Genomic DNA, 135,358 nt, shown 5'->3' on the forward strand with positions numbered 1-135,358 from the left:
GACTCTATCAATAGACATCGCATCAACGAAAGTTAGTGTTCTGGTGACGTCTTAGTGCCTCAAAAACCACAATATATCAGCTACATGTAGAAAGATTTATAAAAAGTTGATATTCAAAAATATATACAATGTAAAAGTCAATGAACATGCATTCTAATGCAGTATTTTAGGATAAAACAGGCTTTACTTTAACTCTCATTTAGACTTTTATGAGTTGAAAATCTTTTAATTTTCTTTGTCTTGGATGTTCAATATTTTGGTTTTCATTTCCATCAATTAAATTTATTTTGCTCATATTATCACTATGAGTTGTATTAGTAATGGAATTAAATAATGACATCGAAAATTAAATCTAGAAATCTTTTTGAAAAATGAAAATTGTACAGTCCTATTACTGGCTACAGCTCCATTATTTGTTATTTATAGAAAACATCATATTTATGAATCAGCTGGAACATTACGGAACATTTTTTTTTCTTTTTACATAAAAGTGGATCCTATTAAAAACAGCAATACTTAGTATAGTTCAAGATAAAGAAATGATGGCTTTCTGTCCATTTGTGATAATTTAAAGTATTTCTCTAAAGCTGTTTGATTTAATTTGTAATTTATTCTTTTCTGTAAAAAAAAAAAAAACATTTGATGTTTTTAAGAAAGTGCAATTGATAACAGTAGAAAGTAGTTTTCTATTAGTGTACATAATATCTTGGAAAATTAGCGATTCCAAATGCATGAATTAGTCTAGCCTCAATGCCTGTTAACCTCCAGTTTAAATTACAACAAAGAACTGAAATAGTCACTAAGGAATAACAGATTTAAAAACAAAATAAACGTTACTCTGGTAACAATATACCACACAGCTATAGAGATCCTCTCTTGAGCATTATCGGTTGAGTACAAGAAAAGTGAGCCAGAGGTTCTGTGTTTGAATCCTGGTTGAAGGATAGATTTAAATATGTCCTCTATTTCATAATTAACAGGTAGACTTACCATAATGTGAACTCTTATTATCAATATGAGAGGTCATTTGGGTTTGATTAATTATTCATGTCTTAATTGAAGTCTTTCAAACTTTGTTTTATTTCTTCAAAATCTTTGTTGTGTGCGAGTGTGTTGAAGAATCAAGGAGAATTGTGGTGTAAATTGTACACTGATCATTAAAAGATGAAAATACTTGAGCTCTTTATCTTTGTTGTTTTTATACACTAGATAAACTAATAGAATACTCTGACTGGGGCTGTAGATTTTAACTTGGGCTCCAGATTTTGACAACCCTCTCTTTTGGATATTCTGTTCATTTCAGCAAAGGTTTTAGATTTTGGCTGAGGCTGTAGTATTTGCCTGAAGCTATAGATTTTAACTAAGGCTGTAGATTTTAACTAAGAAAATAAAAGGCTATAGATCTTGACTAAGAAAATAGAAGGCTGTAGATTTTAACTAAGAAAATAGAAGGCTGTAGATTTTAACATAGGAAATAGAAGGCTGTAGATTTTAACTAAGGAAATGTAGATTTTAACTTAGGAAATAGAAGGCTAAGAAAATAGAAGGCTGTAGATTTTAACTTAGGAAATAGAAGGCTGTAGATTTTAACTTAGGAAATAGAAGGCTGTAGATTTTAACTGAGGAAATAGAAGGCTGTAGATTTTAACTAAGGAAATAGAAGGCTGTAGATTTTAGCTGAGGAAATAGAAGGCTGTAGATTTTAACTTAGGAAATAGAAGGCTGTAGATTTTAACTTAGGAAATAGAAGGCTGTAGATTTTAACTTTGAAAATAGAAGGCTGTAGATTTTAACTTAGGAAATAGAAGGCTGTAGATTTTAACTTAGGAAATAGAAGGAAATAGAAGGCTGTAGATTTTAACTTAAGGAAATAGAAGGCTGTAGATTTTAACTTAGGAAATAGAAGGCTGTAGATTTTAACTTAAGGAAATAGAAGGCTGTAGATTTTAACTTAGGAAATAGAAGGCTGTAGATTTTAACTAAGGAAATAGAAGGCTGTAGATTTTAACTAAGAAAATAGAAGGCTGTAGATTTTAACTAAGAAAATAGAAGGCTGTAGATTTTAACTTAGGAAATAGAAGGCTGTAGAGACTGTAGATTTTAACTTTGGAAATAGAAGGCTGTAGATTTTAACTTAGGAAATAGGAGGCTGTAGATTTTAACTTAGGAAATAAAAGGCTGTAGATTTTAACTAAGGAAATAGAAGGCTGTAGATTTTAACTAAGAAAATAGGAGGCTGTAGATTTTCACTTAGGAAATAGGAGGCTGTAGATTTTAACTAAGAAAATAGAAGGCTGTAGATTTTAACTTAGGAAATAGAAGGCTGTAGATTTTAACTTAGGAAATAGAAGGCTGTAGATTTTAACTTAGGAAATAGAAGGCTGTAGATTTTAACTGTAGATTTTAAGGAAATAGAAGGCTGTAGATTTTAACTTAGGAAATAGGAGGCTGTAGATTTTAACTTAGGAAATAGAAGGCTGTAGATTTTAACTTAGGAAATAGAAGGCTGTAGATTTTAACTTAGGAAATAGAAGGCTGTAGATTTTAACTAAGGAAATAGAAGGCTGTAGATTTTAACTTAGGAAATAGAAGGCTGTAGATTTTAACTAAGAAAATAGAAGACTGTAGATTTTAACTTTGGAAATAGAAGGCTGTAGATTTTAACTTAGGAAATAGGAGGCTGTAGATTTTAACTTAGGAAATAAAAGATTTTAACTAGAAGGGTCAGATTTTAATAGAGGCTGTAGAAGGCTGTAGATTTTAACTTAGGAAATAGAAGGCTGTAGATTTTAACTTAGGAAATAGAAGGCTGTAGATTTTAACTTAGGAAATAGAAGGCTGTAGATTTTAACTAAGAAAATAGAAGGCTGTAGATTTTAACTTAGGAAATAGAAGGCTGTAGATTTATAATGAGGCTGTAGATTTTAACTTTGGAAATAGAAGGCTGTAGATTTTAGCTGAGGAAATAGAAGGCTGTAGATTTTAACTTAGGAAATAGAAGGCTGTAGATTTTAACTAAGAAAATAGAAGGCTGTAGATTTTAACTTAGGAAATAGAAGGCTGTAGATTTTAACTTAGGAAATAGAAGGCTGTAGATTTTAACTAAGAAAATAGAAGGCTGTAGATTTTAACTAAGGAAATAGAAGGCTGTAGATTTTAACTTTGGAAATAGAAGGCTGTAGATTTTAACTTAGGAAATAGAAGGCTGTAGAATAGAAAGGCTGTAGATTTTAACTTAGGAAATAGAAGGCTGAAATAGAAGGCTGTAGATTTTAACTTAGGAAATAGAAGGCTGTAGATTTTAACTTTGGAAATAGAAGGCTGTAGATTTTAACTTAGGAAATAGAAGGCTGTAGATTTTAACTTAGGAAATAGAAGGCTGTAGATTTTAACTTAGGAAATAGAAGGCTGTAGATTTTAACTTTGGAAATAGAAGGCTGTAGATTTTAACTTTGGAAATAGAAGGCTGTAGATTTTAACTAAGAAAATAGAAGGCTGTAGATTTTAACTTAGGAAATAGAAGGCTGTAGATTTTAACTTTGGAAATAGAAGGCTGTAGATTTTAACTTAGGAAATAGAAGGCTGTAGATTTTAACTTAGGAAATAGAAGGCTGTAGATTTTAACTAAGAAAATAGAAGGCTGTAGATTTTAACTTTGGAAATAGAAGGCTGTAGATTTTAACTAAGAAAATAGAAGGCTGTAGATTTTAACTTTGGAAATAGAAGGCTGTAGATTTTAACTTAGGAAATAGAAGGCTGTAGATTTTAACTTAGGAAATAGAAGGCTGTAGATTTATAATGAGGCTGTAGATTTTAACTTAGGAAATAGAAGGCTGTAGATTTTAACTTTGGAAATAGAAGGCTGTAGATTTTAACTAAGAAAATAGAAGGCTGTAGATTTTAACTTAGGAAATAGAAGGCTGTAGATTTTAACTTAGGAAATAGAAGGCTGTAGATTTTAACTTTGGAAATAGAAGGCTGTAGATTTTAACTTAGGAAATAGAAGGCTGTAGATTTTAACTGAGGAAATAGAAGGCTGTAGATTTGAACTAAGAAAATAGAAGGCTGTAGATTTTAACTAAGGAAATAGAAGGCTGTAGATTTTAACTAAGAAAATAGGAGGCTGTAGATTTTCACTTAGGAAATAGAAGGCTGTAGATTTTAACTTTGGAAACACTACACTTGTTCTGTTTTTCTGAAAGTGAAGGGTCATACAAAGTGCACAAATGTCATCTTCAAGCCTTGATTTATGTAAAGATGTTACATCTAGAAGAATGAATTTAATCACCAGAAGAAAGGAAATCCATACACTATTGAACACTGGATAAGCTAATCTCTCAATTTTCATCAGTTTATTTGTGATGAATCCACTCACAGACATCACCCTGACAATAAGCCAATCACAAACTCCTCTAACCATCAGCCAACCAGCAATCTTATCACAAACTCCTCTAACCATCAGCCAACCAGAAATCTTATCACAAACTCCTCTAACCATCAGCCAACCAGCAATCTTATCACAAATCCTCTAACCATCAGCCAACCAGCAATCTTATCACAAACTCCTCTAACCATCAGCCAACCAGAAATCTTATCACAAACTCCTCTAACCATCAGCCAACCAGCAATCTTATCACAAACTCCTCTAACCATCAGCCAACCAGAAATCTTATCACAAACTCCTCTAACCATCAGCCAACCAGCAATCTTATCACAAACTCCTCTAACCATCAGCCAACCAGCAATCTTATCACAAACTCCTCTAACCATCAGCCAACCAGAAATCTTATCACAAACTCCTCTAACCATCAGCCAACCAGAAATCTTATCACAAACTCCTCTAACCATCAGCCAACCAGCAATCTTATCACAAACTCCTCTAACCATCAGCCAACCAGAAATCTTATCACAAACTCCTCTAACCATCAGCCAACCAGTAATCTTATCACAAACTCCTCTAACCATCAGCCAACCAGAAATCTTATCACAAACTCCTCTAACCATCAGCCAACCAGCAATCTTATCACAAACTCCTCTAACCATCAGCCAACCAGAAATCTAATCACAAACTCATTAAACTATCAGCCAATCAGAAATTGAATCCGACTCAACTATTATCTGTCAACCAATCATATCACAGCGCTCAAAGACAATGAAGTAATTGAGAAACTTAAATGTTCATCTTTAAACTCTAAATTTATATTTAAAGCTGCTTTTCACCAGTGTGTCTATTGTAAAATCTTTAAGGCTTCTGATTGTAGACACTGCTTGTGGACTTGAAGGTTTGCTTAACATGCGTCCCATTTGAATAGTAACAGGGGCTAGGATATACATATGTTCTTGATTTTCAGAAAACATCATGCTACGAAAATTTCTCACTTTTGACTGACTTTTCTTTTGATCACTTTTGATTTTTCTCCGTTGCCTCCTATTTTGCTGAAAAAATTATGCCCTTAGCATCACTGACTATTCCTAGGACAAAACAACTGTATTATGTGGTTAAACTCATTGTTTGGTTCGACTGCATCAGACACTAAATTTGTATTAAATGGTGGTATCCTTCATATGTCTTTTGTACAATTTTCAGAAACAGTTGAGGTACACACATGTATAGAATCCTAGTAGCAATTGACAGACATACTGGGTCTGTCTTAAAACTAAATCGTCATTCACAGAGCTTGGACCTTTGGGTCTGTCTTAAAACTGAATCATCATTCACAGAACCTTTTCTGTTTTAGTCTGTCTGAATTCATTAGAGCTTGGACTTTGGGTCTGTCTTAAAACTGGGTCTGTCTTAAAACTGAGTCTTCATTCACAGAGCTTGGACCTTTGGGTCTGTCTTAAAATTGAATCATCATTCACAAAGCTTGGACTGTTGGGTCTGTCTTAAAACTGAGTATTCATTCACAGAGCTTGGACCTTTGGGTCTGTCTTAAAACTGAGTTGTCATTCACAGAGCTTCAACTTTTGAGTCTGTCTTAAAACTGAATTGTTATTTAACAGAGCTTGGACCTTTGGGTCTGTCTTAAAACTGAGTTGTCATTCACAGAGCTTGGACCTTTGGGTCTGTCTTTTTGAATCATCATTCACAGAGCTTGGACCTTTGGGTCTGTCTTAAAACTGAATCATCATTCACAGAGCTTGGACCTTTGGGTCTGTCTTTGGGTCTGTCTTAAAACTGAATATCATTCACAGAGCTTGGACCTTTGGGTTGTCTTAAAATTGAATCATCATTCACAGAGCTTGGACCTTTGGGTCTGGGTAAAAACTGAATCATCATTCACAGAGCTTGGACCTTTGGGTCTGTCTTAAAATTGAATCATCATTCACAGAGCTTGGACCTTTGGGTCTGTCTTAAAAAAGCTTGATCATCATTCACAAAGCTTGGACCTTTGGGTCTGTCTTAAAACTGAGTCATGTCATTCACAGAGCTTAAAACTGAATCATCATTCACAGAGCTTGGACCTTTGGGTCTGTCTTTGTCTGTCTTAAAACTGAGTCTGTCTTAAAATTGTCTCACAGAGTCTTCATTCACAGAGCTTGGACCTTTGGGAGCTTGGACCTTTCTTAAAACTGAATCATCATTCACAGAGCTTGGACCTTTGGGTCTGTCTTAAAATTGAATCATCATTCACAGAGCTTGGACTTTTGGGTCTGTCTTAAAACTGAGTTGTCATTCATAGAGCTTGGACCTTTGGGTCTGTCTTAAAATTGAATCATCATTCACAGAGCTTGGACCTTTGGGTCTGTCTTAAAATTGAATCATCATTCACAGAGCTTGGACTTTTGGGTCTGTCTTAAAACTGAGTATTCATTTACAGAGCTTGGACCTTTGGGTCTGTCTTCTGTCATTCACAAACTAAAATTGAATATTCATTCACAGAGCTTGGACCTTTGGGTCTGAGTCTTTGAATCATCATTCACAGAGCTTGGACCTTTGGGTCTGTCTTAAAATTGAATCATCATTTACAGAGCTTGGACCTTTGGGTCTGTCTTAAAATTGAATCATCATTCACAAAGCTTGGACCTTTGGGTCTGTCTTAAAACTGAGTCTTCATTCACAGAGCTTGGACCTTTGGGTCTGTCTTAAAACTGAATCGTCATTCACAGAGCTTGGACCTTTGGGTCTGTCTTAAAATTGAATCATCATTCACAGAGCTTGAACCTTTGGGTCTGTTTTACTTGGTCTGTCTTAAAACTGAATCGTCATTCACAGAGCTTGGACCTTTGGGTCTGTCTTAAAATTGAATCATCATTCACAGAGCTTCACAGGTGGACCTTTGGGTCTGTCTTAAAATTGAATCATCATTCACAAAGCTTGGACCTTTGGGTCTGTCTTAAAACTGAGTCTTCATTCACAGAGCTTGGACCTTTGGGTCTGTCTTAAAACTGAATCATCATTCACAGAGCTTGAACCTTTGGGTCTGTTTTACTTGGTCTGTCTTAAAACTGAATCGTCATTCACAGAGCTTGGACCTTTGGGTCTGTCTTAAAATTGAATCATCATTCACAGAGCTTGGACCTTTGGGTCTGTCTTACTTGGTCTGTCTTAAAATTGAATCATCATTCACAAAGCTTGGACCTTTGGGTCTGTCTTAAAACTGAATCATCATTCAAAGAGCTTGGACCTTTGGGTCTGTCTTAAAATTGAATCATCATTCACAGAGCTTGGACCTTTGGGTCTGTCTTACTTGGTCTGTCTTAAAACTGAGTCTTTATTCAGAGAGCTTGGACCTTTGGGTCTGTCTTAAAATTGAATCATCATTCACAAAGCTTGGACCTTTGGGTCTGTCTTAAAATTGAATCATCATTCACAGAGCTTGGACCTTTGGGTCTGTCTTAAAACTGAGTCTTCATTCACAGAGTTTGGACCTTTGGGTCTGTCATTCACAAACCTTTGGGTCTGTCTTGAAACTGAATCATCATTCACATAGCTTGGACCTTTTGGTCTGTCTTAAAATTGAATCATCATTCACAGAGCTTGGTCCTTTGGGTCTGTCTTAAAATTTTAATCATCATTCACAGAGCTTGGACTTTTGGGTCTGTCTTAAAACTGAATCATCATTCACAGAGCTTGGACTTTTGGGTCTGTCTTACTGGGTCTGTCTTAAAACTGAGTATTCATTTACAGAGCTTGGACCTTTGGGTCTGTCTTAAAATTGAATCATCATTCACAGAGCTTGGACCTTTGGGTCTGTCTTAAAATTGAATCATCATTCACAGAGCTTGGACCTTTGGGTCTGTCTTAAAATTGAATCATCATTCACAGAGCTTGGTCCTTTGGGTCTGTCTTAAAATTTTAATCATCATTCACAGAGCTTGGACCTTTGGGTCTGTCTTAAAATTGAATCATCATTCACAGAGCTTGGACTTTTGGGTCTGTCTTACTGGGTCTGTCTTAAAACTGAGTATTCATTTACAGAGCTTGGACCTTTGGGTCTGTCTTAAAATTGAATCATCATTCACAAAGCTTGGACCTTTGGGTCTGTCTTAAAACTGAATCATCATTCAAAGAGCTTGGACCTTTGGGTCTGTCTTAAAATTGAATCATCATTCACAGAGCTTGGACTTTTGGGTCTGTCTTAAAACTGAGTATTCATTTACAGAAACCTTTGGGTCTGTCTTAAAATTGAATCATCATTTAAAACTGAGTATTCATTCACAGAGCTTGGACCTTTGGGTCTGTCTTAAAATCATTGAGCTTGGACCTTTGGGTCTGTCTTCATTCACAGAGCTTGGACCTTTGGGTCTGTCTTAAAACTGAATCGTCATTCACAGAGCTTGGACCTTTGGGTCTGTCTTAAAATTGAATCATCATTCACAGAGCTTGGTCCTTTGGGTCTGTCTTAAAATTGAGTCTTCATTCACAGAGCTTGGACCTTTGGGTCTGTCTTAAAACTGAATCATCATTCACAGAGCTTGGACCTTTGGGTCTGTCTTAAAATTGAATCATCATTCACAGAGCTTGGACTTTTGGGTCTGTCTTAAAACTGAGTATTCATTTACAGAGCTTGGACCTTTGGGTCTGTCTTAAAATTGAATCATCATTCACAGAGCTTGGACCTTTGGGTCTGTCTTAAAATTGAATCATCATTCACAGAGCTTGGACCTTTGGGTCTGTCTTAAAACTGAGTATTCATTTACAGAGCTTGGACCTTTGGGTCTGTCTTAAAATTGAATCATCATTCACAGAGCTTGGACCTTTGGGTCTGTCTTACTGGGTCTGTCTTAAAACCGAGTCTTCATTCACAGTGCTTGAACCTTTGGGTCTGTCTTGAAACTGAATCATCATTCACATAGCTTGGACCTTTTGGTCTGTCTTAAAATTGAATCATCATTCACAGAGCTTGGTCCTTTGGGTCTGTCTTAAAACTGAATCGTCATTCACAGAGCTTGGACCTTTGGGTCTGTCTTAAAATTGAATCATCATTCACAGAGCTTGGACCTTTGGGTCTGTCTTAAAATTGAATCATCATTCACAGAGCTTGGACTTTTGGGTCTGTCTTACTGGGTCTGTCTTAAAACTGAGTATTCATTTACAGAGCTTGGACCTTTGGGTCTGTCTTAAAATTGAATCATCATTCACAGAGCTTGGACTTTTGGGTCTGTCTTAAAATTGAATCATCATTCACAGAGCTTGGACTTTTGGGTCTGTCTTAAAACTGAGTATTCATTTACAGAGCTTGGACCTTTGGGTCTGTCTTAAAATTGAATCATCATTCACAGAGCTTGGTCCTTTGGGTCTGTCTTAAAATTGAATCATCATTCACAGAGCTTGGACTTTTGGGTCTGTCTTAAAACTGAGTATTCATTTACAGAGCTTGGACTTTTGGGTCGGTCTTAAAACTGAGTATTCATTTACAGAGCTTGGACCTTTGGGTCTGTCTTAAAATTGAATCATCATTCACAGAGCTTGGACCTTTGGGTCTGTCTTAAAACCGAGTCTTCATTCACAGTGCTTGAACCTTTGGGTCTGTCTTGAAACTGAGTTGTCATTCATAGAGCTTGAACCTTTGGGTCTGTCTTAAAACTGAGTTGTCATTCACAGAGCTTGAACCTTTTGGTCGGTCTTACTGGGTCTGTCTTAAAACTGAGTTGTCATTCATAGAGCTTGAACCTTTTGGTCGGTCTTACTGGGTCTGTCTTAAAACTGAGTTATCATTCATAGACCTTGAACCTTTGGGTCTGTCTTAAAACTGAATCGCCATTCACAGAGCTTGGACCTTTGGGTCTGTCTTAAAACTGAGTCGTCATTCACAGAGCTTAACCCTTACACCAATAACATTTGTATGTCATCCACCTCATGGTTATTAACATGGAAAGACAGCAAATCAAAAACTTTGAAGAATTGTATATGATCTTATCAGCATGTTTTTTTTTTTTGAAGAAAAAGGCGAACAAGAAATATTGATATCTCAGTTTATTTCACAACACATTTGGTATATGTAATACTGTGATTATATATAAATGCTTCCCAAAAAGACAGCAGTCGCAAAATACATCTTAATGAAGGATCTAATACAAAAAGTACTCTTGTCCTCATGTGAAGAATCCTTTGTAATAATTTTTTCAAGTACTTGTACTGAAAAAAAAATATTTGTTCATTAAATGGGAATGATTCTTTGTGAAAAGTTTTAATGCCCACAACGGTGCTGACTGACTGATACAAAAACTTTATTCATGAAAAGATATTTATATAAAGGTTTTCATGCAATACCAGTGGAAGATATATTAAGCATAAATTACTGATGAAGTATCTAATTATTGGGTTTTAAAACTGAAAAATTTCTCATACCTCAGTATCCAGTTTCAGAAATGAAGTTTTCTGGAGACTGTCTTTTTTCCCAGTCCCTATCATTTTAACTGCTTCTATGTTGGATCATATCCTTAATCACAATAATACAAATTTTAGACTTCACTATCATTAATACTACTAACTTTGTTATACTGTATAAAAATATCTACAAACAATAGGACTAGTTTTCACACAAGAAATTAAAAAAAAAATTTATAAAATGATGTTAAGGCAGCACTTGTCTGGCAGTACCTGCTGTGATGACAGCATTTTGGCACAGTATAATAATTTCATAATTTAAATACATGTTGAAATGATGTTTCAACATAACTCGAAGTATAATTATACAATGGCAATTACATAAATAATGTGATTTTTTTTTTATCACCATCTGTAATTATCGCAAAAAAATTTGTAGAAATATTCATAATTGATTAAAAAAACAAGTTGTACACAAATATAAGATGATCCTGGTACTAGTCATGATACACTGTTACTGCTCGGCTAGAGAGAAATTCTCTTAAGCTCAATCAGTTGATTGTAAGACTAGTGAGCCAGAGGTCCCAGGTTCAAAGCCTAGCAGAGAAATAGATAATGACCTCTGTTACATACATTCCTAGGTCAAAGTTTCACCGATAAATATTTTATCCAGAGTTAATAAGAAATTAATTGTGTCAGATTTTTTAAATACAGTTTAGGTAACCTTATCAGGGTTAACTGTTTATGTTTTAAAGTGATCACCAGTGGTCTTCTCAGTGCAGATTCCGAACACATAAACAGAGGTAAAAAATAAGCTCAACAAAGGTACAGCAGAGAGTATATAAAGGGTTCACCAATATCCTAAAATCGTAACAAACAACTCTGATTAGTAACAAAAAAAAATATGAGAACATACACTGTTCACACACCTACTTTCTACAGATTTACAAACACACAAATGTTGGTTAAACATGACCCATTCCTAATACCTTAAATCATTTTTCATAATTATTGGAATGTACAGAGCATTGTATGTCACAATAGTGATACAGAAGGCAGGGGGAAAATTGTGGGCCAGTTGCCTCAGACCGTAAAACATGATGGCTGGAAAAAAAAAGTTGTAACATCCATGATTGAAATGCCATGTTGTCTAACACTAGGTAAAGTAACAGGAGTTGATATGATGTAAAAATCTGTTGTTCACAGAGATAGACAGGTAGATATTGACCAGCTAGAAAAATATGATTTCAGGTGATGGAAAATGCTACAATATACTAAAGTCTACAGGGATAGACATTGCAATGTGAGCAGGTAGACAGACCAGACCCGCTCATTCCAACCTCCACACAACCCTATAAACTTAAGACTTTTGGCTCTCCTTGAGAGGACTGTCGGGACTTTGTGGATCAACTACAGCCCTGAGTAGATTTCGGACACTGTGGCGTGCCCCCATTCTTCCTACAGCCCGGAGTAGGCCTGTGAATAAGATCATTTTAATATCCCCATCAAAGTTACATCTCAATCAGACTTTCTAATGAATTTAGTTTTAATATTTGGGAAGTTCAGTTAGGAAAAATATTTAGGAATGTTGTTAAATGAATCATTGAAAGCTGTGCTTTTATTTCTAAATAAGTTCTTTGGTATTTGGGAGACAAAATATGAACTGAAGTTCAAAATTCTACGGACATCTATGAGTAGGAATTTTTCTGACTTAAATGATTTTTCAGTTTAGACAATTATTCATCAGTTAATTAATAACACAGCATCATGATCATTTCCTGAGGTGTTCCAGCCCACTGTCGTCTGACAAAATCTGTCACATCTATTTGCCCACAGCCGTCTCCATGAAACTGGCCAGTTTGACGTCCCGTGTTGACAGACCTCCAACATCATGAGTGCTTAGGGTTACTTGGACCTGGAAGATAACAATCAACAAATACATTTGTTACTTGTGGATATAATCTTGGTGATTTTTTTTAGATGTACAATGTCATTTTATTGTAGGCCTGGTATATATTTAAAATGAAGGAGTAATGAGAAACACCCAGCCCCAATGCAGTTTAAAATAGTGACTTTTTGGTCTTTAGTAGGACACTGTACTGCTTGACTAGAGGGAATTTTCCACTAGCCTAGGCTAGTAACAACACCACTCAAGTTAAATGTCTCCAAATATTGCAGTAAGCATTTGTGTATTCTCCTGTAGTCTATACCCTTGGATTGGTCAACAGCATCAAATTTGAACTAAAAAGAACTAATGAAAAACACCTTGCTCCATCTAAGATATGAAATAGCGAACTTTCAGTCTCTAGTCAGACACTCTTCTGCTTGATTAAATGGAAATTCCCACTGGGTGAGGTTACTAACCAATTTTAGTAAACCAGAGATCACCCTGATGTAAGTAAATTGATGACAGCTATAAACAGTGTTTGTTTTTAAAGTGATGGTCCCTAATTGTAATCACAGAATAATGTTTGGTATGTATAGTGACTGCCTGAGGGTGCAGACAGACAACTACCTGAGCACCGCCATCTGCCCCACGGCCCCATTTATCTGTGACATGAGCCTCATGCCTGAGGTGATAGCAGGTATTGAGATAAATTCACCCCTTGCATACATAATGAATTCAGTGCAAAGGTGCCTGGCTGAGACAAACTTTTTATATACTGACATCTAGTTCCCACAGAAGACAAAATCTCTGATTTCTAGTTCAATCCACAGAAGAAACCTTGGAATAACAGAAGAAAACCACAGCTTTTGTAACTTTTAGCTCACCTTGTTATAAACATTGAACCACTCTGGATGATGGTCCATCTTGTCAGCTAGAAGTGCTACTCTTGTCATAAACCCAAATGCCTACAATGAGAGGACAACAAGTTTATACAAAGACAACAACAATTATCGCAACAAGACAAATTTTACAAACTGTGTTAACTGAAATTCTGCTGATCGATTCAAACTCATTAAGGATATGATTACCTCATTGAAGTCTTTAAATAAAAATTCCTTATAGATCGCATCTCGTCCTTCTACCTCGTTCCACCCAGCAGCCTTCAAGGGAGATAACAAATCTTGTCTCTCTGCATCAGACAACTTTGCTCTTTTAGCTTCGGAGGCCTGAAAACATAAAAAAATGATTAATGAAATTATAATCTACTATTGACTGTGACAGCAACATGTAAAACAAAACAGGTTTCTTTTGGCTCCTAAACCAGACATTTTTAGGAACAGATCCAAAGTAAAACAGTGAAATCCTACACTTGGCAAAGGTGACTTTTTTCTAACTTAACATGGTAAATTATTGGAGAATAAACAATTTTGTAAAATACAGATGCTTACTTTCAGAAAAAAAACATGAATTTGTTTTTTTAAGACCGCTACTTGGGTTGTTATTTTTAGCATTTTAGAAAATATGCATCTGTCATAAAAATTGTTATTGGCAGGATCCTTACGATTTTAAGCTACATAGAGAAATGTCATGCTAAAATGAAACAGTGTTGATTACGAAGTGGTCGTAATACTGGTTTTAAGTGAGATTTTGCAGTCTGCTTGTGACAAAATACATATGTAGACAACAAAGATTTGCATATAGATAGCACTGGTAATTAGAATGTGTCAATGATCGTGGTGTTTTATCGTACAGAAGTCAGAAATGTACCTGACATAACTTAATTAACAAAGCAATCAATTATGTGAACACGTGTGTTTTGGACGGTAGGTTAACATCCTAACTACATGGATAACTGCAAGCATTTCGGCGCATATTTCGCTGTTATGCAGATTTAACATTCTTTAAACGCAGAGTGTTACCATTTTAGCAAAATATCTTGATGTAAGTGCAGTGCTGCGATACAATATCTGCCGTCCAAAAACTGTACTAATACCAATCATTTATGTGAAAACAATCGATTTTCAGCTCAAGCACCTTGCCGGTTGGTACAGACTAAATCGCAAACTAAATATGGAGTTTGGACATATCCGGATATTTAAAATATTTGGTTACACAAAGATGCAAATATCTAAAGTAACTATGTAATTGTAATATTTCCTTAACACATGTATATGCTCAGAAAGAAAATAAAAGTAATGTATGTTAAAGCTTTCTTATGAAAATAGGTTATGTTGATACAAGTATCCGGAAATTCCTCAACGCTCATTTTTAAAATTACAATCTAATACTTACTTCCGCTATGGAAAGTTTATTTTTCTTCACTGAAGAGTTCTTGCAAAGAACTGAACCGATTGAACAGTCGTGAAAGAAAATTTAATGTCGATATTTTTCCTCGGTATTAGATCCTAGCTTTAATATGGCAGCTGTATGTCAGAAACTTTCTGACGAAGACTGGCTCGTTTCCCGTGCACGATCATGCATGAAAACAGACCCATTCGCAGCTAAAGCATGGATGATTACAGCAAGAACGTTGTTCCCGCAAAACTTTTCAATTCAGGTAAAAACGAATTAATCAGTGTTAACATGTTGTCTTCCATCAATCGTGACTGTAAAACAACTCGACACAGTACATATTTATTGTGTGTGATAGTTGTCGAAGTTTTCCAAGGACCTATGACATCAATATCTGACGTTGACTTTTTAAAAAAGTTATACATTAGTAGTTACTGAACGCAGGCCTTATGCCTCTATTTCAGGTCCGAAACCTTGTCACAATTCATTAGTTTAATGTTGTCACTTCTGGTTTAAATAAAGATGTTATATGTTCTATCCACACTTTTCTAATATTTATCAAGCATGTTTTCAAATGAGTTTAAAGTTGGCGCCTGTACTATATAATCTGGTAGAGAGTTCCAATCATTTACCACCCTTTGAGAGAAAGAAAACTTCCTGAGATCCAGACGTGATCCAAATTTTTCCAGGCTGTAAGAATTGCCTCTTGTTATTTTGTTCTGAACTCTGCTGATTAAATTTGCAGATCCTTCGTTGTAATACAATCCTCATAAGATCTTGAAAACCTCAATCATGTCCCCACGGTCCGTCTGTACTTTAATGATGGTAATTTTAGTCTTATCATTCTCTCAACATATGTTAATTCTTTCATTCCTGATAAAAGTTTCATTGCTCTTCTTTGTACATTCTCTAATAAGTTAATATCCTGTGTATGATGCGGGTGCCAAATACTAGCTCCATACTCCAAGTGCAGTCTTACTAACGCTTTATATAGTAAACAGAATGATCGTTCATCCAGGTATGTATAAGTTGTGTCTGTGGATATTTTCAAGAAAATCCTGCGCCAGTGATGGCCCTGTGACATTTCTTCCGGATCCCGCTACCCGGTATCCGTGCCATGCTATTAGTCGTTGCTTCTCTGTTTCCTGTCTCAATAAAGGTTACTATGTCCCTACTTACTGGTGCAGTTGCGAAATATGTATCATTGTATTTTAATACTGGAGCTGATGTTTTACTGGTCAGTTTAATTTGCCAGGTTTATTTGTACATGATCATTACTGAGTTGATATGTTCTGTTTTGTCGATGGCTATATATACAACATGCCACAGATCTCGGGAACATCTTGATCAGACATGCCATCTGAATTTGTACGATATTATTATAGTATTAGGTTTTAGTGCTGTGTTTTTTAATTTCAGTTTGAGGCATATAATCTGGAAAAGGTCGGTAAAAATATCAAAGAAGCTGCCAAGTTATTGGAAGAAATGTAAGTTAATTTATTACCTTTAAAATAATGTAAAAGTTGTATTAAGATTATTTTGCACTTTTACCATACATACCAGTGGTCAGAAGCATCCTTGGGAGAAAGGGACTCAATTTTGTATAACTGGGGTGTCTCTCCTGTGATGGTTGGGTGGTGCAGTGATAACACACTCACCTTTTACCTAACTGTTTGGGGTTCAATTCCCAGAACGGACGTGAAAAGCTAAGTGTTCACATGTCCAAACATGTGGGTTTTCCCTGGGTACTCCAGTTTCCTCCTGCAATAAGACCCTTTGTGCACTTACATCCAGGCCAACAAGTCTGATTAATATGAATTGAAATAACTTGTTTGACAAATGTTGTAAAATTGATCAAGTTTATATTTATTGTTAATTCACCTCCTCAATCTGACGAATCTAGCTTATGGTCGATAGTAAGCCTGCCAATTACTGTTGTTATTATTTAATTTCACAGGACAAGTATTTCGCAGTTGTCTTGGGTTGGGCAAGTTCACAGGGAACAAATTTCAGCCATGTTTATAAATTGGTATCCAATACGGAGATGATAACGTAATTTTTGTATTTTTTTTTTCAAAAAAAATTTGATTTCCTTTGGGAAGGTTTTCTAAGTATTTAAGTTTGCATTATCATAAATGGCTGTAAATATTGATTGTTGTTCATTAATTCCATCAATGGTTCTGTCTTTTTTTCTTAATATTATGAATATGAAGTAAAACATGATAACAAGTTTCACTGACAAGAGGAACTTTTAAACATCTGTAATTAAATAGTCCATGTTAATCTTATGTAACTGTGACACTGATGTAAAGATTTGAGGTTTTGTTTTGTCCTCAGGTTTGTGGCATTTCCTGGAGAAAGTCGTCTGTGGGCAGAAGTTCAAGCCATTCTGGGCGTGCTTCAGTCAGAAACTTCAGATAACCGCAACAGTTTTCTGACAGGTATAAGATAACGTACTGTTGCCTTTTGAATGATATAGATGTGTTTGTTGATTTTGAGCAAAACAGGAGTAAGATGTCAAACGTTCACATTCTTGTTCTTGAAAGTAGGTCAAAATGAATTAGGAAGCAAATATAACATAGACCATATTTTAAATGATATTTTATATTTAATAATAGAAAACAAATATCTAATATGGGTATGTTGGAATATTTGTATGGCATTTCGTTTCTATGAATCTAGCAGACAAAAGTGAAATTTGTTGGTCAGAATAGATATCTTAACCTGGTATATACAGTAATATGACAACTGTGACATGGAGTTTTAACCATTAGAATGACCATAGTATGTACAGTAGTAAGAATGGCTGGACCATCTTTTATTTATGCTTTTGGTAAAGACATCCTCTTTCAGAATAAATTACCTCCAAAAATCTAAGATGACGGACACACATACTTCTCGTGAACAGGGGGATTGCCCGCAAATAAGCCCCCTCCCCTCTTTTGACAAGTCTTTTTGAACTGGGTGGGGGGCTTATTTGCGGTAAAATACGGTACATAAAAAAACAGAAACAGGTATGTCAAAAATGTTTTATAAGTTTATAGACATCCAAAGGATAATTTGTTTTGTGTTTTGTTGCCTATTTACAGAAATCTTTGCAGCCATTTCCACACATTCTCAGTGTGAGATGTTATTACACGTGGCAGACAAGATGAGTGACACCCTGGAGCAGTGTCGCCTATTACTTCTGGCTATGAGGAAGTTTGCTAGTCTAGTGGATGAACATGGGGTACGCTCTTACCTTAATGTATTAGTATATTTAGTTCTCATAGGCAAGCTTATAAACAGGCATGGGAATATCAAAATATTAGTATGAACAAAACTCAAAGGGAGCTAGGGCTCTTAAAGCTTGGGGAAATGTGCAAGGGGCCAACATACTAGTTATGAGAGTCAGGAGAAGGGTCATAAGACAATGAAATAACATTTTGTTTTGTCATTCTATTCAATAACTAAAAAAAAAAAAATACTTTTTTTGTTGTTTTCTTTTTGTAGATGGATGTAGATCAATAAATGAATTTTAAAAGTTTATTGACTTAAGAATTCATGTATGAAAAGTTCCCACAAAAAATCAACAAAAATAAACTGGCCATGAAAAATGTTGTTTTTACAGTAATTGTCATTATATCAGAAATACAATATGATATAGATGTAGAGATGATAAGGCTGTTTATATTAAAAATTTGTATCTGTTGTACAGTTAACACTGATTGAGAAGTTACAGCGAGCGGAGAAGAAGGCTGGGTATGCAACTGCTGTGAACTGTTATAGAAAGCTTTTCAGTGAGTAATTATTTTCACAGATTTATTGCATTACAACATAATGCTAAGTAGAGTGGATGGTTTTTAAGCTGCTAAGCCGAGTGGAGGGTTGTTAAACTGCTAATTAGAGTGGAGGGTTGTTAAACTGCTAGTTAGAGTGGAGGGCTGTTAAGCTGCTGAGCAGAGGGGACGGTTGTTAAGCTGGTGAATGGAGTGGAGGGTTTTTAAGCTGCTAAGCAGAGTGGAGGGTTGTTCAGCTGCCAAGCTGAGTGGATGGTTGTTAATTGGCTATGTAGAATGGAGTGTTGTCACTTCTATTCTCAAGCTTGAAACAGAAATGATATGAACAGGTAGAGGGACTGATCTTTCTTAGGGCTGGAGTCAGTGCAAATAGGTGTAATTAGGTAATGTTGGTTTAAACAACTTCTTTTGTTGAACTAAACAATTAATCTTTTAGTAGATGAAGTTTTATCTTAATTTAGAAATACTTGATAATTTTTTGGTATACTGTGTTGCATTCAAGTACAATGTTTGGTGTTTTGTTATATCTCACAATCTGTTCGGGATTTCAGTATGTGATGTGCTACCATTGGTCCTGCAGAAGGTCAAAAAGATGGACGTCCCTCAGAGACAGCTGTATAAATGGCTACAGCAGGCTATTGAGTTCTATGTGATGTTTATAACACAGGCTCCATGTCTACCTTCTAGCCAGCCTCCATCACCAGGTGATAAAATTATATATTCTCAAATGCATCTGATCTGTTACCCCAATATCAACCCAACAGCTGTCTCCACATTTGCTTTTCACCTATTACAACACTACTAGACAACCAGTGTTGTGATGAGACTGTAATAATAATTTTTGTGTTGTGATGTCATGATGCTCTCATCAGTCCTTGCTGTTAAAACTAATGGTAATGAAGGTTGTACTCAATACTGTATGATTTTCATTCATTAATGCTTCTCTGGGAGATCTTCTGGCACTTGAGACTATGTCGATAACAATAACACAGTCAGAAAATACTTTTATATTTATATCAAGCAAACCTCCCCTGCCAAGCTAAATCACAGTTAATTTTTTGTCTGTTTAGATCAGGTTTCCCCCACAAAGAAAGGCAAGCGATTTGTGTTGATTCCTGGACTCTACGACCGTGAGAGTCAAGTCATTGATCCCTGGGGAAGTCTACTGAAACTTCTAGTCCTGATTGGTCAACATCTAGACTGGGAGATAGACTCGGACCTTTTCACACAGACTAGGTAAGTTTAGTCAAAATCTAGACTGGGAGATAGACTTCAAACCTTTTCACACAGACTAGGTAAGTTTAGTCAAAATCTAGACTGGGAGATAGACTCGGACCTTTTCACACAGACTAGGTACGTTTAGTCAAAATCTGGACTGGGAGTTAGACTCGCACCTTTTCACACAGACTAGGTAAGTTTAGTCAAAATCTAGACTACATAACTTCAGGTAAAGATGTGATGACTTACATAACTTCAGGTAAAGATCTGATGACCTACATAACCTCCGGTAAAGATCTGATGACCTACATAACCTCAGGTAAATATCTGATGACCTACATAACTTCAGGTAAAGATCTGATGACCTACATAACCTCTGGTAAAGATCTGATGACCTACATAACCTCAGGTAAATATCTGATGACCTACATAACCTCCGGTAAAGATTGTGGTTTAATTCTCCCTACCAAAAGCAATTTGTGTTTCCCAGGAAGTTGAGAAATAGATTTCTGACTCTCTGCCGATGTAGTTGTCTCCTGAGGCAGTAAATTTACCTGTGGCCTTGGAGGTCAAGGGGTTAAGGCACCTGACTGTCTTTATCACTAGCCTTCTACATCTGGGTGACTGATTTTAGGCCTGTGTGGGGCAGCCACCAAGTACTAGTTGCAGGTTGGTGGTTTTCCTCAGAGAACTCTGTCTTTCCTCCACCACCCAATCATGGTACATCCTGAAATAACCCTGGTTGTTAATAGGACTTCAGCAACAACAAACCAAATCAATATAATTTTACCCACATTGTCCTGGATATCATTCAGCCAGCATCCTATATGTTGTTCTTTGAGGTAGCCTCTGCAAGGAGACTCCTCCTCATAATGACTCTGACTTTTCACAGTATGATAAACCAACCAAACAGTTCTCCAGAAATCACTGTAGGCCTGATATTTGTTACAGGGATCAACAGTGGCAGTATGTGTTTAATGTCTACAACAGAGCTAAACAGATCCAGGGCAGTCCCTACACCAAACAGATTGTGTATGTCACCACTGTGCTCTTCCTCGAGTGTTTATACACCTACGTCAGCAGTGTCGATCCCGACGCTTTTGTAGGTATGTTGGACAAGCTTGATTTTGGAGTACAAGCTGTTATTTCAAAGTGCTTTTTGTGCTCTTTGCTCAAATAAAGTGACAATGCCATCTACTGTAAGCTGTTCCAGTAAAACATTTATCCCTCCCCAGGACTCTAGGGTTTGTTCATGAATTATCTTAAACCTTTCAGGTAAGTCACATTGATCAAATGTTCCTGTAAACTGCATGTGTTTTACTGTTTAGTCATGATTCTTATATAAAGATTTATTACAGGTGGAGCCACTGTTCATGGACCTCTGGTCCTTATAGAAGGATTCAGCAATGACTTATTAGACAACCCTTCTCCGTAAGTAAACATAATTTGTAAGTAAACATAATCCATACATAAACATGATCTGTAAGTAAACATGATCTGTAAGTAAACATTATCTGTAAGTAAACGTGATCTGTAAGTAAACATGATCTGTATGTAAACATGATCTATAAGTAAACATGATCTGTAAGTAAACATGATCTGTAAGTAAACATGATCTGTAAGTAAACATGATCTGTAAGTAAACATGATCTGTAAGTAAACAGGATCTGTAAGTAAACATGATCTGTAAGTAAACATGATCTGTAAGTAAACATTATCTGTAAGTAAACATGATCTGTAAGTAAACATGATCTGTAAGTAAACATGATCTGTAAGTAAACATGATCTGTAAGTAAACATGATCTGTAAGTAAACATAATACATAAGTAAACATGATCTGTAAGTAAACATGATCTGTAAGTAAACATGATCTGTAAGTAAACATGATCTGTAAGTAAACATGATCTGTAAGTAAACATGATCTGTAAGTAAACAGGATCTGTAAGTAAACATGATCTGTATGTAAACATGATCTGTAAGTAAACATAATACATAAGTAAACATGATCTGTAAGTAAACATAATACATAAGTAAACATGATCTGTAAGTAAACAGGATCTGTAAGTAAACATGATCTGTAAGTAAACATGATCTGTAAGTAAACAGGATCTATAAGTAAACATGATCTGTAAGTAAACATGATCTGTAAGTAAACATAATACATAAGTTAACATGATCTGTAAGTAAACATGATCTGTAAGTTAACATGATCTGTAAGTAAACATGATCTGTAAGTAAACAGGATCTGTAAGTAAACATGATCTATAAGTAAACATAATACATAAGTAAACATGATCTGTAAGTAAACAGGATCTGTAAGTAAACATGATCTGTAAGTAAACATAATCTGTAAGTAAACAGGATCTATAAGTAAACATAAGTAAACATGATCTGTAAGTAAACATGATACTGTAAGTAAACATGATCTGTAAGTAAACATGATCTGTAAGTAAACATGATCTGTAAGTAAACATAATACAGAAGTAAACATGATCTGTAAGTAAACATAATACAGAAGTAAACATTATCTGTAAGTAAACATGATCTGTAAGTAAACGTGATCTGTAAGTAAACATGATCTGTAAGTAAACATGATCTGTAAGTTAACATGATCTGTAAGTAAACATAATACAGAAGTAAACATGATCTGTAAGTTAACATGATCTGTAAGTAAACATGATCTGTATGTAAACATGATACGTAAGTAAACATGATCTGTAAGTAAACATGATACGTAAGTAAACATGATCTGTATGTAAACATGATCTGTAAGTAAACATGATCTGTAAGTAAACATGATACGTAAGTAAACATGATCTGTAAGTAAACATGATACGTAAGTTAACATGATCTGTAAGTAAACATGATCTGTATGTAAACATGATCTATAAGTAAACATGATCTGTAAGTAAACATGATACATAAGTAAACAGGATCTGTATGTAAACATGATCTGTAAGTAAACATGATACGTAAGTAAACATGATACATAAGTAAACATGATCTGCAAGTAAACATTTTTGTATAGAAAAACAGTAAAGGTGTGGCAGATACAAAACCTCTCTTGTGGCATTTACATCGAGGCTGATGTATAACTAAGATTACTTGAAATTTCTTTTTATTGTGCAGTCAAATCATAGTGCCATTTATCATGCTTTGTCAAATTGGAGAACTGATGAATTTGTTCTTTCTAACCATTGCTACGTAAACAACATTCAGAATTGTAGTAAGTGGAGTCATATTTTGGAGCATTGACCTGACCTGCATGAAAAATGCTAAAATAATATTTTCACTAAAATAATGTATGTTTCATACTGTAGATACCATGGCAACCAAACCTGGTTTGTTATTAGATCCTAGAACACAATTTGCTCTCCCTTTAATGTGTATTTATAATCTAGTAAAGTAAAGCTTGCTATTATAATTTCTCAGCAAATCCTGTAGATCTGTGACTTATCTGTCTATGACACAAGGTGTGTCAAACATACAGAACAGTGTTACTCTTTTACCATTGTAATGCCACTTTAAACAGAGACTCTGTAACACATCAGAAATCCTTTAACTGATTTCATCGATCTTGTATGGAAAAAAAATCCTCACAAAAATAGGGGGCTATTCCAGTAAAATATCTATCCCTCCCCAAGGCTTCAGGTTTTGTTTAGAGCTATTACAGTAAAACATCTATTCCACCCCAGGACTCTAGGGTTTGTTTATAGCTGTTACAGTAAAACATCTATTCCACCCCAGGACTCTAGGGTTTGTTTATAGCTGTTACAGTAAAACATCTATTCCACCCCAGGACTCTAGGGTTTGTTTATAGCTGTTACAGTAAAACATCTATTCCACCACAGGACTCTAGGGTTTGTTTATAGCTGTTACAGTAAAACATCTATTCCACCACAGGACTCTAGGGTTTGTTTATAGCTGTTACAGTAAAACATCTATCCGTCCCGAAGACTCCAGGTTATGTTTAGGACTATTCCAGTAAAACATCTATCCTACCCCAGGACACCAGGTTATGTTTAGGACTATTCCAGTAAAACATCTATCCTACCCCAGGACTCCAGGTTATGTTTAGGACTATTCCAGTAAAACATTTATCCCTCCCCAGGACTCTAGGGTTTGTTTATAGCTGTTCCAGTAAATCATCTACTTAATCAAGGACTCCAGGTTTTGTTTTGGGCTATTCCAGTAAAACTTTTATCCTGCCCAAGGAGTCCAGGATTTATTAAGGGATATTCCAATGAAACATTAAGATTTCTCGCACCCCAGGTTTTGTTTAGGGTTACCATCCATTCAAATTAATTGAAAACTTAAGAAAAGTAATACTTAGTAGTCAGAAAACGGAAACATGTACAGACCTGAGTTATTTTTTAAATCCTTTGCGTACTGTTTTACCTAGAATGTCATCATTATGTTTTGTCACAGCTCCAAAGCGAAGAAGTCCAAAACAAGTGGATCAGCAACACATATAGTTGCAACATCTGGAGTACCAGACTCACAGAAAATTATCGAAAGCTTTCTGACAGCATTTAAATGTTATGAACTGCTGCACTCCAAACAGGAACTTCAAAGAGGTAATGTTCACTTGGCCTGGTCCTGAATATCTCTAAATATTCAAATCAATACTTTAATAAGAAGTGCAAGTGTTGGACAATACCTGTCTAATCACATGGTTTACTCCATATAAGGATTAATCACATTTATCAATATAAAAAGTGTCCCCCATTTTTGATGTATTTGCATTGTAAATCTCACCTTATACTGGTATGATTATAGAAGAAAAAATAGTAGAACTGAAAATTGTCTGTAATTCATGAATGTTCCTGCTTCCATACATAAATCTATAATGTAATTGGGTGAATTTGATTATTTTGTCAAATGTGAACTTTTACCCTTGTTACCCTTAGCAAAGACCATGTTAATATGATTAGGTGATTAAGAGGTACATGGTGATATGATACTTTGAGGTGAAGATGAACCAAAACCCATGAGAGGTTCTCAAGTTATGATATTTCAGATGGACAACACTGTAATTATGTCCCCCTCCTCCACACACCCTTAAAAAATTGCATTAGCATAAAAATATCAAGGTCGAAGATGAACTGTTTGTTACAGAGTTTGTTGGGCTGTGTGAAGTATGGAGGATGGAGACTTGGACATGGATGGCCCATTTCCAGACAGATATGTTGATGTACCAGGTATGGGTTGTACTTCAGTATAATATGTTTCTTCAGTTGAAGTATTAAAGTAAACCATTTTCAATGTTTTACTGTAAGCTGGCAATGTAAAACTTTGGTCATGTAACAGTTGAATAAACCACCCCTGTTGGAATGTTATAGACATCTGTTAAGCTTATATCATGTGATGTGTGTGAACTTGTACTGAACCTCTGTTCACCTGTTAAACTTTGGTCACGTGATGGATGAATGATCAACTCCTGTTGACTATTAACAGTTAACAAGCACCTGTTAATCTTGAGTCATGTGACAGATGCATGAACCATCTCTGTCAGCTTGTAACGCACCTGTTAAATTAGGGTCATGTGATGGATGTATGAACCAACCATCAGCTTGTAATGCACCTGTTAAATTAAGGTTGTTCGATGGATGTGTGAACCACCCATCAGCTTGTAACACACCTGTTAAATAAAGGTCATGTGATGGATGTGTGAACCGACCCTGTTGGCTTTTAGGAGATCTGTATAACTCATGTAATTCAAGTTTGAACCGCCCTGGTCACTTTTTATTTTTAAAGCAGATGATAATGACATGTTGGATACAGTTATATACTTTCCCAGGCCTTACGTATTGAGATTTTCCCCCCTTGTTTTAGAACCATGAGATATTTTATTGTTTCTGTTTTGATGTTATAGAATATTTGGTTTTAACACCATGTTATATCATTTGTTATCTGACATCGATAACAAAACTGGTGCCTCGGCAGTATATTACGGTGTGATAGCACTATAAAGTTGCCTTTAGTTCTGCACTATCATAATGAAGCTAATACCAATGTATCCCAGCATCCCTAAAACACATGCTCGCACCATCAGGAAGCTGTCCTTAAATGACCCTAGCTGTTGATAGAAACTTAAATCATAGAAACCAAACCAGGGTACTTTCCATTGTATCCAGGTTGTATATTAAAATCATGTTATTTTTAGGGAGCTTTCCAGGATGCCTTGGCCCACCTACAGTCCTGTACGCCATTGGTTAAGGACAGCATGAAGGTTAGTTGAACCATTGCCACTAACTGTACTGTAACATTAATAACATTTTCTATAGGGTGTAAGTGTCATTAATAGTAACATGTCAGCCAGTGCTGCCTTTTTTTCAATGCTGTCTGTGAATATTTATTACATAATTCATATATTTGTATTTGTTTATAAGGTAATTCAGTGTATAAGGTTATTCAGTAATTGGCATGTGTCTATTAGATAATTCAGTAATTGGCATGTGTCTATTAGATAATTCAGTAATTGGCATGTGTCTTTTGGATAATTTAATTATTAGTATTTGTGTATGAGATAATTCAGTAATTGGTATTTCTCTGTTTGATGATTCTGTAATTGGTATGTGTCTATTTGATAATTCAGTAATTGGTATGTGTCTGTTTAATGATTCAGTAATTGGTATGTGTCTGTTTGATAATTCAGTAATTGGTAGGTGTCTATTTGATAATTCAGTAATTGGTATGTGTCTATTAGATAATTTAGCAATTGTTATGTGTCTGTTTGATAATTCAGTAATTGGTATGTGTCTATTTGATAATTCAGTAATTGGTATGTGTCTATTAGATAATTCAGTAATTGGTATGTGTCTATTAGATAATTCAGTAATTGGTATGTGTCTATTTGATAATGTGTCTGTTTGATAATTCAGTAATTGGTATGTGTCTATTAGATAATTCAGTAATTGGTATGTGTCTGTTTAATGCTTCAGTAATTGGTATGTGTCTATTAGATAATTCAGTAATTGGTATGTGTCTGTTTAATGATTCAGTAATTGGTATGTGTCTATTTGATAATTCAGTAATTGTTATTTGTATTTTATATAATTCAGTAATTGGTATGTGTCTATTAGATAATTCAGTAATTGGTATGTGTCTGTTTAATGATTCAGTAATTGGTATGTGTCTGTTTAATGATTCAGTAATTGGTTTGTATCTATTTGATAATTCAGTAATTGGTATTTATGTTTTAGATAATTCAATAATTGCTAATTGTGTTTTAGATAATTCAGTAATTGGTATGTGTCTGTTTAATGATTCAGTAATTGGTATGTGTCTATTAGATAATTCAGTAATTGGTATGTGTCTTTTTGATAATTCAGTAATTGGTATGTGTCTATTAGATAATTCAGTAATTGGTATGTGTCTGTTTAATGATTCAGTAATTGGTATGTGTCTATTAGATAATTCAGTAATTGGTATGTGTCTATTAGATAATTCAGTAATTTGTATGTGCTGTTTGATAATTCAGTAATTGGTATGTGTCTATTAGATAATTAAGTAATTGGTATGTGTCTGTTTGATAATTCAGTAATTGGTATGTGTCTATTAGATAATTCAGTAATTGGTATGTGTCTATTAGATAATTCAGTAATTGGTATGTGTCTGTTTAATGATTCAGTAATTGGTATGTGTCTGTTTAATGATTCAGTAATTGGTATGTGTCTATTAGATAATTCAGTAATTGGTATGTGTCTGTTTGATGATTCTGTAATTGGTATGTGTCTATTAGATAATTCAGTAATTGGTATGTGTCTGTTTGATGATTCTGTAATTGGTATGTGTCTGTTTAATGATTCAGTAATTGGTATGTGTCTGTTTAATGATTCAGTAATTGGTATGTGTCTATTTGATAATTCAGTAATTGGTATGTGTCTGTTTAATGATTCAGTAATTGGTATGTGTCTGTTTGATAATTCAGTAATTGGTATGTGTCTGTTTAATGATTCAGTAATTGGTATGTGTCTGTTTAATGATTCAGTAATTGGTATGTGTCTGTTTAATGATTCAGTAATTGGTATGTGTCTGTTTAATGATTCAGTAATTAGTGTTTATGATTTAGGTAATTCAGTAATTGGTATGTGTCTGTTTAATGATTCAGTAATTGGTATGTGTCTGTTTAATGATTCAGTAATTGGTATGTGTCTGTTTAATGATTCAGTAATTGGTATGTGTCTGTTTAATGATTCAGTAATTGGTATGTGTCTGTTTGATGATTCAGTAATTGGTATGTGTCTGTTTAATGATTCAGTAATTGGTATGTGTCTATTTGATAATTCAGTAATTGGCATGTGTCTATTTGATAATTCAGTAATTAGTATTTGTGTTTTAGATAATTCAGTAATTGGTATGTGTCTATTAGATAATTCAGTAATTGGTATGTGTCTATTTGATAATTCAGTAATTGGTATGTGTCTATTTGATAATTCAGTAATTGGTATGTGTCTATTTGATAATTCAGCAATTGGTTTGTATCTATTTGATAATTCAGTAATTGGTATGTGTCTATTTAGATAATTCAGTATTTGGTATGTGTCTATTTGATAATTCAGTATGTATGTGTCTATTTGATAATTCAGTAATTGGTATGTTTCTATTTGATAATTCAGTAATTGGTATGTGTCTATTAGATAATTCAGTAATTGGTATTTGTGTATTTCAGTAATTGGTATTTGTGTATTAGATAATTCAGTACTTGGTATGTGTCTATTAGATAATTCAGTAATTGGTATTTGTGTATTAGATAATTAAGTAATTGGTATGCGTCTACTAGATAATTCAGTAATTGGTATGCGTCTACTAGATAATTCAGTAATTGGTATGTGTCTATTTGATAATTCAGTAATTGGTATGTGTCTATTAGATAATTCAGTAATTGGTATGTGTCTATTAGATAATTCAGTAATTGGTATGTGTCTATTTGATAATGTGTCTGTTTGATAATTCAGTAATTGGTATGTGTCTATTAGATAATTCAGTAATTGGTATGTGTCTGTTTAATGCTTCAGTAATTGGTATGTGTCTATTAGATAATTCAGTAATTGGTATGTGTCTGTTTAATGCTTCAGTAATTGGTATGTGTCTATTTGATAATTTAGTAATTGTTATTTGTATTTTATATAATTCAGTAATTGGTATGTGTCTATTAGATAATTCAGTAATTGGTATGTGTCTGTTTAATGATTCAGTAATTGGTATGTGTCTGTTTGATAATTCAGTAATTGGTATGTGTCTATTTGATAATTCAGTAATTGGTATTTATGTTTTAGATAATTCAATAATTGCTAATTGTGTTTTAGATAATTCAGTAATTGGTATGTGTCTGTTTAATGATTCAGTAATTGGTATGTGTCTATTAGATAATTCAGTAATTGGTATGTGTCTATTAGATAATTCAGTAATTGGTATGTGTCTACTAGATAATTCAGTAATTGGTATGTGTCTGTTTAATGATTCAGTAATTGGTATGTGTCTATTAGATAATTCAGTAATTGGTATGTGTCTACTAGATAATTCAGTAATTTGTATGTGTCTGTTTGATAATTCAGTAATTGGTATGTGTCTATTAGATAATTTAGTAATTGGTATGTGTCTGTTTGATAATTCAGTAATTGGTATGTGTCTACTAGATAATTCAGTAATTGGTATGTGTCTATTAGATAATTTAGTAATTGGTATGTGTCTGTTTGATAATTCAGTAATTGGTATGTGTCTATTAGATAATTCAGTAATTGGTATGTGTCTATTAGATAATTTAGTAATTGGTATGTGTCATTTTGATAATTCTCTAATTGGTATGTGTCTATTTGATAATTCAGTAATTGTTTGATATTTGTGTCTATTAGATAATTCAGTAATTGGTATGTGTCTATTAGATAATTCAGTAATTGGTATGTGTCTGTTTAATGATTCAGTAATTGGTATGTGTCTATTAGATAATTCAGTAATTGGTATGTGTCTATTAGATAATTCAGTAATTTGTATGTGTCTGTTTGATAATTCAGTAATTGATTCAGTAATTGGTATGTGTCTGTTTGATAATTCAGTAATTGTTATGTGTCTATTAGATAATTCAGTAATTGGTATGTGTCTACTAGATAATTCAGTAATTGGTATGTGTCTATTAGATAATTTAGTAATTGGTATGTGTCTGTTTGATAATTCAGTAATTGGTATGTGTCTATTAGATAATTCAGTAATTGGTATGTGTCTATTAGATAATTTAGTAATTGGTATGTGTCATTTTGATAATTCAGTAATTGGTATGTGTCTATTTGATAATTCAGTAATTGGTATGTGTCTATTAGATAATTCAGTAATTGGTATGTGTCTGTTTGATAATTCAGTAATTGGTATGTGTCTATTTGATAATTCAGTAATTGGTATGTGTCTATTAGATAATTCAGTAATTGGTATGTGTCTGTTTGATAATTCAGTAATTGGTATGTGTCTATTTGATAATTCAGTAATTGGTATGTGTCTATTTGATAATTCAGTAATTGGTATGTGTCTATTTGATAATTTAGTAATTGGTATGTGTCTTTCTGATAACTTATTTTATATGATTTACATGGTGTTTTTTTCCAGATTCGTAGTTCCCTCCAGATGGCATGTTGTTTCATGGCATTAGGGAAATACAGTGTAAGTAAAATCCAGTCCAGAGGTCAGAACACGGAGATCAGTTACATATCGACCAGAAATCATAAATACTGATAGCATGAGTACTGTTAGCCCTTAATTACTGTTAGTTCTAAAAACTGTTAGCCCTATGTGAAAGTCAATATGTAACTTAAGATGCAAATGTTTAAGTAGAATTTTGCACAGCATATCATTATTGAAAATAATTCTCGGGTAAATTTGTTAAACTTTTCTGTCAATATTCATTATTTTAAATATTGCAGTTTTATCCTACACTTTTTTTGTATTAATTTGTCAATATTTCCAACCATACTTATTGCTCTTCAGTAGAATTACAAACAATTGCTATTTCATTGTCCTGTAGTATGTCCACCCCTCTTTTCGAGCTAGAATTTGTATTCTGGCCATTGCAGGATGACAATGAAATAATTTGACTTATCATTATCAATGGTGTGTTACAGAAAGCCTGTGAGATCTTACTGGAGGTTATATCATATCTACCTGGAGGTCAAAGGTCAGATAAAAATGCTTTACCCAATGATCCTCTCTCGGGGCGCCACCTACTGTTAACTTTATGTACAGAAGAGGAGATAATTCCTTATTGTGTACAGCTTCTCTTGTCTTGTTTAAAGGTAAGGTCCCAGACAGAAAGGAAGTTTATCTGATATCATGGATCAGCTTTTATTATTTTTTTGTCTCTTCTATATGTAATGGACCATAGCTTATAAGTCCTTAGATCAATTTAATGAAACTTTGTCAAACGATGTAACATATCAAAGCCTATAATTTGACAAATCAGATATCTATGGCTGCCTTTCAGCTGCCATTGAGTCATTCAAGGGTAGTTCATGTAATGTAAGCTGCTATGTGGGATAAAACTTTTTATTGTTTCATGATATTAAACAAACAAATTGTTTAATTTTTTTTTATTAACTTCTGTACATATTATAACATAATAATATCAATTGACTTTCTTATCAAATTCATTTCTTTCCTGTTCGGGTCATCTTTGTGTTTACTGATTAGGAGTTAAAGTCCATGGAGCTTTTTTTATCTCTGATGTTAGAGAATAACAGATATTAAATGTGTCTTGTAATGAATTGACTCTTAAATATATGTTAGGGAGATGAGGCATGACAAAAGAACGGTACTTGTCTAGGAATACTCAAGGTCTAGCTAGACAGGACCAATTCTTGTATCTAAAAAAGAAGAAATGAAAACAGGAAATGGAACTCTTTTATGCCTGTATCTGTTCATTCAGTTATCTAATCTTATATTTTTATTTTGGATTTGTTTTTTTTTTTTCAGGAAAAAGCATTATCTCCCAACAAAACAGATGATACAGCCCTTGGTCACATGGTTGTTTTACTACAATATGATTGGCCTCGACAGGAGCCGTTATTTCAACAAGTCGCAAAGAAAATCAGAAGTCAAGGGTCATTTACTTACAACCTCTTCTTCAACTTTATCATCAGTATCCTTTGAGTATTTGTCGGATTATAAAACATTTTGTGTACTCGCCATTTCACTATTTTATCATAATTTTTGTTTCTACTCTTATTTGCATATTGACCCCAGATTTGATGTGTAATTGTGTTATAGGAAGGTGAAGGTGTAGTGATGTTTCATTTCCTTCTCATTAACCTTTTTTGTCAGAATTACAGCACTTGAACTTGCACGAAATTATCAACCATCACAATGTTTTAATTAAGTTCTTGGAAAGTTAATAAGTATCTTGTTTTTCTTTAATTGATTAATATCACAAATGAAGTGAAGACATGATCATCAATGAAAATTCTGTTATTTTGGTTGGACAAATTATTGAAAAGATTATTTTAAGGTAAATTGAATTTTATTGGAAACGGTTGATGTGCGTGTCATCATTATTAACTGAAATATTTTGATAGAATATTTTTTGGTATACATCCTTAACCATGTAGACATTGATATTTTGGAGGAGTTCGCATTTCTGAAAACACAAGAAGGTGGCAAAGTGTCACTGGACATACTTCCCATCAGTACAAAATCTATAGCTCAGTAAGTATATTGATGAAGGAATAGCATAGTCTACTGTACAGTAACCAGTCTGCTGTACAGTTACCAGACTACTGTACAGTTACCAGACTACTGTACAGTTACCTGTCTACTGTACAGTTACCAGTCTACTGTACAGTTACCAGACTACTGTACAGTTACCAGTCTACTGTACAGTAACCAGTCTACTATACAGTTACCAGTCTGCTATACAGTTACCAGACTACTGTACAGATACCAGTCTACTGTACAGTTACCAGACTACTGTACAGATACCAGTCTACTGTACAGTTACCAGTCTGCTATACAGTTACCAGACTACTGTACAGATACCAGTCTACTGTACAGTTACCAGTCTGCTATACAGTTACCAGACTACTGTACAGTTACCAGTCTGCTGTCTACTGTACAGTTACCAGTCTACTGTACAGTTACCAGTCTACTGTACAGTTACCAGACTACTGTACAGTTACCTGTCTACTGTACATCTACCAGACTACTGTACAGTTACCAGTGTTACCAGACTACTGTACAGTAACCAGTCTGCTATACAGTTACCAGACTGCTGTACAGTTACCAGTCTGCTGTACAGTTACTAGTGTACTGTACAGTTACCAATCTACTGTACAGTTACCAGACTACTGTACAGTTACCAGTCTGATGTACAGTTACCAGTCTGGTGTACAGTTACCAGTCTGCTGTACAGTTACCAGACTACTGTACAGTTACCAGTCTGATGTACAGTTACCAGTCTACTGTACAGTTACCAGTCTGCTGTGCAGTTACCAGTCTACTGTGCAGTTACCAGTCTAATGTACAGTTACCAGTCTACTGTACAGTTACCAGACTACTGTACAGTTACCAGACTACTGTACAGTTACCAGTCTGCTGTACAGTTACCAGACTACTGTACAGTTACCAGTCTACTGTACAGTTACCAGTCTAATGTACAGTTACCAGACCACTGTACAGTTACCAGTCTACTGTACAGTTACCAGACTACTGTACAGTTACCAGACTACTGTACAGTTACCGGTCTGCTGTACAGTTACCAGACTACTGTACAGTTACCTGTCTACTGTACATTTACCAGACTACTGTACAGTTACCAGTCTACTGTACAGTTACCTGACTACTGTACAGTTACCAGTCTACTGTACAGTTACCTGACTACTGTACAGTTACCAGTCTAATGTACAGTTACAACTCTACTGTACAGTTACCAGTCTACTGTACAGTTACCAGTCTACTGTACAGTTACCAGTCTACTGTACAGTTACCAGACTACTGTACAGTTACCTGTCTGCTGTACAGTTACCAGTCTACTGTACAGTTACCAGTACATTTACCAGTCTACTGTACAGTTACCAGTCTACTGTACAGTTACCAGTCTACTGTACAGTTACCAGACTACTGTACAGTTACCAGTCTACTGTACAGTTACCAGTCTAATGTACAGTTACCAGTCTGGTGTACAGTTACCAGTCTACTGTACAGTTACCAGTCTACTGTACAGTTACCAGTCTAATGTACAGTTACCAGTCTGGTGTACAGTTACCACTCTACTGTACAGTTACCAGTCTGGTGTACAGTTACTAGTCTACTGTACAAGTCACAGTCTATAGCTCTAAATATTAGGCGGTGGTCAGACTGAGTAGATAAACAAGTATATATGAAATGCTGTATGCATGTATGGTGAAAATATCTTTTCAATTTTCCTCATGATATTCAGTATGCATATATGCTGTATTTCGAAAATTTGTTCAAAGTCAGTTTTTTCTGATAATTTTTACTGTACAACTTGTTTGTAGTTTGTGTACTGTTTTTGTTTATATAAATTTTCTTTTTAGCTGCGGTAGAGATATATGTTTTACAAATCTCTTAGTGAGGTTGTTACACCTGACATTGAAATATTTCTTTTTATTCATTAGCAGGTTTTTTAAAACAAAAATTTGTTTTTTTCGTTTTTTGTTGAACTTGAAAACTTTATTTTGCATCCGTCAAAGATGAGGAATTTGTGTTTCAGACAGAGAACAGTGACTCGAGGTGTAAACAAAAATGTTAAAGAAGACTTTAAACATACAATGGAAAAGCAAGTGGCTCGATCGGAGGAAAATATTGATGCTCTCATCCGGAACTTTTTGTTAGAGGAAAGACAGCAGATCATCAAGAGTGTGTGACCATGTAATGATACAGAGTGATACTTCATAGTGCTGGGGTAATCATACTTCATGACAACGTCCCAAAGTGCTGGATTAACATATGTGGTGCTGCAACAATCTGGCATGAGGATGACTTCCACAATGCTGCCGGGTAATCAAGCTTATTGATTACTTTAAGAAATGGTGGTGAAGTTTGATATCACGATGAATTTCAAAAGTGCCTGGGTTTAATGTTTTACCTGTAAAGCAACTTTCAAAATCAATTGTACTTCAATGTGACAATCACAGGTTATCTCCCAATGTATCATGGTCACCCGATGATGCATAATACAATAGGATGATTGGAAGTAACCATTAAATTTCCAAAATCCAAACTTTTTTTTATGTTTTTTTGTCAATTTAAAAAAAAAAAAAATATCCTACCTGATATGCTTTCAGATTGAAGAACCTGATATACCTCTAGATTGAATCAAATGTTTAGAATTTATCAAGTTATGATGTACATTATTCTCTCCATGTGGCCACTTTGATGACACCAAAGCTACCTGTTCCTGTCTGATTTCACATAATAACGCCCAGGAAAACATCTGTTCCTCAAAGCTAACAAAAACCTATTTCCTGTATGACATCATGTATCCTTGTTCTAATGAGACATTAGGTCTCTCTGCTACTGTGTCACAGCAGATCACTCTGTTATTGTGTGATATCATTTAACCCAGTTACTGTGTGACACCAAGTCATTCTGTTACTTTCTGGCACCAGGTCTCCCAGTTACTGTGAGATCATTTTACCTGGTTACTTTGTGACACCAAGTCACCCTGTTACTGTGTGACACTGTCACCCTGTTACTGTGTGACACCAAGTCACCCTGTTACTGTGTAACACCAAGTCACCCTGTTACTGTGGGACACCAGGTCACCCTGTTACTGTGTGACACCAAGTCACCCTGTTACTGTGGGACACCAAGTCACCCTGTTACTGTGAAATAATTTAACCTGGTTACTGTGTGACACCAAGTCTCCCTGTTACTGTGTGACACTGTCACCCTGTTACTGTGTGACACCAAGTCACCCTGTTACTGTGTAACACCAAGTCACCCTGTTACTGTGGGACACCAGGTCACCCTGTTACTGTGTGACACCAAGTCACCCTGTTACTGTGGGACACCAAGTCACCCTGTTACTGTGTGGTTACTGTGTGACACCAAGTCTCCCTGTTACTGTGTGACACCAAGTCACCCTGTTACTGTGGGACACCAAGTCACCCTGTTACATTGGATAATTTAACCTGGTTACTGTGTGACACCAGGTCACCCTGTTACTGTGTGACACCAGGTCACCCTGTTACTGTGTGACTTCAGGTTGATATTGCAGAAGAGAGTGTCTCCTTCGACATCTATCTCTGTAAGATGTTGAGTGTTAAAAGTCTTAATATCCTGAGGAAACAGTGTGTGTAAAACCTTTCAAGTGCTTACCATACCTACAAATGTCCTCTTCTTTGGCCTCCTTGAACGAGAAGTTCACAAGACAAAATAGATTTTTATCAGATAATCCCACCATAGCACTGCCAGTACCTAGGCATGTAGGGTCAATATTGTACTGTGTTATAACATAAATCAGGGAGGGTCAAAATTCTACTCCATTATAATGTAAATTAGGTAGGGTCAAAATTGTACGCTGTTATAATGTAAATTAGGTAGGGTCAAAATTGTACTGTTATAATGTAAATTAGGTAGGGTCAAAATTGTACGCTGTTATAATGTAAATTAGGTAGGGTCAAAATTGTACTGTTATAATATAAATCAGGTAGGGTCAAAATTGTACTGTTATAATATAAATCAGGTAGGGTCAAAATTGTACTCTGTTATAATATAAATTAGGTAGGGTCAAAATTGTACTCTGTTATAATATAAATTAGGTAGGGTCAAAATTGTACTCTGTTATAATATAAATTAGGTAGGGTCAAAATTGTACTCTGTTATAATATAAATTAGGTAGGGTCAAAATTGTACTCTGTTATAATATAAATCAGGTAGGGTCAAAATTGTACTCTGTTATAATATAAATTAGGTAGGGATAATATTGTACTCTGTTATAATATAAATTAGGTAGGGATAATATTGTACTCTGTTATAATATAAATAAGGTAGGGTCAAAATTGTACGCTGTTATAATATAAATCAGGTAGGGTCAAAATTGTACTCTGTTATAATATAAATTAGGTAGGGTCAAAATTGTACTCTGTTATAATATAAATTAGGTAGGGATAATATTGTACTCTGTTATAATGTAAATCAGGTAGGGTCAAAATTGTACTCTGTTATAATATAAATCAGGTAGGGTCAAAATTGTACTCTGTTATAATATAAATCAGGGATAGGAATTGAAGAATATATCACAAAAAATATACAAAAAGAGGGAAACAAAACACAACAATAAAAATAAAAACAAGAAACTTCAGAAATGTCAAGTCCCATAGGAAGCGTATATATTTCATTCTGAATATTTGTGCTGAACAGTAAAGTGATGTACAGTGATTGTTTACTGTTATTCAGGATCCAAGATGTCTGTTGTTTATGCTGTGATTGTCTTCCTGTAAATAAAACAACACTGTTATTAGCCCTGTCATTCAGCAATGCAAGTAAAGATATGCAATACAAAATGGTGTTAGGTCAAGTATATGTAGAATTTCGGGATAGATAATGACATCAGGGACAAGTCTCTCTCAGAGCACATTGCGGTACCCCAATATTATGTATGGTGACTGTAAAGGGATGTCAAGTCTGGTATAGGTTGACGAGGAATTACATGTACACAGACGTCATAATCACGGAGGGTGGTTTGAAGACCTACAAACTGTTATATGGTCATGGATGTAGTTCTATATGATTCTAACATAAATACACATCTTTTATGTGAATATTAGAAAAATTAAGGGTTATGAACTTTACAAAGATAACATTTCTTGTGCAAATATTAGAAGAAGTTTGAAAAACTTAAAAGAAACTTTTTATGTAAAGAGTAAACAAACAAAACAAAAGATCTTTTATGTGAATATTAGAATTAAAAGAAATTATGAACGTTTTTTTTTATAATAAAGCAAATAGGAAACTCAACGCTACAAGGACATTTGGTGGAATTTGACCACAAAACAATTTGTAGTGTTGAGTTTCCGTTTTGCTTTATGTTTTCTTGTTAAGGAACTCTATTTAATCCTATACAGATCCACACGAGGACACTACTCTATTTAATCCTATACAGATCCACCCGAGGACACTACTCTATTTAATCCTATACAGATCCACCTGAGGACACTACTCTATTTAATCCTATACAGATCCACAAAAGGACACTACCCTATTTAATCCTACACAGATCCACCCGAGGACACTACTCTTTTTAATCCTATATAGACACACCTGAGGACACTACTCTATTTAATCCTATACAGATCCACACAAGGACACTACTCTATTTAATCCTAAACAGATCCACCCAAGGACACTACTCTATTTAATCCTATACAGATCTACCTGAGGACACTACTCTTTTTAATCCTATATAGACACACCTGAGGACACTACTCTATTTAATCCTATACAGATCCACCTGAGGACACTACTCTATTTAATCCTATACAGATCTACCCGAGGACACTACTCTATTTAATCCTATACAGATCCACCCGAGGACACTACTCTATTTAATCCTATACAGATCCACACGAGGACACTACTCTATTTAATCCTATACAGATCCACCCAAGGACACTACTCTATTTAATCCTATACAGATCTACACCAGGACACTACTCTTTTTAATCCCATATAGACACACCTGAGGACACTACTCTATTTAATCCTATACAGATCCACACAAGGACACTACTCTATTTAATCCTAAACAGATCCACCCAAGGACACTACTCTATTTAATCCTATACAGATCTACCTGAGGACACTACTCTTTTTAATCCTATATAGATCTAACCAAGGACACTACTCTATTTAATCCTATACAGATCCACACGAGGACACTACACTATTTAATCCTATACAGATCCACCCGAGGACACTGCTCTATTTAATCCTATACAGATCTACCCGAGGACACTACTCTATTTAATCCTATACAGATCCACCCGAGGACACTACTCTATTTAATCCTATACAGATCTAACCAAGGACACTACTCTATTTAATCCTATACAGATCCACCTGAGGACACTACTCTATTTAATCCTATACAGATCCACCCGAGGACACTACTCTATTTAATCCTATACAGATCCACCCGAGGACACTACTCTATTTAATCCTATACAGATCCACACGAGGACACTACTCTATTTAATCCTATACAGATCTACCTGAGGACACTACTCTATTTAATCCTATACAGATCTAACCAAGGACACTACTCTATTTAATCCTATACAGATCCACCTGAGGACACTACTCTATTTAATCCTATACAGATCCACCCGAGGACACTACTCTATTTAATCCTATACAGATCCACCTGAGGACACTACTCTATTTAATCCTATACAGATCCACCTGAGGACACTACTCTATTTAATCCTATACAGATCCACCCGAGGACACTACTCTATTTAATCCTACACAGATCCACACGAGGACACTACTCTATTTAATCCTATACAGATCCACCTGAGGACACTACTCTATTTAATCCTATACAGATCCACCCGAGGACACTACTCTATTTAATCCTATACAGATCCACCCGAGGACACTACTCTATTTAATCCTATACAGATCCACACGAGGACACTACTCTATTTAATCCTATACAGATCCACCCGAGGACACTACTCTATTTAATCCTATACAGATCCACCCGAGGACACAGATCCACACGAGGACACTACTCTATTTAATCCTATACAGATCCACCTGAGGACACTACTCTTTTTAATCCTACACAGATCCACCCGAGGACACTACTCTATTTAACCCTATATGGATCCAGCCGAGGACACTGGTCTATTTAATCCTATACAGATCCACCCGAGGACACTACTCTATTTAATCCTACACAGATCCACACGAGGACACTACTCTATTTAATCCTATACAGATCCACCTGAGGACACTACTCTATTTAATCCTATACAGATCTACCTGAGGACACTACACTATTTAATCCTATACAGATCTACCCGAGGACACTACTCTATTTAACCCTATACAGATCTACACCAGGACACTACTCTATTTAACCCTATATGGATCAAGCCGAGGACACTGGTCTATTTAATCCTATACAGATCCACCCGAGGACACTACTCTATTTAATCCTACACAGATCCACACGAGGACACTACTCTATTTAATCCTATACAGATCCACCTGAGGACACTACTCTATTTAACCCTATATGGATCCAGCCGAGGACACTGGTCTATTTAATCCTATACAGATCTACATGAGGACACTACTCTATTTAATCCTATACAGATCCACCCGAGGACACTACTCTATTTAATCCTATACAGATCCACACGAGGACGCTACTCTATTTAATCCTATACAGGTCTAACCAAGAACACTACCCTATTTAATCCTATACAGATCCACACGAGGACACTACTCTATTTAATCCTATACAGATCCACCCGAGGACACTACTCTATTTAATCCTATACAGATCCACCCGAGGACACTACTCTATTTAATCCTATACAGGTCTAACCAAGAACACTACCCTATTTAATCCTATACAGATCCACACGAGGACACTACTCTATTTAATCCTATACAGATCCACACGAGGACACTACTCTATTGAATCCTATACAGATCCACCCGAGGGCACTACTCTATTTTATTTATTTAACTTTTTTTTTTTAATATTATATGTATTATATATCATATATATCATATTTTATTGAATATTTAGAACTGGAAGGTTTATAAACCTAAAGAGACATCTTTTTTGTGAATATTAGAAGAGGTAATATTTCCTGATCATAGGAACATACTCAAATTCACAGATGGACTGGTAGCTCCTGTCACAAGGAATGTCATTCCATTGATAGTTATAGGAACGTCCATACTCCACACAGTGTTCATGGCCGCCCTGGTTGTTTGGTTCTCCAGCTTTCCAGTTAGTATAGGTAAGGCGTTGGTATAGATAATCCCACACAAACTCGCCTTGTACCTCCACATCGGTTCCATCTGTCCACAGTTCCCCAGCATATTCAGCTGCAATAAGTTGATACATACGTTTAGTACAAAAGATGCCAGTAATTTTGAAGGATTTTTTTCTGGTAATTCCAGAATATCATTTTTTAAAAATCTCCCATCACTAAGACCTAAAGTGAGTCCAGGACTTTAATTTCATATTCTCTTCAATGATTTGTTTGTTTGTCATGTTCATTACCCCATGAACAGCCAGGGTTATTTTAAGGCAGAGTCTCCTCTAAGTAACATGTGACTACAGCATTGAACAACATACTGGAGGCCCATTGCCCAGTGGATATTGGATAATCTTAAAACTGGAAAACATTTGGTCTCAGCCCCCTTTGGCCAGAGGGATGTGGCCTAGTTGGAAAAAATGGATCAAATCCTTTTAAATCCTTCTTTTGTAGGAAGGTGAGGATTTTGTACCAAGTCGGTCCAAAATGTCCTTTATTTAAAGAGACTTAATTTTGTATAAACAATTGACCTGACCTTCCGAGAGGCCAGAGGGGCATGACCAAATATGGGAAATATTCAACCACTTTTGTAGGAATTATTGGATTTTGTCCCAATTTGGTCTGAAGCATCCTAGGGTGAAGAGGAATCAATAATGCATAAACAAAGGGTCTCTGCTCCCTTGTGCTAGAGGGGCAGAGCCAAATAGGAGCAGAACAGCAAATTCATTCAATGCCGTTTTCTTCTGTAGAAATGTCAGCATTTTGTCTGAAGCATCCTAGGGTGAAGAAAATCAATTTTGTAAAGAAAAAACTGTGGGTCTCGGAGGCTCCCTTGGTTGGGAGAGGCAAATATAGTGGGGGAAATACAATAGATTTGTTTCATTTAGTTTAGGTGAAGCAAATTTCAGGAAGTCAACCAGGTGAGCGATACTGACCCTATTGGCCTCTTGTTTCTTCTGATCAGTTCCAATATCAAATCCATCCAGTAATTCCTAAGAGAAAATGATAATAAACTTGCATGGCCAAAGTCCAAGATTGCCACTCCTTAAACATTTTCTTTTTTCTGACCAGTCCCGAAATCTAAACGGCACAACTAAGGGCCTTCATATGAAATATTAGAAAGATCCGTCCAGTATTTTTTTTAGAAAAAGTGTTAAAAAAGTTTCATGAGCAAAATCAAAGATGGCCGTCTGTATGATAAATTGCTCTTCTGATCTGTTATAGAGTATATAACTAGGGCCAAAGAAATCCCGACATTTGAAATTTTCGAAAGATCCGTCCCGTACTCCTCAAAGAAGAGTAATAACATGCTTTCATAGTCCTGTGGCCACCTGTCAGCCATTTTGTTTTTCTCGTCAGTCCTAAAATCAAACAGACACAACTACTGATCAAGCGGAACCTACATATGAACTTTGAGAAAGTTCCGTTCAGTACTTCTCAGAACTAGAATAGCGGTAACAAGATCTGTTCACGGGTGGACCACAGACGAACTACAAGCGGACCACAAATGTAAGGCGAGTAGAATGGTCCACAACATGGTGATAGTGGGCAAAATAGCCGAGATAAAAATATGGCGACCATTTCTGTCCACTGCATTGATAAATATATCATTACATATCGCAAAAATAATGAATGAAAAAGTACTGACAAAATAGCATGTTTTGAACTCAAAAATGGATTACGCAAAGGCAAAATTATGAACAAATGAAATATTTAAATTTGACAATAATAGTGCCCAAAGAGAATAAGAACAGGTGTTCCAGTAGGGTAACCGTTTTCTGATGCCTGCCATGGACGTTGTAACCAATTGAAATAAGTAGTGCCACATTATCTTTATTGAGAATAACATCCGGCAAACAAGATGATCATCTGGTTTATCAACAAATATAGAGAACACCATTCCATATCGCTTAAGGAATGGTTTCCCAGTGACGTCACCATGGCAACCACGAAACTTTTCCATATTCTGTGGAACAAGTCCCTTAGAATACAGCTTACATACAAGTGTAACGAGAGATCAAATTTAATCTTGCCCTCGTGCCATCTCTGGCTTGCTCCTTCGTGTTTAAGTAGAAGAAGCAAGAACTTGGTGACCTTTGCACCCTCTTTCCTTCGTTGTGAGGTCAATGGCAGGTACACGATACACATAATGCTTTCATTCTATTGCTTAATAAGTGTCGTGTTTAGGTCGACGAAGACAGAACATGATAACACTTCGTCGACCATTCGCGTTCTTGAGGGAGAGTCAGCGAAAGAGCTGTTATTGAAAGAAAGAAATCTACATTATATTTGATGTACAAAGGCCTACTATATTACATTGAATAAACACTAATTGTACTGAACAGTAATTAGAAGTCGGTAATCCGTGGGTAATTACCTTGGTGGGACCTGATGTGGTTTGTGAGAAATTCCTGCTCCTGAGCTGATTCTATCTTAACGAGGTGACCATTACTGTGGTGAAGCCCGCAGTTACGCTGAAAATTAAAGCGCAAAAGAGGAACTTAAAAATGATGACAAATCAATATTCCTCACTTGTTTTCCTGTCATGGTTTATAAATAGAACGACTTTTATGTATAAATTTTACTTTTTAAAGGCTCGAGGCTGTTAACAAATTGTGCAGTTTGTGTAGGGAGTGAAACAGTGAATTAAAAATGCTAGTAAATATGCTTTATTTGTTTCATTGGCATTGTTCATGAATATTCACAAGTTACTTACGGATATCCACAATAATTTTTTTCAATTTGGTTCGACATATTGAAGGCGAAAAACAAGATCATAGGATATTTTATCGTTAGCTCTATTTATTCTTACGTTTTTGGGTTATAACTCAAACTACAGACATTTTAAAATATTATACCAAAGCATAGGACAATGAAATGTGATGTTTCAAAATGGCGTCCATTTTTATTATGTTCTGGGGTGAAATTATTTACCAATGAAAATGCTTGTTTCATTGAGGATTTAATAACATATTGGTATCAAGAATTTTGTATTAAAATCATTTTAATATGTATATATTTACGTCAGCTTCAGCCCACGGTTTCTTCTCTTTAACGATCATGTAACAGGAATCCTGAAATTCTAGATTCCATGGTGATGGACATTGACCGCACACCACTGTAAATAAACCAGCGATATACCCACAGTTAACATTTTACCAAGAAGTACTGACGGAAAATTTAAATCAACAGTGTGCAAAAAATATATGCAAGACAGTTAAGTAATTTCAAAATGTAACAAATTGTTTCATAATTGCGGCAAAACTACAAACAATTACAACATGTCTTCAGATCCAACTATCAGGGTCCGCTGCTGGGTTGCTGTCGTTAGTTCGAAGAGTTTTGACTTAAACTGCCCGCGGTCTAGATGTATTTGTCAGTGTCGTGGTCGTGGTCGGTTACATCTGAGTAATTCCGTGTATTAAAACCAAGCCTTGTAGATAAATGTTTAATGGTTGCGAAAAGACGTTTCTGACTGACGTATGCGTGTGAAAGATGTGTCAACATCATTGTACGCCATCCCGTTCTTTTGTCGTGTTGACTGGACCTATGTCAAGCAAAGCTGTCATTTATCCATGGAGCAATGATCCAGTACTCGATAACGTTTATTAAGATAATTTAATAAATAAAATCTAATTTAGTGAATTATATATCTTACTTACTACATTCGATATATTCTTTCATAAATAAGATATCTTATGAAATTTGCTCCGTGAACACATTAATAATAAGCTGTCTTATGAACCACTGGTTGTACCCGATGTGGCAGATTTCCTTATGTGCCAGAAACAGAGAAAAAAACCAACATGTCAACATAATCTATCTCCTTTATCAAATATTATCGTCCTTAGTTTCATCGAATTTGCGTTTGCATTATGATTCCGTTAATATGTCGGTATTTTCGGTTTCTTTGTCTTGGAATTTAGATTCGTCTGAGAATACTATTTTCCAAGTCGAATCTCTACTCGTCCGAGAACAACCATTACAACTTTCGACACGGGACCTAGATTCGTCTGAAAACGATCATAACTACACTTGACGCGTTCAAAGACGGTTTCTTCATTCCAGAATATCACTAACATTCGTTGGTAAGACAACGCCTAGTGATAAGATGAATCACGCAGAAGGAAAACCTGTAAACAACCAACCAACCGACCAATCAACCAATCAACCAGCCCAACCAATCGACCAGTCAACCAATCAATCAACCAGCCCAACCAACCGACCAGTCAACCAATCAATCAACCAGCCCAACCAACCGACCAGTCAACCAATCAATCAACCAGCCCAACAAACCGACCAATCAACCAATCAATCAACCAGCCCAACCAACCGACCAGTCAACCAATCAATCAACCAGCCCAACAAACCGACCAGTCAATCCACCAACCAACCAGCCCAACAAACCGACCAATCAACCAACCAGTCAACTAGCCCAACAAACCGACCAGTCAACCCACCAACCAACCAGCCCAACCAACCGACCAATCAACCAACCAGTCAACTAGCCCAACAAACCGACCAGTCAACCCACCAATCAACCAGCCCAACCAACCGACCAATCAACCAGCCCAACCAACCGACCAGTCAACCAATCAATCAACCAGCCCAACCAACCGACCAATCAACCAATCAATCAACCAGCCCAACCAACCGACCAGTCAACCAATCAATCAACCAGCCCAACAAACCGACCAATCAACCAATTAATCAACCAACCCAACCAACCGACCAGTCAACCAATTAATCAACCAACCCAACAAACCGACCAGTCAACCAATCAACCAACCAGCCCAACAAACCGACCAGCCAACCAACCATTGGATTGACTGACTATGGAGTCATGAAAGATCGTGCAGTTGTATTAACCATTTGCCAATATAGTGGTTTATTTTATTCTAGATTTATATTTAGAGGTCTAGCTATTTATATGTGTACCTTGTCACAAACTTTTAAGCTTTTCTGCAATGTACAACTTGGGTGTAGTGGGCCAGATATATTATTAGGACATGTATTGTGTTCCTATGCAAATAATTAAAAATTGTTTCATCGATGTTAGATACAAAGACTAGATACAAATATTTTGAGAAATTACTATAAAATCGTCATAATGAAGCAGGCACTGTACACCATCAGACAGGGTTTTCTCTTGTCTAATGGCCGACAAGAGTGATGTTTTTAGAGTAGAGATGTCATATTTGAGTGCGCGTTAGTGGTGAATTTATATAGTAGAGATGGGATCTTAGGGTGCATGGACTAGATGGGAACAATAGAAAGACGTTCTCTGAGGTAAGAAGATGGAGCCATGCCAAATTGCATTGATGGGGATTGGCAGAAAAACCCAACTGCCCATTATGTGACCAACCGGGCAACCTGACCCGTGTTCTATCGTCGTACAACACCCTGTGACTCGGGGGAAAGAGCGATGCCAAGAGGCGTCTGAGGGAAAGTATGCCAGTCTTGTTGATGGCGTGAGGGCAAAGGTATGGAGTGTGTGGGTCTTCCCGGTGGAAATGAGGTACTGGGGATTCCCTGCACAGTCCATGCAGGCCACGTGCAAAACGCTAATTTTTTTAGTTGGACTACTTTTTCGTTGGTGCGTCATAAAACAACTCATATTTAAACATATGTACATGATGTAAACATAATATTACTGATAAGGACACGTGTTCAAACGCTGCCATGTTGATCCGCCATTGCTGTAGTAGTATTTGAAAGTCTGATAAGGAGCATTGTCTTCCAAGTTTCAGAAGACGCTCTTCAATTTACCAAAATCATGAGATATTTTGACAATATACGGAAAGGCAAGTTTCTTTATAAAAAGGAAGACATTTTACATTTACCTGGTAGTAGGAAGAGCAGGATCCTGACGTCCATGTTCAATGTGTCTGGTGAACCAGTATAGCTAAATTCCTGGGTCAAGCTTTCAACTCCGATTCATTCTACTGATTAAGCACGTAGACAACATCCACGTAATACCACAATTCTACTTTTAACGTTTCCCACACTCTATTTTAGATCACCTTCTCCATGCTAGGACAATGTACGATAAAGCATTGAACCGTCTTGTTTGGTCAGTTGTCAGTTTTCGTCCGTGGTCATTTATATTGGCAATATATGCCACAAGAAAAGTCCAATGTTTATAGACACATTCACTATGTATATGCTGTAGTCTTATGAATACTAGAACTTTATCTAAACTAATTGATCATTGTCGAAAGTTTAAACCGTCATGATGTAGTCAAACTAGCGTAAAAGTGTCAAAACAGGACAAAATTGTAACAGATCATTTATATGGGCATTTCCGTATACTATATTTATTCAAGTGTGACGGCTTTTTTGGCTGTGTATCATGATCGTCGATTCTGATACACGATCCGTGTTTAAGATCGATGAAGTGCATTTTTTCCCAGCCACTTACACATAAGAACGTTAAGAATTAAAGAAAACGATGGTTTTGGTATGCTTTTTGATTAAATAATTATTTGTTGCAGAAAGTTCGTACAATAGGATTGGACACAAGTTTTACCAACTTATTAAGCCCTCTCCATTACATAGTTTATACACCAATACTTAAACAACAAACAATATAACAATATATGTAATAATAACTAGACCAATGTCGAGGAAGGGCCCCGCATAATACCTACCCCTTATGATTGAGTTTCTTAATATTAAGAAATATATGGACAGGTGTCAAGTATTGAAAGCAACTTTCATCAAAATCCAATGAAAATGGACAGATGGACAGATATATGGATCGACGGACAGGGAAACGGACGGACAGACAGACGGACAGGGTGAACATTGAACTCGAATGAGGGGCTTATGTACCAAGTATCACGAAGCAAGTTTTAAAGAAATCCCAAATCATTCCTTCAGAAGATATTCTCTGTAAAACATTCAGCCAATCAGATTGCAGCAGCCTCATTAAATATGCGCGGAATTCGGCAAACATCGAACTTGAGCGAGGGACTTATGTACCAAGTATCATAAGCAAGTTTCATCGAAATCCCATCATTCCTTCTCAAGATATCGCGTGGAAAGCGAAACCGACAGACATGTAAAACATTCAGCCAATCAGATTGCAGCAGCCTCATTAAATATGCGCGGAATTTGGCGAACATCGAACTTGAGCAAGGGACTTATGTACCAAGTATCATAAGCATGTTTCATCGAAATCCCATCATTCCTTCTCAAGATATCGCGCGGAAAGCGAAACCGACAGACATGTAAAACATTCAGCCAATCAGATTGCAGCAGCCTCATTAAATATGCGCGGAATTTGGCGAACATCGAACTTGAGCGAGGGACTTATGTACCAGGTATCATAAGCAAGTTTCATCGAAATCTCATCATTCCTTCTCAAGATATCGTGCGGAAAGCGAAACGGACAGACAGACGGACAGACGGACAAGGTGATTACTATAGGGCACCCGCATCGCGATGCGGGGCCCTAATAATAATTTTAAATCAACGGTGGATTTTTTTTAACCGTCCAGAAGGTCTTTTTTATCGGCAACTTACAGTTCACCCCCTTATTATTTGCAATCGGCCAGCAGATGTCGCCTCCATTACATGTCAGTTGAATGTTTGTATTCTATGCATCGAAGCCTTAGCGAAACCTCGTCCTGCTTAATGGTAAACACACGTGTGTATTTGCTGTCTGAAGTTTTATAACGACAACAAAACATTTCATCATGTCCTTCTGCCAGGAAGACGGTAAGTTATCCGAAAGTACATGCAGATAAAATGTCGAAATATTTTGGTGAAGGTTTTGTTTTCTTCAGAATTGTTGCAATATCATTGCAAAATGTGACCGGCTTCGGAAGGTCACGGGACCAGTAATGATCTGAATGATCCTTTTCATAGACCCGGAGATTTCTGTATCTAAAATGATAATATGATGACAGTATTCACATAATTCTGCTGTTATTAACATTTACATTTACTTATTATTCTAAAGGGTTCACAGTCAAAATATATTGATATTGACATTAAAATATCATTCAGACAGGTGCTTGTGGACAAGTGGTTATTTTATTAAATAACCCAGATGCCCATATATTAACCTTAAAATCTGGGCTACCGAAGATGGTTCATTTTCCATTAAGTCACCATTACCATATTTATGAAATAAAAATCACATTCGTGTCAGCAAAGACCTGTAATTTTAAGAGAGAAATTTACGATCGGAAAAAAAATATTAGAATAAGTATGGTAGTTGCCCCTCCACCATCCCCCAAGTAAAGGGCTTTGACTTCTCTGATTAAATATCAAGAATAGTATTGGTGTTCGCTATGTGTGTGGTTCACAACGTATGGTTGTATCGCTAATCTAGATTTTGTATCGGTTAATGTAACAAGGGGTGGTCAACCAAAAATAGTAATTTTAGGAGAATGAAAATATTAATGAAACCATTTATATGGAATAAGACTAAATGACATGAAGTTTTGAAGTTAGACTCAATATCAAAATAAGTAATTTAGGCATATCATTCCAGGTATGCAATTTTGATATTTTATGTCAATTAACCCTTAATTTTGAAACAAATTCAGATTTGTCTGCGAACAAATAAAATTCTATGTACCAGTAATGAACTACATAAAAAACCACTAACATGAAAGTTGAAAAATAACAGAAACAAATACTCTAATGTTTACGTGTGTTACTTTCTGCCAGTTTTTGATGACAGTGATATATATTACAGTCACTGGCCTATGTACAGTGACTTCTGGTGTGATATTCATAAATCGCTAACAGCCTACAGCTCTGTACCTTCAATTTACAAGTTTTACAGTCACATCTAGGACATTACATCCTTCTGTTGTCATTGATAATTTTTTGTCAGACCAATATGCATATTTTTTTTTTTCAGGTAAAGACAAATATGTATTTATGACTGTAGAAGATGCCAACAAGCCAAGTGAATTACCTATACCAAAAGAAATTGATAGACCAGAGAATTTTATGAAAGGTATGTTGGATGTTGATAGTTATATACATGTATGACTGGATCAAATTACAGTGTGTACATATATTTTATTAGATAAGAATGTTTACCATTATGTGCAGTTGGAGTCACTATTAATGTTGAAGATGGCCCCTAGATATCGGTCAGTCACAGGTTTTTGGGGCAGTCTGGACATCATATTTTTTGTTTACACACAAAATTTATGAATGGGGTCTTTTTTTCCCCTGTTTAAGTTCCAGAAAATACCTGCACAAATTACATAGGTGCTTAAAAATTTTGATACAAAGGTTTTTACAGTATATTGCATTTTTAAGCCACCATCTCATCTGTTCAAATAATAATCATTCATCCAGAGTCTGTTGGTGGCCCATCTCTCCTTACAATGTTTAAAATAGAATACTGAGACTTGTGAAACTTTATGTGTAGCACACTGATCATACTGAAAGAATGTGCAGTGTACCAAATTCAGGGCCTGCAACCATTTAATTACAGAGTTGTTGCCCTTTGTTAAAATTCTGTCTGAAGCATTACTTTGAATTGCTTACTTATAAACTAGGATATTGATTTTTATTGGAGTATAAGTTGGTCTTATTATATGACAATGTGCAATAGCTAGACATTACAGCTTGTTACAAAAAATGTACATATTTCATTTCTGATAAGCCAAACATTCACAGCTTACAGTTCAAATTTTATCAAAACTGCCAGACGGCCTTTTTCGTGATGGTGGAGAAAGGCCTTTAAATGACTCTTGTTGGATATGTGGTTTGTAAGTTTTCTTTTAAATTTGTTCCTTCCAAAAGTACATTTATGAATAGTATTGTTATTTTTTTTATTCTATTTTAACAAGTAATTCAATGACCATGTAATTTTAAATACAGTGTTAAATGCCATTAATATAGGTAAATAATGTGACTATTGTAATAAGAAGTACACTGAGTACTTTTCCTGATCAGATTAACAAATTCACATTTCCACAACTTAGTGATGGAAAAAAAATCTCAGACATTTCCGTGTTATTTTTCAGGTTTTGTTGACAAAGATGGTAATCTAAACTGGGAATGTACCTGTCGAGGGAATATGGTAGCCAGCAAGTGTGGTGTTGAGTCACGAACATTTTTTGAATGTATTCATGAACATAGGAACAAAAGTGACAAGTTTGATGTTTGTATAGACTCTTTAGTGGAAATGCAGAAATGTATGAATAAGTACCCGAAACAGTATCCTAAATATGAAGATCAAGAAGATTTAGGAGATGGCTCATGATCAAACCTCAACATAACGAAAATATTAAACATTTTTTCAGGTATTTTAGCAGTGATAAACATTAAATTTAATATTGCATATTTTAGTTGGGCTAAAAATTTCCTGATTTTGCCAAAATGTGCATTATCGTTGGCACATGATTTTTAGCATAAATCTTGCTCAATTCATAGTAATTGAACCTCTGTATAAAAGACACCAGTGCATAAAGGTCACTATTTTGGTTCTCTTCATAATGCAATTCATAGTAATTGAACTTCTACATAAAGGTCACTTGTGTATAAAGGTCATCTTATTTCAGTTCTTATGTATTGCAATTCATAGCAATTAAACCTCTGTATAAAGGTCATTTGTGTATAAAGGTCACTTTTCTCATTTATTCATTGAATGGCATATGTAGACAGATTTGACTGTATTTAATTTGTCTGTAATTGTAATTACTATTTAGTTTCTATACTCAATGTGAAGCACCCTGCTGATCAACCACAAACTGATGTTGGCTCCATTGTCTTTAATGTGATAGATGTGGATGGGCACAATGCTAAAGAGGGGCTAATTACCGAATAAATATGGTTAAAATCACAATAGTTAAAAAAAGTTCCCATCAAGATCTTATATACAGTGAGATGTCATTTTCTCACCATCAACTTGCAATTGATGTTCAGTTAGTATTTTATGGCATGAGTATGAAATAGAACAATGCACTAATTTGATAAGTATAGTTTCACTAATAAATTCTCATTTTTAATCAATAAATAGTATTTATATGAAAATGTCTGGTGTTATTTGTTCTCATTGTCATTTGTAGGTAAATTAAATTGTTAGAATTATGAATGATGCATTTTAAGATTACAGAAAAAACTCCCAGAAGTAATGAAACCTGTGATTATATTGGTTGTAGTTTTTCCAGTTTTCAGGATCATTTCTTGTCATTACAGAAAGCATCGTTAATTAAATGAATGAAACAATAACAGAATAGAAGCAACTCCCTAAGTTACTAATAAAGGTACTTAGCAGGATAAAATTTAAGCACATTCTCTTTCTTTGGCAAATTAGCCCAATGATGAAATTATGCATACACAACAATTTCCATTTAAACAACTTCCATAAACTGCTACCTAGCATAATCATATTTTAGCACCCTACTATCATTACAGATAGCGCTGAAATAAGAATACTGCTAAATTATGAATGTTTGTCGTCAAATACACAGCATTTATCTGACAGTTGTGTAGCTTATCCATTTCTATTGTCGATTGATAAAGCGACTACCGATACTGTTGACTTGTAATAAACAATTTTCAAGTTGGAGTTAATTTCTTCTGGCCCCCTAAAGATTTATTTTAGTGTAACCACCATCATGTCATCTATTATCTGTTCATATCCCTTCAAAATCTAGGGTGACAGGGTATTTTAAAGAGCCATAAAGAAAAAGAACCCATACTCAATTCTATTACATAACTATCACATTCGTATTTATTTATATAATGTTCTATGTTATGTTTGTATTGTATAGTTATCACATTTGTATATATTTATATAATAATCTATGTTATGTTTGTATTGTATAGTTATCACATTCGTATTTATTTATATAATAATCTATGTTATGTTTGTATTGTATAGTTATCACATTTGTATATATTTATATGTTCCATGTTATGTGTCAAATTAGACCTGAAAATTGATTTTGAATTTTTTTAAATTCTGCAAAATCAAAAAAAAAATTGGGTGATACTAACATTTTCCACAATTTGACAAGGACAGGTTGACATGATTATATCAGATAAATTTGGTGATACTGGATATATGCAACTGAACATTTCCAGAAATGAAATTGGAATGCAACTAGTGAGTGAAAATCAAACGGATGTAGATATATTTTTTCTTGTATGGGATGCAGGAATCTTTAGCAAAGGTTGCAGGGATTTGATTTAAATATTGGAATAAATTTGTAAAATCTACTTTTCCAGACATGTTGACCAAATTTAGACTTAACTGAAATTTGTTTTCTTGTTTGTTTTCAGGCTTTCGTAATGATGATGGAAGTTTGAATTGGGAATGTGCCTGTCGGGGAAGTATGGTGGCTAGCCGATGTGGTGTAGAGATGCGGAACTTCTTTCAGTGTATCCATGACAACATGGACAACGAAGAAAAAGTTGATGCTTGTAATGACACTTTTATCAAAGTGAAGGAATGTATGGATAGAAATCCTAGTCATTACATAACAGAAGAAAGCAATACTCCTAATGAAGCTTCAGAGAAAAATTCAGCATCGGACAAAACTTCAAAATAATTTTACCCTCAAACATTATGATACTGCAAAGTCCAGTGAGAGACTATCAGATTGGGTTTTGTAAGGAGTGTCTTTTTTCTAGAATTATAATTTTCAGAGTAGATTTCACTGATACAGAATGAAAATAATCATGTGTTTGTTGATAAATGTTATATGCTTGTTAATCGGAATTGTTCTGACATTCTTTCATCTTTTTTCACTGATTCCAGACCTACATGGAAAAGTCAAGTAAGGTAGAGGGTTTCTGTTTACCTCTATTTTGTTAATTTACACCTCAAATGACAGTCAAATTTTCATCTGTCAATATTGCTGATTTTCTGTCGGATAAATTACCAGCTGATTCCAGCTTTATTTTTTGATGTATGAGTCATATATTAACTGTATGAACAGTTTTAATTTTTTTTATATCTTCTGTGAGTTAAATTTCAGATGAGGTCAATTTAGCAAAATTCACTCGATAAACCTTTTAAAAGAAAATTCATATCTTGCAAAATGTTGCGGTCAAAACAACGAAAAAGAAACCATGATAATGAATAGACTGGTAGGATTTTATAACTTTGTTTTAAATTCTGTAGTATTGTGTTAAACAGCATGTTTCTTCAGTATATGTAATATATGATATAAAGCACTTCATTATGTGAATTGTAGGCATGCTTGTGTTTTCTACACTATAAACATTGATTTCTGATTAATTACTACACTGCTTAATACAGTTGTCATGGTAACATATATTAAGCTGTAAATACAGATATTGGAATCACTTAATCCTGGTATTTAAGAATTATTCTACAGGGACATAGCTGGTATTTCAGCGTGACTTGGCTTTGAATGTATTCATTCAATGATTACAACATATGCTTGATTACAGGCAGCACAAAAAACAGACTTTTTGTATCTTTTTTTTAGCAAACACATAAACAGCTGTTGTGTAACACATTAGATACAGATGTAGTGCAGCAGTGTATATTTGTTTCAGTTTCGATCTAATTTTCACATATTTCATGATATCATCATTCTATGAGTTGTTTAGTTTAACTATTTAGATATTTATATATGTAAATTCACCTTTGAAATAAGTGCTGAATCTTGAGTCTACTGAGTACATTATATTGTTGAGCTATACCTGTGTATGAAAATTTGTAAGGGTGTAACAAGTAATGTGATTAATATTGACTGAAGGAGCAATAAAGGAAACAAAACTGATATATATTCTTTTGTTGGTTTTAATTGGCAGAAATTTTCTTGTTTACTGTACAGACATATCAAGGCTGTTCAAATCAACCGATGAAAGTCACAGCTACAGTCAAGTAATTGAAAAAAATATTTAAAATGACATGCCCTTCATACAAGCATGCTACTGGCTTTATACCATTACATAGGGCATCTTAGTCATGAGAAGACATTAAGGTTACAACACATTTGACCTTTATGACCTTGGAAGTGGGTCAAGGTCATTCATTTGATCAAACTTTTTCCAAGTAAGCTGCTGGGCAAATGTTGATATTCTAGTCATTTTTGTTATTTTACAGAAGTCCAGTAATGATTTTACGACATTTGACCCCAGTGACATTGAAAGTAAGCCAAACTCATTTATTTGAATGGAGTTTGTAGGCCTTCATCCTGGCACACTAATAACCAAATGTTAGCATCATAGGCCTCCTTTTTTGCAATTGAGAAGAAGTTAAAAATGTTCAACGCATTGATAAATGTGGGTTAAGGTCATCCATTTGAACAAACGTTTTTTTGTAACTTTTTATTTTTTTCTTCAAACAGGATACATTGCAAGACAATAAACATACCACACTTTCTCATTTATATTTTATATCCCATTCAGCTTTTCTTCTTTCAGTCACTCATCATACACCTACATTCATACATCACCTTCACTTCATCTATACAACACTCCCAACTGGTATATTAATTATATAGGATATATTCATTCATCCTTCACCTATACTACATTCACTCATATTTCACCTGCACCTCATTTATATAACAAAAACACTCATAAAAGATTGATTCACTTATATTTCATACACTACATTTTCACTAATTCTTCATATATATAACATACACCTGTACAAACTCCCCTGAAGGATGTGTTCACTCATTTTTCCACTATGTATACATATTCACCCATTCTTTACCTATACTACACCTATACAAACATTCTTACATGTTATTATCCCTCATACTTCACCCACTCAAAAAACACAGAACAAATACACATAACTACATAAAAGGAATACATCTCAGAAGGAGAAAGAGAGGGAGAGAGAGAGAGAAAGAGAGAGACAGAGAAATTAAGAGGGAGCTGCCTGGGAATGTAGAACCACATACTAGAAACACAAATTTATGATGCTAAGTTATCTCAATTAACTTTTCCCATTTCCTTCATACTTTTTTAAACTCATCCAGTACCAGATTCCCTTTTCCAGTAGCTATGAATTTCTGGACACAATATGTTTCCTTAATTTGATTCTTGAGACCATGAATAGATAATTCCGTTTTTAAACATCTAGAGCTATAGATGTACTGTTTCATTATCAATATTATTGTGTTGTCCACTACAAAATTGATATTGTTCCTATTCAATATTCCAAATAAAAAGGATTCTTTATTATATGCAAAAGGTATTGAAAGACTGTCCACAAGATATTCAAAATTCTGTAAAAATCTTTGTACTTTTTCACACTCCCATAGGGCATGAATAATTGTTTCTTGTCATTTGAACAAACTTTGTAGCCCTTCATCCCACATGCTCCATGCCCAATCATGACCCATACCTTGTGGTTATCACATGTAGGTAGAAGTTGTGAATGGAAGAAGTTGACACTGCTTGAATGGACAGACCTAGTGGATCATTGGCACAAGCCTACCTGCCCTCTCTTCAGACAAGTGAGGAAAGAATTACACAGTTGAAAGTCTACATTATTATCAAAACACAATGATACTAGTATAATTATGCACTAAAACAACAAAGGAAGTTCTAAAATGCGAAATAATCATGCAAACCCAAGTTCAGTAAAACTGGAGCAAAACATGAACAAAACAAACAAAAAATCACATGGAGACATATGAAGTATAAAGAACAAGGAGAATAAGACCAGGTGTTCCACAAAAGTAGGCATCTTCTGCCTCATTGAGGAAAGCTGCCATGTAAATCATGCCATTCAATTAAATTAAGTAAGAGGAAAAAGTTTTTAAAGCAAACTCATGAGTTTGTTATGATATTGTGTGTTAAGAGTTGGAATCCGTGGATGAATTTGAAACCTCTAATGATATTATTGGTGTTGACAAGATTTCTATTTACTTTGTAATTAATAGTAATTTATCTTATATCAGTTTCATTTAGGCAATGTCTATTGCATATTAGCAATAAGTGAAAAGGATAGGTAGTGTGTACACGGAGTTATTACATTTAAGAAATGTTAAAAAAAATATGTGTTCCTGATGAGCGTCGATCCTGTGCTGTTAGCCGGAAATTTAGTGTAGCTCGTGTCGTTTGTTATTGACATAATCTAAATCTTCAAAATGCTTCACAGAGATCCGACTGACACCAAGCGTGTAAGTGAGAGAACTAAACGGAAAATATGGTGGACGAAGCCACGAAACGTACTCTAGCAAAGATTCCTTTGCTTAAAACGAAGGCAGGACCTCGGGATGGCGAACAATGGGTCGTGCGACTGAAAGAGGAATACATGTCATTGATTAAGGTAATTTTGAATGAATCGGACTTTAATATATATGGCAAAATCTTAGTTCTATCTACCAATATGGCATTCAGCTGACAGTCATTTGACATTACACATTGAAAGTTAGACAGTATTAGCCATATGGACGCTTTATGGAGACTACATCAGGACATATGTTAGATTATATCGCCTTTCAGCTTGTGCTTGTGGTAAGTGTATATACATTTGTGTTATATTACAAAGAATAGTTTTTTTTAAAGAAGAAACACTATAGACCGAAAATTTCTGTGAGCATAGCCAACAAAAATTAGACCGAAAATTTCTGTATCTTAAGTGGGCATAAGTATTTGTTTTAGTATTATTTTTAATAATAGTAGTCAGGCTATTTTGATAGCAAATAATGTATATTCTTATGGACAGAATCAGAAAGTCGGACGCCTGTTTAACATTTCATGTCACAAAATCTAAAAAAGGGGTAAATCCTGAATTTTATAATGCCATGAGTGGCTGTTAACAGTGACAGGTGTATTTGGACATCATATGAAAGAAGACAATTAATCATGAAATTTTCCTACTGATTGTATTATACAATTTTCAGAAAATGTACATGTGTTTTCTTATCAAATGTACTTAAAGAACTCCAGAGAGTTTCGGCAATATTTGTTGCTAGCCCTTCTGATAAAATTATTTCTAAACTGACAGCAGTGGACATTAATAGGCTGCAGGTATGGGACATACAGAACCATTTCAATTGTCATATGAAGAAACTGGATGAAGAAGTGTGTCAACATACCATATGTTTCCCCAATGTGATGTGTATTGTTGGGACAATGATGAGATATAATAGATAATCTAACTGTAAACGGATGCGACAATTTATTATTATTTTTCATAACCAGTCATCAGTACCTTAATAATTTCTTGCATTTTACCAAAAAATTAAATTCATATTATGTTAAAAAATGCTTATTGCCAATAATATTCCATTTAAGATTACCTTGTAAAGTTACAAAAAGGAAGAATATTACGGCAGCAGACAAAGTATTCACTTTCTATGGATATGGAACATGAAGTCAATTGATTATGTAAACATTTACATTGAAAAGCCGATTTTGACTGATCAATTAAGATCTAGAAAATATTTTCGGTTTATGATTTCAGTATGTTCAGAACAACAAGGAGTCTGACAACGACTGGTTTCGTCTAGAATCCAACAAAGAGGGCACTCGGTGGTTTGGGCGCTGCTGGTACATCCATGAACTTCTCAAATATGAATTTGATGTTGAATTTGATGTAAGTTCGTAGTCCTAAAGATATCCAAGGTTTTGATTGAAAGTAAAGTGTTATGTGTTTTGACAAACAAGGGCGTCCTCGATACTCAAGGGGTTACACTCATTATTGCTCTTTGCATCCCAGGAACATTTCATGGCAAAATTGAAGGTTCCTTTAGACTTTGGGGCTAAGACAAGAAGACTAGTTTGATCCTTTGATGTACATTAAATGAATCTGGAAGTTACATAATGGTTTGGTGTACTGCCTTTGAAGTTGGGCGTTGCTCCTTTGTATACTAATTTTAAAAGAAATGATCAGTTTGTGTGATTGGTAATTTTTTTCTCCTGAAACTTGCTTTAGATCTATTAAATTATTACACATTTGCTTGGAAATGTTCAAAGGGTGTGTAACCCCTGGAGTATATATAGAAGATGGTTTAAGGGGTGCATAGAGCACTGGTGAGCGTAACCCTTGCAAAATCACAGTCAAGTGGAGTAAGAGGTTTAATTCCGACTGTCTTTTCCTTACTATTCATCATGTCTCTGGTAAAGAAATAAGCATTACAAATGACAAATGTATCTGCAATATATTGCTTCAATTGCTAGAAAGAACCTCCCTTCATCCTTCAGCCTAGTTGTTGACTAGTTAACTAGAGGTACAGCTCCTTGATTAGATCCCCAACGGAGACATTGAAAAGACCTTGAGGTCTCTAACAAAAAAACATTGGTGAAATACTAGCTTTATATGTCAGATATTACATGTGTTGTACAATATATATCTTCATTTAATTTAGATACCTGTGACTTACCCAACAACAGCCCCAGAAATAGCATTACCTGAACTGGACGGTAAAACTGCCAAGATGTACAGGTAAAGTATGGTACACATACATCTCATAATATAAACTTTTAGTTTGATTTCACTATGGAACCAAAATAACCTGATTTTACATGAAAATTGGACATAAGGTTGCCTGAGCAATGAGGCAATTTTTCTCTAGATATTGCAGCGTAAGATCCCATTGGCAATTTAAAGAATACCAACATGAAAATAATAAATACCTATACATTTGGAGATGAATCGCCAAAACAAATTGAACACACAACATCAGTATAAGTTCAGGTTTTTGCTAATTAATCAAGAATCTGAAGTTATTGAGATTTAGTCTACCTGATTGTGACAAGAATTATTCTTCTTGTAAATAAATAGAATTCCAAGTAAAATTATAACCGATCCTTTTGTTTTAGTTATTATTTTTGGTAAAGTTTTATAAAGGGTTCTGACTTGGTCACAACTAAGACAAAAATAAATTTCATCTCACTAGAATGTAACATAAACCACTCAAGTGATTTTTAGATTATACATCTAGAATAAACAGGATTTTAAAAAAAATTGCCATTAAACTACAGGTACTTCATTTTTTTCAGAGGAGGAAAAATTTGCCTGACTGATCACTTCAAACCTCTGTGGGCCAGAAATGTATCGAGATTTGGAATTGCCCATGCTATGGCTTTAGGGGTAAGTGTTTCTGTTACTCACCTGTTCATTACATGTTTCTCCAACAAATGACTGAAACAAACAGGAATACATTTGATTAAGTAAAGCAATGTAAGTAGATGGTTTGTATTACAAGGTGAAAGAAAAATAATTGTTGAGAAAAGTAAAGTAAAAATTTGGTTCTGCTGTCAAAAAATAAGTAATAATGATGAAATACAAGCATAACATTAATTATTGAATTGTATTTAGTTACTGAAATTTTAAATTTGCAGCTTGGACCGTGGTTAGCAGTAGAAATCCCAGATCTTATCAGTAAAGGTGTTGTAACCCATAAAGAAAAACAAGGGGAAGGAGCTGAGAACTGACCCTGACTTCTCTAGGATTAGAAATTACACTGATGAAGGAGCTGAGAACAGACCCTGATTTCACTAAGATTATAAATTATTCTGGTGAAGGAGTTGAGAACATACCCTAATTTCACTAGGATTATAAATTACACCATCGTTGGGATCAGACTGAAAGGTTCTAGGGCATCATCTATCTAAATGCTTGGAAGTTAAAGTTACTCGCTGCTCCAAACCAATCATTTCTCTACCAGGTAGAGGATGTTTTGTAAAATGCCATTGAAATTTTTTGCAATCTGTGATTGCAATTTTAAACTATTGATTTTTTAATTTTTAATTTTTTTTCTGAATATCAAAGAATTTTCCAATAAGTGAACTTTGGGTTGTATGTAAGTTACTGATAATGTTAAATTATAAAACATGTCTACTTTTTCTCGTACACAAGGTAACCTCAGCCACAACCCAGTCCTTGATTATTCTGTCATGGCCGATCTGTCTGTACCTTTATGCAATATTTAGCACCAACAATTGTCATAACAAAAATAATGTTTGGTTCAAATTCTGACAAAATAATGATTGTTTGAGAAATAGAATATATGTTCTGTATATGCTCAGGAATTTTCCTCAGCCTGAGACTAACTTTCTATAACATCTCAGTCTTGGCTTTGATCTCAAACTCGTACATGTAACAGATTCTATCATTCACCGATATTAGTAACAGCGATTTTTTACAAACTCCACAAGAGGTACAGCATTTATTAGGGGTCAACAAAGGCATTTTACTTAACAACTATTTAGGGTTTGGCTGATAACCTCTTATTGACCTTTAAAGGAATAGATACAATGTCTATTTTCTATCAATTGAAATGTCAAAAGTCCAGTAGTGGGGCCAGAGGAAACTCAGACTAGGTTCTAGGTACCCTGTTTAAAACATCACATGTCAGATATTTTGGTTGATACATGGTTGATACATTTATTATGGTTACATTGACTGATCTAGAGCAGGGTGGGTTATGGTGCATGGGAGGGGTTTGTGTGTTAAAGTGAATTGGAGATATGTTAGAGTGAATGGGAGGAGTTTGTATGAGTGCTTTGGTAGTGAGAGAGGTTTTTTCTCATTGATTGCTTCAAAGTAGAGACAGATGACTGGGGCAAAATCTTTATGGCAGATAAGGGATAAAGCTTAATTAACTCTAAGTGGCTAGAGGAAATTTTTTCTTTGTATTTATTACATGGCTGTGAACAGATGCACATTTTCCAATTAAAACTGGCGGCAATATTTTTCCTGTGTACAGCTATGTCACAATTTCCCTACCATTAATCCTTGTAAGGTATCAGGAAATTTAAATGATAACGGTAATCAATTAGGGAAATTATCTGAAAAAAATGTGCAGTTACTGATCTTTTGTACATTTCAGTAAAGATATTGTGTACAAATAATCAAGAGTTTTGTTGTTATTGAATTATACTGAGTAGTGTGCAGAACCATTCGTTGAACAAAAACGAAAAAAGAACAAAGAATAAAAAAGTACAGGCCATGACGGTCACCAGCCATAAAAATTATTGATTATAAAGGTTAAAGGATAAGTAGCCATAAAACAGAAAATGTGATGTTGATGATAGTAAGCCTGTGTCAATACCTGCATACCATCAAATCTGTCATCCAAAACTAATGATATCGACAAGTTTATTTCAAGTGGGAAATAACATTTGGCACAAAAATGTATTTTTTCTATAAAAATACAGTGAAGTTAACCTCCTACAGGAGAAAATGTGAGACCCATTTAGGTAATTAAAACACCTTAAGACGCTTCTCTCCATGAATTTGATGCTACCATACTTGGGCATTGAGAAGAAGATTTTTAAAATTTAAGTCAATTTGACCTCTTTTGGCTCCACCCATCATTCCTGGGGGTCAGTCAGGATCAATATAGGCATACCATCAAGCTGTCATCCTTCACTCATAATGCTAAGCAAGTTTGAATGTTATCAATGGAAATTAAACAAATTATGCTCAAAACATCTAGTTTCCCTATATAAATTATAATAAACTTTACCTCCTTCCCACGGGGGAATGTGAGACCCGGGGCCATGCAATTCACAATTTTGGCAAAATGCCTCGAGATGCTTCCATCTATGACATACAAGATTACGTAGTACACATACAAGACTATCATGCGTAGTACACGTACAAGACTATCATGCGTAGTACACGTACAAGACTATCATGCCTAGTACACGTACAAGACTATCATGCGTAGTACACATATAAGAAATAAAGAAATAAATTTCCTACTGATACCTTGTAATATCCACGTTTGTTTATTCTATTAATAGAACTGGTATGTATGATGAAGCTACTTGTATATGAGTCTGACCATCTAAATTCATTAGTCTTTTCTTTGAACTTTTCCGATAGAACAAGATCCATGTCCTGTATAGAGTATTTGGCTTTGATGAATTGTACAGGACTAGATCGCCCGAGACAAAGTCCCAAGTAACCTATTCTAATCACATTTGTCCATGTCATGTACCGTTTGTTGTTTGCCCGTCAAAAATTCATGTTTTCGAATTATCATGAAAAACGACCGAACCTATTTTAATGGAATTTCACAGGATCTTTTATTGGTCAAAAATGTACCACAATTGTTGATTAAATAATCTTCGCTGCAAGGGACTCTGAGGAAGAGAACAAAAGAGGTCAATCGCTATGAGAAGCGAGACAAATGGGGTAAAATGGTTTGATTTTTAATCATCTTCTTCTCAAGACCCAGATAGGCTGGAAACCAATACTTTAAATTAGGCGAAAGGATGTAAAAGGATAGAATTCAGATGATGTGCATACATTGGCCCTGGTTGATCCCAGGGACCTGACGAGTGTTGCCAAACTACATCAACTTGACTGAATATAAGAGAATCAAATAGTTGATGATAGGTGTTTTACCAAAGTGTGTGATGGAAGGTGATATACCGAAGTGTGTGATGGAAGGTGATTTACCAAAGTGTGTGATAGAAAGTGTTTTACCAAAGAGTGCATTGTTTCTCCCAGGGTGGGGGATGGAAAGTTTGTTAAAATATTGTTGTTTTTGAGTTTAATTTTTAATTTCTGTAGATAAATAATTCAAACTCAAAGTTTGAATCTTTAACATTTCTGTTACACGTACTATGAACCTTTTAGTAGTAAAGTTCCTACGTAGTTTCACGTATAGATCTCTGGTAATCATTAAGACCCTGTTTGCCTCTTTGTTCTAAGTACCATTTCACGCTTGGATATTTTCCTTCTAAATCAATCGATTGAATAAATTTGCTTGGTTAAAAGCAAAGACTTCGGAGCTTCCTGTCGGCACCTGAACATATTTGTGAACAACATATATTTTATTGATAGGCAGTAAAATACACACACTTCTTAATTAGAAACGTGCGACTAACGCTTAACACATTTACAGAATCTATGTATTTAAATTTCGCTAAAATACACCAGAGTATAAATTTGAATCCATACCACTAATTGTTCCGAACATTTAGGCTTTTGCCACATAATCCTTTTATATATTCAGTCAATTCGCCCATCAAATAAGTTTTGTATACGATGGTGTAATATATCAATGGACGTTTTTCATTGGCTGTGCCAGTCAGTAATTGATTCTGACGTAATACATTAAGAACAGACAACGACTTAACGTCATGAATTGAAGTTGCAAAAATTACTGCCTCGTTTGATTTTTTCCTCGACGTTTTGACTTTAAACCTGCCAAAATGTTACTTATCTGAGTCACGTGACAAGAAGCATCTTATCTCTCTTTTATCAAACTTGTCTACAAGTTTTATTTTTCGTTCTCCAAGGCTCACAAAAATAAAAAAAATCTAAGATTCGTTTTATAAAATCTCACATCAAAAGGAAAAAAAAACTTTTAAGATTCTATTTAATATAATTGCACCCGTTTAGACGTGGGTATTAGATGTTTGATCCTAAATACTACCATGGGTTACAAAAAAGTTAAACAAAAACTATTACATATAGGAAAAAGACACAAAGTTTAAAAATGTGATACATTGTATACGGAAAAAACTAAATCACAACATTTCAAATTCAATTCAAAAAGTCGTGTTCTTCATGTGTAAAGTCTGAAGGTCCAAGTTAGCTATGTGTTGTGACTTCTGTCGTCAGTACTGCTTAATTTTCACATATTCAAGGTCACACGGGGTCAAATTTGTGATTACAGTTAAAATAACTTTAACCAAACAAAAGACTTGCACGATTTGTACTAAAAAATGGTATTGGTGGTTTTGTATAACTATATATTATGTGGATTGATGTCCAGTAGTTTCCGAATGACATTTAATCTGGATTTTATCGAGTAAAACATTCAATATCATGTGAGCGATACATGCCTATTGGGCCTCTTCATTTTGCACATATGGTAATTATTCTGTTTTCAATGTTCAGTGTAATTATAAACCATGGAATCAATCAGATATATTCTGACACTGTCTTACCACAAAAAGCGTTAGGTCTCCTAGGGTTTTAAACAATTCGAGTTAGGGGTCTCTACTCTCCAATCTGGTTAGTCCGCTGTTAGCAATGCTTACGTCAAACGGTATGAATTATTAGTGAAGACTGAAATAAAGCATTTCAACATCGATTCCTAAGTGCAGTTCAGTCACCTCGTTAATTAGAAATAGTTATCGAGGGTATAACACACCTGTATTTTAGTAAGCAGAGGTCTCGCGAGAAATACGCAGCTAATCTACAAAGAACCACGTTATGATGACGAGGAAGTAGTCGACTTTTGTGTTCGTGTTTGAAACGTTCACCGAGGATGAATTCAGGATTGTCAATCAGCCATTTCCTGTCGTTTCTATTGCTTCCATGTAAGTACCAGTTGTAGTGCTATTATAGTATTCCTTAGCATCACTGATTTGTCTTAGGAGGACGAAACAGCTGTATGATGTGGCATCACTGACGAGTCCTATAAAGACGAAACAGCTGTATGATATATCAACACTGACGAGTCTTACGAGGACGAAACAGCTGTATGATATATCATCACTGACGAGTCTTACGAGGACGAAACAGCTGTGTGATATAGCATCACTTACAAGTCTTACGAGGACGAAACTTCTCTGATATGTAGTATCACTTACAAGTCTTAGAATGACGAAACAGCTGTATGATGTTGCATCACTGACGCGTCCTATAGGACGAAACAGCTGTATGATGTAGCATCACTGACGAGTCTTAAGAGGACGAAACAGCTGTATGATGTAGCATCACAGACGAGTCCTAGCCGAACGAAACAGCTGTATGATGTAGCATCACTGACGAGTCCTAGAAGGACGAAACAGCTGTTTGATGTAGCATCATTGACGAGTCCTATAAAGACGAAACAGCTGTATGATATAGCATCAATGACGAGTCATAGAAGGACGAAATAGCTGTATGTTGTAGCATCACTGACGAGTCTTATAAGGACGAAACAGCTGTATGATGTAGCATCACTGCCGAGTCCTAGAAGGACGAAACAGTTGTATGATATAGCATCACTGACGAGTCTCAGAATGACGAGGCAGCTGTATGATATAGCATCACTGACGAGTCCTAGAAGGACGAAACAGCTGTATGATGTAGCATCACTGACGAGTCCAAGAGGGACGAAACAGCTGTATGATATAGCATCACTGACGAGTCCTAGAAGGACGAAACAGCTGTATGATGCAGCATCACTGACGAGTCCTAGCCGAACGAAACAGCTGTATGATGTAGCATCACAGACGAGTCCTAGCCGAACGAAGCAGCTGTATGATGTAGCATCACTGACGAGTCCTAAAAGGACGACGAGTCCTAGAAGTTAGTTAAGTTCTCGACATTCGAACGTCCCTGCGTCAATGAAAGTTTGTCAGTGCTCTAGTCGCCTCATTCCTTGAGAGATTCTCATCAAACTTCACTCATTTATAAAATATCAAACTATCTTGGACAAGTTCGAGTTTCAGGATTGTAGGGTCAAGGTCAGGGTCAGCATTACTATTTTCAGAATATTGTTAACATCAGCTTCATTCAAGACAGGATTCCCATTGCACCTCACAAATAAACGATTATAAAACAGTATTATCGGCGAAACTGTATTGTCAAATTATCATGCTTACTTTCTGCATTGTGGCTGTATGGTGTTATTCTATTCGTTTGTTTATCTCCCCTTTCTAATTTTAGACATGCATGTGAATAGCACCTTACAATACAAAATTTGTACAAAATAGATACAAGCGAATGGCATTTCCAATACAAAGATTGTACAAAAGACACACAGGTGAATGGTGCCTTTCAATACAAAGATTGTACAAAAGACACACAGGTGAATGGTGCCTTTCAATACAAAGATTGTACAAAAGACACACAGGTGAATGGTGCCCTCCAATACAAAGATTGTACAAAATATACTCCCATGAATAGGTATTACTTTCTGAAGCGGCTGTACAAAATGTTTCATCAGCATGAGCCATTGGTTTTTACTTCGTTGTATTTTTACGCTTGCTAATCCCCTGACTTTTAAATAAATTGATTTATTCTTCTATCATTCATCAATAAATATAACGGATTGCTGATAAAGTTGTCGAAACTGAAGGAAACATCCTATTCATGTACGCAAATTATGGACTAAGCAAATTTCAGTTTAAACTTTTAGTTTATTGCTATTTGTTGGCTTTATGGTCCCGTGAACACACCGGGCTATCTTGAGATGGGATCTTTTTGTAGTAGCCAATGACTACTTCACTGAACAACATAAGGGAGGGCATAGACATGCCACCCAGAGCAATAAGGTTAACGTGTCTTCAAGGACACGACTGCATAACTGACCTGTTTATCTGCCCGCTGAGAAAAAAAACAACCGCCGCGGGTACGTGGTTTGTTGAGTGCTGGGTTTATCGGCCCCTGAATAGCGATGTTGAGGCGGGTTCTCCTTGAAGTAAGTGGTTATTTTGTCACTGAACAACATACGGGAGGCCTGCCGCGTGTCTTCCGGATCAACCAGAAAAACGTATGAAATACGAACCTCGAGGTAGGGAGCGTCGAACCACAAACCTATCTTCAAAACCTGTGGTTACGTAGTAAGCACATAAAAGGTCATTAGGACCATTAGCCGGTGAAACACACAGCGATCCAAAAAGGAAATTGCATCAAACAAACTAAAAGGTAAAAGACAAATTCTAAAAATGTTATATTATCCCAAAAGATTAAAATGGTAAGTCATATTCTGTAATATAGACCAACATCTGTCAGATTACCTAGAATTTTATAAATCTCATTAGTTTTAACTTTAGACTTGTAACGTTACGATAAAAAAATTCTCGAGTAGAGAGAAGGTCAATGCAGTCCAATGAGAACTGAGGTTATATAGACCACCATCCTAACCAACTGAACTGTTTCAACTGCCGTGTACGTAGTCATGGTTACATGATACAGGTAACGGTAACATGGTGCAATTGTAGACCTATTGTTATTCTTTTAAAGAAATAAATTGTAATTTTAGCAAGTATTTTTCATGGAATGGTGTTTTTCGAAATGTAATTTTAGGAAGTCTCTAACATCACAAGTCGGTGTTTTCTCTTGCGATGGTAATAGAAGAGACAAAAGAGTGGTAATACTTTCCAGTATGAATTACATAGACACTTTATATGTAAAATAACAGCATCCTATGAATAGTTTGTGGTTCTAGGATTCGTCAGTGTGATATTCAAAAAATACGTCTGTGAAACAAATTCTGAACCGGAGACACGGTTCATTAAGTTAATAATAGATTTGTCTTACATCTGTAATCTAATTTACCAAAAATATCTGTGACGCCAATTCAGAAAATTGTTCTTAAATGTAATCATCTTTATTGGAGAAAACATACAAAGGCGTTGAATATTTAAGTATTGAATCATTAGCACCCGAAATATCTACTATATCACGTGGACAACTTAAGGCACCATTGAAAAGATTACGATAACCAATGTTTAGAATACAACATATTATAATTATTTGGCATCAATGTTGCAACGCCCCCTTTTGTTATTTGAAGATGATAAAAAGCCAAGTCTTTCGAACCTCCGTCGTAAAACTAGTTTATTCTGGTGCCACAGTTAATTACTTTGATAATTAAGAGCCAGCTAAAGGTCACGTGACTGCTCGTCAGGTTGTCTGATACAGTCCCTATACTGTAAAAGCATTTACTTTTCGCGAGGATAAATTTTAGTATTTTTTTATCTCGGGCACTTGATTTCGTGAATAGATGGAGCTCTACAGAATTATTCATACTAATTTTAGCTGTTTTCGGATTCGTAGATTAAGAGCATTCACGAAAAATCGGAAATGGAGATCTCAAGAAATTTGAAAATTTTACAGAAACCAACAAACAAGAATATGAAAGCCGTTCTTCTAAATCCACATCGACTGATACCTCTGGTTAATATCAAATAAACTCATACGGTGATCCAATTATATATATGATCTTGATCTGAACGTAGGCGTTAATCGAATTCTCCGTCAGGAGTCTTTATTAAGTAAACAGGTACTTGTGAACTCGATTGCAATAGCCTCCAAAAACAACGAACAATACACTAGCCTTATAAATAATAAAGCTAGTATGCTTTTTGTAATCTTTCATTGCTATTGAAGTTGAGTCCCCATGTACCTTTGATGAAGTGGGATCGCTATATTCGCGGATAAATAGTTGAATGATTAAATACCCGACGAACATTTTTACTTAAAATGAAACGATAACTTATGCTTGTATACACTGATACCAGATTAAAGTCATGCACGAAAAATTCTTGGATCTACAGGGAATACCACAAAACTTAAGCATCGTGATCTAACAATGCCGTTTGTCCCTAATGAAGAAAGTTGTGTCGTTTATTTTACATAATACTGAATACATATCTTTGCATGGAGCGTAACAGCTCAAAATAAGACAAGTTTAAATGGAACAAATGAAAGTGTTAATATTTTCGATGTAGTAATACATCCAGTAAGAATACATTCTGTTCTGCTGCACTTTATAACACACGTATAATCAATATTATGGCTTCACGGGTATCACTCCCAATATGTAAATTAGGTGTAACTTTGTAATCAAACCTGATGGCGTTAATGAGTGCAATAATACACACCAGACATAGTACTTAAAATTTTGAAAATAAGTAACGCTCTGAAAATCGATGTTAAAACTTCATTTAATGCAGCAAAGCAAGACGACCGAAACCAACCTCCGAGTAGACCCGATAAAGCTTACGTTAGAGCCACAATATACCTAAATGAAACAAATAAAAGAAGCGTGTTACGTGACCGGAAATGACGTCACACTCCTGGTATTTATTTCATGAATTCATCTCATCATTCATATTCTAATTCTTTTTTTTTTTTTAGAATTCCATATCTTTGTGTTCTTATAATATAATTATTGTTAATGAATAGTGAACGAAAAAAACCTCCTGTATGATATAAATTTAGTATGTACCATAGTGTATACTCTGTCCAAATTCCAAACAGAATGAATTGTTTGTATTGAAGTGACAAGTGGTTTTGTTGTTATTAAACTTACTTGGATAGACTAATGGCGGATATACAACAGTGCAGCTAAATATCTCCACTTTTCCCTGTAGAACATATCCTTGAGTTTTATCAGTGTCATTATGTTATGCCCCTTCTACCGCAATATGTTAACAACGTTGGATTTGGTTACAATTAAATGTAATTGATGACTTATTTTTATATTCTCCACGTGGTTTTCCAATACTCTCTCTCTCTCTCTCTCTATATATATATATATAGTGAAAATGTGATGAATTCTCCGTGCCAAGCAAAAAATATTAAAAAATTAGAAGACTGGAAATCACGATGAACTGTTAAACATAAGCGCTTTCATTTCTTCTTCAGATGTTTTACATAATGTAAATAGATACAATTGTGACATCATTAATAATGCAGTTCAATAGTGACGTCATATTTATATGGGAAATAATAGAATTACAATTGATAATTCTAGGTTAAACTATTTAGTTTGGGATTGAATGTTTTTTATGAAATACTTTTCCTTCTCTTTTCTAACAATATGACTGTCTGAAAAAACTTTATAAAATGGAAATATATTGTGATAACATCATTTTTTATAAGATATGTGTTTGTTTACATATACCCTATTGTCTGTATATAGCACTGGGGGTTACCTGTGATTATGTGCTCAGGTGTAGGACACCTGGCTGTCTTAGGCCATGCATGGGCACACATGACCTATAACCCCAGTGAGGGTATACATTGACCGTTGGTATCTCCTTCTGGAGAGCTGAAGAAGGAGAGGAGAGAAGCACATCTTGCTATGACACAAGCTTAAATCATGGTACGTTTATTGGTACAGATCCTCATTATTCTGTGACTTGGTAGTAACCAAGTAGCCACCACCAGGTACCCTTACATAAGGGAGTGGTGACTAGAGGTTCACCAATCACATCTGGTGGGGTACCTGGTTTTGGTAGCTACCAAATACCAAGTACCTACCAAGTCCCCTGTATGGTAACTTGTTGGTGTCACAGAACCAAGATGTCTGGTTGGTGTGACATTATTTTATCACCTGTCACGTTGTAATCTAAACTACAGCAATAAATGTAAATGTAATGAATTGTTTTCTTGTACTTTCGCAGACCATCACGGGCCCTTAAAAATATTTGTAACAAGGGAAAACGTTACAATATGAAATTTCTTCTTTCCACATATATCTAAGTGTTCACTTAATTTGATCTGGCGATACTGTGGTACATTTATATGTTGTTTATGTACGCGAACTCGAGCTTGGAAGGTATTACTAGTTTCTCCAATGTTAAATTACTTGCAGCCCGGGCATGTTTTCACGTATATAACATTTTTTGAATAACGTGACATATTACAAGTACACTGAACTCCTTCGTTCCAAAATAATATGATTTTCCTTCCATCATTTAGTCACATGTCACTTTGTATTCCTGTTGTTCTTCATACTTTCATTTGCACAAGATCCACTTTAAACTTTTTGGTTGTCTCTTGCTGTTAATAAATTTTGCATCGGCAAATATATATATTTTTTGTTCATCCTGTTTTAGTATTTCATTTAAATTAATTATTGTTCGACCTAAGTTTCTGTTCCTTGGATTATGTGTTGATACAAACGGAATTATTAGTGAATCATCATTTTCTTTTTCTCTTAGTTGTAACAATTCTGTTCTGTTTAGTTCCTTGGCTTTTTAAATTCCGTTTTCTATTATACCATGGTGGTAATGTTGTAATTTTAAAAATGTTTTGAGTTCATCGAGGCGTTCCTCTCTGATCTGTTATTCGCTGACGATGGTAACGATCCTTCGTGCTAAGTTATACGGGATTGCACGTTTTGTGTGTCCCGGATGGCAATATCCAAAATGTAAATATTGATGAGTATCCGTTGGCTTGTGGTAGATATCCGTAGTAATTTTGTTGTTTTGCTTCTTCACTAGTATGTCCAAAAATGGGATTTGGTTATCGTTGACTTCCTTCGCAAATTTTATATCTGGATCCAGGCCCCACTTGTATAAAACATCTCAACTTGAGATTTCCTCAAGTCGAGATTTTCCTCAGCTGATATCCCCTCAAAAACGGCTTGTATAAAATGTTCTCAAGGAACAGGAGGAATTCATCGGCTAGGATGTCCTGAAATTCATTGAGGAAATTTCATACAAGATATTTTCAAGGAGATATCAGCTGTGGAAAATCTCGACTTGAGGAAATCTCAAGTTGAGATGTTTTATACAAGTGGGGCCAGGGTGCTTATAAGTTCATCAAATTGTAGTAAACATTCACTTGTGTTTTTCCAAATGATAAAACAATCATCTAGAAATCGTTTCCAGTTTTCTGCTATATATGTTGCAAAAGCTTCGCCCCAACGCTCTTTAGTTATATCATAAAGGATCATTTCCAAGTAGCCAAGTGTAAGTTTAGCATACGAAGGGGCTACTTTAGTTCCCATCGCTGTTCCTTTGATTTGAATATAATGTTTGTTATTGAATGTAAAAGTACTATTCCTCAAAATTAAAGACATTGCTTCCAATATGAATTTTATATATACTCCCAGTTTCAAAAGCACAAAGGCGATGGGGCACGGATCCTCTGTATTTTCGGTGATGTGTTATTTGTAAATATTGTTTAATACCAAATTTCCAATTTCCCCAGTGTTTGATAAATATCTAATTATTTTTCCATGAATTTATGACAGCTACAGAAGTATGATAAAAATACTTTTTGGTAAATTACCGAACAGGTTATCTTTTTTTTCAGTTGTTCCAGTATTTGGAATCCTCCGAGAACGAAAATGGCTTGAGAATGCTGATAGAAAAGATCTTACCTTTCCGAATCCATTGTTCATCCAGAGTGATTCGTCATGTCTCCGTTGTGTAGCAAGCTGTGCTAAAGAAGATGACTGTGATGGCATCACGTTTTCAAAGTCGACCATGATTTGTAGAGGACACGCAATTAATGACGTCATGGATATCGACAATGGTGTGGCGTCACCAGACACAAAAATCTGGATCAATGGTAAGTTTGTTTACCTGATCTGAAATGCAGACGTAATTCCTTTACCCTGACATAAATAGAATCATCAACTCGTTTATTTCTTTTGATATTTTACAGTGTAATTATACCTGTTACGTTGTTTTGTTATAACCGCGCGTGTAATGAAACCTAGAGGAGCTGTGACCGGCTGATGGGTCCCGTTGTATGTTTCCCTTGTTCTCCTTTGGGAACGTTGCATTAGTTATTTGTTGTGACAAAAATTTAAATGGCGCCATATTGACGGTCGTCGTCAGTATAGCAGAAGACGCTCTTAATCAGTAATGAAAAAGTAGAGCACTTTCATATTTCCCCCTTGTTTCAACCTCTGTTGCAGCTGATTGTCGGCGTATCGGTTTTATATATATTGATTCACTGGATTGGTGTGTCAAAATTACGCCCATGGTAATTCCTACGACTAGAGGTGCCGCCAATAAATCATGTGAAGTTGAGCAGGCTAGGCTTGTCAACATTGACAGCAAAGAAAAACACAACGAACTCGGCAGCAGACTTCGTGAGTTTCATATTGCCAATTTTTTTCAGTAGTTGTTTTTTTTGTTGCCCTGTAAGAGGTGTAACTGTTATTCATGTCCTACATCCAGGACATTAGAATTTTAATTGCTGTCCCTGTCCTACGAAAAAGACTTCAGAATTATGACCGTTATCACTATCATACAGGTTGGAGACCGGACCTATCCCTATACTGCTGATACAGTAGGACGTCACACTTGTAAATACTCTTCATATCCCACATGAAGGACGTCGGAATTATCATTGTTATCCATGTCCTACTATTAGGACGCCAGAATTATGAATAATGTCCATGCTATCAGTAGGTCGCCAAAATTCAACTTGTCACACAAGATTGCATAGAAGACATATGAATAGCACAATTTCATACAAATCTAGATAAGAGTACAATTAATTAAAATGCATCAGACAGCTGCTCCGTCCTTCGACTTGGCACTGATCCTACCAGCCTAAATGTTAAACCTAGGAGGCGACTTTCGAGAATCCAAATTGACCGAAAGAAAATGTCAAAAGTCAGATTGGGAGGCGCACATAATTCACTTATTTTAGGTTTCATGTGTCTGATAATTTCAAAGATTGTCATGTACATATACTCATCTTGTCAGAAGACGTGCCGATGTTTTGACAAAATCAATTTCGAGACAACGAATGATTTTCCCATGCTTTACAATTGAAGGGACTGAAAAGCGCTTCGATTCAACCAAAATTTCGACTCAATGAAATTCGAGTCATCCGAACTAAAATACATAGAAGGAAAAATATTTGGACTTAAAAATTATTTTGACACAAACGGTATTCGACTCAAGCGATTTCGAACCAACGAGTTTCAGCTGTATTCGTAAGATATCACACGCACGCCAGTAAATTCAACCGACCAGATTTCAACGATCCATATATTTCTTCTGAGGAAGAATAATTGTCTTACATAATATGAAACATGAATTTTCTTTTAAGGGACCCGACTCTGCTGAAAAAAACAAGAACATATCAACATAATCATAATCCAAACTCAAATTCAATTAAACTATAACGGCTGCAAAACTTCCCCATAATTGTCCTGCTTTTTATGCATAATTGCAGACATTTGGTTTTCCTTGCCCACGATTCCGTGACTTGTCTCACATTAAACGTAATATGACCTTTCAGGGCCACGCTATTGTTCCTGACGTCATTTCCTGATGTATTGGGGTCAATCAGGGTCACATACAGCGGAAATGCGCAATTTGCCGACGGTATGACGTAGTTTTACCGCCCCAAATTAATTTCCATAACTGATCATATATAAATAATTTTAGTGATTAATATATGTTCATGTTCACAGTTTCCCTGCTTCCGTGGTGGATAAGTGGAAGGGTTGATGGAAATGGGTGGAAGTGGGATGATGGAACACCAATAAGTACGGACCCCGAACTTTGGAGCGCTCTCCCGGTTATTCCTTTTGTCAGTACTTGTTTGTGCTATACGAACAATCAGTTCTGGCCGTGTACATGCTTAGGTATCAATGGCGTTATCTGCGAAGAAGTCTAAAATGTGTAATAATATACATAAATCTGTAGAAGTTGAAGGTACAGGCCACCTCACTAACTTCAGTTAGAAGGAATTTTCCTTCAATCGAGCGGAAGAGTGTCGGCTAGAGATCGATGGGTTACTAGTATTTAATATATTGACGTATTAAACACTATTGTGACACTAAAACTTTTGCCTCTCATTCAAAATGTGTGGTCCGTGACAGATGTTGTGGTTGGTGTTTACATGGGTTACATACTATCCAGTGAGGACAAAATAATACTTAAGTTTCCAGAGACACCGATGCTATGCTGGCGTTTTGGTTGCTTGAGCACAAAAAAAAAGAGACGTTCTTCCACGCAGTTCCTTTTATTTTTTCTTATCAACTTGCTCTAATCACAAAACCGACTTCCGGTACAATATCCGGATTTGAGTAATAGCTATATAATCAATAAAGAAACTAATTCCGGAATGAAGTTATCTCCCCTTAAATCAAACTAGATATCTTACAGACCAGTACATACACTGTACTATATATATAACAGCTATATTTTACGAAACACAACAATGAGAGCAAATGTTACAGAGGTCTTATTTAATATCTATGCCTACGTTCGGGATCAAACGTCAGGCTCACTAGACTAATTTAAGAAATATATCTAAATATAGAATTAATTATAGTTGATCAATATCTAAGTGATTGCTATATGTCTCGGTTGATACTTATTCTGTTTTCTGTCAGGTAGTTCCTATTGTTCATGACGCCAACGGTAGACCAGTAGCTTCTTCATGAGAGTTCTGATGTGATTTTGTACGGTATAATACTTAAAACTGTATTATGATTTATAATGTCGTTTTTGCACTGACAATGGAGACTAACCAAGAGAACCACGGGCATTTAAAATTGTCATTTGGAATTCAAAGGAATTAAGAAAACACTAAGGCCAATTTGTGGAATGATCTATCAATGTTTAACTCATATATTTTTTGGGCGCGATGCTCTCTTTTTGTTAGCGTTTTAAATCAACATAAATGCCTATAACGACAGTTCGCGGACGTAGAAATTAATGGATAAAAAGCAATAAACCAAAAATTAATCTCCCTATATTACCCCTGAAGTAAACTTTCAGGAACATCTTGGTGTTATTTCCAAAAATGCTATTTGGAAACAGCACGAAGAGAATATTATTTATAAATCTGCATATCGCATAAACATTCATAGAAAACTGAAATGCAATGTAGCGGAATTCTCCAACAGGTGAATTTGTCATTTGTGCATCCCTTGTCGGAGTACGCAGATGTCACAATTAATATTATAGACGGTAGCCAACTTGAGACAATACGAATAATATGTCGTTCCACTAATTTCATTGGCCATGATTTTCTATACCAGGATTAGGGTCATCATTAAATAGACGACGTATACATGAAATTATCTAGCTTTACCAAATCTTTCATGAATTGACACCTGGCTATTGAACAGATATACTACTTAATGGAGTAAATGAGAGACACAATATACGTTAGTCCTCCAAAGCTTAGGTAACATTTGTAAGCAGTTCCGAACTAAACTTCTTTCATTATAGAGCGCAACGTACCTTGTACCCAATGTCAAGTGTACACGTTCACTGTGATGTAGACACAGCAAAACACTGAGAGATGAGACAAGCTCTATGTTTACCGATAAATGTCAGTAATGTATTGCAGCATATTGTGATTACAATCTTATTGCTCTGTGCATGTCAAACAGATATATAAATAACACTATTTAAACATCATCAGTTAGGACAAATATTTCTTTCTTTAAAACACGTAGATTCATCTTTAAGTGGATTTATTTGTTACCTGTTCGACGGAACAAGTAAAAGAAAAAGGGCAATGTTACCCCCTGCTCAAACCCCCTTTCTTCCACACCCATCACCAGCCTATAATTGATAATATTCATTTCAGTCTCATTGCTTTTGTAATAAATATACATTAATGGAGTCATGTTGCCTACAGACAACATGCTGTGGTATAGTAGTTATAGTGTAATAGAAAAGACATTAATATAAGTATGCAAATATTTTTTTAAATTATATCTAATTAGTTGACTTTCATGTATATGCTTAATTGATTAAATTTAATTAATTTATATATATTGTTAAAAACAAATAATTATTTAACAGTAATAGATACACGGAGACCTTTGAAAGAGTGGAAAGACGTTTTGCTCAAGAAGGAAAATAATTCTGAACATATTCGATGCCTCTCAACACTTAAAACTTGGTAAATCCAAATAAGTAATGCCACGTGCTGATTGTGTCCTTAGGTATCTTAGGGTGTACGAATGAACACCCATCCCATCTAGAATGTCATGCCGCACAAAGAAATGTAACATCATTGTTGGGATTATCGCACTTATGTAACCTCCAAAGGCTGTCGACAAATCAAATCTCGAACACGATCTACATCTTTGTTTTGTTTTTAAGATTATTATTATTATCATTATGGCATACTTAACAGACCGTCAACACATAAAAGGTCATTATGGCCATCAACCGATAAAACATACAGTGATCCAAAAGGAAATAGCATTAAACAAACCAAAACGTAAAAGACAAATGTTAAAAATCTTTAATGGGTATGTTAACACAAAATATTAAAATGGTACGTCATAGTGTATTATATAGACCACCATCTTTCAGGTAATGTAGTATTTTACAAATCTCAACAGTTTCAAAACGAGGTTTTATACATGTAATGTTACGATAAAACCTTCTCGAGTAGACAAGGTCGAAGCAGTCCAATAAAAAATGTATAACGGTGAATGGCTCATCACATCCTATGCACCTTGGATTATCTACGCCTTTCAGTATATATGAATGTATAAGGTATGTATGACCCGTCCGAAGACAGGCAATGACAACTTCATCTCAGTGGTAATCTCAAAAGCCTGGAGACCATTCACCGATAACAGGTTTAACGGAGTGCAATTTGTTATTGGTTTATGTATTCCATTCCTCCTGCCACTGAACTTTTAAAGTTTGTTTAATAAGTGTTTTATAATAGGTAAAAGGAAGTTTAAAAACAACAGGTGGTAGCGATAAAGCTTCCTATACGCACAGGAACCCAGCAAAAACAATACGAAAGTTAACGGCAAGTTTATGATATAGTACCATTGTATCACGAATGAAAATATTTTCGATATTTCTATTGCTAAGACTTTGTAGAATAGAAAGAGAGTCTGAATGGATAACAGCTCTAATTACTTTGTTTCTTTGAAAATAGTCAAGGGCGAGGCGCACGTCCGCAGAGAATATTGAGGCGTTGTTCGGTAGCTTGCATCCATAGGTTTCATCTGGTGTAACCATGGCTGCAGCAACCTTATCTTTATCTTTTGAAACATCAGTATATCAAAGTTTTATATTCTAACTGCAATTTCGAGAAGGATGAACGAAAGGTGTAACTGTCTGTGTCTGATTTAACCATTTCATCAAGTGAATAGTGAACTTCGGGTGAATTCATGAGCCAGAGTGGAATTTCTATCTTATCTATTTTTATTTCGACCTGATCCACAGTCTGCCAGTGAATCCCTTGTATCTAACGGCATGTATGACAATAGTGGGATGCTGTTGTAACTATAGAAGTATTTACATGAAGGCTACTTCCTCCTCTGCTTCGGAACATGGTATGTCCAGAGTAACTACATACCATACGGTTATACATATATCTATATAGGTATACATAGCATGTTAAAGCCTGAGCTCAAACCTCAAGTATATCGCAGGTGGCAGAAACAATCATTCTAATTCCTTCGATAACAATCGGCTATCTAAAAAAAAAAAAAAACCAAATTAACCAGCTCGGTCGGTAGGGTCTAGTAAGTGTAGTTTAGCACAGATAACACAATCGAAAAAAAAAATATTAAAATTTCTGGTTGACGATATATCAGTTCGGCGGCAAGATCTTCCAAATCACTAGTCACATATGCTGATAATGACGATGAAGGAGACTACATTACTTTCTACATCAACCACTTATCTCGATCAACGAGCAACCAAGAACAGCTTTCCACGGAGCTGTATGATAAGCGTGATTATTGCAATTCACCTACAGCAAATTGTTGATTTCTGAATAGCAAAATACCTGCTTTACCAAATTATGTTCTTTACATGTTTATGTTGATTTGGTATTCGAAGGCTTTTTTCTGATGTCAAAGTTTTCGTGTACGATATCGACAAAATATGGGATTTCGAGACATGTGGGTAGATGAAGATTCTGACAATTTTGACTATTTCTTTAAGTAATATGACGTCAGACGTGTTTGATGCTAGTAGTATATTGAGTGGTTCCGTTATTTGTTATCCTGTTTTCAATGAGGGATATAACGGTACTTACTTCAACTGACCAAAGCTTACATGGCTGGTGTCGTTGATGCAGCAGATGACGCTTACTCCTCCGGAACAACTGTTTTTTCCTTTGAACAATAGATGTCGATAATTTCTTTGTTGGTTTTGTATCTTTTTAAAAATTATTTTGTATGCTATCATATACTTTTGGCAATGTCATACTTTGGATCACCATTTATCTCTAGATGAAACGCCCAGTCCATCATGGAACCCAACCGACGAATTCATCATTCATTCACTCTTTGGCTGTCACCTCGTCCTCAGGCAGATCATCATAATCGTCCTTTATCCGGCTGTGTACTTTAATTACAGCCAAGATGAGTCAGCTTTGGATTTAAAATTATCACGACCAAAAGAAGATTCAAATATCTAAGTCATTTTGCATGAACAAATTTGCAAATAAAAATTCAAATCGTTGTGCAGCTTCTTCTTAATTCACATCTTATTACACCAAAAACGAAAGATACCTGTAATGTCATGGGCTCATAAAGAGGAACGAGATTCTGACTATGAAACAATAAGAAATATGAAATATAAAAAAACCCATCAAAAACCTTTCAATAGCTGTAGACAGGTTTTTGCAGAATTCGCCATGGAATATGCCCCATTAATTCATGACGTAATCTACCAAGCTGCATGATAAACTGTTTCGTCCTTCTAGGGCACTTCAGTTGGTGCTAGTATTTACAATTCTTTTATTAAGGAGGAGTTAGGAAAAGGCTTCAGTAGACATGTGTAGGTGCAATTACCTCATAATTCGATACACACATGGTAACGTATCAGGTTTCACTGTCACGTGTACAAGAATAGAAATTTAGCTTCCATAGTCAAATATTATGGAAAAGACTACTAACTATATGCATTTCATATAACACCAAACTAAATCTACACGCTAATATCTTGCACGACTTTTAAACAACATTTTTCAAGAGAAATATTAACACGGCCAGGTATATTCATATTCTAAGCGGTACTTTGTAAATAATAGAAAATCGTCACGCATCAGAGTCCCTTTCGTCGTTAAATTAAGCCTATTGTATCGCCACACAGTTACGGAGATATCCTTAATTAGCGAATACTCCATTTATGTCAGACACATTTGAATTATGCATTTACTACGATGATTATCTGCAGGTTATATTTAATGTTTGTTTTCCTGGGGAATACATGTAAACAGGATGTACTGAAGCGAAAAACTCGCCGGAGATCTAGCACAGGTGTTAGAACAACGCGGCAGGTCATCGATTTATAGTCCTATTCTAATTTGTGTTTTGAAATTTTATTACAAACTGTTACTTTTTGATAACACTTCGAGGTCAGCGTCTACATACTTCATATCTATGTATTATACAATGACAAGAGTGCGCAGCATGTTTTCAATTCAATAGAAGTAGAGTATCTCCAAATTACTAATCACACTGCACCATACAATTGTTTCGCCCTTCCACAAATCGTCAATGACTCTAAAAGCTTAAATTGTTGCAATTTAGGAATTAGATGAGGTAATTCAACCTGGTCGAAATGGATGTCAAAATCCGAATGAGGTAAATTTCATCATATTGAGCATAAAAGGAACAATTTTCATTTTCCAGTCTTCATCATTCGGTGAACTACTCGATACACTGTTATTAGACAACAAATTACATCAATCAATAAAAAAAGAGTCTAAAATTTATATTCTTGCGGGGAAAATTGTGGCGAAAACAACATATTTGATGACGCGTTTACCATTTTAGTCAGTACATATATCCATGTAATATTTCTGCGAATACATCAATAATATATGCTATTGTAACGTCAACAGTAATAAATGAAAATATGATTACTTGGGGTCATCATAGATAATTCCTTGACATGGTCAGATCACATTTCGTCAATATTGGGCAAAATAAGGCAAAATAAGGCTTGTTGCGTCGTATTAGTCCATATTTACCCATGGAAGGAAAACTGATTTTTTCAGGCATGTATTTTCCCACATTTTGTGTATTGTAGCAGTGTGTGGTCAGGTTGTTCAGGAAATTTAATAGGCAAGTTTTTGAAAACTCAGAAACTAGCTGCCAGAATGATTCTCGATGTACCATTTCATACCCCTTCCCAAGACATGTTTTAAGTTTTACGGTGGATGCCTATTGTTAGATACTTTAAGTTCATGATTTTTAAATGTTTACATGAAGATGTCCCAGACTACTTATCTAGCAATGTCTCATTAGTTAGAAATAGTCACAATAGAACTAAAAGATATATGCCCGTGATAACTTTTTAGTTCCAAAACACAGAACTGTTTTTCACTCAAACCATTTTTTAATATCGAGTATCAAAGATTGGAATCTTTTACCTCACGAACTTTAGGGGATCAATTGTTTTACTACTTTTGAAAGACTACTAGCCAAACTTTCACTTGTTTTTTAGACAATTTTGCAAGATACTGCTGCCTTTTACTTTTTAGAGCAAGCAATTCTTTTATTTGTACACTGTATACTTTTCAATAATGTATGTAACCATGTAATTTTTATCAGGTATCCAACAGATGAAGTTTATTGTTTACTCATACATGTTGTTTTTACTAACCCAATGATACGTACTTTTACTAACAAGAGGACCATGTGTTAGATAAGCCTTTGGCTTAACATGTATTTATCCTCTGAAAATAAAGATTATTATTATTAAAATGAAGTCATACACTGGTATATTACATAATGGCGTCGCATGTAGATAAGGAGCCAATTCAGCTCCCCAGATATACACTAAATCGGTAAATGTATTACTGTGATTCCATGCAGATGTATTTTGGAGCGCAAATGCACAGAACTACATAGGGAATCTGGGAAAGGTCCATCCAGTACTTCACATCTATCTGTTATACAAATGCCAAAAAGGTATCAGTATTACCAACGACTACAGAGTGTTTCTTTTAAGACTTGTTTAAGTAATCCAAATGAAGTAACCGGTGTACCCCAAGGTTCAATAATTGGACCATTGATGTTTTTATTGTACGTAAATGATATGCCTCTTTACTCAAATCAGTGTGAAATTTTCATGTATGCAGATGACACATCAATGCAAAAAGCAGACAAAAATATTGATGTTATTGAGTCTTGTCTCCAATCTGATTTTTCTAATGTAAAAAGTTGGTGTGAATCAAACAAAATGGTTATTAATACAGAAAAAACAAAAGTAATGTTGATAGGTAGCAAACAGAGAAAACAGAGAGTGTCAAATGGACTGTATATATTATGTGACGAGTCTGGTGATTCAAATTTAACAAATGTGAAAAACGAAAAATTACTAGGCGTGTGCATAGATGATACACTTACTTGGGATAAACACGCCCAAGAAGTAATCAAAAAAGTAAATTTCAAAATATTCCAACTGTATAAAATTAAACAATTTTTTACCAAGAATACGTTTTTTAACTGTTTCATTTTACCATACTTTGATAATTGTTCTAATGTTTGGGGGCATTGTTCTCAAACATACCTGAAAAAACTTGAAGAATGCAAAAACGAATACTCCGCATAATTTTAGATGCTGACTACATTGTCTCTGGAGATGAACTATTTTTAAAACTTAAATGGTTACCTTTCAGCAACAGGGTGAAGTATAATGAGTGTATACTGATGTATAAAGTTATCAACAAACTATGTCCAAACTATCTAAATTGTAATACCCTGGTCTCCAATGTCCATAACAAGAAAACTAGGTCAGCAACTTCAGGTAAATATATATTACCTCAACAAAAAACTGAAAAAATTAAAAGTTCATTTATATACAATGGTCCTTTACTCTGGAACAGTTTACCAGTTACTGTGACTGGAAGTGGGACATTAAAAACTTTCAAGGTGGAATGCAAAAAACACTTTTTAAATCTATCTTAGTTATGATTCTAACTACATTCCAGTGGCCTTGTAAGGTTTTAGTAATATGACTGTCCAGTAACTTTTAGTTTAGAATTAAATGTCCATCTTTTTAGCTACAACCAATCAATTTTAATATATGCTATATTAGCGTATAGTCGGTTAAATTTTATTATTTGTCACATTGACATATATGTATATTGGACACTTGAATATGTGTTTTAATTCCAATATATATGCATCATGAGTTTTATGTAGTGCACTACTTTCAATTAATGATCCAAATTAAAACTATCATTATGTTCACTGTGATACATTTACTCTATATGTGATGTTATAACCTTTTAATAATACAATGTAATTTAATGTTGTAAATACTGTACATTTTACTGTCGACCGCTTGTAAGAAGAGACTTTGACTCAAAGTGTTATCGACCTGAAATAAAGTCTATTATTATTATTATTTCATTGTCAAAAATTAAAGATGGCCACCTGTCATCCATTTCAAAATTAAAAAAGGCTCAACTAGGGACAAAAAGAAACAAACATTATATATGAGAACAGACTTCTCAAGAAATAACGATTAAAATAAGAGTTCAATGGTACAAAAGTTAAATTATCATAGTTTATCACTTAACCTCAAACACCAGCAGGGAATGGTTTCACCAACTGTATATATCTCTCCTTATATTTAAACAGGAAATCATGCAAAGTTTATTTTGATGTTTGTACAAACCTAAGTCACATGAAGATTCAAATGCCAAAGTAACAGATCACTAAGAGAAGTTGATTTTTTTGTATTTGTCCTATTTATTACCAAAGAAATATTTCATATCAAATAAACATACTTTTGCTTCTCACAGTTACATTGGCTGCATACATCAACATATTAATTTTTTGTGTTTTAATTGTATGCTGTTGTGTATCGAAAAATGGTGATGCTAGCTTAGTGTATAGGTCTTAATGTAGCTTCGGTATACAACGTTTCAAGATGTTATTACATCTTCATTAAATTTATCATTCTTTTCAGGTACAAGCAGACTGCACAAGTCTCTGTTTCCCTGTTATTTGAAAGGACACACTACAATTGTAGCAATGTTATGTTTAACATAAATGAATTACATATTTAGACTTTGAAAATAAGCTAAAATTTACAACCCGACCTGTAATGATTCATTTCAGTGTCATTTATCATCAAAATAAATGTGATACAAAGTATGATCGGAGTCAAAATATTCATTATTCTGTGACAAATGTACAAATTAATGGGAGATTGGCTTGTTACCTATTGCCAGTTACATTACCTTTATGATTGTAATATAAAATCACCGCCCTTGTGATCTAATAAATAAGATTCGATGACATGTTGAATACCGAAGTGTTTAAAAAAAAACATTCATTACGATTCCTGGACGTAATATTTAACCTCAACATCAAATCAAATATCAGAACCTTAATACTTACAAAGATATTACTATTGTTTGTCAACTCTGGATACGACATTATGTTTTATTTTAAAAAAAAATTATAAAGTTTCCCGGAATTCAGTAATTACACCCATAGAACCCTCAAACTAAATACCACTACCCTAGCATACTTGAAAAGGAGTCTACTGTTGCCAATCAACACATGCACCAAAAACTTAATATCTAGAAATTAACACTGACGCCTATGCCTACGCTACAGTGACAACAAAAGTCCCCCTCTCTTTGAGATAATATCTGAAGGACTGACGGACCGCGGTCGTACAGCAATTTAAACAGCCCATCATCCGGTATTAACGGTTTCAAAATGCCACATAAGTCGTGCATGAATTCTTCTGACAAAGGTATTACTGATATCTTATATGGTTGTATGCATATATAACAACCCTATTTGACTAATTAGTATCACATTGACATGTTTTATACGTAAACTAAACTTTAATAAATTATATTTTAAAGATTAAAATAGTAATGTCTCTAATTAGGACTGGGAAAAAACTTGTTAGAGACCTTGAACAGAAAATCATCCTAAGTCCTAAAATGCTGCATTCCTACCCTACATCTTCATCCTCCTCAGACGTTAAACCTTTTCGTTTTGTCTTGACAAATATTTTCCGTTTCGGGATTTAACGTTGGTTTTCCTTTTCTTTTGCATCTAATTTCTCTGACAAGTGAAAAGCCATTAATCTTATCCGATACCAGATCGTATAAAAAAAGTTCAATGTTCTATAAATGTTAACAATGGCGCAAAAATGATTATGATGAGTCAATAATTATAATCAATATGTTGATCGATTAAATTTAATGCATACATACTAAGCGTAATGTAGGACAAAGTTTGCTTAAGCTAAATATTAATTAATGCATAAAATTTTTATGGGCCAAAATCTATTTCAATGTTTCTCTATAAGTACATGTATTTTGTAACTTTTCCTTTTTATTATAAAATAACTAACTTTATTATGTAAAGAGTAATCTGACATCTGTCACAGCTATATATTTACGTAAGAGTTCAAATTAATGTAATGCCCAAATTAAGTATCACATATACCAAGCCACATTATTTGAAGGCTAAAAAGGTCTTGCAAACAAGATTTACTTTCTTACAGTCCAGTCACTTGTTCACTGCGGCCAGTCTTTGTGATCTTGTTAATCCCAGCTGTCATACCAATTAAGAACTCAGGTATAGGCTTTATTCAATCGTTCGTCCTTTGTTAAAGAATTATCGGCCGTGTCACAGTCAATTAGGACTCAGGTAGGCTGATGTAACAAACCTGCTAGAAAGATGTTTTTCATCGAACCCACGCTATGTCTTGACCAATCAATTTGAAAGGTTCCAAGATCTGATCAATCAAATTCATGGAGACTCCTGAGTAAGTTTGGTAGTATCGCGTCACACTGGTCACTTGAAGCCGTGATGCCAATAAAGAATAACGAACTTAAAAGGCTGTCTCCATAATCTTTTCAGATTCCAACAAAAACAAAAATAACCTTTCAACACACAAAAACAACGTTAAACATTTGCCAATAGATGCTCAAAAATTAAAAAAAAACCGCAATTACATCATCTATGCAGTTTTCCTGGTATTTTCGGTGATTTTCACGTATAATGGTCTGAAACATTTACTCGTTTATGTGTAAAATTGCAAAGAATCAGAAATTTGATATTTTTTGCAATTTTTCTGCCTTTTTCGGTGTTTTTCGTGTATTATGGTGTTGTCCAAAGAGTTAGAAGCATTTTCCCATTAATTAGAAGTATTTGAAGCATTTGACCATAGATGCGCAAAAATTCCAAAAATCCTAATTTAGATTATCTATGCAGTTTTTCTGCTATTTTCGGTATTTTACATGCATTTTCATGTTTTTAAAACGTTGGAATAATTTTACATTAATTTGAAGCATTTCAAACATTTACTCATGAATGTGCTAAAATTGATAACAAAAAGAAATTTGATGGTTCTTACAGTTTTTGTTTGACTATTTTCGGTATTTTACATGCATTTTCATGTTTGTAAAGCGTTGGACTCATTTTCCATGAATTGAAAGCATTTCAAACATTTACTCATAAATGTGCTAAAAAGCAAAAATCACTTATTTGATTCTTAATTCTAGCAGTTTTTCTGCTATGTTCCGTGTTTTTCGTGTATAATGGTGTTGTCCGAAGCGTTGGAAGCATTTTCTAATTAATTTGAAGTATTTGATGCATTTGCCCATAGATGCGCAAAAATTCAAAAAAATCCTTAGTTAGATGATCTATGCAGTTTTTCTGCTATTTTCGGTATTTTACATGTATTTTCATGTTTTTAAAACGTTGGAATCATTTTTCATTAATTTGAAGCATTGCAAATATTTACTCATGAAGGTGCTAAATTGAAAACAAAAAGAAATTTGATAATTTTTACAGTTTTTTGCTATTTTCGGTATTTTGCATGTATTATCGTGTTTGTAAAGCGTTGGACTCATTTTCCATTAATTGAAAGCATTTAAAACATTAACTCATAAATGTGCTAAATAGCAAAAATCACAAATTTGATATTTCATGCAGTTTTTCTGCTATTTTCGATATTTTTCATGTATTATGGTGCTTTTTAAAGCGTTGGAATAATTTTCCATTAATTTGAAGCATTTAAAACATTTACTCATGAATGTGCTACATTGAAAAAAATCAGAAATTTGATAATTCTTACAGTTCTGTTTTGTTATTAACGGTATTTTTCATGTATTATCGTGTTTTAAAGCGTTGGAAGCATTTTCAATTAATTGCAAGCATTTAAAACATTTACTCATAAATGTGCTTAAAAGCAAAAATCACTTATTTGATAATTTATGCAGTTCATCTGCTATTTTGGATGTTTTCATGTAATATGATGTTCTCTAAAGCGTTGGAAGGATTTTCCATTAATTTGAAGCAATTAAAACATTTACTCATGAATATGCTAAGGTGAAAAAATGAAAAATTTGATTATTCTTACACTTTATTTTATTTATATTTTTTTTTTTTTTTTTTTTTGCTATTTTCGGCATTTTTCATGTATTTTAAAGTTTTTAAAGCTTTGGAATCATTTTCCATTAATTTGAAGAATTTAAAACATTTACTCATCAATCTGCTAAATAGCAAAAATCACAAATTTGATAATTCTTGCAGCTATTTTCTGATATTTTCCGTGTGTTTTTATGTATTAAAGTGTTCTCTTCAGCGTTTAAAGCATTTCCCATTAATTTGAAGCATTTGAAGCATTTACTAATAAATATGCTCAATAGAAAAAATCACCAGTTTGATAATTTATGCATTTTTTCTGCTACTTTCGGTGTTTTTCATGTATTTTCGTGTTTTCTAAAGCGTTGGAAGCATTTTCCCATTAATTTAAAGTATTTGAAGCATTTATCATACTGATATTTTTTTATATTTTTCTATCTCGCCTAAAAATCAAATAAAACCTTTTTATTTTAAATCTATTTCAATGTTTCTCTATAAGTACATGTATTTTGTAACTTTTCCTTTTTCCTATAAAATAACTAACTTTATTATTGTAAAGAGTTCTGACATCTGTCACTTAGCTATATATTTACGTAAGAGTTCAAATTAATGTAATGCCCAAATTAAGTATCACATATACCAAGCCACATTATTTGAAGGCTAAAAAGGTCTTGCAAACAAGATTTACTTTCTTACAGTCCAGTCAATTGTTCACTGCGGCCAGTCTTTGTGATCTTGTTAATCCCAGCTGTCATACCAATTAAGAACTCAGGTATAGGCTTTATTCAATCGTTCGTCCTTTGTTAAAGAATTATCGGCCGTGTCACAGTCAATTAGGACTCAGGTAGGCTGATGTAACAAACCTGCTAGAAAGATGTTTTTCATTTTTTTCTTTATCCGAACCCACGCTATGTCTTGACCAATCAATTTGAAAGGTTCCAAGATCTGATCAATCTAATTGATGGAGACTCCTGAGTAAGTTTGGTAGTATCGCGTCACACTGGTCACTTGAAGCCGTGATGCCAATAAAGAATAACGAACCAGGCTGTCTCCATAATCTTTTCAGATTCCAACAAAAACAAAAATAACCTTTCAACACACAAAAACAACGTTAAACATTTGCCAATAGATGCACAAAAATTAAAAAAAAACCGCAATTACATCATCTATGCAGTTTTCCTTGTATTTTCGGTGATTTTCACGTATAATGGTCTGAAACATTTACTCGTTTATGTGTAAAATTGCAAAGAATCAGAAATTTGATATTTTTTGCAATTTTTCTGCCTGAACCCCATCCTGAACCACAACCTGAACCCCAACCTGTACCCCAACCTGAACAGCAAATTGTGGACCACATGGAACACCACCATTTTCAGGTGTTTTTCGTGTATTATGGTGTTGTCCAAAGAGTTAGAAGCATTTTCCCATTAATTTGAAGTATTTGAAGCATTTGACCATAGATGCGCAAAAATTCCAAAAATCCTAATTTAGATTATCTATGCAGTTTTTCTGCTATGACAAGACAGACTTCACCAAGTTTAAAGAACTATTCGTCACCAGATTTGGACAGAGAGCTTCCGATAACCAGTTTTTTGGCACCAAACAGCAACCAGATGAGAACGTTGATCTATATCTAGAGAGAATAGAGAATGGCCCTTGGGCACAACTTGCCAGAGTGCTCTAAAGTGCAGGTCGCAATGAATGGCCTGCACAGTAAGATAAAAAGCAGAGTACTTGGAAAAGAACCCACCACCTTTATGGATTCGAGACATTATGTGGATTAAGCAAAAGAGGAGCTGGCGTGCTGCTCTGATTTGGACAACATCAACATGGTGTCAGTGTCTAAACTGTGTGATGAAATCGTCACTAAACTCCAGACTGACTTCAAAGAGAAGTTAGGTGTTCAGCAGGAGGTGTCAGCTATTGCTGCAAATTACCTAGGAAAGAGTCAGCATCAGTTTAAAACCATTCAAAAGCAACAGCAGTCACAACCTTTACAACCACAGCAGCAGCAACAATTCCACCACTAGCAGCCATTCCACCTCCAACAGCCATACCAGCGTCAGCAGCAACAATTCCACCTCCAGCAACCATTCGAGCCACAACTACAACAATTCCACCTCCAGCAGCAATACCAGCCACAACAGTTCCAAGCCCAGTCTTTCCAACCACAGCAGCAGTTCCAAAACCAGCCTTTCCAGGCACAGTAGCAGCCAAGATTCACAAACAGAGGGCCATGCCAATGATGTTGTAAGTCATGCCAAAGGCGTTTTTCATGTCCGGTTTACAATACACAGTGTTCCTACTGTAAAATTTGGCATCGTTTTGTAGATGTTTGTAAGCGTAGGAAATTTAACCAACCACCCACCTTTGTTAACACTCCTGCACAAAATACAAATAACCATTAGGAATACGTGCCTTTCCCTGGCAAAAAGGATAGGCAAAACCAGACTAACCATGACCTTTCCATCACAGGTGTCCAGATTAACAAGTCTTCTTTAGAACTAACCGATCCGGAGGATATATCATACTGATATTTTGTTTATTTTTCTATCTCGCCTAAAAGTCAAATAAAACTTTTTTTATTTGAAATCAATTTAAATTTATTTCTACAAGTACATGTATTTTGTAAGTTTTCCTTTTTCCTATAAAATAATTAACTTTATTATTGTAAAGAGTTCTGACATCTGTCACTCAGCTTTATATTTACGTAAGAGTTCAAATTACCCTAATGCTCAAATTAAGTATCATCTATACCAAGCCACATTATTTGAAGGCTAAAAAGGTCTTGCAAACAAGATTTACTTTCTTACAGTCCAGTCACTTGTTCACTGCGGCCAGTCTATGTGATCTTGTTAATCCCAGCTGTCATATCAATTAAGAACTCAGGTATAGGCTTTATTCAATCGTTCGTCCTTTGTTAAAGAATTATCGGCCGTGTCACAATCGATTAGGACTCAGGTAGGCTTAAGTAACAAACCTGCTAGAAAGATGTTTTCACTTTTTTCTTTGTCAGAACTAAAGCTATGTTTTGACCAATCAACGTGAAAGGTCCCAAGATCTGACCAATCAAATTTATGGAGACTCCTGAGTAAGTTTGGTAGTATCGCGTCACATTGGTCACTGGGAGCTGTGACGCCAATAAAGAATAACGAACTTAACAGGCTGTCTCCATGATCTTTTCAGATTCCAACAAAAACAAAAATAACCTTCCAACAACACACAAAACGACGTTAAATATGTACAAACCTATTGTTCGTTTTGTTCTTAGTCAGCTGTTAAGAATGTTGACCGTATGCTTTTAAAATAACAAAATAAAAGTATGAAATACTGGAAGCAATTTGAACATTGTATGTAACATTGGTGATAGATGATGTCGTGAAATCTTAAATAAATTTGAGGTATGAAAATGTGTTGTTATTGTTATGATTTAAGCAATTCAGCGATTCTGGGAAGTGTTAAAAGTATAAATCTAATGCATGCATTTTGCAGAGAAAGAACTGCATTTTCTGGCTGACGCAGTTTATTTATTGATATTTTCTCTTTCAAATTGGTCATCATATACTTTCCCGTTATTATGACCGAGAACATTGTTGTAAACTGGAAAATCAGAAGACGCATAATCTACACCTAACCACAATCTTCATGTTCAGTTTACCCCTTACGCGCCAGCTTATATCCCGTTGATGTCATATCTCGACACAAAAAATAATAAAGGTGTATATTGGCCTCACGCCGTGACACAAGTGCGTTATTTACTGGTTCACGTTTCACACGTTAGAAGACAAAGGGAGTGGATCAAGATGATTTAATAAAGAAAGCATTGTAATGTTTATAAATGCTTTTGAAAGCAATACATGTATACAAACATTCTTATTTCTGTACAAAGCCACGATATAATAACATATAACTCCATAGTATGACACAAAAAATATCATAACCGTATACAAGATGGTCAGAACGGAAACATAATCTAAACCGTCATATATATAATGTGTGTGTGTGTGTAATCCAGGTGAAATTACATCCTGTCTATAAGCGAGTACGTAAAAGTGGCGTATAATATTGTCATGCTTTGTGGTGCCTTTATTATAGAGCTATATAGCATTAGTACTAACCTGTTGTTGAATTATATTCTTTCCCCGTAGTAATTACATGAGGGCGAAACTAGATACACACATAAAATCCAACTTACAGAATGCAATTGAGTTGTAGTTGACAACTCTCCATGGTTTTCAAGTAAACCAGATTTATTATTATTATTATGACATTCTTAACGGTCCGTCAACACATAAAAGGTCATAAGGGCCATCAAACGGTAAACACAGCGATCCAAAAAAGAAAAAACATCAAACAAACTAAAAGGTAAAAGACAAATGCTAAAAAAGGTCATATTATCACAAAAGCATTAAAATTGTAAGCCATAGTCAATAGTACACACCAACATCTTTCAGGTAACCTAGAATTCTATAAATCTCAGTTTCAAAAAGGGTCTTTACACTTGTAATGTTACGATAAATTATTTTTCGAGTAGACAGAAGGTCAAAGCAGTCCAATAACAATATATAACGGAGAATGGCTCATACATCCTGTGCTCCAAGGGTTATCTTCGCCTTTCAACATGTACGAATGCGTAAGGTATGAATGGCCCATCCGAAGAAGGGCAAGGGCAACTTCGTCTCGGTGGTTGTCTCTATAGCCTGGAGACAATTCACCGATAATAGGTTTTATGGGGTACAATTAATTCGTATGATGAAAATGAATGGATATTGCATCGACGCATATAATGCATTTTGATTATTTTTCTATAAAGTCCTAGTCATGGAAATCTTGACAATATATTATTCTCCAATACATTAATTCCACAACAGTCTTACCTAAACCATCATATTGAACTTTGCTTGGTTCCTAGGCGCATTGGAATACCAGATTATGAAATTCCATAAAAAGGCGGATTTTTTCACTATCACTCATCGATTTTATGCTTCATTTCATTGAATTAAACACAATAGCAAAATAATCTAATCAATACAATCATATTACATTAAGAGATGAGGTTGTCCTTGTCATTTCAACAGACGTGAATGACCTGTAACCTACAGGAATTTTGTAAGGTTACAAGTCTAGTTCTTTTTGAAATGATAATTTTACACATAGTATACCAAGATATCACATACCGTGTCCATTTCGTTGTTTAAACGTTATACGATTTTTTTTGTCTGCCTTTCAGAATGTTTGTTGTTTGAGTTTGTGGACTTTTTTAATCTTTGACGTCCATCATTTGTTGCTTCTATTAACATTTTCCGTGTTGATGGCTCTTTAAAAAAAAAAGTAACGAGAATAATAACCGACAACCGATTCATTTGCAGCATTTACACATATTTTGAACAATTGTCTTATACTTCTGGCTGCGCATCACATAAATTACAGAATTTATGATTGAATTCATCAGTTCTAGGTATTTTCCAATCCCCATGTGAAAGTCGAAATTATGAAAAACTCCTGTAGTTTTCGAATGATTACTTCGTATGTAAATTGGACTAAAGATTTTCCCGGGAAGATTCAGAATGACAAAAACTGTCGCTATGGATGCCAGAGTTACAGTTATCTTTTTCTGTGCAATTGACATACCAGTTGAACGCTGAATGTGATCTTTTCTGTTTTGTGTTTTCGTTTGACTGATCTTTGGTGCAGAAATTGCGTTGCTTTCGTCACTGTTTTCTGGAGATACTGTGGTTGGGATGGTAGTCTTTCTATTGCCGTCTTCACGTACAGAAAGTGGTGCTGCTGGTACAATACAGATTTCAGTTGTTGTATGTCCTGGCACCGACGGTTTTTGGTTTTTAATTTTTTGGCAGTCCGTCGTGCTGCAAGCTTGATTTGAGTTAGTAAGTGGTTTTCTTTGCTGCGATTTCCCAGACTGTGTTGAAGCGTTTGCTTTATTAGAAGAACTGTCAGTTTGCATTTCATTGCCTTCACAAATACATTCAGGAGCAATCTGCTTGTTATGTCTTCGGAGACCAGCTATTGTTACTAAATTCAGAACAAATACAATGACTATTGGCGCAGTACCAAATATGTTTTGACATGCGATGTTGTACGAAAAGAGACTGTAGCGATTGTCTGAAGCTTGCTCTGTAAGTGTTACGATGAACGCCGACAAGGTAGTATCATTAGTATGAACAGTCCCTCTTAATTGAAACAACCTTGGGGTACTTAATGTTATTATCAAAATCACTAAACAACACACCATGATATTCACTCGACGTTTTGACCAGATAGTTTTAAACTTCGTAGGATTATAAACAGCAATCGTTCTTTCCAGGGAAAGCATTGCTGTCAGTGTTTTTGAATACAGTGGTGGTAGGCTGAATAGAAAGTAATAAAACGTTGACATCATAAATGGAAACAGAACTTCGCCTGTTGCACGGTCAAAGAATATCAGAATTCGTGTAAAAGCTCCAACAAGGGAAAACAGCCCATGAAGACAATCAGAAATGGTCAGTGCATAGAAAATAGTATCTGTTGTGTCCCATTTACTGCGAGTTTTGAGTGCTGTAATCAAGATGGCATTAGCCACTATGCATACAACAGCAGTGATAGGTACCATTATCACAGACAGAATCATCCATTCCAGCACATCATCGTTTGGTGTTGACATTATGGTGCCTGATGTAAATCTAAAAAAGACTACCGTTATTCTGTTTTATATTGTCGAATGGAGAAGGCATTCCCCTCCTACGGTATAAATTATTTTGATTAAAAATATCTTTATTAAATGTTACGGACTACTAACAAAATGATCAAAAGCGTTTGATGTACAATGTCATCCTGTATCCGGGTAATCCTATCAGAAGGTTTTGTAACAAAGAACAACGGATGTATGAAGCCTTCGACTTGAACTTTTATATATAGACAGTTTGACGGATATTTGGGGACAGATCGGAGTAGTCTTCTATATCAGGGACAGTACTTTTAGGTCGTTTGTCTACAACGTTGTAGTTTGTTTGATGTTATTTCCTTTCTGGATCGCTGTGTGGTTTACCGGTTGATGGCCCTAATGACCTTTGATGTGTTGAAGGGACGTTAAGAATGTCATAATAATAATAATAATAAAAGCAATTTGATCTCTTTATTCAATCTTAGTGTCGAGGACACTCACTCATCGGAGATGTGTATTTGTATTGAAATAAAGGAATAAAGAAGCATCAATATGTAATGGCATATATAATCATATGATATTCATGAGATCATTATGTTGGATGGGTGTGGAAAGGTAATTACTGATTATGTCCAGTCAGGTGTGACTCTAAAATCTGCAGTTTTTACAATGTAGTTCACAGTTACAGACCACTGAAGGTTGGAATATTTTCCCGTGTGTTCACGGAGCTGGATTGAGATTTCAACATTGGTGGTTATTATTACTGACTAGTAACCGATCTATTACTTTACGCAATTTACTGTTTTTTGTGGGTTATTTTTATTCTTTAAAATGATCTTACACAATAGTGATAACATTTTATCAGTTCATAGATTGTTTTGAGTATTAGGTCTCAAATATAAAGTAAGTGTATACTTTAAACTGATGTGTCCAACTGATACTTTAAGTTGTAGAAGTGAAGGACTGACATGGTCACCTTTCTAGCCTTAGCTAGTGGGAAGTTCTCTTAAATCTAATGGTAGTGTCTGGCTAGAGACCAGAGCGTCACTATAGCATCACCAAAACCGTAAGTATTGGTGGAGATAAAAAACCAGAGAGAACACAAGCTAAAGGCCCAATTTAAATCTAAACAGGTAGGTGCTGTGTTTTTCACGAATATATCAAATTACATATGTATGTTTTAATTATTGTATCATAATGCAACAAAATCTAGAGCTATGTTCATTTCCCAGTTACAATATAAACCAGTCACGCCTTCTTGTTCCAGATACAATAAAAAAGATTGCACAATAGGTTTCATTTCAACGGACAAAACTTCGAAAATATGGACGAAGGGCGATAAATGGAACATCGAAGAGGATATAAAATAGTAGTAGGAACGTAGATATTACTATATGAAATTGTTCCATGTTGTCTTTTAAAACACGACATGTTATAACATTTTTTGTGCTTTATTTGTTGCCTATTAACCTTATATCCATGAATCCATACATTAACAGCATCAACTATATCATGAACTAATTGCAAAACACATTTTACATTCAGTTTAAGTGGAGGTTTATGTGCGTTGTGGGGTCTTTCTGTGGTGTAAGATGCGATCTTATTAGGCAAACAGCTGATCTGGGTGATTACTATAAGACACAGCGTTTTAAAATGGAAAATTTGTGTAAATATTATGTCGCCTTGGATAATTTGACGAAACTAATTGCTCACGAAGAATTTAAAAGTAATTAAAATACATTAAAGATGTCGCCTGTACTTCATACCACTATGTCTAAATATTGCAATATTGGACCCTACCGTCGATATTACTAGGTTCTTTCTACATATTGCAATAGATATATACTATCTCAAATAACCAGCGGACAACTTCATCGCAACAATGTCAAATTGAAGTAGACAGATATTTAAATATGATCTTGATTTATCCTGTACATAATTCGCCACAGGTCATCAGACTGTCAGTAAGTGTAAGTATTGTAACTGCTGTCCCCATTGCACGGTTCGTAAGTACAGACCAAAATTCAAGATCTGATATCTTCTTTTCTTTCGAAAAAAAGCGTTAGCGTAGCTTCAATGTTCAATACATTCGAGCTCAAGCCAACCAGTCAATGTATGATCAAAGGAATTAATTTCCGCCGTCAACTGAAAATATCGGAAATATCTCGCTGCCGAGTCTCCCTGTTATCTGCTTTATTAAGGATACTGATTGATTAAAATGTAGATGCAATTTATCGAACAGCAAAGACATACTTTAATCTCAATAAAAGGCCAAATGGTCACCCGAGTTATAATGCTGCTGTCGTTGTTCCTATAACATGTACGACGTAAATTCAATAGTTTAAAGTACATTGTGCATGTAATGACAATGTCAATTGTGCATAAAAGTAATTGCCATACAAATTGTTAAGGATTATAACCATGTTTAAATTCAAAGAAAAGATACTCAAAATGTCATTTTTTTGGTAAAAAAACTGTTAATTTTATCCCTTCTCTAAGGGAAAATTCAAACTCCTGGTGGCATGGAATTCACACAAATGGTAGAATAAGACCTCTTCCGTCCATGCAGATCATTTTATTCTACCACATCTGAATATTGAGAAGACGTTAACTGACTCAATCTGAGGCATTTTGGCCCTCCAATAAGTCCGTGGGAGTCAGCCGGGACAATATCTGCATGCCAACCTACCGTAATCCTTTGGTAATAATTCTAAAAATCTAAACTGTCTCCAATTGAAATGTATGCTCAGAAATCCCATTTTAAATATATAGTGTTAAATATCTTAAATGCCTTGAAACACTGAATATTCTAAAGATGAAGTCCCACACTGATTGGGGAGGTGATGGAAAAGTTTTGCTAAGACTATAGAGCTCTGATCAGATCAAAATAAGACTACGGTTCCATTGCGTGTGGATCTGCCAACTACTAATAGTCCAGCGGTTAAGGAAGACAATACTTCACTTTGTGGGGAAAGCATGAAACTGTTTTTGTGGGTAGTGCATCCCAATACAAGTCATTTTCGATTAGGACCCACTTTAGAAACGCCCCCCGGTGGCGGCCATCTTGGAATTCAATATGGCGGCAAACTGGTGTATGTATTCCTCAATTAATCCTTTCTCAAGGCAAATACAGGTATATTTTCAATGGTTACCCCCATGTTTTCATGGTCAGAGAATTATATGAAACTACTCGTGACTTCCTGTTGTGTCCGCCATCTTGGATTTCAAGATGGCCACCACTGTAACCAATTTTTACCATATCTTTTAGATCATTGAAGTTAAACTTACACTTCTGATTTCTCCATATGTGTTCAGGTACATTTAACAGGAGGAGATAATTATTGAGACGAAATAGTGTCGGCCAGCTTGAATTTCAAGATGGCCGCATTATCATACTGTCACGTTATAAATAAATGTCAGTTATTTCCTGGCTTCCGTTAACCATATTTTAATCACATTTACCTCCAAAAGATAAAGTTGTATAGGATTAGTGTATAAATATTGTCTGCTTCAGCCTCCCATATGTAACTTGTTTCCACTTTGAAACAAAGGAAATTGGACTAAAACAATGTGAACAGTTCTTTCATAAACCTCAAAATAATTACAGAAGTCGCATATAAAATTTTACTATATAGACTTCTATGGTAAGTCACCTTACAAAGACGAGACGCACTCATCAAGTGACGGCTGCTGTTCTTATCAGTTACAGCAAAAAGCATACTTTGAATACAAGCACTGGGAAAGTCATCAGAATGAGTCTGGATTTTCCAGAATGGTGCTCACTGGAATCGACAAGGCACCCTCAGTTCCAGTACTGGTCCACCGTACTTCGAGCTCACCATCTCACAGCTGCCCTCCGGCAGTCCAACTTCAAGTTGTACACGGCATCAATGGCAGAGTTGGCACCATAGTTTTTGGCTTTTGATCATATGAACTATTCTCGATGGCTGCCGATCCATATTCATGATATGGTGACATTAGATGACAAATGGCCATTCTGAATTTCAAAGAGGTGCTTTTACAGCCAAGAAAACGACTATGCCATTCTCTGCCATTTCCCTAGATCAAGCTCATGAACAGGTAAATGCGATGGTGAAAGGTGATGGTGGTGCTGTCGAGTTAACAGAACAGCAGATGGATGATAGCAGGGCCTGAAATTGCGCGGATGGTGTCCAAATTCGAGAGTGGGTTTGATACAATAACAAAAGGATCCTGGATGGCATCGCGAACAGACAAAAAATATCCAAGAGCAATTTTCCAAAGATATACGCTCACTAGTAACAACCATTGACCAAATGGGAAATCCATTTAAAGAGGAGAGACTTGCTGAATTTGAATTCCAAGGTGATAATGCCAGAGAAGGTAATCAGTACAGTCAGGAAAATACAGGATCTTGGAAAATCTCAGTGTGATTCTTAAATCGAGGAGCGTCTCAAAACAAGCTCGAAATCGATCAATGCCACAATTCCACGGAATAAAATGCCCTTGTTCAGCAGACTTGGAAATGAGTTAAGTAAGCTAGCTGGAAAAGTGTCTGAACTGAAGAATGACCAAGCTTTGTTTTCTAGATTATACATTGAAGTCAGCGACGGGAAGGGGACCTTGCAGAATTTTTTCGCCATGAAAACCAGTCTGCACCTCCATCCCTTTCTGACAAAGGTAACATTAGACAAGGTGATAAATCCCACCTCCTTGAATGAATGGAGAAGGATGTTTCAATTCCGGAAAAAAGCTCCTCCATCGAGTGCCAAGATATTTGATGGTCCTGAAGTTGTCCATTTCCTCCCACCAGGAACAGCCACAACGTTTGGACAGTATGCTATAATGAAGTGTCTCTACCTTATGTCTTGCGTGAATTTAACAGTCCTGGTACCTCACGAGTGGACATCGTATGGGATGTGTGTCTCCACGAAAGTCTCAAGGCGCAGACAAGGGAAAAACGGGGTGAAGGCACACGACGCCATGTTGCTACTGATACAAGGATACCAACGAACTGACCAGGTTTTCTTCGGAATGATGAAAACAAGAAACAACTGTTAATGTTTCTAGCCCAAAGTTGCACTGGATGCAATTCACAAGGCAAAGTCATTATATCTACCACCGAACAAAGTGTCACCTCTTCTGTCAAGGATATGGACAACCAGGGCCTTGAACCATGTTCACAGGAGGAGGCTGATACGCGAGTTGTCTTGCACGCCAGGCATGCTGCCCTATGTGGACATGAAAAAGTCATGATTCGTAGTGTTGATAAAGATGTGGCTGTTATTGCAACATCTTGTTTCTACTCGACCGGCCTTCAGGAATTGTGGCTGGCCTTTGGAACTGGACAGAAATTCAGATGGGTTGCAATACATGAAATCGCAGCTCAACTTGGTCCAGCTAAATCCACAGGATTGTGTTTCTGCCATGCATTTACTGGATGTGACAATGTGTCCTTCTTTTCCAGCCGTGGAAAGAAATCTGCGTGGCAAATGTGGGAGAGTTACACTGAAGTAACAGATACATTCGTGAAACTGTCCACGCAACCGAAAGGCTTGAGCATTTCGTGGTTTTGTTTTACGACCGGACAAGTGCTTTGGAAGGGGTAGATGAGGCTAGGATGTACTTGTTCACAAAACGATGTCGAGAAATAGAAAACATATAACCAACTTCAGCTGCCTTAAAGGAGCACATTCAACGGGCTGCTTATCAAGCAGGGTACATCAGATGGCTGGCATTGACCACCGATCCAACGGTCCCCTCCCCCTCAGACTGGGGCTGGAAGATGTAGGATGGCCGATGGACTCCTGAATGGACAAGATTAGAAGAAGCAGCCAAAGCCTGTTACGAGTTGTTGTGTTGCCACTGCAAGTTGGCTTGTAAAAGAAACTGCAAATGTTTCAAAGCCAACTTAAAGTGCACAACTCTTTGCAGTAACAATAACAAATTGCATTCCGTTAAACCTTTTATCGGTGAATGATCTCCAAGCTCCATAAATATTCTCAGGAAAAACTGTTTTTCAATCGTTTTGAACCGTATCAATTTGAAATAGTCTGTCAGAAAACATTTCAGCTGTAAATGTAAATTCATTTAAAAATAGGCTTGATAATCAATGGAAGAACCAAGAACTTTTCTTTAGTTACAAAGCAACAATCGAATATTGACATCAAAGTACAAGACCGGATCGATGTATTGAAAAATTATTATTTATTGTGTACGAGTCTGGTATAGAGACTTTGATAAAGTCCTGCACAAGAAGAAACTTATATCCAAAAAGGAAATAACATCAAACAAACTGAAAGAAAGAAGACAAATGCTTAACCTCTTAAATGGTTATATAGTTGTGGAAGTGGATCTCCTTGTAGTACGCCCTGCAGTGTGCTGTAATGCTGCCGAATTGTCTTTGTTACACCGAAATACCTTGGGCGATTCGGCCAGCCACTAAGGCTAGTGAAAAGCCATTGTTCGACAGCCCAGTCTACTGCTTGTCGCGTCAGTGAGCACACGGACTTTTTGTAGTTCCGTTCACTTCCGTATTTGTAGACCATACTTGTATAGCCTTTATTGGGTTATTGTTAGCCGATACTACATTGCTGTCTGTAGTATTGATTTGGTAGTCGGGATTTCTCGCTATAGTCTTTCGAATTTCACGGCCTTTCTGGGCAGGTGTCCGTTTCCTTCCCTTTCGTCGATGAACCTTGTCATTATTATTATTCTTATTATTATGTTTATTCAGGCAAAGGCATAATAAAATTACACATTAAAAATATCACATTACATAAGCAATTCAATAACAATTAAAATCAGTAATAAATTATTGTGGATTTCTTAAAATTATTAATTATAAAATATCACAGAAGAATTTCACATACCTTAAAATATCACAGTTTAAACTAGTATTGCAGAAATTTAATTACACTGTGCTTACAAATCTTCTAAGTAAAATATTTGAAAATGTTAGAAATATCAATAAAAAAGAGAGAAATTTGATAAAACCTTGGATTACCCATAAAGCCTATAAAATAGGCTTATTTCCAATGGGGTCCATTTAAGGTGTAATCATTCCGGTTGAGATGTAAAGCCATGGAAAATGAGATTGAATTAATTTTCGCAGCATTAACTATAAATGAAACCGAGCACTACATCTGATTTCTTTCAAGATGACCCGTGTCTCGGTATGTAGCTGTAACCACGCTTTTATTGGGTAGACTCCATCACCAAGAATATGGAAAACTCCAAATGACATTTTTCCAAACTTGTATCCCAAAGATCAAATTTCTGAAGACCATTGCATCATGAATCATCCCGGCCCAACCAATGTTTATGAAACGGGGTGGCAATTTGGGCGGAGGCACGACGCAACTCGGTATCTCCGATGCACAAGTTTATTCAGTTCCAATTCACATAACACAACCTAAAGCAATAAAATAGACAATATTCACTGTATGTTTCACATTGACAGCAAGACTTCCTTTAACAGTACATTATTACTATAACAATACTTTAAAACATGACATATAGACAAATAACCTGAATGACCTTGATTAAAATAAAATATATTGGCAAAGAAATAAATTACAATTTGTGTATTCTACAAAGAACGTTTCAGAATAAACTTTAAAGTAGATAATGACAAAAACATTATAATTTCATATTTCATATACAAACTTACTCTGTCGAAGCGACAAGAGTTCCATGCCTTACTGACACATTTTGCCCACAACTCGTTTCGCAACTAGATGTTTCTCACTCCTATGTGATGACGTTTCGCACCCATTATCAGAGACATATTTTAATGAGTTTTAATAGTCCTTGTCATGATAATTAATAGCTAAATATTATGATATTGAATTTCCTATCTGTACTTTTATCATGGCATGTGTATTAATAGCTAAATATTATGATATTGAATTTCTACTGTATATCATGGCTGTATTTCATCGTGGGAACTGTCATTTCCATCGGGCATGTGTACTTGAAACCTTTATCATTGTCGTATGAATAACACTAGAGGCTGTCCAAATGAGAGTTACGTCATGTGACCGCTACTTCTGAGTCGCGTATTACAGTGGTTAGCTCATCTGTCACAACGTTGAAGCGATATCATTGTTAAATGGTGGAGTTTTGCAAAGAATGTAATACTGTAATATCGACTAAGAAGCATAGGTTAAACATGATTTATTATTCAATATTTCGTACCGTGACAGCCCTAATTATTAGCAATTTTGTATTATTTCAATTTTTCCTGGCTTCATTTTCCAGTCGATTTAAAAAAAAAAAAAAAAATGATATAGATCTAATCTTAACAGAAGAGAATATTTCATTATTTCAGGTAAAATGACTTTTTTGTTTTTGAATCTGAAAGGAAATTTAAAACAAAAATTTCATACTTCAATACATTAAAATACTATCAAGAAATTGTGTGCAATGTATGATTCCGAGATTTAAAAGAAAAGGGGAACATCTTTTGAAAAATTTCATCTTATAATCATCTCATTTTTATTTAAAGAAGTTTATTCTTATCAATATGACTTGCGATTTTCCAATTAATATTTAGCCTGCATAGGACCAAACTGGTCGCAGTGCCACCTTAGGGGGAGATAACTCACTTGGATCCCTGATTAAAGTCAACATTAATTCTTGTATGTTCTGCATGTACTTCTTTGATAAGAACATATTAACATTTGATATATGTATTATAACAAAAATTAAAATGCTTCATTCAATGTAATTTAATTTCTTATCAGGGACGTATGTATTAAATGTCCCTGCTCTTATTAACAAAATGAATATACTGTATTAAATGTAAGGTCACCATGCACTAGTCTGACACTTCTACACATAACTGCTCAGTCAATCAAAACAGTTCACAGAGCACTATTCAAAATCTGTAGGATTTCACAACCAGTTTCAGAAACTGTGATGCTGTCAGTTCATCATTCTCCCATTGGTTCCACAGACTGAATAGTGCAGATTGCACTGTCCTAGTTTCCTTGCGCATCTTCCTGGTAAGTTTATATACAACTAACACACGTTACAGAGTACAGTACATAGTTTATTTACCACTTATGCAAACAATACAGATAATTTTTGGCATGGTAGGGGCTACTCGCTCTACACTATAATCTTTGTGTATAAATTAAAAATTTTAATAAAACTGAAGAAGCTTCCCGATGAAAATAGGAAAGCCAGCATAAATTAATATAGGTTATACTCAAGCACCAGCTAGGCCCTCAAAGATATGAGAGAAGCTGAGTATGTCTGGCTAGGCCGTCAATGATTAGAGAGAAGCTTCGTAACATACTTGTGAACTTGAGAATATCCTGTTCACGAATAGACAATACTCTTGTACTAGCTAAGCCTTCAGTTATCTTAGAGAAGCTGAACATGTCACGATAGGCCCTCAGTGATATGAGAGAAGCTGAGTCATCTGTACAAGACTATCTATTATGAGATTGGGGGTAAAATTCCCCAGGAATTTTTAATAGCCATAAGGAAAGATTATGTTACACATGAGAGTGAGTGCCCCCAATGAATGATAGTAGATAGTGATAAGAAATCAATGACATGATTAGCTGTGTAATGTTAAGTTTACATAGTACATTATACTATACATTGAAGATAACAAGACATGATTGAAGTATTTAAAATACATATATGGATGTAGAAAAATAAAAGAAAATAATTATAAGCAGATAACAAAACCAGACTCTTAACTATAAGGGCTAAAACTAGCACCAGAAAGTAACCAACTACTGGATGTAAACACCTGAACTACGAATGGAAGTCCTATCCTTTTGAGCTTTCTGGATTGACATTGGGCTAATTCTAATATATCTATTGAAACAATCTGATGACCATCTGCCCAAGGCCTGGATTACATGGTCCTCAACACCAGCAGCTGCTGCGGAGGTACTTGTGCCTATACGAAAAGAATGGCCCGTAACAGAATGTTTGTCTAAGCCAATACAGGCAAGAGTTTCTCTCAAATAGGACAAAAAAGTATGACGCAATAAAGGTCTACCTAAATAGCAATTATCTAGAAACAGCGGAGATGAAGGAGTGGCATCTAGAGACATCCTCTTTCTAATATAAGTGTTCATAGTAGCTACCGGGGACAAGATGTCATTTTAAAATATTGTGATAGTAACTCCCTTTCCAAAAGGGTCAGTCTTGGAGGTTCGCAAATGAAGCTTGGAAAAAGACAAGTCATTAGACACTTGTATATCACACAAACGTAAAAACTTGGAGTCTGCACGTGACTTGCAAGTGAACTCACCACAGTGTAAACAAACATAAAAAGCTGTTTTAAAAATGCATAACATAAGATAAGGAAATAACTGTACAAACAACTTGTATTAAAAGCTGCACACATCTGGGCTAATATAGAACATGTAATAGGAAGACGTTGAGTAGAAGAATTAGCCCGAGTCTTTCTAATTGCTCGCAAAATATATGTTAATCTGAGTCTTGTCTAGAGGGTCACCTAACTTATTCTTGATATAATGAAAGCATATGCCGGCTAAATACAATTTAATAGTTTCATATTTGAGGTTAAGGGCATTGTAAGATTGTAACTGTTTGTGCAACACTGTAGCAAAGTGTTGATTAACATGTGTATGCAGAAAGAAATCTGGTGTGTTAAGGAGTTGGGTGGCATGGGTATATGATGTGTTTACTGACATGTACTGAAAAGACCTTGTACTTAGAAATAGACTGTGAAAATGTTGAAATGGGTATTTGTCGTGCAAAGAAAAAAATTGCAAAAGAGTAATAATATAAACGGTTTCTGTGAATGATGTTGAAGTCGGGAAATTTTGTTGAGAGCAATGCTTGCACTTGTTTCAGACTGTTCCTAATGACTTTTGGAGAAAGAAGGAAAGAAGATAATTTTCCTTTGGCTAAGTCGTGTATTGCTAATTTTGTATGCTCTAGATGTTTTTCAAGAACAGTTGTTGCATTGATTTGTGTTAAGATCATGTATTCAAGAAGTATTAATTTGTGTTCTACTGCATCTAGAGATGCTGAAAACTGTTCTGCCATTGTTACTGTTTGGTCTTGATTAAGATTAATTGCATATGAAATATTGTCAAATCTGTCATCAACATCCGACATGAATGAGGTTAACTCATGAGCTTGTGTTGCCATAGCTCTTGCAACTTTGATACAGTTGTTGTTTAGAGATTGCATGTTTCGGTTTAGATCTTGAATATCATCTGATGTAGCAGTACCAAATAAAGATTTAGATATTTGGCCAATAAAATCAAATAGACCCCGTTTCCTATGTTGTGAACCTTCTAATAGGGACACAGTATTTGGGAAATAAGAGTGTGGAATCAAAGCATGAATTTCCTTAACAGTGGCATTGACATGTGACATATTTTGTGCAGGCATATTGTTAACTGTTTATATTACATGCTTTGCTGACTCACAGATTTTCCTGTGGCATAGCTGATGGTCAGGGAGGTATAGCCTTGATGGAAGTGGAATTTCAAAAGTGTGGGACCAAAATTCTTGTCATAGGTGTAACTTTGAAGCTTGTTCAAACAGAATGTCATAATTCAGGCGCTGAACCGGTGTTGATATGCCAAAAACAGCTGGACAGTATAGAAGGGCTATCACAAAGATAATCCAGATCTTAGGAATACCATAGACACTTATGGAAGACAAAAAAGGGGAAACCGTTAGATTGGTATTATATATATCAGCACAAATAAAGATTTATATATGAATACAAATCATGACAACTCATAGCACATAATCAACAAAGATGTAAGGTAAAGATAACGATACCAGTAGCGGTAAAGAGAAAGGTGTCCAGTAGTAATCTTAAAATAGATTTATTGTGAAAAACTAGTCAATGTAGACTTGTTGGTCTTTTGATTAGCTTTTACCCTTTTGTGTTCTTGAAGTCTGAAACTCGCGTATCAAGTCTGAAGCCATGTTCTCAGCTGGTTCCCATGTTCTCTATGAATACCCATTCCACTTAACCTTGTAATGTCTTTCACCGTTTAGTGTCTTGCATGCTAACAATTTGTCAACTTCATATTTCTGTTCCTCTAAGAGTTTTTTGTAGGGAATTGTTTGCACCCTGTGAGTTGTTGTCAACTCCATCACTTGGATTTGTATTTTAAGGTAGTGACCCTTGTGCATTGTCTTGCACTGACGGAGTCGCTGTTTGTTTCTGCACATCATTAGATGCTGCTGCAGGTGTTAGCAACAAGCTTCCCATGGTCAGGGACAATGCAATATCCAACAGGCCTATCTAAGGGCTGACCAAAGGACCTCTTTCACGAACGATGGAATTTTGCCCACGACCCGATTTAATCCAAACCATGTGACATTTATAGCACCCCATTACACTCCCTTGAAATAGCACTTGAAAAATTAAAAAGGCCCATAGGGCCTGAACTATTATAAAATTTGTGACATTTACCGAGGGTATAAGGTAAGGTTCAGAAATGGCTCCATAACAAGGCAAGGGTTCCTTGCAAGGCTTCTTATAAGCACTCATTTTGTTCATTGGAATCTATTTGTCATTTTAAGCAAACATTATTTGTTAAATTTGGCATAAGAAAAAAGTTATGATCAATTGAATAAAGAAAAATGTGATTTTTCGTGATTTTTACTTGATTTTAGAACAAAGTTTGATCTTAGGAGGAGTGTTTCAAACTCTTCCGAGTTTCGGTGCACCCAAGCGCTTTTAATATAATTTGGCCCCTTAGATGTGCTGTTCTTAGCCAAAAAATTGAAAACATTCGTGACCGGTAAGTTTGTCAAATAACAGTTTAATTGTGTGGAAGCAGAATCTTGAAAGTGACGTCATGTGATTGATATGATGTTGGGATATGAAACAGATCAAGAAGGTTTAGAGATGATATTGGATAAAAAAGAGGCCTGGAGGGCCCATATCATTTCTTTAAGATACACCATTTTCATAGGCATCACCCACGTTTAACTACAGGAATAAGGCTATAATAACGTGGCTCAAGTGGATGGCTGATTAACAATACAGATTCATTGAATTTATGACTGGCAGACTGGAGGATTTTAGGATTTGTCTGATGGCTATAATAGCCATGGTAGTATAACATTGATGCAACATGTGCACACATGCCAGACGTTCTTTTCCCTGCAGGGCAAAGCCAGTAATATGCCTCGATAGGATCATCTGAATAAGTTGTTTCAAACTGGATCTAAACATAGTATTTTGTTTGTGACTTGTGGCGTGAATGAATCTGACCTCAAATGAGATCATCCGCATGCTGGTATATCCAGATATCAGTCACCTTCATTTGACTGGTGCTCAACAATGTAATTAGGGAACAGCTTGATCTGATAAATACCACTTGCTAATGTCTCAAGGTACTGAAGATTCAACTGAGGAAAGGAAACATTTGATGCTTCTAGTTTTTGCCACTCATTTTTGGCTCTACGAGTCATGTTTGGATCCTCCGCAACCCCCTTCACAAGAGTATTATCTCTTTGCAAAAGAGATACCATGCAAGTTGCAATTTGTATGTCTCTGGTCACGCTGGGAGTCTTGAAACGTATATGGGCCCTCTGAAACCATTCAGGCTTGCGGTTACTATACGTACAAGTTTCCCAATGAAGTGAGTATCTTTAAACAGTGCCCAATTTTTCAATCTTCCGAGGTAGGACTCCACAACCCAGCATACCTTGGTACAGCAACGATCATCGTTAGCTTGTTGGAAATCAGTGGAAGTCTTACCAGGAGGCAGGAAAGATGGCATTTTTGCATCATAGCCCAACTGGGCAAGGAGATCAAGTACATCCCTGAAACCAAGGTTTACAATCATATTGTCATTTTCACGTAACCATGATCTTAGAAGATCAAAATTACCCATGATAATTTTTGTAATGCTTGCATCATTGATGCTACCATAGTATGACCCTATTGTGTCTTAACGCGTATCTATCAGGTAACACAACTGACATGAATTTTAGATAATTGGTTTTCTTTCCCCCCCCCCCTTTGAAACTCTAGATGGCTGCTTTTGTTGAGATAAATATATGTTCCATCCAAGATGAGATTTACGTTCCATCCAAGATGAGATTTACGTCGTCACCATAGAATATCAGTAAAATCTGTATTGTGGAATATGGCTTCATCACGAGAAAGATGTCCTGTTCCAAGATATTTTGGAACAAGTGTTGTGTTCAAAACATCAGCTACGTTGTGAAAATATCTGGACGGTGTAGATTCTGACAGTTTTGTCAATGCTGTCATCTGCTTCCATGAAAGGTTAGTTTTTATATAACCCAGAAAAACAGAACAACATCCAGTGAACTGGCAGAGAAATCAAAACTGAAAGATCGGATTTGCACATTTCTAAGGTCCAGCCAGTCCATGCGATACAATCGGTATCTGATAGATTTGCGAACGGTAACTTTGGTGCAGTTCCATCTAGTTTATTATTTAAATAAATCATTAATGACCTGGCCAGAAATATCTCCATAGTTTGGCTTGTAGAGGTTCTCGATTACTCAAAGATACCTCAGTATCCGGATGCAAGTAAGTGCCAATCAGGTGTTGCGGGCAGAAACGTGCATCCGGAAGGCACCATAGGCATTTTTCAATCAGCAAAATATGGCGGACAGACTTAGGTATGGCAACATATAAATCATTATAATGTAAACATATGGAACATTTGCGATGTGAAGATGAAGCATACTTAATATCAGTGATATTAAGGAATGATGGCATTGGAGATATACTTGTGTGATTGAGCAAATTTGCATCAATTGCGTTTTTCACTGAACAACTATTGGACTGCGATTCCTGACTACACTCCTCCTCCTTCTGAGGATAGGGCCTTTTCCTTAGATATTGTGTGTAACATATCTTACAAATATTACTGCCAAATTCTACAATCACCCCACCTTTCTTGAGGACATTTTTCAGCCAACAATTTTGTGGGAAATCTAGGGTCCTTGATGATTTTCTAGCCTTACCACAATCCTTAAATCCTTAAATCGAATCTTGCAACTTGGATTTATTATCAGTTTTATCCTGCAACTGCATGGGCTTCCATAAACGGAATACAGCTGCTACATATATTTTTGCTCTATTCTGGCCGTGCGGAAATAAACTATGTTTTTGCATGCGTCGGAAGTACTTTCTTCCTGCATATTTATACAGGGAATTTTATACATACATTCAGTTAGTAGAAACCATTGCAACTGTATTTGGTATTGAGTACATTAAACTGCCAGACATGTAATTGTTATGTTCTCCGACCCATTTTCACTTCCAACAGCTGATCATATATTCATGCATCAAAAGATGATAGTCAAAAGATACATTTTTCAACAACAGCTTACATTCCCAGACTCTATGTATTACAAATAGTATTACTGGTTACAGTTTCTCCTTTATATAACTACAAATTTACCAGATATTTCTAATGAAATAAAGTCAAATGGAATGAGGTGCACACAAGTAAATAGTGTGTTATTCTACTTAGCAGATGTTCATAACGAAATGTGTAACTTTACTGTGCATACTGAATATGTTTTCTAAGAGACTTGATCTAAAGAACTTGATACAGGCCTCCATGCCTCTTACTTTACTTGCAAAGATGTTTTTATCCAATGTCATCTCTTAACTTTCTTTATCTGTTTCATATTTTGAAGAACAAAAACAAAGATAAGAAAAATATCACATCATCAATCACATGACGTTACTTTCGAGATTCTGACACCACGCAATTAAGCTGTAAATTGACAAACTTACCGGTCACAAAATTTTTTTAATTTTTTGGCTAAGAACAGCAAATATAAGGGGCCAATTATATTAAATGCGCTTGGGTGCACCGAAATCGGAAGAGTTTGAAACACTCCTCCTAAGATCAAAGTTTGTTCTAAAAATCAAGAAAAAATCACATTTTTCTTTAATTGATCATAACTTTTTTCTTATGCCACATTTGACAAATATTGTTTGCTTAAAATGACAAATATATTCCAATGAACAAAATGAGTGCTTATAAGAAGCCTTGCAATGAACCCTTGCCTTGTTATGGAGCCATTTCTGAACCTTACCTTATACCCTCAGTACATGTCACAAATTCTATTATGATTCAGGCCCTATGGGCCTTTTGAATTTTTCAAGTGCTATTTCAGGGGAGTGTATTGGGGTGCTATAAATGCCACATGGTTTGGATTAAATCGGGTCGTGGGCAAAATTCCATTGTTCACGAGAGGTCCTTTTGGTTTTTGCTTGTGTGTAGCTTAAAGGGGTTTGCGTTGAGAGATTTTATCTGTTCATGTGCGTTGCAACGCCTGCATTTATACATGTGGTTTGGTCCAACGTCTGTAAGTAAAATGGACCATCCCAAGGATCAGCAAGCTTTGGTGATAACCCTTGAGGTGTGACATCACCTGATCATATAACTTGAATTGTGGTACAACAACCTTTCGATCATAATGTTTTTGATTTTCTTGAGCCATCCTGATGTTTTGACCTGCAATACATTTGACATATGTTAGCTGAGCCATTAACTTCGTGACATGCATTTTCGCATGTGTAAAAGGGGAGGTTACTTCTTTTTCTTAAAACAGATGAAAGGGGAGATGTCAGAAGACTGAGTGGACGGACTCGTACGAAATGACGTGAATACTCCAGGAAGAAATTCTGGCTAGTTTTGTTGATTTTTACGTACATATGCACGCAAGCACGGTGCAAGTGTACTTTTCATTCTCTCTCAAGTTGCATTTGTTTGTGAGTGGTATGAACTTGTGTAGTGTCGTGTGACTGGAATATTTCACATACAGCTGTGACTAGAATATTTCACATACAGCTGTGACTAGTTTGCTAAGAAAGTTCTGACCTCTATCACTAACTATAACTCGGGAAGCTTCGTATCGTGTAAAGATTTCATTATAAAGTTCACAGTAATTTCTTTTGAATCTTTTGTCCTATGTGGGAATGCTTCTGACTACTTGCTGAATGAGTCAACAATCAAAAGAATATACTTTTAACCGTCTTCTGTGGTTGTAAGTGAACCTTATATGTCCATGCGAAGTCTTTCAAATGTGTCAGTGACTGGCATTGGAGTAAGAGGTGAATTTCTCATAAGTGTTGGCTTTTGATGCGCTGTATCATAGGAATTGACATAATCGGCGACATTTTGGAACATTTTCGGCCAAAACTACTTTATCTGAATTGCACGGTAAGTCCTATCTAAGCCTAAGTTGGCACCACCTGCATAAAATTGTGATACGATTTCAGGCTTGATATCCTGCAGCCATTTGAGTGCTTTATGGTCTGTGTCAATCTTAAATGTTTTACTAGCTATATACACATGTGATGTGATTCCTTCTATAATTGCTAGGCCCTCACGTTCAGATATACTGTATTTTCGCTCGTGCTGATTAGTAGATCTAACACTATAAGCAACAACTCATTCTCTTTTGTTGACCTAAGATGTAAGATATGGCTTCACCTGAAACATCAGTAGTAAGGTTTCTTGCGGATAGGGTATGCTAGGACTGGTGCTGATTGAAGTGCATCTTTTAAGGTTTGGATAGCTTTCTGATAATCTGAAGACTATTCAAACTTAACATCTTTTCTTAAGAATTGTTGTAAAACGGGGTGTTATTTTACTTAAACATTTGATAAATTTCCTGTAATAGTTACAAAGCACAAAAAATGACCTAACTTGTTTTTGGAGTAGGGAAAGATTGGACAGCATCTGTTTTAGCTGTATCTATGTTTGAAATCACGTGACCTAAGTAGTGTACTTCCGGTCGAGCAAAGGAACATTTGCCAGGGGTATTAACCCTCCTTGTTGGTATATGATTCTATTCCTCATCCAACGCCAACTGAGCGACGTTGATTGGAGGATTGAGCCTACGTCTTATCCTGTCCAACTCATCCTATAAATGTTCTATTGGGGAGAGATCAGGGCTGTATAGGGACCAGTCTAGGATGGGGACATTTTTTGCTGCGAGATAATTACAGCAAACCGACGCTGTACTAGAGGAACAACATGCGGCGTTAGGACTTGATCTCTTTAGTGGACGGCCGTGAGATTTCCCTGAATAACTACCAGAGGAGTCTTGATCCCATGCGCAATCCCTCCCCATTCCACGACCGATCCTCCTCCAAAGCGGTCATTCTCTATCACGCAAGTATCTGCATAGCGCTCGTGGGTACGTCTATAGACACGACATTGGCCTTCTGCCCGGTAAAACAAAAACCTGGACACATCTGAGAACAGGACCCTTCTCCAACGTTGCGTTGGGAAGTGTCTTACGGAATGTGCGTTCAGCCATTGGATTCATCTGGCACGTCGCCGTGCATTAAGCTGTGGTCCAACATATGGCCGCCGCAGTCTTAGACCGAAGGCATGCAGTCGAGTATGCACTGTCTTTGGATTAATTGGAATATGATGGCGCCCTATTCTGTTCCTTGCTGTTTTCGTGGCCGTCAGAAAGGGATTGCGTAGGTGCGAAAGTCGCATTGCCCTATCCTGCGGAAGCATCGTCACATGAGGCAACCGCTTCGGGATGGTCTGCAACCCTTCTGGTGGCATGTAGTCTTTGAATGAGACGAAAATGTTTGATGGATGGACTCCAAATTGATAAGCAACCTGATTTTGCCGGGTACCTTGCATAAGAAGTGCAATGGCACGACCCTTGTCAATTTTGGACAGTCGTGGCATTTTTGAAGGTGAACTGTTTATGCTTAAAATGTGGGAAATCAAGACGGATATGTCTGAAGATTTGCACACAGAGATTTTGAACCAATCCTTTATACTGGGTTCGAGATATCATGCTTTTGTATCTATTCTCTTGTACAAGCTGAAGGGGTTGACAAAAGCAGATTTATGTGCTTGTCAAGGCGAGGAATAAGAAAAGACTTTCCTTACGTCATTAACTGGACTCTGCCACATAGAAGTGGATTCCTGTATGTCATTTTCTAACAATTTCTGAATTTGACGGTTCATTTCAGCCTTTACTCCAGGTGTTTGTTTATAGAACCTCTGTCGTACTGGGGGAGCATCTCAGTATCAATGTCATGGGGTGTTTCTGTTGTTTTGCCTAGCTCTGATAAGTCCGTAGCAAAATCAGCTTTATTGTTGCTAAGAAAGGTATGTAAAAGATCTTTCAGCTGTTCTGAAAGATTTGAATTGTCAAGGTCAAAGGACAGGTGTATTACTTGCAGAATGAACAAGGAGACTCGGATGAGTCGTCTAGGGAGGTAACTGATGTCTCATGATATATTGCTCCTGTGGTCACTGGTTTGTCCTTGCATAACTTTTGTAGGGTTCATTACCTGCCTGCATGTTTTCGGTTTTTTTTAGAATTGATTTAGATTAAGCACCCGCTAGACCAATTGAAGGAAGAAAGGATGAAGGTTCCAAGATGACATTTGTACCAGGCTTCAGAGAAGCAATTTTGACAGGAATTAGACATGTTTGAGCCGAAAGTTTTTGCTGCATGTGCAATGCTTTTATCAGTATCAATTGACATGACAGTGCTTGAAATTTTGTCTTTTAAATATAGTAATTTTGTTTTGGAGTCAAAAATGCCTTCGTTGTTTTCTTTAAAATCCATTCCTAAATTCATTGCTTGATGAAATTTAGAAAATACTTGGTATGTCTGGGAAATGATGGAACCCCCAAAGAAAATGGCCAAAGAAATAGCACCAAGACTGATAATGTTGACCGTCAGCTACACGAACATTTACTGTAGACTTTTTTAAGGCTGAACCATCAACATTGAGCTTGGTTAGTAATCTCAACGCCACACAGGAGATAGTTGCCCCAGTGCGGTTAGAAGATTTACAGGATCGGGCAGAATTGGGGTAGAATTGTGCTGTTTTATTCATTTTAATGAATTACTTATGCATTAATACCAACATATGTTAAACATTATGTTCAGTTTTTAAGAAAAAATGGAGACGTATTTACATAAAACACTCATATCTGTTTTGGTCGCACAAGACTGAAAGACGATTTACAGAATCGGACAGAATCGGGTGGTTTATATGTAGAATTTGGAGATTGAATTGTTTTTAGTGTAATTATTGTAGCGTTATTTGACATTAGTTAAAATATCAAAATTTCATATTGATCAAAAACGGCCAAAAAGATATTGTGTTCTTTTCACATAACGTAATGTGGCGCACAGGACCAAAAGACGATATACAGGATCGGGCAGAATCGGGGTAGAATAGTGCCAATCCAATTACTGTTATGGATTGCTTTTGCATTAATACCATAATATGTTAATCATTATGACCAGTTTTTAAGGGAAAAAAAGACGTATTATATAAAGCACTCTGTTTTGGTCGCGCAAGACCGAAAGACGATTTACAGGATCGGACTGAATCGAGTGGTTGATTTGTAGATTCATATGTTAATTATAAAATATATCATGGAAAATTGATAATGCTTTTTTTTGCTGTGTTAACAATTTGGAAATCCCCCGCATCCCATCCCCCACAATAGTAAAGAATAGTGACTATACTTAGTAATAATGTTGTCGGCAGCATGTAAAATAAGTCGAGGATGTTTTCCTTTCAGTTTTATTATTTACCGATATAATGTAGAAATCCATCTGCTACGGTGATAATGTCCTGATAATGCTGCTAATAAAGTAACATCAGGAATATATCATCGCATTGCCCAGGTATCGGGATCGTTGACCCTGCTTTCATGGAGACTGCTTTTTTTAGAGGGTTTTTTTATGTCTATCTGTACCTAAACAACACTCTAGAAACGTCATGATAATACTTTGCTAGTCCTTTGTCATTGAAGTGGACAAGGTCTGTCGCATACATCGCTGGATATGGAATGCTCATTTTTACTACACTGTCCTTAAATTTTGTATTGGGGTTTCTTTACGTCAATCACTGTTTGAACAGCTTATCTTTAAAACTTAACGATATTTTCTTAACAACACATGACATCTTGTAATTAGTACTGATGTGTTATTGTAAAATAACCGAGTAGATGAGTTGGTGCAAAAAATATTTGGAAAACGTAAACAGTGATGCCGATTGGTGCAACCTGTATTAATTATTTGATTGATAGTTCATTTTTATTCTTAAAAGTACGCTATTCATAACACCATCATTCGCCATGGGGAAAGCACCCAAAACTCCTGCTGTTTACAAGAAATATCCTTGTATTACTTGCAATTTGGATTGTAAATCATCTCAAAATTCTCTTCTCTGTGGCTCTTGCAACCGATGGATTCATGCAGACAGTGTTTCTTTGAACGTGACTTTATTCAAGAAATGGACATCTTCAAAGTACGACTTTATTTGCCGAAACTGTTGTCATGAAGATGGACTTTTCAATGCACGAGATACCCTTTTAAGTTAGGGTTAATTTTTACAATTTACAAGCAAACTTAGAATGCGAAGTTGTAATACACTAATAGTGCGTATATACAGTTTTGTTCATGCTTTGAGAAAATCTAAATGAAATAATATATATATATATATAAAATATATGATGAAAAGTACATTTTTCTGTAGACAGTTTATGTTTAGTTTAGACAGTAAAAACATGGTTTCTCCGCCTGTTTGTTCTCATCTCACTAAAAGTTATGCTTAGCCACACAGCTTTATATTTTTTATCGTCCCTTTCAATACATTTCCTCTCTGAGATAAGTATTTCCAAACTTTTTGATCGTATGGTTTTTCTAATATTTTGCTATCAGACCTAAAATATCTCGTAAATCCAACTGTTAAGATCAATTCTTTATTACCTTGAGCCTTTCAGCTCGTCATTTCAGGAAGATATAATATACAGGTATGAACAAAAATAAAAATTAAGAAGATGAATTAATCTTTTCACTACAGTAATATCTCGCACTATGCAGTCAGAATGCTTTAATTTCATCCCATTATTAGAAATACGAATTTTTCTGATAATTTTTAAAGGGACTCTACCGAGTTATTGGTAGATTATAACATTTGCAGTAGATTTCTTTACCCCTAATCATATTTTGCGGTAACGTACATGTAGTTTCTAAATACTTTCCCCTATATGAAAACCACAGATTCCAGCCTCATGATTTAATATATCACAAACATATGTGTCAAAAATGTTATTTCAAAATTAAAGTAATTTTCTTTACAATGCTTTTTCTACTTTGCATAGCTATTTGTTGTTGCATTTTATTAAATTTTCTGTTTAGATGAAGTAAAACTACCTAGTAATTGAATTCGTCTACACACAACCATTAAAATACCATTTACCTTCCTCTCGTAACTTGCCTCCATAACGAGTTAATATAGAGACTGGCATAATGTGATAACTTATCAATGCGAGTTGTAAATTACCTGTAGTGCTGATACCTATCTAATTAATTAATATACACCAGAAAAATGACCACAGATAAAGGATAATTAAAGTGTGTTACCTGTCACTTCGCAATTAGTTATTTGTACATGAAATTTATTTTTTTCGTACGTGTTATAGTTAATTAGAATGAAACACGGAGTTGGAGATGGGGGTTAGGTGGGTGGGTTATTAACCAACATGTTCCTTTTCTAAAGTTGAAATTAAGACATTGGTGAAGAAAAGACAAAAGGATCAATGTTTAACTCAACTAGAGGGCAAACATATTCCATTGTTAAGAGACAATATTTGAAAAAGAAAAAAAAAATCTAAAGATAGGAAAGTGATGTGCAAGATTCGTTCTTCAAATATGAATTAAACTGTAGAAACAGGGCGATGGTTAGATATGTCCGATCCTGTAAATCGTCTTTCGGTCCAGTGCGGCACATTACGTTATGTGAAAAGAACATAATACATTTTTTTGGCCGTTTTTGGATCAGTATGAAATGATATTTTAACTGATAACATTTAACACCACAATAATTACACTAAAAACAATTTAATGCCTAAATTCTACATATAAACCGCCCGATTCTGTCCAATCCTGTAAATCGTCTTTTTGGTCCAGTGCGGCACATTACGTTATGTGAAAAGAATGATACATTTTTTTGGCCGTTTTTGGATCAGAATGAAATGACACTATTTTAACTGATATCATTTAACACCACAATAATTACACTAAAACCAATTTAATGCCAAAATTCTACATATAAACTGCCCGATTTTGTCGGATCCTGTAAATCGTCTTTCGGTCCAGTGCGGCACATTATGTGATGTGAAAAGAACATAATACATTTTATTGGCCGTTTTTTATCAATATGAAATTATGATATTGTAAATAAGGTCATTTAACACCACAATAATTACACTAAAAACAATTTAATGCCCAAATTCTACATATAAACTGCCCGATCCTGCCAATCGTCTTTCGGTCCAGTGCGGCACACTACGTTATGTGAAAAGAACATAATACATTTTATTGGCTGTTTTTGATCAATACGAAAATATAATATTTTGACTAAGGTCCTTTAACACATCAATAATTACACTAAAAACACCAAAAACAATTTAATGTCCAAATTCTACAATTCGCTCGATTCAGTCCGATCCTATAAATTGTCTTTCGGTCTTGCATAACCAAAACAGGTATGAGTGTTCTTTGTAAATACGTCTTCAGTTTTCTTTTTATGTAATATGCTCCATTTGTTCTTAAAAACTGAACACAATGTTTAACATATGTTGGTATTAATGCAAAAGTAATCCATTAAAATGAATAAAACGGCACTATTCTACCCCGATGATGTAAATTGTCTTTCGGTTTTGCGCGGCAAACTACGTTCTGCCAGAAAAATACAATATTTTCGACATTTTTGGTCAATCTGAAACTTAGATATTTGAATAATTGTCATTTAAAAACAAAATATTTACACTAAAGCAATTTAGTGCCCAAATTCTACATATAAACCACCTGATTCTGCCCGATCCTGTAAATCGTCTTTCAGTCTTGTGCGACCAAATCGGAAATTGTTTTATGTATTGTTTTATGTAATGTCTTCATTTTTCCTTAAAAACGTTTCACAATGTGTAACCTATGATGATATCAATGCAAAAGAAATTCATGAAAATCATTAAAACGGCACTATTCTAGTCCGATTCTGCCCGACCTGTAAATCGTCTAACCCACCCCAGTGTCTACCAGGGTCCTTACCGGCAGGCCATTGACTTCTACACTGACAGATTTTTTGTGTCACAAGATTAACAGTAGCACTAGTTGTAAGTGGTATGTTAGAACCTTCAGTATTTTGATGTCTACATTTAGTAGGTTTATCTACTTGCGTTTGTGTAACAGTGTCTAATGTTGGTGCCTATCCTTGCAAGGGATAGGCGTGTATCCCTAATAATTATTTTGATTGGCTGAGAACTCTTTTTTTCTTGTAGCATTGGCTTTCAAAGTGGCCATATTTCTTACCATAGTGATAAATTTTGTGGTATGCTGGACAAGTTTGCCTATTTAAACAAAACTTACCACAACCGCAGTTTCTTCGTCCTGGTGGTCGAGGCTCATGTCTCCGTGCTGATGCTGTTGTCCTCTGAGGTGGTGGGTTGCAAGATGATCTGTTGTAACTGCATTGACTGTACTCTTTTCGTCTACTTTTTCTACGAATAGTATCATCAGAATCATTTCTGCCTTTTTCTTGTTGGCACAATCCAATTCGGCAGCTGTCACCACGACTGCCTGCCGCAGCTCGGAAAATGTCTGTGGCTCCTTGCCTAACACTCTGCTCCTAATTTTTGATGCAAGTCCCTGAAACATTATGCATACCTTCATTTCCTCAGGCATGTTTTGTTCCAGGGCCTCCTTTTCTGCCCTAAAAACGATTTTTTCTGCTGATTCATCACCCTCCTGTTTAATTGTTACTAACTTCATATCAGTTGTAGTTGTCCGAGGGAATGGTACCACACTTGCGCACTACCGTCCATGTGAACCCCATGGGCATTGATGGTGTCTTCCCCTGGCAATCGGACAAACCGACGCCAAGACAACATGTCGGCCCACCACAACAACTTTGTCAGTCCTTCCCATCAAATTTACGTAAATTGAGGCTAGCTTCATCAAGAAATGCTGTAGCTGGTAGCGGTTGTAAATACAGAGAGGGTGGTGGTGGTAGTCGTGAAGATGATGAAGATGATGTTGATGATGTTGATAATGTTAATGTTGACATTGTAGTTTGTAGGGTGATATTTCCCGGAGCTGATGTTGGTGTTGTTGTCACTGTTGACTGTAAGGTAGAAATTGTTGTCTTGTGCATGTCGTAACTTCAAACGTTATACTGGTAATTGACGGGACGGCCGTTGGCTTTCATGGGATCATGGATTTCTCCAAGTTTTCACCAGACTTTGCATTCTTTTCTCTGTAAAATTCACAATGGAGACACTTTTTAGTTATCTTTCCTTTATTGAATCTCGTCGGAAAGTGACAGAACAAAATATCACAATACAATACAGTAAAATTAATCACATTATGATTACAGCATTGTTTTAAATGTACATGATATATAATTAAATTATCAAATATAAATGTTACTGTTAAATGGGAATTAACCCTACTAAAGTTGTGGTAATTATTACTGAAATGAAAACATATATTAAATATTGTACATATATGCATTGGCCACTTCGGTTGGTAACAATCAGGATGTATACTTCATCTGCTTACAATTTCGAAACCACAGTTTTCCATCATCAATTGCAGTAACTAGGGACTACTAAGGTTACAAGTTGCAACACATGTACATCTTGATTTGCATTACACTGGACACACCATAGAGCACATTCCTCATCATATTTCACATCCTTGATCCATTTTTTATATAGGCAAATGTGTCATTGGTGTCACCCCTAGATGCTCCATGAAACACTGAATTCTTCCAAACCACAGAAATTTGTTTGAACTAACCTTTTGAAATTGAACACCACGACTGAACTCGCATACCTTGTATGATGATATTGTTTTTGCAGCTGCCCTTTCTCGTGATTCTGAAGAGTAAGACACTTAGTTACAGGATGTATTTCCCTATGGTAGAAATATTTGCTAATTCTGCATGAAATGCATGTTGAATCTTTTCCAGAGAATAAATAAACAGAATTGATAATCATTTTATTCGGCTTTACGACTTTACACCAAGCAGTCACACCTGTGTTTCCCTCATTATAATCATCATTAAGGGCATGCTCATCTGCAAGCTTGGGTTGAACAACCGACTCAAGTCAACAAGACATGTGCCCAGAACGTAGCATGAAGTGACATCAGTCATGTAAAAGAAATGTCTCCATGGCTGTTGCTTCTGGATATCTCATGTTAGTTACACGCTTACATATCCATGAATTGAACCGCTCTTAAGTGAACATCAATGTTCCATAAACAGGTCTATATCGTCTCATGCCATCAGGAATATGGTGTAGTATGTGTGTGGTAATATACTGTATAATACCCTGAACCAAAATTATTAGTAGCCAATTTCTTCAGAGAGTAGCCTTGGCACATTGGCGCGTAACGTTTGATTGAAGCCCTTTCGATAAATTGAACCAACTATATCTAATTAATCTTACATTATGGAAAACTAAACACACAAATTTTAATTTTAAACTTCTTTATTAAAAAGCACCATTGAATAATACTTTACAATACATAACTAATATAAATAACAAAACAATTTTACTTTAATTAATTATACTCTCATTAAATAAGTTACTTTTCTGTATTGACACTTGTCCTTGAATTCATTTTTAGATTGCATTGTTCTTGTATAGAAATCACTGGAGTTACACTTTTCTGTATTGACACTTGTTTGAAATACACTAGCTGTCCTTGAATTAATTTCTGTATTTGCATTGTTCTTGTATAGAAATCACTAGAGTTACTGTTTTGTATTGTAAACGAATGTCGCTGTAGTACACCTGTCAGGGTAAAAATGTTCACTCAACAATGTCTTTAAAAAGTCTACTACTTGGAAGGGAAAAGAATCCTCCTCCTTTTGCTGGCACTCCAGTGTTGGAAGGCTGCTTCATACAAGTCAGTGTCAGTGCTGCTGCAAACCTTATATTCCAGTGAAATCCTCATCAGGTTCTCCAGGCTTTGGATGGTGAGGCTGTTCCTTATATATGTCTTGATAAGGCTCTAGCGACTGAAGCCTTGCTCAAAATCTACTGTGGACACTGGAACTACTAGCAGCCTCTCATCAGCCCCTGCTACAACTGGAAAGCTATCTCTATGCTGAAAGCACAACTGAACCACATCCTGCACCTTACAATGCACCTTCCTATTCCCTAACACCTGACCCTACAACTGTGCCTAAGCACTTGGCAACTACCTCTACCTCTACAGAATCGACAAGCACCTCACTGTGACCATCAATTAGAAAAGGATAAAAAAAGCCTGGTCAGGGCTGGCAACACAACAGCATCCATTTTGTCAGTAAACCTATCTCCAATTTCCTCAACTACGAATATGACAAACTGTGCACAAGCTGACTCTGCCTCGGACCTCTGACTATCACCATCTCTGACTGTAGGACCTTCAAACTCAAATGTTTGTAGTCCACAACTATCTACCTGAGGTGACCCTGGAACATGACTCAGAAACCTGAGTAAGTTCTCACCTGACCTATTGTCTGACAACGTCTCTACCACCTGAACTGTAGACTCAAGAAGGGGTTCACCTCTGAAATCTATCTGTGACCTCTGGAATAACCTGCACAACCTAGCCCACTGAGGAAGAACATCCGAAAGGAAATGTGCCACATACAAGAACTTTTAACTAGTGATAGGCTTGTGCAAAGACAGAGCTTTAGCACTTTTGTCCTCCAGGAAAACACTGACTAGTCTTGGATAGTTCTCAACAACTGCCTGCACACTGCCATCAAAACTTAACCATCTAGTGTGGAACACCTGCTTCAACCTATTACCTTTGTTACTGTCCAACACTGCCTGCACCTTTTCTAACCTAGTATTTGTACATGGAATTAAGCACCTCCTGAAACTTAACCAAATCCCTGACCTTGTCTGCTGCTCCACCACAATCTAACGCCAGCCTATGAGCAATGCAATGAGTAGCTAGCAAACCTGGACTAACCTCACAAGCCTAGTGACCACACCTGACTTACACCCCGTCATGATTGATGCCCCATCAGTAGCAACACCAACTAGCCCTTCAACCTCAATGCCTTTAGACTCTAAAAATCTAGCATCTGACTTGTAATAGACCCTTCAGACAACTGAGGAATACCAAGAAACCTAGTTGCTGGCTCTAACCTACCACAGACAGACTCCAAAAACTTATACTATCATGTTCTGATGAACTGATGTCTGTGGAATCATCTACCATCAAACTATAAACCTTAGACTCCCTAACCTGACTGACCAACCTATCCTCTAATACATGAAACAGGGACGGCTGGAGATCCTAGATACTGCTGTTGTGGGTGTAGTTGGTGTGCTGGTCTACAACAAGCTCCTTCAGTTGGTTACATCACCGAATAAAAAAAAGTACCTTCATGAAAGATTAAAAATCAAGAGAATTAAAACACTGTGAATTAAGATGTCAATTAAATTTAATATTACTATAAAAACTATTAACTTTTAAAGAATCTGATTGAACAGATTGAATAGTATTTTGAGGTTTTTTAATGTAAAACCAATTTTCATGATGTAATACTTACCATAACTTTAGTATGCAAATATGGTACCTACACCCATCTTTGTATCCCAAAAAACAAAAGATTAAAAAATCCCGCCCTCCCTACGACCATGAGCCTTCACGTCATGGACATAGAATTATCTCCCTTTCTCTTAGCCTTTATGGGGCACCCGCAGAGGGGCAGCCAGGCAGATAGGAAGAGGGGAGGATAGGGTGGAACTCCATAAAGTTATGGTAAGTATTACCTCATGAAAATTGGTTTTACTTTAAAAAACCTCAATTTCATTTCAGTAATAATTACCATAACTTTAGTATGCGAATTCGTCTTACCGTAGTGGTGACTAGCAGCCAGGCATCCCATCCAGCACAGCTGACCCCTACGAGGCACTGGCCTTCTCAGCCTGAAACCTCTTCACCAGAAGTGCTGAGCCACAGACTGTGCAACCACCAGAGGCCCCAAAGAATACAAACCTTCTGAGTGGAAAGCTAGGGATCGCAGATAAAAATCTGTGAACATATCCCTGCCCCGCCAGAAGGCAGCAGACATGACCTCCTGAAAGGAAAACCCATTAAGGAGGGCCCAGGACGCAGCGAGGGCCCTTACCTCATGAGCCAGCACTCTCACCCTCGCCCAAGCCTGGTTATCCGAGTGCTCATAAGCATACTTAATGACCTGGTATATCTACCTAGACACCGACTGGGAGATGTCTCGCTGTCCCTGTTTGATGGGCAAAAACAGATGGGATCTGGAGCCCCACCCCCCCCCCCCTGGTTTTATCAAGATAAAACTTAAGAGCCCTACAGGGACAAAGCAATCTATCCCTCTCCTCCGAGCTAGTCAAAGCCGGAATCTTGATGGGATCGGGTGAGAACCCCGGGACATGATTCTTCGCAATGAACGAAGGATCAGTAAGAAGAGTAACGGAAGCATAGCCTCTGGACCAACGAAGGCAAGAAGGAAGTGACGACAAGGCGTGCACTTCACTCCTCCTACGTCCAGAGGCCAGGGCCAAAAGGAAGACTGTCTTGAAAGTCAGAAACTTCAAAGAGGCAGACTCCATAGGCTCAATAAGGTGACCTCGTCAGGGAATCTAGCACCATGGCTAAATTCCATTGCGGGGCCAGCTGCCAAACTCTGGGTCTATCCAGAGCGAAGCCTCTGATTAGGGCAGAGAAGAGATGAGGAAGAACCTATCTCCTTCCTGCCATAAAAAGCCAAGACACTGGCAATTGTTGTCCTATAGCCAGCAATAGTGCCAGGTGCCAGATTGCGGTCCCTAAACAGAGAGAGTAGGAAATCCGCAATCAGCTGAACAGAGGTTTTGAATGGATCAACCTCCCTGCCGACACACCAATCACAGAAGATCTTCCATCTTGACTGGTAGACGGCAGAAGAGGAAGCCCTGATAGATGGCACGATGCGATCTGACACCTCTCAAGAAAAGCCTGCCTTGGCGAGGCTTCCAGAGATAGCCTCCACGCGTGAAGGTGGAGGATATCTGGTCGAGAGTGTGTCGTCCAGGACCGAGGCTGGCGAAGGAGATTCGGTCTGGTGGGGAGAGCCAGGGGCTTTTCCACCAGAAACGACAAGAGCTCCGGAAACCAAGGCTGCCTCGGCCACAGGGGGGCTATCAGAAGTAAGGAGCAATGATGCTCCCTGAACTTCTGAAGCACCCTGCCCACCAGGTTGAAGGGAGGGAATGCATAGGCATGCATCCAGTCCCAGTCCAGAGAAAGGGTGTCCACAGCCCAAGCCTTCGGATCTGGGACCGGAGAGACAAAGGTTGGCAGCTGATTGTTCAGAGAAGTGGCAAACAGATCTATCAAAGGCCTGTCCCACACCTGACAAATTCCCTGGAAGACTGAGGGACACAGCTGTCATTCTGTCAACACCGATTGGCGGCACCTGGAGAGGGTATCCGCCAACACATTCAACCTGCCCGGAAGATGCTTGACCGCAATGGACAATTGCATCTCCTGACAGAGGAGAATGATGCAGATGGAGAGGGCACACAGGACGTGAGACCTGGTGCCCCCTTGTCTCTACAGATACGCGACAACTGTAGAGTTGTCGGTAGCCACACAAATTGCCTTGGACTGCAGAAACCCCCGAAAGGATTGCAGTGCCAAAAGAAATGCCCTCATCTCGAGCACATTGATGTGCTCCGAGAGCTGATCCCCAAACCACTCCCCCGAACGGCAATAGCCGCCGAGGTAAGCTCCCCATCCTGTCATGGAAGCATCCGTGAACAGGGTCATCGAGGGGACAGGCTTGGTCAGGGGAACCCCGTGGAGAATGTTCTCCCGAATGGTCCACCAGCAAGCGAACTCCCTGACCGACTGAGTGAGAGTTATCCAGGCCTCCCACTTCCTGGATGACGGAACCCAGTTGGACAGAAGGAACATCTGGAGAGGTCTGATGTAAAGCCTCATGAGGAGGACCACATCTGCCAGGGCGTTGAGATACCCCAGAAAACTGAGGAACCAACACACCTGGACCTGCGACCGTTCGATGAAGGACAGAGCTAGAGCCCTGGCTATGCCCAGAACAGTATCGAAACGGTTCCCCAGGAAGACGAAGTCCTGAGATGGGGAAACCTCTGACTTCTCTCTGGAAGGAATGAAGCCGACTCTGAGCAAGACTTTCAGGACCAGCCGGGTATCCTTCACTAGCGATTCCCTTGCCCTGTGAAGCATGAAGGAATCGTCAAAATAGATGTGGACGTCTATTCCGCGAGAGTGAAGGAATCCAAAGACTACCTGCAGCAGCTTGGTGAATACCAAAGGAGCTGTCATCAGCCTGAAGGGCATGGCCGGAATTGGAAGACCTTGTCGTTGCACGTGAAACAGAGGAACTTCCGTGCTGACTTCTTGATGGGGATATGGAAATAGGCATCCTTCAGATCTACCGAAGTTGCCCACATCCCGTCCCTCACGGAGGCCATGATGCCTTGTGGGGTCTCCATCTTGAAGTGAGGAGAATCTACATGCCTGTTGTAGGCACTTAGATCTATGATCAGTCGCCATGCCTCGGACTTCTTCTGAACGAGAAACAGAAAAGAAACAGGGAGTGATTTCCGACAAAGGAATCTCCTCTACCGCGCCCTTTGCAAGCATGGTCCTTACTTCCTCCTGGATCACCCTTCTTACCTTTCCCCTTATTGCCCTTGAAGCGTGGCTGTGATTTGGGTTGAGCAGAAGCCTGCCCAGCCGAAAACTTAGCCTTCTTCTTGTGAGGTGCTGACCCCTGCGAGCCTTCTCCAAATCCCCGGGAGGAGTAAAGACTCACTGTCAGGAAGTCTATATACGACAAAACTTGGATGGAAAGGCGCAACATCCTCTCCATCCTGTGGTGTTCTCTAGCATCGAACACCACCTGGTCCACTGATTTGCCGGGCCAGGCAGCCAGCTCCCTCGACTCCAGCTTTGCTGGTTGAGGGGCCAGTTGCCCGTCATGTGTAGCGTAGTCAGCGGTAGAAGCCTCTGACAAATCGCCAACACCGAGCTGCAGACCGGCAAACCCTGGGGTTCGGGTAGAGGAAGAATTCTTCTCTAAGACCCGAGCTCGGGTGGTGGCCAGAGCCGAAGACACAATAGTGCCTTCTAGCAGAGTCCGATCAGTTCAAACGGAAGCCCGAGAAGCCAATGAAGAACCTAGAAGGGTGGTGGATTCAAGCACGGATGGTGCAGAAGGCGGTGGGCATACCTCCGCCCTGAGAATCCGGCAGATGTCAGCCCATAGGGCCTGCATCCCCGAAAGAACATGCTGAGCCTCGATTTCAGCAATCTCGGAGCCCCTTACCCCCTGGGAACCCTCCTGGTCAGAAGGGTCATCTTCAGATGACTCAGACGAATCAATCACCGAGCACCCAGGAGACGCACACACAGATGGATAACATCGTCATCCTCTGCCAAGCCCACGCCCTCAGCATCCATCTCCTCGCTAGCGACCAAAGTCGCCCTGGGAGGAACAGGGGCTGCCAGAGGAGCCCTTTCCGCTGGGTAACTGCTGGTACCCATGACCATCCGCAGGTTGGCTTGGGCGGCCTGGGATTGAGTGCCCGCAGGAACCCCTTCACCCCGAGCCCGGGGGAAAAGGTGACCAGAAACCGGAAGCCTGACCTGGGGCCCCAAATCCCTGGGGGAAGGCCCCTGGGAAACCCTGCACCGGAAAATCTGGACTTGAGCGAAAAGCCCCAGATCCAGTGACCTGTGAGGGTAGGAGCCCAGGCCCCACACTGACACTAGGATTAGTGAACTCAGTGTCACTAATCCCTGTAGCCACTGACAACCCTGACAAAAAGTAAGTGGCCTCTGATTCAATACCTGAAGGTACCGGTCCGGACACAAGACGGCCCACACCAACGACGCCACCTGGCGTGCCGAAGTCCCTGAAAGAATCGGAGACCTGTGACCGGAAGTCCCTCTCCGACGGTAGCACCGCCGGCTGTCTGAAGCTACCGGCTGATTCGACCCTAGACTTCGCCAAGTCAGGGTCGGGCTGCTCCCCCTACACCAGGACGCGCCTGGATAGCGGGAGCCACCCCCTGCTCGAGGGCAGAGCTCAGAGCGAGAACACCCCCAGCAGTGACAACCTCACCCATCGGCTCAGGGCCGGGGGTAGATGACCTGGATGGCTTACCACTCTTACCGGAAGATGAGGACGAATCCCTCTTCCGGCGAGAAGTTCACCAACTGGACAGGGGAACCTTTACAGCGGACCCGGCGTGCAAACAAAGTTCGCATGGCGTGGTCTCGCTGCAAGGCCGGCATAAGGGACAGGCATCATGGGGGTCCTGCTCTCCAAAGAAATGAGAACACCCATGTGCCGAACCACGACGCAGCCCTGAACTAGCCATAATTGTTACGATAATAAATAAGCAAATATCAACAGTTATTAATACAAATAAAAAGTAACAAAACTAAATGGAGTGAAAAAACACAACTCCAACAAACAAATACGAATGAAAGCAAAAGCTAACGAAACATAAAAATAGCTAAACAAAAAGTGCGGTCGAATGAATAATACTTCATGAAAAACCGAACGGCGCAACACACGTGGACACATGCTCGGTACGTGGAGTATAACAATGGCTGAACAAAGGCCGAACAAAGCCTGCCGAATAAAGGCCTAAAAAGCAGGATATATTAACAAATAAAATCTGCAAAAGACTGTTCAAGTTACAGATGGGTTTAAGCAACAAGCCGATATATAAATACTCGACTATAAACGAGACTTAAGCTATAAGGAAAAGGAAGGCACTCAGCTGGATTATAGCACGTCCACCGGCTCTGGTAGCCATAAAGATAATGTTCATGACGTGAAGGCTCATGGTCATAGGGAGGGCGCGATTTTTGAATCTTTTGTTTTTTGGGATACAAAGATGGGTATAGGTACCATATTTGCATAAAGTTATGGTAATTATTACTGAAATGAAAACTGTTTTTGTAATTCTAGAGTTTTATCTGAACACCATGTCCTTATGAAATTGTGATTTATTTTCCAAACACTGTCAACACATTGTAACTCGCTGATCAGGCTCTACCAAGTTAAAAGTCGGCTGTTTTCTGTGCTAACATACACATGTATCTGTGTGATGCAGAGCTGGTGCAGCTTGGGGACAACTGCATTAGGAAGGTCATTAATAGCTGCAAAGTGGATCTTCCTCAAGGCTGATATGATGGCATTCTTGGATTTGGAACTGCAGCTTCTTTGGCTTTGTCCATGTTGTACCCCTCCTTTCTCATACTCCAGGCGGCTCCATGGCTGTTATCACCTATAAGAAAGGACAAATTATTGTGTTGTCTCTCACAGTCTCAAAAGGTAAATTAAATCATAAAATGTTGATATCATGGGAAATCTTATTTAATTCATTCCATGTCTCTGTAATTTTAGCATTAAATTTATTGACACTATTTTTTACAAAATTTTCAATCTAAAGTATAGTTTATATTAAAATGCTGTGAATCCTTCCACATGATCGGGTGCACTCAACTGTGATGGCACTGCCTCTGCCGCAGGGCCCCCGGATTATGTAAGCGTGTCAGCCAGTAGGCCTACAATACACATGTGGACATGGAAGTACACCGACTTCACAGAGCGAATTTGTTGGCTTTATTATCGTATTGTTAGGGTTTTTTTTTCAGAAAAAAAACACAGTAGCCAATTTAGTAGCCACTTTGTATTTTGAGTTGCCAATTGAAAATAAAAGCAATCAATGGCTACTTTGGCTACCGGCAGCGTGAGCCCTATATGTACTTGAAAAAACATCTCCAAATGGACATGTGTTCGTTTTAACTTTGTTTCCAAACTGTCTTCCTTCTGGTGTAATGATCTCTTGACACATATCCGATATGCAGTCAAGCAAGAGATGTGAGGTTTCTCAATTTTTTTGTTCCAATGTGCTTTATGACAGTACTTTAGAATACCATGCATTGCCAGCTGCTTCCAGTCATGAGATGCAAGACTTTCTGTCTTGCTTTTAATCCGAATCCAAGTGGAACTTTGATATTAGTTGCACGTTTATTAGTAATTCGAAGTTACTCCCTCGTCAATTGAAATGGATGGTCAGACTTGTTCAGTTTCCTTTTCTTCTTTGCAGGTCCAGCTATATGTACAGATGCTATGGATTTTTCAGTACTAGTTCTACTTACAATTTGTGTCCTATGCATCTTATTTTCTGCAGCAGTGATTTTATCAGTGTTAATCTTGTTTCCTGCAACCAAAGTCATCCCATTCTGAACATCGGTTATGCCCTGGTAGAAAACTTAGTATATATGCACTTGCAACTTGTAACAGAAGCCACTATGTTTGCTTTTGTTTTGTCTTTAGTCTCTGTAGCCATGCTTAGACTGTGAAGTATGCATTTGGTGTTTCTCACATTTGTCTTCCTTCTTTCCGATGAGATGCACAGTACCAAGTCGAAGAGGATGATTTCTGTTTAGGTAGGATCTGTTACTCATGTATAGAACTTTGTCCAAGTGATCACATCTACTACCCTTTACATGGCACCAGTGACATCCTGACAGACTTCCACTGCCATGAATATGGAACAGTTTCGAGAAACCTGGATAGTCAAAAACAAAGTTCAATTATTTTATTTTCACATCTACAAGTGCTGTCATATATGCAGAATACATTGTTGCCTTGTTATGATACAGCAATTCATCTTCACTTCAAGATAAGGCTAAAAGTTTGAAGATTCCACTTTCCCATTTCCTGGAATAATTCCAATCAAGTTAATATTTCCAAAATAGAAAAGGGTTTTGGAATGTAATTATGGTGTAACTGAAAGATAGTTGACCACTCTGTCATCTACGAGAATTTCATTCGTGAATGTTAAGTAAACCTTTCAAATTTGACGTTGATTCAAGAGTACCCTACTCAAAATGAAGTGCGTTCTGGACCTATCAATATCGTGTGTGCCCCCTGTGAGCTGTAGTAACTGAAGGAACTCTTTTGTGCATTGAATTGATCGGGGTATTAACGCTCCTCATTGGTATATGATTCCATTCCTCATCCAACGCCAACTGAGCAACGTTGATTGGAGGATTCGGCCTACGTCTTATCCTTCTGTCCAACTTGTCTCATAAATGTTCTTTTAGGGAGAGATCAGGGCTGTATGGGGGCCAGTCTAGGGTGGGGACATTGTTTGCTGCGAGATAACCATGGCAAACCCTCACTACATCCGGCCAGGCGTTGTCCTGCTGAAACGTCAGTTGATGCTGATGTACTAGAGGAACAAGTTGCAGCGCTAGGACTATAGCGGAAGGCTGTGAGATTTCCCTGAATAACGACCAGAGGAGTCTTGATACCATGACAATATCTCCCCATACCATGACCGATCCTCCTCCAAAGTGGTCATTCTCTATCACGCAAGCATCTGCATAGTGCTCGTGGGTACGTCTATAGACACGACGTCGGCCGTCTGCCTGGTAAAGCAAAACCTAGACTCATCTGAGAACAGACCCTTCTCCAACGTTGCATTGGCCATTGGATTTGTCTGGCACGTCGCTGCGCATTAAGCTGTGGTCCAACATATGGCTGCCGTGGTCTTAGACCAAAGGCACACAGTCGAGTACACACTTTGGATCAATTGGAACATGATGATGTCCAATTCTGTTCCTTCCTGTTTCCATGTCCATCAGAAAGCGATTGCATAGGTGCAAAAGTCGCATTGCCCTATCCTGCCGATGCATTGTCATATGAGGCAACCGCTTCGGAGAGGGTCTGCAACCCTTCTGGTGGCATGTAGTCTTTGGATGAGACGGCAAATGTTCGATGGATGAACTCCAAATTGATAAGCGACCTGATTTTGAGGGGTACCTTGCATAAGAAGTGCAATGGCACGACCCCAGTCAATTTCGGACAATCCTGGCATTTTTTACGGTGTACTGTTTATGCTTAAAATGTGGGAAATCAAGACGGATATGTCTGAAGATTCGCACATACAGATTTTGAACCAATCCTTTATGCTGGGTTCGAGATATCGTGCTTTTGTCTCTTATTCTTTCGTACAAGCCGCGTGCACAGTTTAGCTATGCATCAGTGATTTTAATACAGTACCATAGGGACCTAACTCAAATGCACACATTTCAAGTTTCATGGTTGTACGTCAAAGATTTAATTTACAATATTAACTTTCTGTTGCGTTTCTTTTTCTTCTCAGTATACATACCTTACACATTCATATATGTTGAAAGGCGAATATAATTCTTAGTGCATAGGATGTGATGAGCCATTCACTGTTAAACATTTTTTATTGGACTGCAGTGACCTTCTGTCTACTCGAGACCGTTTTTATCGTAACATTACATGTCTAAAATCCCTTTTCGAAACTGTTCAGATTTATAAAATTCTACATTACCTGAAAGATGTTGGTCTATATAATAGACTATGAGATACCATTTTAATCTTTTGTGTTAACATACCCATTTAAGATTTTTAACATGTCTTTTTCCTTTTGGTTTGTTTAATGCTATTTCCTTTTGGATCGTTGTGTGTTGTACCGTTTGATGGCCCTAATGACCTTTTGTGTGTTGACAGGCAATTAAGAATGTAATAATAATAATAGATTGAGATCCTACCAAACCAGGGAATCATCTGCCTCCTTCTTGGTCTGCCGCGGCGAAGGAGCTGAAGAAGTCGGAAACCATTCTTCTTGCCCCCAGGAGGATTCTTACCCTTCCTACCCTGCTGCTTGTTGCCCTTGAAGCGAGGCTTGGACTTAGGCTGAGCGACCGAAGACATTGCCCTCTTCTTGGGAGGTGTTGACCTGCGAGGCACTAGCCTTCTCAATCTGGAAACCCTTCACTAAAAGTGCTGAGGTGATCATGTCCTCTTTCATATCCTTCTGTACAGAAGGAAGAGCTCCTCCTATTATGGTAGAGCCCGAGAATGGGGCAGTCAACAAGCGGGAGAGGTAGGGTTCCTCAACTGAAAAATACCTAGCCAACACGACATTGGTGAGCAAAGAGACTTGCAAAGTCACTGATGCTGTGTTCAGGACAGAGGTGATTTTGTCCTGCATGTCGGCCAGTTCTGCCTCAGATATCTGAATACTCTATGTAGACAAACTGTCAGGTAGTCTATATACAATAGGATCTGGATGGACAGTCGCAACATTCTCTCCATCTTGTGCTGTTCCTAAGAACCGAACACCACTTGGTCTACAGAATGGCTGGGCCAGGGTGTCAGCTCTGTCAATTACAGCCTAGCTGGTTGAGAGGCTAGTTGCCTCTGAATGATCACCCAAGCCGAGTTGCAACCTAGCAAACCCCAGAGTATGGGTATAGGAAGAATTCTTCCCCACCACCCGAGCCAGGGCAGTGGCCAGAGCAATAGTGCCTTCTGGCAGAGAGGGTGGTGAACTCTGGGATCGACAATGCGGAAGGTGATGGCAAACCTCCGCCCCAAGAATCCAGGAGACATCAGCCCAAAGGGCCTGCATCCCAGAAAGAACATGCTGAGCCTCAGTTTCAGCAGCCTCTGGGCCACCTTTTACCTGGGAACCCTCCTCACATCTTCCTCTGCCATGCCCCCACCCTCAAAATCCATTTCCTCCACAATGGGGAAAAATAGGCTCCTCCATATGGTGTTTAGGCACAGAGCACCTAACAGTCATGGCTGTAGGCTTGGGTCTAAGACCCGAAGCCAACCCCTTGGATTTGGAGACCGACTGGTCCGTGTGGGAGGTGAAAGTCCAAAGGTCCAGCAACCTTTCTAAGACTGGCAGACAAGGCCTCTGAAGAAGCAGAAAGTTGGGGTGATTCCAAACTGCTTAAATGTCTCTTGGAGGGAGAGACCAAACCCCAGGAATTTCCCAAGGGTTAAAACCAAACCCCCTGTGGGAATGGGAATGATCCCACTGGCTGGGAGAGATCCCAGAACTGGCCAAAATGGCCTGTCTGAGCCAGGGGGTTGGCCACCCTGTCTGAGGACAAGGATGAACTACCACTTCCACCAGGTGGACACCCACCCATGTACGGGCTAGGCCCGTAACTGCTGGGATATTGTTGGTACCCAGAACCAACCCCAGGCTGGCCTGGGCAGCCCATGGATGAATGCCCGCAAGCACCCGTATACCCAGAGCCAGGGGGAAAACGAGACCAGAAACCTGAAGCAAGGTCTGCAAACCCAGCCCCTTGGGGGAAACCCCCTGGGTACCCCTGCACATGGAACTCTGGACTGGACTGGAAGGGCCCAGAACCAGGAACCTGTGAGGGTGGAAAAACATGCCCTGCACTGATGCAAGGATAAGTGAACTGAGAGTCACTAATCCCATGGACACAAACAACCTTGACAAGAAGTCTGTGATTCCGGAACCAGCACTTGAAAGTACAGGCCCAGCGTCAAGGCAGCCCCCACCAACAACACCACCTGGCATGCCGGGATCACTGAAAGGACCAGTGACCTACAGACGGGAACTCCCTAGCTAATTTGACCCCCCCACTCCAGGACGCACCTGGACAGGAGCTCTGTGAATCGAGAACACCCCATGGCAGGAATGCCTAAATCAGCAACTGGTTCAGAACCGGGGGCAGAGGACTCACTGAACAGGCTTGGGGGCCTTGACGGAAGACTGTGTGTGAACAAAGTTCATACTACGAAGCCTTGCTACAAGGCTGGCACAGGGCACAGGCATCCCACTCTCCAAAGAAATGGGAACACCCATGTACGAAACCCCGGCGTAACCCAGTGCTGGCTATACTTGAAACAATAATCTAAAATTGTAAACAAGAAAAACAGTTTCAACAAAAACCAACCAAACAAACCACGAAAGAAAGCATAAACCAATGTAACATGGCAAACACTGCAAAAAACAGTCGACAAAGCAGAACAAAAATAAAAAACATCATGCAACCGAAACGAAACACTTGGTAACGCACTTGAACACGTGGAGGAAACCACGGCCGGAAAATTAGCACAGATAACCATAAAATAAATTTGTAAACAACAATATAAATGGGAGATGGGTAGACAAAATCAAAGTGAGTGATAAATAATACTCAGTGAAACTACAGAGAGGAACTGAAGGCTCTCAGCTGAACATATCTACAGTCATCAGCGCCATAAAGGAAAGAGGATGGGAGATCACTCTGTCTTGGCCATAATGGCTCATGGGATCATAGGGAGGGTGGGATTTTTAAATTCTTTGTTTTTGGGATACAAAGATGGACGTAGGTACCATATTTGCATACTAAAGTTATTGTAATTATTACTGAAATGAAAATTTCTGTAATTCACGCTCAGATCTATCCCATATTCTGTAAATATTGCTCATTATTTTGTCAATATAGCATGGGCACTTAATTTGATAGCCATAATATTCAAAATATTTGAAATTAATTACCATTAATAATTATGAAAATAAAAAACTGATATATATGGCTGTGAAAATTAAGCTAATAATATTAATGGCAATAAAAAATGCAAATAATGAACAATTACAATTATTTTCTTTGTTTATTTAGCATGAAAAATAGTATGAAAAAAAATAATGCACATGGGATGAAAAATATTTTAATATTTGGGGAAAAAATAGTGATCAGGTATTTTAGAATACATTTATTTATTTCTTTCAAAAACTGAAAACATACTGATTTATTGAAATGAATTGAGTTTTTAAGAAATTTTTAGGCTATTTTGAAAGCAATATTTGACAGTGTTGGGTGCTGTTGAGGGCATTATGGGACATTAATGATTTCTCTTCGTCAATATCCTGGCCAGGCCTTACCATTGAACAACACAAATCTGGCATCATACACTGCTGCTCTAATTCTGTAGGAAATTAAGCTAGCATTGCTGTCTCTGGGGTAGTGTTTATTACGTATGCCAACACAATGACTACAGCTGATATCTTTCTGGGTAATCATGAGACCCCCAGGTATTTGTTACATCCTCCTCCTCAGATTCAGGGATACCTCTAAACAGCAGTTTCTACATGAGTATTGCTCTTTAGTATCTGTCCTTTGTGATAAATTGTAGTATTTAGTGTTGAATTAAGTGTCA

General features: G+C 36.6%; 5 protein-coding genes across 5 annotated transcripts; 3 read left to right on the forward strand and 2 right to left on the reverse strand.

The window, feature by feature from the left end:
• Positions 1 to 10,405: 10,405 nt before the first annotated feature.
• Positions 10,406 to 14,694, reverse strand: LOC132547823 (pterin-4-alpha-carbinolamine dehydratase-like). Its single transcript, XM_060211625.1, has 4 exons — positions 14,582 to 14,694; positions 13,751 to 13,888; positions 13,547 to 13,627; positions 10,406 to 12,689 (listed from the first exon to the last, which is right to left on the reverse strand). The coding sequence occupies exons 1-4, from the start codon at positions 14,660 to 14,662 to the stop codon at positions 12,597 to 12,599; spliced, it is 393 nt and encodes a 130-aa protein (XP_060067608.1). The 5' UTR covers positions 14,663 to 14,694; the 3' UTR covers positions 10,406 to 12,596.
• A 333-nt stretch (positions 14,695 to 15,027) lies between these two features.
• LOC132547826 (integrator complex subunit 10-like) lies at positions 15,028 to 35,127 on the forward strand. Its single transcript, XM_060211628.1, has 17 exons — positions 15,028 to 15,219; positions 16,374 to 16,441; positions 17,292 to 17,395; positions 18,044 to 18,183; positions 18,652 to 18,733; positions 19,285 to 19,437; positions 19,804 to 19,969; positions 20,903 to 21,057; positions 21,310 to 21,382; positions 24,380 to 24,528; positions 25,070 to 25,152; positions 26,118 to 26,183; positions 30,551 to 30,604; positions 31,063 to 31,233; positions 31,910 to 32,075; positions 32,542 to 32,638; positions 34,662 to 35,127. The coding sequence occupies exons 1-17, from the start codon at positions 15,079 to 15,081 to the stop codon at positions 34,813 to 34,815; spliced, it is 2,022 nt and encodes a 673-aa protein (XP_060067611.1). The 5' UTR covers positions 15,028 to 15,078; the 3' UTR covers positions 34,816 to 35,127.
• Positions 35,128 to 40,766: 5,639 nt separating this feature from the next.
• LOC132547809 (lactose-binding lectin l-2-like) lies at positions 40,767 to 46,836 on the reverse strand. The gene is made up of 4 exons (XM_060211612.1): positions 46,803 to 46,836; positions 43,983 to 44,077; positions 43,337 to 43,433; positions 40,767 to 41,026 (listed from the first exon to the last, which is right to left on the reverse strand). The coding sequence occupies exons 1-4, from the start codon at positions 46,834 to 46,836 to the stop codon at positions 40,767 to 40,769; spliced, it is 486 nt and encodes a 161-aa protein (XP_060067595.1).
• A 1,182-nt stretch (positions 46,837 to 48,018) lies between these two features.
• On the forward strand, positions 48,019 to 61,740 carry LOC132547824 (ubiquitin-fold modifier-conjugating enzyme 1). Its single transcript, XM_060211626.1, has 6 exons — positions 48,019 to 48,377; positions 57,038 to 57,208; positions 58,349 to 58,480; positions 59,253 to 59,329; positions 59,887 to 59,977; positions 60,229 to 61,740. The coding sequence occupies exons 2-6, from the start codon at positions 57,086 to 57,088 to the stop codon at positions 60,319 to 60,321; spliced, it is 516 nt and encodes a 171-aa protein (XP_060067609.1). The 5' UTR covers positions 48,019 to 48,377; positions 57,038 to 57,085; the 3' UTR covers positions 60,322 to 61,740.
• On the forward strand, positions 48,374 to 54,699 carry LOC132547825 (mitochondrial intermembrane space import and assembly protein 40-A-like). Its single transcript, XM_060211627.1, has 3 exons — positions 48,374 to 48,681; positions 49,838 to 49,936; positions 53,224 to 54,699. The coding sequence occupies exons 1-3, from the start codon at positions 48,660 to 48,662 to the stop codon at positions 53,490 to 53,492; spliced, it is 390 nt and encodes a 129-aa protein (XP_060067610.1). The 5' UTR covers positions 48,374 to 48,659; the 3' UTR covers positions 53,493 to 54,699.
• Positions 61,741 to 135,358: the final 73,618 nt, after the last annotated feature.

Source organism: Ylistrum balloti, unplaced genomic scaffold, assembly GCF_031769215.1.
Source record: "Ylistrum balloti isolate Yb309-2 unplaced genomic scaffold, AGI_CSIRO_Ybal_v1 Utg369980, whole genome shotgun sequence".
NCBI classification, from domain to species: Eukaryota; Metazoa; Mollusca; class Bivalvia; order Pectinida; family Pectinidae; genus Ylistrum; species Ylistrum balloti.

Excerpts from the sequence above, each read along its gene's own strand:
- LOC132547824 (XM_060211626.1), top strand. The coding sequence starts at position 57,086 with ATGGTGGACGAAGCCACGAAACGTACTCTAGCAAAGATTCCTTTGCTT. Across the intron at positions 58,481-59,252 it reads AATTTGATGTTGAATTTGAT|ATACCTGTGACTTACCCAAC; the intron begins GTAAGTTCGTAG and ends CATTTAATTTAG. Across the intron at positions 59,330-59,886 it reads AAAACTGCCAAGATGTACAG|AGGAGGAAAAATTTGCCTGA; the intron begins GTAAAGTATGGT and ends CATTTTTTTCAG.
- LOC132547825 (XM_060211627.1), top strand. The coding sequence starts at position 48,660 with ATGTCCTTCTGCCAGGAAGACG. Across the intron at positions 48,682-49,837 it reads GTCCTTCTGCCAGGAAGACG|GTAAAGACAAATATGTATTT; the intron begins GTAAGTTATCCG and ends TTTTTTTTTCAG. Across the intron at positions 49,937-53,223 it reads ACCAGAGAATTTTATGAAAG|GCTTTCGTAATGATGATGGA; the intron begins GTATGTTGGATG and ends GTTTGTTTTCAG.
- LOC132547823 (XM_060211625.1), bottom strand. The coding sequence starts at position 14,662 with ATGATTGGTATTAGTACAGTTTTTGGACGGCAGATATTGTATCGCAGC. Across the intron at positions 13,628-13,750 it reads TATTTAAAGACTTCAATGAG|GCATTTGGGTTTATGACAAG; the intron begins GTAATCATATCC and ends CTCTCATTGTAG. Across the intron at positions 12,690-13,546 it reads GGTTCAATGTTTATAACAAG|GTCCAAGTAACCCTAAGCAC; the intron begins GTGAGCTAAAAG and ends GTTATCTTCCAG.
- LOC132547826 (XM_060211628.1), top strand. The coding sequence starts at position 15,079 with ATGGCAGCTGTATGTCAGAAACTTTCTGACGAAGACTGGCTCGTTTCC. Across the intron at positions 19,970-20,902 it reads GACCTTTTCACACAGACTAG|GGATCAACAGTGGCAGTATG; the intron begins GTAAGTTTAGTC and ends TATTTGTTACAG. Across the intron at positions 21,383-24,379 it reads TTATTAGACAACCCTTCTCC|CTCCAAAGCGAAGAAGTCCA; the intron begins GTAAGTAAACAT and ends GTTTTGTCACAG.
- LOC132547809 (XM_060211612.1), bottom strand. The coding sequence starts at position 46,836 with ATGGACGTCAGGATCCTGCTCTTCCTACTACCAG. Across the intron at positions 43,434-43,982 it reads AACCGTGGGCTGAAGCTGAC|CGTAACTGCGGGCTTCACCA; the intron begins GTAAATATATAC and ends TTTAATTTTCAG. Across the intron at positions 41,027-43,336 it reads CCACATCAGGTCCCACCAAG|CTGAATATGCTGGGGAACTG; the intron begins GTAATTACCCAC and ends AACTTATTGCAG.